This window comes from Spermophilus citellus, assembly GCF_964194105.1.
Source record: "Spermophilus citellus genome assembly, chromosome: 7".
Lineage (NCBI taxonomy): Eukaryota > Metazoa > Chordata > Mammalia > Rodentia > Sciuridae > Spermophilus > Spermophilus citellus.
In genome coordinates this window covers 78,736,518-78,858,413 of record NC_138188.1, presented here as the reverse complement: position 1 = coordinate 78,858,413, position 121,896 = coordinate 78,736,518, and the positions used below count along the sequence as shown (strand labels likewise).

The 121,896-nt window shown below is 41.3% G+C and overlaps 16 protein-coding genes across 16 annotated transcripts; all 16 read left to right on the top strand.

The window, feature by feature from the left end:
- Positions 1 to 1,944: 1,944 nt before the first annotated feature.
- On the top strand, positions 1,945 to 2,664 carry LOC308653343 (proline-rich protein 23C-like; the record flags this gene model as incomplete). The annotated part of the gene is made up of 1 exon (XM_081301943.1): positions 1,945 to 2,664. The coding sequence occupies one exon, from the start codon at positions 1,945 to 1,947 to the stop codon at positions 2,662 to 2,664; it is 720 nt and encodes a 239-aa protein (XP_081158069.1).
- A 6,778-nt stretch (positions 2,665 to 9,442) lies between these two features.
- Positions 9,443 to 10,162, top strand: LOC308653342 (proline-rich protein 23C-like; the record flags this gene model as incomplete). Its single annotated transcript, XM_081301942.1, has 1 exon — positions 9,443 to 10,162. One exon carries the CDS (start codon positions 9,443 to 9,445, stop codon positions 10,160 to 10,162), a length of 720 nt encoding a protein of 239 aa, XP_081158068.1.
- Positions 10,163 to 16,929: 6,767 nt separating this feature from the next.
- LOC308653341 (proline-rich protein 23C-like) lies at positions 16,930 to 17,649 on the top strand (the record flags this gene model as incomplete). The annotated part of the gene is made up of 1 exon (XM_081301941.1): positions 16,930 to 17,649. One exon carries the CDS (start codon positions 16,930 to 16,932, stop codon positions 17,647 to 17,649), a length of 720 nt encoding a protein of 239 aa, XP_081158067.1.
- Positions 17,650 to 24,413: 6,764 nt separating this feature from the next.
- LOC308653340 (proline-rich protein 23C-like) lies at positions 24,414 to 25,133 on the top strand (the record flags this gene model as incomplete). Its single annotated transcript, XM_081301940.1, has 1 exon — positions 24,414 to 25,133. The coding sequence occupies one exon, from the start codon at positions 24,414 to 24,416 to the stop codon at positions 25,131 to 25,133; it is 720 nt and encodes a 239-aa protein (XP_081158066.1).
- Positions 25,134 to 31,906: 6,773 nt separating this feature from the next.
- On the top strand, positions 31,907 to 32,626 carry LOC308653339 (proline-rich protein 23C-like; the record flags this gene model as incomplete). The annotated part of the gene is made up of 1 exon (XM_081301939.1): positions 31,907 to 32,626. The coding sequence occupies one exon, from the start codon at positions 31,907 to 31,909 to the stop codon at positions 32,624 to 32,626; it is 720 nt and encodes a 239-aa protein (XP_081158065.1).
- A 6,801-nt stretch (positions 32,627 to 39,427) lies between these two features.
- On the top strand, positions 39,428 to 40,147 carry LOC308653338 (proline-rich protein 23C-like; the record flags this gene model as incomplete). The annotated part of the gene is made up of 1 exon (XM_081301938.1): positions 39,428 to 40,147. One exon carries the CDS (start codon positions 39,428 to 39,430, stop codon positions 40,145 to 40,147), a length of 720 nt encoding a protein of 239 aa, XP_081158064.1.
- A 6,798-nt stretch (positions 40,148 to 46,945) lies between these two features.
- On the top strand, positions 46,946 to 47,665 carry LOC308653337 (proline-rich protein 23C-like; the record flags this gene model as incomplete). The annotated part of the gene is made up of 1 exon (XM_081301937.1): positions 46,946 to 47,665. The coding sequence occupies one exon, from the start codon at positions 46,946 to 46,948 to the stop codon at positions 47,663 to 47,665; it is 720 nt and encodes a 239-aa protein (XP_081158063.1).
- Positions 47,666 to 54,458: 6,793 nt separating this feature from the next.
- LOC308653336 (proline-rich protein 23C-like) lies at positions 54,459 to 55,178 on the top strand (the record flags this gene model as incomplete). The annotated part of the gene is made up of 1 exon (XM_081301936.1): positions 54,459 to 55,178. The coding sequence occupies one exon, from the start codon at positions 54,459 to 54,461 to the stop codon at positions 55,176 to 55,178; it is 720 nt and encodes a 239-aa protein (XP_081158062.1).
- Positions 55,179 to 61,951: 6,773 nt separating this feature from the next.
- LOC308653334 (proline-rich protein 23C-like) lies at positions 61,952 to 62,671 on the top strand (the record flags this gene model as incomplete). The annotated part of the gene is made up of 1 exon (XM_081301934.1): positions 61,952 to 62,671. One exon carries the CDS (start codon positions 61,952 to 61,954, stop codon positions 62,669 to 62,671), a length of 720 nt encoding a protein of 239 aa, XP_081158060.1.
- Positions 62,672 to 69,456: 6,785 nt separating this feature from the next.
- LOC308653333 (proline-rich protein 23C-like) lies at positions 69,457 to 70,176 on the top strand (the record flags this gene model as incomplete). The annotated part of the gene is made up of 1 exon (XM_081301933.1): positions 69,457 to 70,176. One exon carries the CDS (start codon positions 69,457 to 69,459, stop codon positions 70,174 to 70,176), a length of 720 nt encoding a protein of 239 aa, XP_081158059.1.
- A 6,785-nt stretch (positions 70,177 to 76,961) lies between these two features.
- Positions 76,962 to 77,681, top strand: LOC308653332 (proline-rich protein 23C-like; the record flags this gene model as incomplete). Its single annotated transcript, XM_081301932.1, has 1 exon — positions 76,962 to 77,681. The coding sequence occupies one exon, from the start codon at positions 76,962 to 76,964 to the stop codon at positions 77,679 to 77,681; it is 720 nt and encodes a 239-aa protein (XP_081158058.1).
- A 6,787-nt stretch (positions 77,682 to 84,468) lies between these two features.
- On the top strand, positions 84,469 to 85,188 carry LOC308653331 (proline-rich protein 23C-like; the record flags this gene model as incomplete). The annotated part of the gene is made up of 1 exon (XM_081301931.1): positions 84,469 to 85,188. One exon carries the CDS (start codon positions 84,469 to 84,471, stop codon positions 85,186 to 85,188), a length of 720 nt encoding a protein of 239 aa, XP_081158057.1.
- Positions 85,189 to 91,970: 6,782 nt separating this feature from the next.
- LOC308653330 (proline-rich protein 23C-like) lies at positions 91,971 to 92,690 on the top strand (the record flags this gene model as incomplete). Its single annotated transcript, XM_081301930.1, has 1 exon — positions 91,971 to 92,690. One exon carries the CDS (start codon positions 91,971 to 91,973, stop codon positions 92,688 to 92,690), a length of 720 nt encoding a protein of 239 aa, XP_081158056.1.
- A 6,810-nt stretch (positions 92,691 to 99,500) lies between these two features.
- On the top strand, positions 99,501 to 100,220 carry LOC308653329 (proline-rich protein 23C-like; the record flags this gene model as incomplete). The annotated part of the gene is made up of 1 exon (XM_081301929.1): positions 99,501 to 100,220. One exon carries the CDS (start codon positions 99,501 to 99,503, stop codon positions 100,218 to 100,220), a length of 720 nt encoding a protein of 239 aa, XP_081158055.1.
- A 6,805-nt stretch (positions 100,221 to 107,025) lies between these two features.
- On the top strand, positions 107,026 to 107,745 carry LOC308653328 (proline-rich protein 23C-like; the record flags this gene model as incomplete). Its single annotated transcript, XM_081301928.1, has 1 exon — positions 107,026 to 107,745. One exon carries the CDS (start codon positions 107,026 to 107,028, stop codon positions 107,743 to 107,745), a length of 720 nt encoding a protein of 239 aa, XP_081158054.1.
- A 6,790-nt stretch (positions 107,746 to 114,535) lies between these two features.
- LOC308653326 (proline-rich protein 23C-like) lies at positions 114,536 to 115,255 on the top strand (the record flags this gene model as incomplete). Its single annotated transcript, XM_081301927.1, has 1 exon — positions 114,536 to 115,255. The coding sequence occupies one exon, from the start codon at positions 114,536 to 114,538 to the stop codon at positions 115,253 to 115,255; it is 720 nt and encodes a 239-aa protein (XP_081158053.1).
- Positions 115,256 to 121,896: the final 6,641 nt, after the last annotated feature.

Below are 121,896 nucleotides of genomic sequence, written 5' to 3'. Positions count from 1 at the left end.
GAATAGATGAAACTGGAGACCATAATTTTTTTGAGTGAATAAGTCAAAATCAGAGAGAAAAGTACCATGTGTTTTCTCCCATGTGTGGAAACTAGGAGGGAAAAAAAGGACCCCATGAAATTAGAAGGGAGATGGGAGAGTAGAGGGAAGGGATCAGGGGAGAAAAGAAGGAATAGTGAGGGAAGCACTGGGGAATGAAATTGATCCATTTATGGTTTTGTGTAGTAACCAATGAGCCACAGTGAAAGTTGCCATTCTGTACATTTTATAGGCACTGATGAATGGAAGAAAAGCAGGCAGGCCAGCAGACAGGCAGGCATATGAGAGATAAATGTTTGCAAGAATGTAGTGAAATTGAAACACATTGGGCTCCCGCGAATGTAAACCAAGAAATAGAAACATTGGAAATAAAACAGGGTAGACACACATGTTAATATGAAAGGCACACACAGTACCAAATCAGTGTTCGTTAGGTGTACACAATAAATACCTAAATTAAGTATAATTGATTTAAAGTCACGATTGCATTTGATTCTACAACAAACATAAATGAAGTGTTTAATTATGGGAAATTTTGCTTTACCACTTAGAGCCTCAGCTGTTGTAAGGGGAAAAAAAAGATCATATCTGGCAAGACCAGGGTGAGGAAGTACCAAGGATTGAACCCAGGGATAACAATTTAACCACTGAGCCAAATCCCCAGCCCGTTTTTTTTTTTTTTTTTTTTCTTGAGACAGGGTCTCTCTAAATTGCTTAAGATCTCTTTAAATTGTTGAGGCGGGCTTTAAACTTGGGATCCTCTGGTTTCAACTGGCCAAATCGCCCGGATTACAGACATGCACCACTACGCCTAGAAAAATCATTTTTTAAAACAGTAAAATGGTGGACATATAAGTAAGTGCTCAATAAAAAAGAAAAAAAAGTTAATTGTATTGCTTTAATTTTAATAATGCAATTAACAATTTTATTACAGGCCTTAACCTTCAGGAACAAACTGCCATAAAGCTTTTCATTTTAGTATTTAAAATGCACTTTTCCTAAAAGAAAAATCTACATTTTTCATTTATTCTTAAGATAAAACGATTGTCAAACATTAAAAAGAATTTCAGGCCGGGCATGGTGGTGCAAGCCTGCAATCCCAGCAACTCAGCAGGCTGAGGAAAGAGGATCAGGAGTTCAAAGTCAATCTCAGCAACAGTTAGGCTCTAAACAACCTACCAAGATCCTAACTCTAAATAAAATACATAAAGAGCTGGGGATGTGGCTCAGTGATGCAGTGCCCCCGAGTTCTAAGTACCTCCCCATCCCCTCAAAATAATAATAATAATAAAATACTCAGAACTGGAATCTTGCTTAGCATTTGTAAGTCCCTGAGTTCAATCCCCAGCAGCAGAAAGGACAAAGTGGGGGGGGCACTTTAAGTAGCCTTTGGGTGGGTTGGCGGTTGGGGATTACTAGGTGCAGGGGACTTTTTGAGTGTTTTCCCCAGAATCCTGGAAGACATGAATTCTAACGTTAGCCATCTTGAAATTCTACGCCTGTTTTTATCCCTCCACGCAAGAAACACCAGTGATTCTGCCCACTAGGTATTTCCCCACAGAGACACACCACAGCCAAAGCTGTTAGCCAGCCGACTCCTCCCATCTAGGGGCGGAGCTCCGTAGGGGCGGAGCTTAGCGTGACACTGGAACTTGGGTTGCGCGGGCAATATAATTGGCCCTCCAGGGCGCATCCGGGTCAGTGCATAGTTGCAAGGTTCCAAAGTGGGACGCCAAGCACAGCAGTGGGCGCAGATCCAAAGAAGCTAGGACTGCCGCCCACTCGAAAGCTTAGCGCACCTCCCCTGTCCTCTGGACCTGACTGTCAGCACGCGCAGGACCGCGCCGCCTGCGCCCCGCACTCACTTTGCCCCGAAACGGGAGCATCCACCACAGCGCTGTCGACATGGTGGGCATTCGTCCACGCAGCCCCAGCGCCTGCCCTGCGCCCTGCGGGGGACCACAGCCTGGAGGACCTGGCCCTGCCAAACGCCGCCGACTAGACGACCCTGCAGACCCTGCAGAGGCCCCGGCGGAACCCACCTTGCAAAACTCTGCAGCAGCAGCCAACGCCACCGCGCTCACCTCCGTGGTGGTTGTGGCCGCGGGCTGCTCCTTACAGGTACCCATGGACGACGGCGACCTGGTGCTACAGCCTGCGCCAAGCTCTGTCCTGCAAGTGAGTCTCCAAGGACACAACCTCATTCTGATCCCTGAGGGCCTCGTGGGAGCCACCGACCAACGCCCAGGAGGCCAGGGAGACTGTCCTGAAGACCCGGAACTGGGCGCCTTCCTGAGACCCCTCGGTGAGAACATGGTCGTCGAGCAGGGATTCTTCTGCGAATTTATGCCAGAGATCGTCAGAAAAATAGAGGCCTTCGAGGAGCAATGGATGGACCCTCCAGCCGGCCCGCAGGGGCCCATCCCATATCTCCGTGCTTGGGCCCCCACCCCTAGTCCAGTGAGGCGCTCTTCTAATCCCGCCTACGACGTGGATTTCCACCTTCTGAGGCCCTTCCCCACCTCACCACTGCAACCTCTACCTCCCTCTCCAAGTTCAAGTCCCCAGGTGCGTCCTCAGCGCTCTCCAGGCCCTAGGAGCAAAGCCTGCAGACGTCTGTTCTAGGAAGAAAGGAACTTCTCCCCACCCCACCACCGGACCCAACTCCTGGACACTCTCCTGGGGGGCCTGCTGGATCCCCAGAGCCCCTCAATAGTCAGCAATTCTGTGCTGACAATTGTTTTTTCTGTACCCGATTGTAAGGAAATAAAGACATCACGAAGAGAAGGCAGATTCCACATTTCATCTTGGAAATGGAAAATCTTCAGGAAAACCAAAAACTGTGTTTTCAGATTTGGGGGATTCTTCACAGGATCATTCTCTAAACACACACACACACACACACACACACACACACACACACCCCATTTCCCTGCATTTTGTAGACGTTGTTTTCTCTCAAATGCACTTTTTAACTCATGTCGCCATTCCCCTCTTTTTTCCCCAAACCAAGAAAGCACTGGCTTTCTTATGCTGTGAGTTTCCTTCTGTGTTTTCCCATGGATTTATGAAGACATTCAGCCATAGCATGTCTAGTTCTTGATTTTTCCAGCTGCTGCCCCAGTGAACTGCCAAATACTATGATGGTTGCCACATCTGATTGTATGGTGTTTGTTCTCAGCAGTCTCTTAACCTGTTGAAGAAATTCTCTTCCAATCTTACTTCTTAATGTAAATGAGATTTATGTGGAATTTTATCAGATGTTGTCAGCATGCATTGGAATATATTTTTTAAATAAGTTCATCTGGTGATTTAAACCAATAGACTGATGGAAATGTTTGCTTTACTGCTATTCCACAGTGTTTTCTACCATTTAAATTGTACCCTGATTTTTTTCTAATGTAAATAAAACTTGTAACATTTGAAATGTTAATTTATTACCATGTTTGCTTCATTTCTATAAAGTAAAATATTACAAAACTGAAGCCAAAGGGTCATTTCATTTCAAAACATCAGTAACTATTCAGATTGACCACCGCACCTTACTAATTATTATTTTTAATTTTTAGTTGTACCTGAAAATACCTTTAGTTTATTCATTTATCTATTTTTTAATGTGATGCTGAGGATTGAACCCAGTGCCTCCATGGACTAGGCAAGGGTTCTACTGCTGAGCTACAACTCCAAATCCACATTACCAATTCTTTCCTACCTTTTTATTCTTAACATTCTACTCATTCAGTCTAGCCTCAATTTTCATCTGGCTGAAGAATATCCTTTCATAGTTATTTCCACCATGTCCTATGTGTGGTAAACTATCTTGGTTCTATAAATTTGAACATGGTTTTGCATGATAAACTCTCTTAGTATTGTATGCCTGAAAAGGCCATTATTACTCATGTATGAACATTTCAATTTGGTGTCAACACAGCTTATATATAATCAGAGATATGATAAATTATTGTATAGTTGTGTATTAAGAATTGTAAGGCAAAATAAATTTTAAAAAGAAAAAACGCCGTTATTACATATTCATTCTTAAATATAAAATGATATATAACTGTTTGAACAATATTCGCCTATTGCCATTTTTGTGATTGCAAGATAAAAAGTCTGCGAATCAAGTTGTTATTCCTTTTAGATGTGACTTTTCTACTCATTGTAGTATATTTTTAAATTGTCTTATTTTACACTTTGTGTTCCTTGATTTTTAAATGTTTTTATTATTGCATTATAGTTATACATAATAGTGGGGTACATTTTTGACACTCATATATGCATAGAATATAATTGGTTCCATTTTAATAACCATTACTTCCACTTTCCCTTCTCTCCACTCTCCCCTGTTCCTCTTCCTCTCTACTAGTCTTCCTTCTATTTATTTTTAGCTTTTTAATCAGTTGCTTTATAGATAATACATAATGACAGAATGCACTATGACATATTCACATATGTACATAGCATAATATGATCAATTTCACTCCACAGCTCCACACTTTGCCCACTCCTCCTCCTTCTCCCTCAATTCCCTTCTTCCATTCCACTGATGTCCCAAAGGAAAAAATTAAGAGCATGAATAAAGGGCTTACAGAATGAGGAAATCTTTACCACTACTCTTCTGACAGGGAATTAATACTTAGAATATATTAAGAACTCAAAAATCTTAATCCCCCCCCCAAGTCACAAAAGAACCAATCAATAAGTGGGCAAAAGAACTAAACACACTTCTGAAAAGAAGAAATACAAACGACTAACAAACATGAAAAAAAAATGTTCAAAATGTTCAACATCCCTAGAAATCAGGGAAATGGGAGATACAGGAGTTTGGATTGCTTCAGAATCATGAAAGATCCAGTCATACCAGTGTTTTGGAAGAATCATCCAAACATATTTTTAAATCATTAGGAATTGTGACAGAATCAATATGGAACAGAGTAAAAAGCATTCAAGAAATGAGGGGCAAGAGCCCCAGGGTTGGAATGACAGTGGAGAGCTGCACTAAGAAAGAGTAGTGGGCGGGATTGGTGTGGTGGCTCCCGTATTCCCAGAAGACCATCCCAACATCTGAAGGTTGAGGCAGGAGGGTCACAAGTTCAAAGCCATCCTCAGCAACTTAGTGAGGCCCTAAGCAACTCAGTGAGACCCTGTCTCTAAACTACAAAAAAGAACAGGGAGTGTGGATCAGTGGTTGAGGTTCCCTGGGTTCAATCCCTGGTACCAATACAAAACACAAAAATAACAAACAAACAAAAAAACAAAAAAACAGTAGTGTGGAATTGAATGACCATTTCTAAAATAATCAATGCATTTGGGAATGAGAAGGATGGTTAATTACCAATGAAATCTAAATATGAGATCCAGGCAGTCTCTTCAACTCATACAATTAGTCTTACATCTCTTGGAGCTAGGGGTAGGAACCTAAGCACCTGACCCAGAGTTTACTGAACAGATAGGTTGAATTCTCAAATTAGGCAAGTCTGTGCTGGTGAGGTCACACCTCTGATTGGGCTCTGACACATGGGGTAAAGACAACCAGGTGGACAGATTTGAATATCTTGAATTCCCAGACCCCAAGCCTGGAGAACTGGCCTGGTCTTCTCTGTTAATGGTTGACAGTGCCTTGCATTAAGTTGACAGAAGCAGCTCCCTGGCAAGGCAACATGAATTGACCTCAAAACCTTCCCTTAACTCCTCTCCACCACAAGGCCAGTAATTAAAGTTAAGCCCAGAAATATGGGCCTGTAAACAATGAAGGGGAGGGAAGAAAGGCACATAATTGTGTGTGTGTGTGTGTGTGTGTGTGTGTGTGCCTGCGCGAGTGTGTGCATGCATGTGTGTGTGTGTGTGTGCAGGTGTATGTGTCTGTTCTGCAGGATTCACCCAACATAAACCAGTAGGAATCAAGTATAAAACTGAAGCTGCTGGATATCAGCCTGTTAAAGAGAGAGTTTGGAAATTTAGAAGAATTCTCCTGTAATACAAGAGAGTTTTAACACCCTGGCAAGGACTTTGTTAAGACAGTACTCACATTCTTAAAAGCAACTCTCAGAAGCTTGGAGAAAAGAATGATCCACAGTACAAGCATATAAGCATATAAGTCTTACAGGAGGCAGGACAAAAGTGTTGAAAAGAAAGAGGACTTAGAGGTCACCTGTCAGAAATAGTCTATGAGAATATTCAAATAACCACAAAGTATACCAGAAGTAGAACTGTAAGAATAATAGGGAATCAGATAATCAGGTCATAAAAGACTATAGGAGAGCCATAGACACTTCATTAGACATCTGAGAAGTAAATGGTGTGTAGTATTCTGAGACCCAATTTATTAAAGTAAAAAAAAATAGAAGAGAGGAATATTTTATAGAAAATATAAGAAAATAATTGCCAATAATTATATGAAAAAAAATGATGTGGCCACACAGGTAATCAGAAATGCAAAATAAAAACACAGGGTAGCACTTTACTATATCGGGTAGGAAAAGATTTAAGAATCCAGCAATAAGAAATGCTTGCAAGGCAAGTAACCCAGTCGATAAATGGGTACATGAAGTGTACAGACACTTCTCAAAAGAAGTATGAAGGGTCAACAATTATATAAAAAAATGTTCAACATTTTTAGCCACCAGGGAAATGCACAACAGGGTAGGGGATGTGGCTCAGCAGCACAGCACTTGCTTAGCACCAGCAAGGCCCTGGGTTGGATAATCTGCACCAATAAAAATAAATAAATAAAGGGAAATGCATATCAAAACTATACTGAGCAGTGGTGTACGCCTGCAATCCCAACTGCTAGGGAGGCTGAGGCAGAAAGATTGTGAGTTCAAATCCAGCCCCAGCAACTTAGTGAGGCCTTTAGCAACTCAGTGAGACCCTGTCTCTAAATAGAATACAAATAAGGACCTCGGGATGTGGCTCAGTGGTTAAAGGCCCCTGGGTTCATTCCCCAGTACAAAAACAAACAAACAAACAAATAACCTATACTGAGATTCCATCTGACTTCAGTTAGAAGTGCAGCCATCAAGAATACAAACAATAAATGCTGGTGAGGATGGGATGATGGGGTAAGAAACTCTTACACACTGTTGGTGGGAATATAAATTAGTACAGCCACTATGGAAATCAGTATGGGGGTTCTTCAAAAGGCTAAAAATAAATCTTCCATATGATCCAGCTATACCACATTTGGGTATTTGTCAAAAAATAAAAAATAAAGACAGCACATTTTACAGATAGCATGCATACCATCTTTATTGCAGCACAATTCACATTAGCCAAGTAATGGGATCAACCAAGGTGTCTGTCAAGAGATAAATGGATAAAGAATATCATATATATATATATATATATATATATATATATATATATATATATATATACACACACACACACACACACACATATGCACACACACAAAATGCAGTTTTATTCAGACATAAAGAAGAACAAAAATGTCACTTGCAGAAGAATAGATGAAACTGGAGACCATAATTTTTTTGAGTGAATAAGTCAAAATCAGAGAGAAAAGTACCATGTGTTTTCTCCCATGTGTGGAAACTAGGAGGGAAAAAAAGGACCCCATGAAATTAGAAGGGAGATGGGAGAGTAGAGGGAAGGGATCAGGGGAGAAAAGAAGGAATAGTGAGGGAAGCACTGGGGAATGAAATTGATCCATTTATGGTTTTGTGTAGTAACCAATGAGCCACAGTGAAAGTTGCCATTCTGTACATTTTATAGGCACTGATGAATGGAAGAAAAGCAGGCAGGCCAGCAGACAGGCAGGCATATGAGAGATAAATGTTTGCAAGAATGTAGTGAAATTGAAACACATTGGGCTCCCGCGAATGTAAACCAAGAAATAGAAACATTGGAAATAAAACAGGGTAGACACACATGTTAATATGAAAGGCACACACAGTACCAAATCAGTGTTCGTTAGGTGTACACAATAAATACCTAAATTAAGTATAATTGATTTAAAGTCACGATTGCATTTGATTCTACAACAAACATAAATGAAGTGTTTAATTATGGGAAATTTTGCTTTACCACTTAGAGCCTCAGCTGTTGTAAGGGGAAAAAAAAGATCATATCTGGCAAGACCAGGGTGAGGAAGTACCAAGGATTGAACCCAGGGATAACAATTTAACCACTGAGCCAAATCCCCAGCCCGTTTTTTTTTTTTTTTTTCTTGAGACAGGGTCTCTCTAAATTGCTTAAGATCTCTTTAAATTGTTGAGGCGGGCTTTCAACTTGGGATCCTCTGGTTTCAACTGGCCAAATCGCCCGGATTACAGACATGCACCACTACGCCTAGAAAAATCATTTTTTAAAACAGTAAAATGGTGGACATATAAGTAAGTGCTCAATAAAAAAGAAAAAAAAGTTAATTGTATTGCTTTAATTTTAATAATGCAATTAACAATTTTATTACAGGCCTTAACCTTCAGGAACAAACTGCCATAAAGCTTTTCATTTTAGTATTTAAAATGCACTTTTCCTAAAAGAAAAATCTACATTTTTCATTTATTCTTAAGATAAAACGATTGTCAAACATTAAAAAGAATTTCAGGCCGGGCATGGTGGTGCAAGCCTGCAATCCCAGCAACTCAGCAGGCTGAGGAAAGAGGATCAGGAGTTCAAAGTCAATCTCAGCAACAGTTAGGCTCTAAACAACCTACCAAGATCCTAACTCTAAATAAAATACATAAAGAGCTGGGGATGTGGCTCAGTGATGCAGTGCCCCCGAGTTCTAAGTACCTCCCCATCCCCTCAAAATAATAATAATAATAAAATACTCAGAACTGGAATCTTGCTTAGCATTTGTAAGTCCCTGAGTTCAATCCCCAGCAGCAGAAAGGACAAAGTGGGGGGGCACTTTAAGTAGCCTTTGGGTGGGTTGGCGGTTGGGGATTACTAGGTGCAGGGGACTTTTTGAGTGTTTTCCCCAGAATCCTGGAAGACATGAATTCTAACGTTAGCCATCTTGAAATTCTACGCCTGTTTTTATCCCTCCACGCAAGAAACACCAGTGATTCTGCCCACTAGGTATTTCCCCACAGAGACACACCACAGCCAAAGCTGTTAGCCAGCCGACTCCTCCCATCTAGGGGCGGAGCTCCGTAGGGGCGGAGCTTAGCGTGACACTGGAACTTGGGTTGCGCGGGCAATATAATTGGCCCTCCAGGGCGCATCCGGGTCAGTGCATAGTTGCAAGGTTCCAAAGTGGGACGCCAAGCACAGCAGTGGGCGCAGATCCAAAGAAGCTAGGACTGCCGCCCACTCGAAAGCTTAGCGCACCTCCCCTGTCCTCTGGACCTGACTGTCAGCACGCGCAGGACCGCGCCGCCTGCGCCCCGCACTCACTTTGCCCCGAAACGGGAGCATCCACCACAGCGCTGTCGACATGGTGGGCATTCGTCCACGCAGCCCCAGCGCCTGCCCTGCGCCCTGCGGGGGACCACAGCCTGGAGGACCTGGCCCTGCCAAACGCCGCCGACTAGACGACCCTGCAGACCCTGCAGAGGCCCCGGCGGAACCCACCTTGCAAAACTCTGCAGCAGCAGCCAACGCCACCGCGCTCACCTCCGTGGTGGTTGTGGCCGCGGGCTGCTCCTTACAGGTACCCATGGACGACGGCGACCTGGTGCTACAGCCTGCGCCAAGCTCTGTCCTGCAAGTGAGTCTCCAAGGACACAACCTCATTCTGATCCCTGAGGGCCTCGTGGGAGCCACCGACCAACGCCCAGGAGGCCAGGGAGACTGTCCTGAAGACCCGGAACTGGGCGCCTTCCTGAGACCCCTCGGTGAGAACATGGTCGTCGAGCAGGGATTCTTCTGCGAATTTATGCCAGAGATCGTCAGAAAAATAGAGGCCTTCGAGGAGCAATGGATGGACCCTCCAGCCGGCCCGCAGGGGCCCATCCCATATCTCCGTGCTTGGGCCCCCACCCCTAGTCCAGTGAGGCGCTCTTCTAATCCCGCCTACGACGTGGATTTCCACCTTCTGAGGCCCTTCCCCACCTCACCACTGCAACCTCTACCTCCCTCTCCAAGTTCAAGTCCCCAGGTGCGTCCTCAGCGCTCTCCAGGCCCTAGGAGCAAAGCCTGCAGACGTCTGTTCTAGGAAGAAAGGAACTTCTCCCCACCCCACCACCGGACCCAACTCCTGGACACTCTCCTGGGGGGCCTGCTGGATCCCCAGAGCCCCTCAATAGTCAGCAATTCTGTGCTGACAATTGTTTTTTCTGTACCCGATTGTAAGGAAATAAAGACATCACGAAGAGAAGGCAGATTCCACATTTCATCTTGGAAATGGAAAATCTTCAGGAAAACCAAAAACTGTGTTTTCAGATTTGGGGGATTCTTCACAGGATCATTCTCTAAACACACACACACACACACACACACACACACACACACACACACCATTTCCCTGCATTTTGTAGACGTTGTTTTCTCTCAAATGCACTTTTAAACTCATGTCGCCATTCCCCTCTTTTTTCCCCAAACCAAGAAAGCACTGGCTTTCTTATGCTGTGAGTTTCCTTCTGTGTTTTCCCATGGATTTATGAAGACATTCAGCCATAGCATGTCTAGTTCTTGATTTTTCCAGCTGCTGCCCCAGTGAACTGCCAAATACTATGATGGTTGCCACATCTGATTGTATGGTGTTTGTTCTCAGCAGTCTCTTAACCTGTTGAAGAAATTCTCTTCCAATCTTACTTCTTAATGTAAATGAGATTTATGTGGAATTTTATCAGATGTTGTCAGCATGCATTGGAATATATTTTTTAAATAAGTTCATCTGGTGATTTAAACCAATAGACTGATGGAAATGTTTGCTTTACTGCTATTCCACAGTGTTTTCTACCATTTAAATTGTACCCTGATTTTTTTCTAATGTAAATAAAACTTGTAACATTTGAAATGTTAATTTATTACCATGTTTGCTTCATTTCTATAAAGTAAAATATTACAAAACTGAAGCCAAAGGGTCATTTCATTTCAAAACATCAGTAACTATTCAGATTGACCACCGCACCTTACTAATTATTATTTTTAATTTTTAGTTGTACCTGAAAATACCTTTAGTTTATTCATTTATCTATTTTTTAATGTGATGCTGAGGATTGAACCCAGTGCCTCCATGGACTAGGCAAGGGTTCTACTGCTGAGCTACAACTCCAAATCCACATTACCAATTCTTTCCTACCTTTTTATTCTTAACATTCTACTCATTCAGTCTAGCCTCAATTTTCATCTGGCTGAAGAATATCCTTTCATAGTTATTTCCACCATGTCCTATGTGTGGTAAACTATCTTGGTTCTATAAATTTGAACATGGTTTTGCATGATAAACTCTCTTAGTATTGTATGCCTGAAAAGGCCATTATTACTCATGTATGAACATTTCAATTTGGTGTCAACACAGCTTATATATAATCAGAGATATGATAAATTATTGTATAGTTGTGTATTAAGAATTGTAAGGCAAAATAAATTTTAAAAAGAAAAAACGCCGTTATTACATATTCATTCTTAAATATAAAATGATATATAACTGTTTGAACAATATTCGCCTATTGCCATTTTTGTGATTGCAAGATAAAAAGTCTGCGAATCAAGTTGTTATTCCTTTTAGATGTGACTTTTCTACTCATTGTAGTATATTTTTAAATTGTCTTATTTTACACTTTGTGTTCCTTGATTTTTAAATGTTTTTATTATTGCATTATAGTTATACATAATAGTGGGGTACATTTTTGACACTCATATATGCATAGAATATAATTGGTTCCATTTTAATAACCATTACTTCCACTTTCCCTTCTCTCCACTCTCCCCTGTTCCTCTTCCTCTCTACTAGTCTTCCTTCTATTTATTTTTAGCTTTTTAATCAGTTGCTTTATAGATAATACATAATGACAGAATGCACTATGACATATTCACATATGTACATAGCATAATATGATCAATTTCACTCCACAGCTCCACACTTTGCCCACTCCTCCTCCTTCTCCCTCAATTCCCTTCTTCCATTCCACTGATGTCCCAAAGGAAAAAATTAAGAGCATGAATAAAGGGCTTACAGAATGAGGAAATCTTTACCACTACTCTTCTGACAGGGAATTAATACTTAGAATATATTAAGAACTCAAAAATCTTAATCCCCCCCCCAAGTCACAAAAGAACCAATCAATAAGTGGGCAAAAGAACTAAACACACTTCTGAAAAGAAGAAATACAAACGACTAACAAACATGAAAAAAAAATGTTCAAAATGTTCAACATCCCTAGAAATCAGGGAAATGGGAGATACAGGAGTTTGGATTGCTTCAGAATCATGAAAGATCCAGTCATACCAGTGTTTTGGAAGAATCATCCAAACATATTTTTAAATCATTAGGAATTGTGACAGAATCAATATGGAACAGAGTAAAAAGCATTCAAGAAATGAGGGGCAAGAGCCCCAGGGTTGGAATGACAGTGGAGAGCTGCACTAAGAAAGAGTAGTGGGCGGGATTGGTGTGGTGGCTCCCGTATTCCCAGAAGACCATCCCAACATCTGAAGGTTGAGGCAGGAGGGTCACAAGTTCAAAGCCATCCTCAGCAACTTAGTGAGGCCCTAAGCAACTCAGTGAGACCCTGTCTCTAAACTACAAAAAAGAACAGGGAGTGTGGATCAGTGGTTGAGGTTCCCTGGGTTCAATCCCTGGTACCAATACAAAACACAAAAATAACAAACAAACAAAAAAACAAAAAAACAGTAGTGTGGAATTGAATGACCATTTCTAAAATAATCAATGCATTTGGGAATGAGAAGGATGGTTAATTACCAATGAAATCTAAATATGAGATCCAGGCAGTCTCTTCAACTCATACAATTAGTCTTACATCTCTTGGAGCTAGGGGTAGGAACCTAAGCACCTGACCCAGAGTTTACTGAACAGATAGGTTGAATTCTCAAATTAGGCAAGTCTGTGCTGGTGAGGTCACACCTCTGATTGGGCTCTGACACATGGGGTAAAGACAACCAGGTGGACAGATTTGAATATCTTGAATTCCCAGACCCCAAGCCTGGAGAACTGGCCTGGTCTTCTCTGTTAATGGTTGACAGTGCCTTGCATTAAGTTGACAGAAGCAGCTCCCTGGCAAGGCAACATGAATTGACCTCAAAACCTTCCCTTAACTCCTCTCCACCACAAGGCCAGTAATTAAAGTTAAGCCCAGAAATATGGGCCTGTAAACAATGAAGGGGAGGGAAGAAAGGCACATAATTGTGTGTGTGTGTGTGTGTGTGTGTGTGTGCCTGCGCGAGTGTGTGCATGCATGTGTGTGTGTGTGTGTGCAGGTGTATGTGTCTGTTCTGCAGGATTCACCCAACATAAACCAGTAGGAATCAAGTATAAAACTGAAGCTGCTGGATATCAGCCTGTTAAAGAGAGAGTTTGGAAATTTAGAAGAATTCTCCTGTAATACAAGAGAGTTTTAACACCCTGGCAAGGACTTTGTTAAGACAGTACTCACATTCTTAAAAGCAACTCTCAGAAGCTTGGAGAAAAGAATGATCCACAGTACAAGCATATAAGCATATAAGTCTTACAGGAGGCAGGACAAAAGTGTTGAAAAGAAAGAGGACTTAGAGGTCACCTGTCAGAAATAGTCTATGAGAATATTCAAATAACCACAAAGTATACCAGAAGTAGAACTGTAAGAATAATAGGGAATCAGATAATCAGGTCATAAAAGACTATAGGAGAGCCATAGACACTTCATTAGACATCTGAGAAGTAAATGGTGTGTAGTATTCTGAGACCCAATTTATTAAAGTAAAAAAAAATAGAAGAGAGGAATATTTTATAGAAAATATAAGAAAATAATTGCCAATAATTATATGAAAAAAAATGATGTGGCCACACAGGTAATCAGAAATGCAAAATAAAAACACAGGGTAGCACTTTACTATATCGGGTAGGAAAAGATTTAAGAATCCAGCAATAAGAAATGCTTGCAAGGCAAGTAACCCAGTCGATAAATGGGTACATGAAGTGTACAGACACTTCTCAAAAGAAGTATGAAGGGTCAACAATTATATAAAAAAATGTTCAACATTTTTAGCCACCAGGGAAATGCACAACAGGGTAGGGGATGTGGCTCAGCAGCACAGCACTTGCTTAGCACCAGCAAGGCCCTGGGTTGGATAATCTGCACCAATAAAAATAAATAAATAAAGGGAAATGCATATCAAAACTATACTGAGCAGTGGTGTACGCCTGCAATCCCAACTGCTAGGGAGGCTGAGGCAGAAAGATTGTGAGTTCAAATCCAGCCCCAGCAACTTAGTGAGGCCTTTAGCAACTCAGTGAGACCCTGTCTCTAAATAGAATACAAATAAGGACCTCGGGATGTGGCTCAGTGGTTAAAGGCCCCTGGGTTCATTCCCCAGTACAAAAACAAACAAACAAACAAATAACCTATACTGAGATTCCATCTGACTTCAGTTAGAAGTGCAGCCATCAAGAATACAAACAATAAATGCTGGTGAGGATGGGATGATGGGGTAAGAAACTCTTACACACTGTTGGTGGGAATATAAATTAGTACAGCCACTATGGAAATCAGTATGGGGGTTCTTCAAAAGGCTAAAAATAAATCTTCCATATGATCCAGCTATACCACATTTGGGTATTTGTCAAAAAATAAAAAATAAAGACAGCACATTTTACAGATAGCATGCATACCATCTTTATTGCAGCACAATTCACATTAGCCAAGTAATGGGATCAACCAAGGTGTCTGTCAACAGATAAATGGATAAAGAATATTTTATATATATATATATATATATATATATATATATATATATATATATATATATATACACACACACACACACCCACAAAATGCAGTTTTATTCAGACATAAAGAAGAACAAAAATGTCACTTGCAGAAGAATAGATGAAACTGGAGACCATAATTTTTTTGAGTGAATAAGTCAAAATCAGAGAGAAAAGTACCATGTGTTTTCTCCCATGTGTGGAAACTAGGAGGGAAAAAAAGGACCCCATGAAATTAGAAGGGAGATGGGAGAGTAGAGGGAAGGGATCAGGGGAGAAAAGAAGGAATAGTGAGGGAAGCACTGGGGAATGAAATTGATCCATTTATGGTTTTGTGTAGTAACCAATGAGCCACAGTGAAAGTTGCCATTCTGTACATTTTATATGCACTGATGAATGGAAGAAAAGCAGGCAGGCCAGCAGACAGGCAGGCATATGAGAGATAAATGTTTGCAAGAATGTAGTGAAATTGAAACACATTGGGCTCCCGCGAATGTAAACCAAGAAATAGAAACATTGGAAATAAAACAGGGTAGACACACATGTTAATATGAAAGGCACACACAGTACCAAATCAGTGTTCGTTAGGTGTACACAATAAATACCTAAATTAAGTATAATTGATTTAAAGTCACGATTGCATTTGATTCTACAACAAACATAAATGAAGTGTTTAATTATGGGAAATTTTGCTTTACCACTTAGAGCCTCAGCTGTTGTAAGGGGAAAAAAAAGATCATATCTGGCAAGACCAGGGTGAGGAAGTACCAAGGATTGAACCCAGGGATAACAATTTAACCACTGAGCCAAATCCCCAGCCCGTATTTTTTTTTTTTTTCTTGAGACAGGGTCTCTCTAAATTGCTTAAGATCTCTTTAAATTGTTGAGGCGGGCTTTCAACTTGGGATCCTCTGGTTTCAACTGGCCAAATCGCCCGGATTACAGACATGCACCACTACGCCTAGAAAAATCATTTTTTAAAACAGTAAAATGGTGGACATATAAGTAAGTGCTCAATAAAAAAGAAAAAAAAGTTAATTGTATTGCTTTAATTTTAATAATGCAATTAACAATTTTATTACAGGCCTTAACCTTCAGGAACAAACTGCCATAAAGCTTTTCATTTTAGTATTTAAAATGCACTTTTCCTAAAAGAAAAATCTACATTTTTCATTTATTCTTAAGATAAAACGATTGTCAAACATTAAAAAGAATTTCAGGCCGGGCATGGTGGTGCAAGCCTGCAATCCCAGCAACTCAGCAGGCTGAGGAAAGAGGATCAGGAGTTCAAAGTCAATCTCAGCAACAGTTAGGCTCTAAACAACCTACCAAGATCCTAACTCTAAATAAAATACATAAAGAGCTGGGGATGTGGCTCAGTGATGCAGTGCCCCCGAGTTCTAAGTACCTCCCCATCCCCTCAAAATAATAATAATAATAAAATACTCAGAACTGGAATCTTGCTTAGCATTTGTAAGTCCCTGAGTTCAATCCCCAGCAGCAGAAAGGACAAAGTGGGGGGGCACTTTAAGTAGCCTTTGGGTGGGTTGGCGGTTGGGGATTACTAGGTGCAGGGGACTTTTTGAGTGTTTTCCCCAGAATCCTGGAAGACATGAATTCTAACGTTAGCCATCTTGAAATTCTACGCCTGTTTTTATCCCTCCACGCAAGAAACACCAGTGATTCTGCCCACTAGGTATTTCCCCACAGAGACACACCACAGCCAAAGCTGTTAGCCAGCCGACTCCTCCCATCTAGGGGCGGAGCTCCGTAGGGGCGGAGCTTAGCGTGACACTGGAACTTGGGTTGCGCGGGCAATATAATTGGCCCTCCAGGGCGCATCCGGGTCAGTGCATAGTTGCAAGGTTCCAAAGTGGGACGCCAAGCACAGCAGTGGGCGCAGATCCAAAGAAGCTAGGACTGCCGCCCACTCGAAAGCTTAGCGCACCTCCCCTGTCCTCTGGACCTGACTGTCAGCACGCGCAGGACCGCGCCGCCTGCGCCCCGCACTCACTTTGCCCCGAAACGGGAGCATCCACCACAGCGCTGTCGACATGGTGGGCATTCGTCCACGCAGCCCCAGCGCCTGCCCTGCGCCCTGCGGGGGACCACAGCCTGGAGGACCTGGCCCTGCCAAACGCCGCCGACTAGACGACCCTGCAGACCCTGCAGAGGCCCCGGCGGAACCCACCTTGCAAAACTCTGCAGCAGCAGCCAACGCCACCGCGCTCACCTCCGTGGTGGTTGTGGCCGCGGGCTGCTCCTTACAGGTACCCATGGACGACGGCGACCTGGTGCTACAGCCTGCGCCAAGCTCTGTCCTGCAAGTGAGTCTCCAAGGACACAACCTCATTCTGATCCCTGAGGGCCTCGTGGGAGCCACCGACCAACGCCCAGGAGGCCAGGGAGACTGTCCTGAAGACCCGGAACTGGGCGCCTTCCTGAGACCCCTCGGTGAGAACATGGTCGTCGAGCAGGGATTCTTCTGCGAATTTATGCCAGAGATCGTCAGAAAAATAGAGGCCTTCGAGGAGCAATGGATGGACCCTCCAGCCGGCCCGCAGGGGCCCATCCCATATCTCCGTGCTTGGGCCCCCACCCCTAGTCCAGTGAGGCGCTCTTCTAATCCCGCCTACGACGTGGATTTCCACCTTCTGAGGCCCTTCCCCACCTCACCACTGCAACCTCTACCTCCCTCTCCAAGTTCAAGTCCCCAGGTGCGTCCTCAGCGCTCTCCAGGCCCTAGGAGCAAAGCCTGCAGACGTCTGTTCTAGGAAGAAAGGAACTTCTCCCCACCCCACCACCGGACCCAACTCCTGGACACTCTCCTGGGGGGCCTGCTGGATCCCCAGAGCCCCTCAATAGTCAGCAATTCTGTGCTGACAATTGTTTTTTCTGTACCCGATTGTAAGGAAATAAAGACATCACGAAGAGAAGGCAGATTCCACATTTCATCTTGGAAATGGAAAATCTTCAGGAAAACCAAAAACTGTGTTTTCAGATTTGGGGGATTCTTCACAGGATCATTCTCTAAACACACACACACACACACACACACACACACACACACACCATTTCCCTGCATTTTGTAGACGTTGTTTTCTCTCAAATGCACTTTTAAACTCATGTCGCCATTCCCCTCTTTTTTCCCCAAACCAAGAAAGCACTGGCTTTCTTATGCTGTGAGTTTCCTTCTGTGTTTTCCCATGGATTTATGAAGACATTCAGCCATAGCATGTCTAGTTCTTGATTTTTCCAGCTGCTGCCCCAGTGAACTGCCAAATACTATGATGGTTGCCACATCTGATTGTATGGTGTTTGTTCTCAGCAGTCTCTTAACCTGTTGAAGAAATTCTCTTCCAATCTTACTTCTTAATGTAAATGAGATTTATGTGGAATTTTATCAGATGTTGTCAGCATGCATTGGAATATATTTTTTAAATAAGTTCATCTGGTGATTTAAACCAATAGACTGATGGAAATGTTTGCTTTACTGCTATTCCACAGTGTTTTCTACCATTTAAATTGTACCCTGATTTTTTTCTAATGTAAATAAAACTTGTAACATTTGAAATGTTAATTTATTACCATGTTTGCTTCATTTCTATAAAGTAAAATATTACAAAACTGAAGCCAAAGGGTCATTTCATTTCAAAACATCAGTAACTATTCAGATTGACCACCGCACCTTACTAATTATTATTTTTAATTTTTAGTTGTACCTGAAAATACCTTTAGTTTATTCATATCTATTTTTTAATGTGATGCTGAGGATTGAACCCAGTGCCTCCATGGACTAGGCAAGGGTTCTACTGCTGAGCTACAACTCCAAATCCACATTACCAATTCTTTCCTACCTTTTTATTCTTAACATTCTACTCATTCAGTCTAGCCTCAATTTTCATCTGGCTGCAGAATATCCTTTCATAGTTATTTCCACCATGTCCTATGTGTGGTAAACTATCTTGGTTCTATAAATTTGAACATGGTTTTGCATGATAAACTCTCTTAGTATTGTATGCCTGAAAAGGCCATTATTACTCATGTATGAACATTTCAATTTGGTGTCAACACAGCTTATATATAATCAGAGATATGATAAATTATTGTATAGTTGTGTATTAAGAATTGTAAGGCAAAATAAATTTTAAAAAGAAAAAACGCCGTTATTACATATTCATTCTTAAATATAAAATGATATATAACTGTTTGAACAATATTCGCCTATTGCCATTTTTGTGATTGCAAGATAAAAAGTCTGCGAATCAAGTTGTTATTCCTTTTAGATGTGACTTTTCTACTCATTGTAGTATATTTTTAAATTGTCTTATTTTACACTTTGTGTTCCTTGATTTTTAAATGTTTTTATTATTGCATTATAGTTATACATAATAGTGGGGTACATTTTTGACACTCATATATGCATAGAATATAATTGGTTCCATTTTAATAACCATTACTTCCACTTTCCCTTCTCTCCACTCTCCCCTGTTCCTCTTCCTCTCTACTAGTCTTCCTTCTATTTATTTTTAGCTTTTTAATCAGTTGCTTTATAGATAATACATAATGACAGAATGCACTATGACATATTCACATATGTACATAGCATAATATGATCAATTTCACTCCACAGCTCCACACTTTGCCCACTCCTCCTCCTTCTCCCTCAATTCCCTTCTTCCATTCCACTGATGTCCCAAAGGAAAAAATTAAGAGCATGAATAAAGGGCTTACAGAATGAGGAAATCTTTACCACTACTCTACTGACAGGGAATTCATACTTAGAATATATTAAGGACTCAAAAATCTTAATCCCCCCCCAAGTCACAAAAGAACCAATCAATAAGTGGGCAAAAGAACTAAACACACTTCTGAAAAGAAGAAATACAAACGACCAACAAACATGAAAAAAAAAATGTTCAAAATGTTCAACATCCCTAGAAATCAGGGAAATGGGAGATACAGGAGTTTGGATTGCTTCAGAATCATGAAAGATCCAGTCATACCAGTGTTTTGGAAGAATCATCCAAACATATTTTTAAATCATTAGGAATTGTGACAGAATCAATATGGAATAGAGTAAAAAGCATTCAAGAAATGAGGGGCAAGAGCCCCAGGGTTGGAATGACAGTGGAGAGCTGCACTAAGAAAGAGTAGTGGGCGGGATTGGTGTGGTGGCTCCCGTATTCCCAGAAGACCATCCCAACATCTGAAGGTTGAGGCAGGAGGGTCACAAGTTCAAAGCCATCCTCAGCAACTTAGTGAGGCCCTAAGCAACTCAGTGAGACCCTGTCTCTAAACTACAAAAAAGAACAGGGAGTGTGGATCAGTGGTTGAGGTTCCCTGGGTTCAATCCCTGGTACCAATACAAAACACAAAAATAACAAACAAACAAAAAAACAAAAAAACAGTAGTGTGGAATTGAATGACCATTTCTAAAATAATCAATGCATTTGGGAATGAGAAGGATGGTTAATTACCAATGAAATCTAAATATGAGATCCAGGCAGTCTCTTCAACTCATACAATTAGTCTTACATCTCTTGGAGCTAGGGGTAGGAACCTAAGCACCTGACCCAGAGTTTACTGAACAGATAGGTTGAATTCTCAAATTAGGCAAGTCTGTGCTGGTGAGGTCACACCTCTGATTGGGCTCTGACACATGGGGTAAAGACAACCAGGTGGACAGATTTGAATATCTTGAATTCCCAGACCCCAAGCCTGGAGAACTGGCCTGGTCTTCTCTGTTAATGGTTGACAGTGCCTTGCATTAAGTTGACAGAAGCAGCTCCCTGGCAAGGCAACATGAATTGACCTCAAAACCTTCCCTTAACTCCTCTCCACCACAAGGCCAGTAATTAAAGTTAAGCCCAGAAATATGGGCCTGTAAACAATGAAGGGGAGGGAAGAAAGGCACATAATTGTGTGTGTGTGTGTGTGTGTGTGTGTGTGCCTGCGCGAGTGTGTGCATGCATGTGTGTGTGTGTGTGTGCAGGTGTATGTGTCTGTTCTGCAGGATTCACCCAACATAAACCAGTAGGAATCAAGTATAAAACTGAAGCTGCTGGATATCAGCCTGTTAAAGAGAGAGTTTGGAAATTTAGAAGAATTCTCCTGTAATACAAGAGAGTTTTAACACCCTGGCAAGGACTTTGTTAAGACAGTACTCACATTCTTAAAAGCAACTCTCAGAAGCTTGGAGAAAAGAATGATCCACAGTACAAGCATATAAGCATATAAGTCTTACAGGAGGCAGGACAAAAGTGTTGAAAAGAAAGAGGACTTAGAGGTCACCTGTCAGAAATAGTCTATGAGAATATTCAAATAACCACAAAGTATACCAGAAGTAGAACTGTAAGAATAATAGGGAATCAGATAATCAGGTCATAAAAGACTATAGGAGAGCCATAGACACTTCATTAGACATCTGAGAAGTAAATGGTGTGTAGTATTCTGAGACCCAATTTATTAAAGTAAAAAAAAATAGAAGAGAGGAATATTTTATAGAAAATATAAGAAAATAATTGCCAATAATTATATGAAAAAAAATGATGTGGCCACACAGGTAATCAGAAATGCAAAATAAAAACACAGGGTAGCACTTTACTATATCGGGTAGGAAAAGATTTAAGAATCCAGCAATAAGAAATGCTTGCAAGGCAAGTAACCCAGTCGATAAATGGGTACATGAAGTGTACAGACACTTCTCAAAAGAAGTATGAAGGGTCAACAATTATATAAAAAAATGTTCAACATTTTTAGCCACCAGGGAAATGCACAACAGGGTAGGGGATGTGGCTCAGCAGCACAGCACTTGCTTAGCACCAGCAAGGCCCTGGGTTGGATAATCTGCACCAATAAAAATAAATAAATAAAGGGAAATGCATATCAAAACTATACTGAGCAGTGGTGTACGCCTGCAATCCCAACTGCTAGGGAGGCTGAGGCAGAAAGATTGTGAGTTCAAATCCAGCCCCAGCAACTTAGTGAGGCCTTTAGCAACTCAGTGAGACCCTGTCTCTAAATAGAATACAAATAAGGACCTCGGGATGTGGCTCAGTGGTTAAAGGCCCCTGGGTTCATTCCCCAGTACAAAAACAAACAAACAAACAAATAACCTATACTGAGATTCCATCTGACTTCAGTTAGAAGTGCAGCCATCAAGAATACAAACAATAAATGCTGGTGAGGATGGGATGATGGGGTAAGAAACTCTTACACACTGTTGGTGGGAATATAAATTAGTACAGCCACTATGGAAATCAGTATGGGGGTTCTTCAAAAGGCTAAAAATAAATCTTCCATATGATCCAGCTATACCACATTTGGGTATTTGTCAAAAAATAAAAAATAAAGACAGCACATTTTACAGATAGCATGCATACCATCTTTATTGCAGCACAATTCACATTAGCCAAGTAATGGGATCAACCAAGGTGTCTGTCAACAGATAAATGGATAAAGAATATCATATATATATATATATATATATATATATATATATATATATACACACACACACACACACACACATATGCACACACACAAAATGCAGTTTTATTCAGACATAAAGAAGAACAAAAATGTCACTTGCAGAAGAATAGATGAAACTGGAGACCATAATTTTTTTGAGTGAATAAGTCAAAATCAGAGAGAAAAGTACCATGTGTTTTCTCCCATGTGTGGAAACTAGGAGGGAAAAAAAGGACCCCATGAAATTAGAAGGGAGATGGGAGAGTAGAGGGAAGGGATCAGGGGAGAAAAGAAGGAATAGTGAGGGAAGCACTGGGGAATGAAATTGATCCATTTATGGTTTTGTGTAGTAACCAATGAGCCACAGTGAAAGTTGCCATTCTGTACATTTTATAGGCACTGATGAATGGAAGAAAAGCAGGCAGGCCAGCAGACAGGCAGGCATATGAGAGATAAATGTTTGCAAGAATGTAGTGAAATTGAAACACATTGGGCTCCCGCGAATGTAAACCAAGAAATAGAAACATTGGAAATAAAACAGGGTAGACACACATGTTAATATGAAAGGCACACACAGTACCAAATCAGTGTTCGTTAGGTGTACACAATAAATACCTAAATTAAGTATAATTGATTTAAAGTCACGATTGCATTTGATTCTACAACAAACATAAATGAAGTGTTTAATTATGGGAAATTTTGCTTTACCACTTAGAGCCTCAGCTGTTGTAAGGGGAAAAAAAAGATCATATCTGGCAAGACCAGGGTGAGGAAGTACCAAGGATTGAACCCAGGGATAACAATTTAACCACTGAGCCAAATCCCCAGCCCGTTTTTTTTTTTTTTTTTCTTGAGACAGGGTCTCTCTAAATTGCTTAAGATCTCTTTAAATTGTTGAGGCGGGCTTTCAACTTGGGATCCTCTGGTTTCAACTGGCCAAATCGCCCGGATTACAGACATGCACCACTACGCCTAGAAAAATCATTTTTTAAAACAGTAAAATGGTGGACATATAAGTAAGTGCTCAATAAAAAAGAAAAAAAAGTTAATTGTATTGCTTTAATTTTAATAATGCAATTAACAATTTTATTACAGGCCTTAACCTTCAGGAACAAACTGCCATAAAGCTTTTCATTTTAGTATTTAAAATGCACTTTTCCTAAAAGAAAAATCTACATTTTTCATTTATTCTTAAGATAAAACGATTGTCAAACATTAAAAAGAATTTCAGGCCGGGCATGGTGGTGCAAGCCTGCAATCCCAGCAACTCAGCAGGCTGAGGAAAGAGGATCAGGAGTTCAAAGTCAATCTCAGCAACAGTTAGGCTCTAAACAACCTACCAAGATCCTAACTCTAAATAAAATACATAAAGAGCTGGGGATGTGGCTCAGTGATGCAGTGCCCCCGAGTTCTAAGTACCTCCCCATCCCCTCAAAATAATAATAATAATAAAATACTCAGAACTGGAATCTTGCTTAGCATTTGTAAGTCCCTGAGTTCAATCCCCAGCAGCAGAAAGGACAAAGTGGGGGGGCACTTTAAGTAGCCTTTGGGTGGGTTGGCGGTTGGGGATTACTAGGTGCAGGGGACTTTTTGAGTGTTTTCCCCAGAATCCTGGAAGACATGAATTCTAACGTTAGCCATCTTGAAATTCTACGCCTGTTTTTATCCCTCCACGCAAGAAACACCAGTGATTCTGCCCACTAGGTATTTCCCCACAGAGACACACCACAGCCAAAGCTGTTAGCCAGCCGACTCCTCCCATCTAGGGGCGGAGCTCCGTAGGGGCGGAGCTTAGCGTGACACTGGAACTTGGGTTGCGCGGGCAATATAATTGGCCCTCCAGGGCGCATCCGGGTCAGTGCATAGTTGCAAGGTTCCAAAGTGGGACGCCAAGCACAGCAGTGGGCGCAGATCCAAAGAAGCTAGGACTGCCGCCCACTCGAAAGCTTAGCGCACCTCCCCTGTCCTCTGGACCTGACTGTCAGCACGCGCAGGACCGCGCCGCCTGCGCCCCGCACTCACTTTGCCCCGAAACGGGAGCATCCACCACAGCGCTGTCGACATGGTGGGCATTCGTCCACGCAGCCCCAGCGCCTGCCCTGCGCCCTGCGGGGGACCACAGCCTGGAGGACCTGGCCCTGCCAAACGCCGCCGACTAGACGACCCTGCAGACCCTGCAGAGGCCCCGGCGGAACCCACCTTGCAAAACTCTGCAGCAGCAGCCAACGCCACCGCGCTCACCTCCGTGGTGGTTGTGGCCGCGGGCTGCTCCTTACAGGTACCCATGGACGACGGCGACCTGGTGCTACAGCCTGCGCCAAGCTCTGTCCTGCAAGTGAGTCTCCAAGGACACAACCTCATTCTGATCCCTGAGGGCCTCGTGGGAGCCACCGACCAACGCCCAGGAGGCCAGGGAGACTGTCCTGAAGACCCGGAACTGGGCGCCTTCCTGAGACCCCTCGGTGAGAACATGGTCGTCGAGCAGGGATTCTTCTGCGAATTTATGCCAGAGATCGTCAGAAAAATAGAGGCCTTCGAGGAGCAATGGATGGACCCTCCAGCCGGCCCGCAGGGGCCCATCCCATATCTCCGTGCTTGGGCCCCCACCCCTAGTCCAGTGAGGCGCTCTTCTAATCCCGCCTACGACGTGGATTTCCACCTTCTGAGGCCCTTCCCCACCTCACCACTGCAACCTCTACCTCCCTCTCCAAGTTCAAGTCCCCAGGTGCGTCCTCAGCGCTCTCCAGGCCCTAGGAGCAAAGCCTGCAGACGTCTGTTCTAGGAAGAAAGGAACTTCTCCCCACCCCACCACCGGACCCAACTCCTGGACACTCTCCTGGGGGGCCTGCTGGATCCCCAGAGCCCCTCAATAGTCAGCAATTCTGTGCTGACAATTGTTTTTTCTGTACCCGATTGTAAGGAAATAAAGACATCACGAAGAGAAGGCAGATTCCACATTTCATCTTGGAAATGGAAAATCTTCAGGAAAACCAAAAACTGTGTTTTCAGATTTGGGGGATTCTTCACAGGATCATTCTCTAAACACACACACACACACACACACACACACACACACACACACACACCCCATTTCCCTGCATTTTGTAGACGTTGTTTTCTCTCAAATGCACTTTTTAACTCATGTCGCCATTCCCCTCTTTTTTCCCCAAACCAAGAAAGCACTGGCTTTCTTATGCTGTGAGTTTCCTTCTGTGTTTTCCCATGGATTTATGAAGACATTCAGCCATAGCATGTCTAGTTCTTGATTTTTCCAGCTGCTGCCCCAGTGAACTGCCAAATACTATGATGGTTGCCACATCTGATTGTATGGTGTTTGTTCTCAGCAGTCTCTTAACCTGTTGAAGAAATTCTCTTCCAATCTTACTTCTTAATGTAAATGAGATTTATGTGGAATTTTATCAGATGTTGTCAGCATGCATTGGAATATATTTTTTAAATAAGTTCATCTGGTGATTTAAACCAATAGACTGATGGAAATGTTTGCTTTACTGCTATTCCACAGTGTTTTCTACCATTTAAATTGTACCCTGATTTTTTTCTAATGTAAATAAAACTTGTAACATTTGAAATGTTAATTTATTACCATGTTTGCTTCATTTCTATAAAGTAAAATATTACAAAACTGAAGCCAAAGGGTCATTTCATTTCAAAACATCAGTAACTATTCAGATTGACCACCGCACCTTACTAATTATTATTTTTAATTTTTAGTTGTACCTGAAAATACCTTTAGTTTATTCATTTATCTATTTTTTAATGTGATGCTGAGGATTGAACCCAGTGCCTCCATGGACTAGGCAAGGGTTCTACTGCTGAGCTACAACTCCAAATCCACATTACCAATTCTTTCCTACCTTTTTATTCTTAACATTCTACTCATTCAGTCTAGCCTCAATTTTCATCTGGCTGAAGAATATCCTTTCATAGTTATTTCCACCATGTCCTATGTGTGGTAAACTATCTTGGTTCTATAAATTTGAACATGGTTTTGCATGATAAACTCTCTTAGTATTGTATGCCTGAAAAGGCCATTATTACTCATGTATGAACATTTCAATTTGGTGTCAACACAGCTTATATATAATCAGAGATATGATAAATTATTGTATAGTTGTGTATTAAGAATTGTAAGGCAAAATAAATTTTAAAAAGAAAAAACGCCGTTATTACATATTCATTCTTAAATATAAAATGATATATAACTGTTTGAACAATATTCGCCTATTGCCATTTTTGTGATTGCAAGATAAAAAGTCTGCGAATCAAGTTGTTATTCCTTTTAGATGTGACTTTTCTACTCATTGTAGTATATTTTTAAATTGTCTTATTTTACACTTTGTGTTCCTTGATTTTTAAATGTTTTTATTATTGCATTATAGTTATACATAATAGTGGGGTACATTTTTGACACTCATATATGCATAGAATATAATTGGTTCCATTTTAATAACCATTACTTCCACTTTCCCTTCTCTCCACTCTCCCCTGTTCCTCTTCCTCTCTACTAGTCTTCCTTCTATTTATTTTTAGCTTTTTAATCAGTTGCTTTATAGATAATACATAATGACAGAATGCACTATGACATATTCACATATGTACATAGCATAATATGATCAATTTCACTCCACAGCTCCACACTTTGCCCACTCCTCCTCCTTCTCCCTCAATTCCCTTCTTCCATTCCACTGATGTCCCAAAGGAAAAAATTAAGAGCATGAATAAAGGGCTTACAGAATGAGGAAATCTTTACCACTACTCTTCTGACAGGGAATTAATACTTAGAATATATTAAGAACTCAAAAATCTTAATCCCCCCCCCAAGTCACAAAAGAACCAATCAATAAGTGGGCAAAAGAACTAAACACACTTCTGAAAAGAAGAAATACAAACGACTAACAAACATGAAAAAAAAATGTTCAAAATGTTCAACATCCCTAGAAATCAGGGAAATGGGAGATACAGGAGTTTGGATTGCTTCAGAATCATGAAAGATCCAGTCATACCAGTGTTTTGGAAGAATCATCCAAACATATTTTTAAATCATTAGGAATTGTGACAGAATCAATATGGAACAGAGTAAAAAGCATTCAAGAAATGAGGGGCAAGAGCCCCAGGGTTGGAATGACAGTGGAGAGCTGCACTAAGAAAGAGTAGTGGGCGGGATTGGTGTGGTGGCTCCCGTATTCCCAGAAGACCATCCCAACATCTGAAGGTTGAGGCAGGAGGGTCACAAGTTCAAAGCCATCCTCAGCAACTTAGTGAGGCCCTAAGCAACTCAGTGAGACCCTGTCTCTAAACTACAAAAAAGAACAGGGAGTGTGGATCAGTGGTTGAGGTTCCCTGGGTTCAATCCCTGGTACCAATACAAAACACAAAAATAACAAACAAACAAAAAAACAAAAAAACAGTAGTGTGGAATTGAATGACCATTTCTAAAATAATCAATGCATTTGGGAATGAGAAGGATGGTTAATTACCAATGAAATCTAAATATGAGATCCAGGCAGTCTCTTCAACTCATACAATTAGTCTTACATCTCTTGGAGCTAGGGGTAGGAACCTAAGCACCTGACCCAGAGTTTACTGAACAGATAGGTTGAATTCTCAAATTAGGCAAGTCTGTGCTGGTGAGGTCACACCTCTGATTGGGCTCTGACACATGGGGTAAAGACAACCAGGTGGACAGATTTGAATATCTTGAATTCCCAGACCCCAAGCCTGGAGAACTGGCCTGGTCTTCTCTGTTAATGGTTGACAGTGCCTTGCATTAAGTTGACAGAAGCAGCTCCCTGGCAAGGCAACATGAATTGACCTCAAAACCTTCCCTTAACTCCTCTCCACCACAAGGCCAGTAATTAAAGTTAAGCCCAGAAATATGGGCCTGTAAACAATGAAGGGGAGGGAAGAAAGGCACATAATTGTGTGTGTGTGTGTGTGTGTGTGTGTGTGTGCCTGCGCGAGTGTGTGCATGCATGTGTGTGTGTGTGTGTGCAGGTGTATGTGTCTGTTCTGCAGGATTCACCCAACATAAACCAGTAGGAATCAAGTATAAAACTGAAGCTGCTGGATATCAGCCTGTTAAAGAGAGAGTTTGGAAATTTAGAAGAATTCTCCTGTAATACAAGAGAGTTTTAACACCCTGGCAAGGACTTTGTTAAGACAGTACTCACATTCTTAAAAGCAACTCTCAGAAGCTTGGAGAAAAGAATGATCCACAGTACAAGCATATAAGCATATAAGTCTTACAGGAGGCAGGACAAAAGTGTTGAAAAGAAAGAGGACTTAGAGGTCACCTGTCAGAAATAGTCTATGAGAATATTCAAATAACCACAAAGTATACCAGAAGTAGAACTGTAAGAATAATAGGGAATCAGATAATCAGGTCATAAAAGACTATAGGAGAGCCATAGACACTTCATTAGACATCTGAGAAGTAAATGGTGTGTAGTATTCTGAGACCCAATTTATTAAAGTAAAAAAAAATAGAAGAGAGGAATATTTTATAGAAAATATAAGAAAATAATTGCCAATAATTATATGAAAAAAAATGATGTGGCCACACAGGTAATCAGAAATGCAAAATAAAAACACAGGGTAGCACTTTACTATATCGGGTAGGAAAAGATTTAAGAATCCAGCAATAAGAAATGCTTGCAAGGCAAGTAACCCAGTCGATAAATGGGTACATGAAGTGTACAGACACTTCTCAAAAGAAGTATGAAGGGTCAACAATTATATAAAAAAATGTTCAACATTTTTAGCCACCAGGGAAATGCACAACAGGGTAGGGGATGTGGCTCAGCAGCACAGCACTTGCTTAGCACCAGCAAGGCCCTGGGTTGGATAATCTGCACCAATAAAAATAAATAAATAAAGGGAAATGCATATCAAAACTATACTGAGCAGTGGTGTACGCCTGCAATCCCAACTGCTAGGGAGGCTGAGGCAGAAAGATTGTGAGTTCAAATCCAGCCCCAGCAACTTAGTGAGGCCTTTAGCAACTCAGTGAGACCCTGTCTCTAAATAGAATACAAATAAGGACCTCGGGATGTGGCTCAGTGGTTAAAGGCCCCTGGGTTCATTCCCCAGTACAAAAACAAACAAACAAACAAATAACCTATACTGAGATTCCATCTGACTTCAGTTAGAAGTGCAGCCATCAAGAATACAAACAATAAATGCTGGTGAGGATGGGATGATGGGGTAAGAAACTCTTACACACTGTTGGTGGGAATATAAATTAGTACAGCCACTATGGAAATCAGTATGGGGGTTCTTCAAAAGGCTAAAAATAAATCTTCCATATGATCCAGCTATACCACATTTGGGTATTTGTCAAAAAATAAAAAATAAAGACAGCACATTTTACAGATAGCATGCATACCATCTTTATTGCAGCACAATTCACATTAGCCAAGTAATGGGATCAACCAAGGTGTCTGTCAACAGATAAATGGATAAAGAATATCATATATATATATATATATATATATATATATATATATACACACACACACACACACACACATATGCACACACACAAAATGCAGTTTTATTCAGACATAAAGAAGAACAAAAATGTCACTTGCAGAAGAATAGATGAAACTGGAGACCATAATTTTTTTGAGTGAATAAGTCAAAATCAGAGAGAAAAGTACCATGTGTTTTCTCCCATGTGTGGAAACTAGGAGGGAAAAAAAGGACCCCATGAAATTAGAAGGGAGATGGGAGAGTAGAGGGAAGGGATCAGGGGAGAAAAGAAGGAATAGTGAGGGAAGCACTGGGGAATGAAATTGATCCATTTATGGTTTTGTGTAGTAACCAATGAGCCACAGTGAAAGTTGCCATTCTGTACATTTTATAGGCACTGATGAATGGAAGAAAAGCAGGCAGGCCAGCAGACAGGCAGGCATATGAGAGATAAATGTTTGCAAGAATGTAGTGAAATTGAAACACATTGGGCTCCCGCGAATGTAAACCAAGAAATAGAAACATTGGAAATAAAACAGGGTAGACACACATGTTAATATGAAAGGCACACACAGTACCAAATCAGTGTTCGTTAGGTGTACACAATAAATACCTAAATTAAGTATAATTGATTTAAAGTCACGATTGCATTTGATTCTACAACAAACATAAATGAAGTGTTTAATTATGGGAAATTTTGCTTTACCACTTAGAGCCTCAGCTGTTGTAAGGGGAAAAAAAAGATCATATCTGGCAAGACCAGGGTGAGGAAGTACCAAGGATTGAACCCAGGGATAACAATTTAACCACTGAGCCAAATCCCCAGCCCGTTTTTTTTTTTTTTTTTTCTTGAGACAGGGTCTCTCTAAATTGCTTAAGATCTCTTTAAATTGTTGAGGCGGGCTTTCAACTTGGGATCCTCTGGTTTCAACTGGCCAAATCGCCCGGATTACAGACATGCACCACTACGCCTAGAAAAATCATTTTTTAAAACAGTAAAATGGTGGACATATAAGTAAGTGCTCAATAAAAAAGAAAAAAAAGTTAATTGTATTGCTTTAATTTTAATAATGCAATTAACAATTTTATTACAGGCCTTAACCTTCAGGAACAAACTGCCATAAAGCTTTTCATTTTAGTATTTAAAATGCACTTTTCCTAAAAGAAAAATCTACATTTTTCATTTATTCTTAAGATAAAACGATTGTCAAACATTAAAAAGAATTTCAGGCCGGGCATGGTGGTGCAAGCCTGCAATCCCAGCAACTCAGCAGGCTGAGGAAAGAGGATCAGGAGTTCAAAGTCAATCTCAGCAACAGTTAGGCTCTAAACAACCTACCAAGATCCTAACTCTAAATAAAATACATAAAGAGCTGGGGATGTGGCTCAGTGATGCAGTGCCCCCGAGTTCTAAGTACCTCCCCATCCCCTCAAAATAATAATAATAATAAAATACTCAGAACTGGAATCTTGCTTAGCATTTGTAAGTCCCTGAGTTCAATCCCCAGCAGCAGAAAGGACAAAGTGGGGGGGCACTTTAAGTAGCCTTTGGGTGGGTTGGCGGTTGGGGATTACTAGGTGCAGGGGACTTTTTGAGTGTTTTCCCCAGAATCCTGGAAGACATGAATTCTAACGTTAGCCATCTTGAAATTCTACGCCTGTTTTTATCCCTCCACGCAAGAAACACCAGTGATTCTGCCCACTAGGTATTTCCCCACAGAGACACACCACAGCCAAAGCTGTTAGCCAGCCGACTCCTCCCATCTAGGGGCGGAGCTCCGTAGGGGCGGAGCTTAGCGTGACACTGGAACTTGGGTTGCGCGGGCAATATAATTGGCCCTCCAGGGCGCATCCGGGTCAGTGCATAGTTGCAAGGTTCCAAAGTGGGACGCCAAGCACAGCAGTGGGCGCAGATCCAAAGAAGCTAGGACTGCCGCCCACTCGAAAGCTTAGCGCACCTCCCCTGTCCTCTGGACCTGACTGTCAGCACGCGCAGGACCGCGCCGCCTGCGCCCCGCACTCACTTTGCCCCGAAACGGGAGCATCCACCACAGCGCTGTCGACATGGTGGGCATTCGTCCACGCAGCCCCAGCGCCTGCCCTGCGCCCTGCGGGGGACCACAGCCTGGAGGACCTGGCCCTGCCAAACGCCGCCGACTAGACGACCCTGCAGACCCTGCAGAGGCCCCGGCGGAACCCACCTTGCAAAACTCTGCAGCAGCAGCCAACGCCACCGCGCTCACCTCCGTGGTGGTTGTGGCCGCGGGCTGCTCCTTACAGGTACCCATGGACGACGGCGACCTGGTGCTACAGCCTGCGCCAAGCTCTGTCCTGCAAGTGAGTCTCCAAGGACACAACCTCATTCTGATCCCTGAGGGCCTCGTGGGAGCCACCGACCAACGCCCAGGAGGCCAGGGAGACTGTCCTGAAGACCCGGAACTGGGCGCCTTCCTGAGACCCCTCGGTGAGAACATGGTCGTCGAGCAGGGATTCTTCTGCGAATTTATGCCAGAGATCGTCAGAAAAATAGAGGCCTTCGAGGAGCAATGGATGGACCCTCCAGCCGGCCCGCAGGGGCCCATCCCATATCTCCGTGCTTGGGCCCCCACCCCTAGTCCAGTGAGGCGCTCTTCTAATCCCGCCTACGACGTGGATTTCCACCTTCTGAGGCCCTTCCCCACCTCACCACTGCAACCTCTACCTCCCTCTCCAAGTTCAAGTCCCCAGGTGCGTCCTCAGCGCTCTCCAGGCCCTAGGAGCAAAGCCTGCAGACGTCTGTTCTAGGAAGAAAGGAACTTCTCCCCACCCCACCACCGGACCCAACTCCTGGACACTCTCCTGGGGGGCCTGCTGGATCCCCAGAGCCCCTCAATAGTCAGCAATTCTGTGCTGACAATTGTTTTTTCTGTACCCGATTGTAAGGAAATAAAGACATCACGAAGAGAAGGCAGATTCCACATTTCATCTTGGAAATGGAAAATCTTCAGGAAAACCAAAAACTGTGTTTTCAGATTTGGGGGATTCTTCACAGGATCATTCTCTAAACACACACACACACACACACACACACACACACACACACACACACCATTTCCCTGCATTTTGTAGACGTTGTTTTCTCTCAAATGCACTTTTTAACTCATGTCGCCATTCCCCTCTTTTTTCCCCAAACCAAGAAAGCACTGGCTTTCTTATGCTGTGAGTTTCCTTCTGTGTTTTCCCATGGATTTATGAAGACATTCAGCCATAGCATGTCTAGTTCTTGATTTTTCCAGCTGCTGCCCCAGTGAACTGCCAAATACTATGATGGTTGCCACATCTGATTGTATGGTGTTTGTTCTCAGCAGTCTCTTAACCTGTTGAAGAAATTCTCTTCCAATCTTACTTCTTAATGTAAATGAGATTTATGTGGAATTTTATCAGATGTTGTCAGCATGCATTGGAATATATTTTTTAAATAAGTTCATCTGGTGATTTAAACCAATAGACTGATGGAAATGTTTGCTTTACTGCTATTCCACAGTGTTTTCTACCATTTAAATTGTACCCTGATTTTTTTCTAATGTAAATAAAACTTGTAACATTTGAAATGTTAATTTATTACCATGTTTGCTTCATTTCTATAAAGTAAAATATTACAAAACTGAAGCCAAAGGGTCATTTCATTTCAAAACATCAGTAACTATTCAGATTGACCACCGCACCTTACTAATTATTATTTTTAATTTTTAGTTGTACCTGAAAATACCTTTAGTTTATTCATTTATCTATTTTTTAATGTGATGCTGAGGATTGAACCCAGTGCCTCCATGGACTAGGCAAGGGTTCTACTGCTGAGCTACAACTCCAAATCCACATTACCAATTCTTTCCTACCTTTTTATTCTTAACATTCTACTCATTCAGTCTAGCCTCAATTTTCATCTGGCTGAAGAATATCCTTTCATAGTTATTTCCACCATGTCCTATGTGTGGTAAACTATCTTGGTTCTATAAATTTGAACATGGTTTTGCATGATAAACTCTCTTAGTATTGTATGCCTGAAAAGGCCATTATTACTCATGTATGAACATTTCAATTTGGTGTCAACACAGCTTATATATAATCAGAGATATGATAAATTATTGTATAGTTGTGTATTAAGAATTGTAAGGCAAAATAAATTTTAAAAAGAAAAAACGCCGTTATTACATATTCATTCTTAAATATAAAATGATATATAACTGTTTGAACAATATTCGCCTATTGCCATTTTTGTGATTGCAAGATAAAAAGTCTGCGAATCAAGTTGTTATTCCTTTTAGATGTGACTTTTCTACTCATTGTAGTATATTTTTAAATTGTCTTATTTTACACTTTGTGTTCCTTGATTTTTAAATGTTTTTATTATTGCATTATAGTTATACATAATAGTGGGGTACATTTTTGACACTCATATATGCATAGAATATAATTGGTTCCATTTTAATAACCATTACTTCCACTTTCCCTTCTCTCCACTCTCCCCTGTTCCTCTTCCTCTCTACTAGTCTTCCTTCTATTTATTTTTAGCTTTTTAATCAGTTGCTTTATAGATAATACATAATGACAGAATGCACTATGACATATTCACATATGTACATAGCATAATATGATCAATTTCACTCCACAGCTCCACACTTTGCCCACTCCTCCTCCTTCTCCCTCAATTCCCTTCTTCCATTCCACTGATGTCCCAAAGGAAAAAATTAAGAGCATGAATAAAGGGCTTACAGAATGAGGAAATCTTTACCACTACTCTTCTGACAGGGAATTAATACTTAGAATATATTAAGAACTCAAAAATCTTAATCCCCCCCCCAAGTCACAAAAGAACCAATCAATAAGTGGGCAAAAGAACTAAACACACTTCTGAAAAGAAGAAATACAAACGACTAACAAACATGAAAAAAAAATGTTCAAAATGTTCAACATCCCTAGAAATCAGGGAAATGGGAGATACAGGAGTTTGGATTGCTTCAGAATCATGAAAGATCCAGTCATACCAGTGTTTTGGAAGAATCATCCAAACATATTTTTAAATCATTAGGAATTGTGACAGAATCAATATGGAATAGAGTAAAAAGCATTCAAGAAATGAGGGGCAAGAGCCCCAGGGTTGGAATGAGAGTGGAGAGCTGCACTAAGAAAGAGTAGTGGGCGGGATTGGTGTGGTGGCTCCCGTATTCCCAGAAGACCATCCCAACATCTGAAGGTTGAGGCAGGAGGGTCACAAGTTCAAAGCCATCCTCAGCAACTTAGTGAGGCCCTAAGCAACTCAGTGAGACCCTGTCTCTAAACTACAAAAAAGAACAGGGAGTGTGGATCAGTGGTTGAGGTTCCCTGGGTTCAATCCCTGGTACCAATACAAAACACAAAAATAACAAACAAACAAAAAAACAAAAAAAACAGTAGTGTGGAATTGAATGACCATTTCTAAAATAATCAATGCATTTGGGAATGAGAAGGATGGTTAATTACCAATGAAATCTAAATATGAGATCCAGGCAGTCTCTTCAACTCATACAATTAGTCTTACATCTCTTGGAGCTAGGGGTAGGAACCTAAGCACCTGACCCAGAGTTTACTGAACAGATAGGTTGAATTCTCAAATTAGGCAAGTCTGTGCTGGTGAGGTCACACCTCTGATTGGGCTCTGACACATGGGGTAAAGACAACCAGGTGGACAGATTTGAATATCTTGAATTCCCAGACCCCAAGCCTGGAGAACTGGCCTGGTCTTCTCTGTTAATGGTTGACAGTGCCTTGCATTAAGTTGACAGAAGCAGCTCCCTGGCAAGGCAACATGAATTGACCTCAAAACCTTCCCTTAACTCCTCTCCACCACAAGGCCAGTAATTAAAGTTAAGCCCAGAAATATGGGCCTGTAAACAATGAAGGGGAGGGAAGAAAGGCACATAATTGTGTGTGTGTGTGTGTGTGTGTGTGTGTGTGTGTGCCTGCGCGAGTGTGTGCATGCATGTGTGTGTGTGTGTGTGTGCAGGTGTATGTGTCTGTTCTGCAGGATTCACCCAACATAAACCAGTAGGAATCAAGTATAAAACTGAAGCTGCTGGATATCAGCCTGTTAAAGAGAGAGTTTGGAAATTTAGAAGAATTCTCCTGTAATACAAGAGAGTTTTAACACCCTGGCAAGGACTTTGTTAAGACAGTACTCACATTCTTAAAAGCAACTCTCAGAAGCTTGGAGAAAAGAATGATCCACAGTACAAGCATATAAGCATATAAGTCTTACAGGAGGCAGGACAAAAGTGTTGAAAAGAAAGAGGACTTAGAGGTCACCTGTCAGAAATAGTCTATGAGAATATTCAAATAACCACAAAGTATACCAGAAGTAGAACTGTAAGAATAATAGGGAATCAGATAATCAGGTCATAAAAGACTATAGGAGAGCCATAGACACTTCATTAGACATCTGAGAAGTAAATGGTGTGTAGTATTCTGAGACCCAATTTATTAAAGTAAAAAAAAAATAGAAGAGAGGAATATTTTATAGAAAATATAAGAAAATAATTGCCAATAATTATATGAAAAAAAATGATGTGGCCACACAGGTAATCAGAAATGCAAAATAAAAACACAGGGTAGCACTTTACTATATCGGGTAGGAAAAGATTTAAGAATCCAGCAATAAGAAATGCTTGCAAGGCAAGTAACCCAGTCGATAAATGGGTACATGAAGTGTACAGACACTTCTCAAAAGAAGTATGAAGGGTCAACAATTATATAAAAAAATGTTCAACATTTTTAGCCACCAGGGAAATGCACAACAGGGTAGGGGATGTGGCTCAGCAGCACAGCACTTGCTTAGCACCAGCAAGGCCCTGGGTTGGATAATCTGCACCAATAAAAATAAATAAATAAAGGGAAATGCATATCAAAACTATACTGAGCAGTGGTGTACGCCTGCAATCCCAACTGCTAGGGAGGCTGAGGCAGAAAGATTGTGAGTTCAAATCCAGCCCCAGCAACTTAGTGAGGCCTTTAGCAACTCAGTGAGACCCTGTCTCTAAATAGAATACAAATAAGGACCTCGGGATGTGGCTCAGTGGTTAAAGGCCCCTGGGTTCATTCCCCAGTACAAAAACAAACAAACAAACAAATAACCTATACTGAGATTCCATCTGACTTCAGTTAGAAGTGCAGCCATCAAGAATACAAACAATAAATGCTGGTGAGGATGGGATGATGGGGTAAGAAACTCTTACACACTGTTGGTGGGAATATAAATTAGTACAGCCACTATGGAAATCAGTATGGGGGTTCTTCAAAAGGCTAAAAATAAATCTTCCATATGATCCAGCTATACCACATTTGGGTATTTGTCAAAAAATAAAAAATAAAGACAGCACATTTTACAGATAGCATGCATACCATCTTTATTGCAGCACAATTCACATTAGCCAAGTAATGGGATCAACCAAGGTGTCTGTCAACAGATAAATGGATAAAGAATATTTTATATATATATATATATATATATATATATATATATATATATACACACACACACACACACACACACACACACACACACACATATGCACACACACAAAATGCAGTTTTATTCAGACATAAAGAAGAACAAAAATGTCACTTGCAGAAGAATAGATGAAACTGGAGACCATAAATTTTGAGTGAATAAGTCAAAATCAGAGAGAAAAGTACCATGTGTTTTCTCCCATGTGTGGAAACTAGGAGGGAAAAAAAGGACCCCATGAAATTAGAAGGGAGATGGGAGAGTAGAGGGAAGGGATCAGGGGAGAAAAGAAGGAATAGTGAGGGAAGCACTGGGGAATGAAATTGATCCATTTATGGTTTTGTGTAGTAACCAATGAGCCACAGTGAAAGTTGCCATTCTGTACATTTTATAGGCACTGATGAATGGAAGAAAAGCAGGCAGGCCAGCAGACAGGCAGGCATATGAGAGATAAATGTTTGCAAGAATGTAGTGAAATTGAAACACATTGGGCTCCCGCGAATGTAAACCAAGAAATAGAAACATTGGAAATAAAACAGGGTAGACACACATGTTAATATGAAAGGCACACACAGTACCAAATCAGTGTTCGTTAGGTGTACACAATAAATACCTAAATTAAGTATAATTGATTTAAAGTCACGATTGCATTTGATTCTACAACAAACATAAATGAAGTGTTTAATTATGGGAAATTTTGCTTTACCACTTAGAGCCTCAGCTGTTGTAAGGGGAAAAAAAAGATCATATCTGGCAAGACCAGGGTGAGGAAGTACCAAGGATTGAACCCAGGGATAACAATTTAACCACTGAGCCAAATCCCCAGCCTGTTTTTTTTTTTTTTTTTTCTTGAGACAGGGTCTCTCTAAATTGCTTAAGATCTCTTTAAATTGTTGAGGCGGGCTTTCAACTTGGGATCCTCTGGTTTCAACTGGCCAAATCGCCCGGATTACAGACATGCACCACTACGCCTAGAAAAATCATTTTTTAAAACAGTAAAATGGTGGACATATAAGTAAGTGCTCAATAAAAAAGAAAAAAAAAGTTAATTGTATTGCTTTAATTTTAATAATGCAATTAACAATTTTATTACAGGCCTTAACCTTCAGGAACAAACTGCCATAAAGCTTTTCATTTTAGTATTTAAAATGCACTTTTCCTAAAAGAAAAATCTACATTTTTCATTTATTCTTAAGATAAAACGATTGTCAAACATTAAAAAGAATTTCAGGCCGGGCATGGTGGTGCAAGCCTGCAATCCCAGCAACTCAGCAGGCTGAGGAAAGAGGATCAGGAGTTCAAAGTCAATCTCAGCAACAGTTAGGCTCTAAACAACCTACCAAGATCCTAACTCTAAATAAAATACATAAAGAGCTGGGGATGTGGCTCAGTGATGCAGTGCTCCCGAGTTCTAAGTACCTCCCCATCCCCTCAAAATAATAATAATAATAAAATACTCAGAACTGGAATCTTGCTTAGCATTTGTAAGTCCCTGAGTTCAATCCCCAGCAGCAGAAAGGACAAAGTGGGGGGGGCACTTTAAGTAGCCTTTGGGTGGGTTGGCGGTTGGGGATTACTAGGTGCAGGGGACTTTTTGAGTGTTTTCCCCAGAATCCTGGAAGACATGAATTCTAACGTTAGCCATCTTGAAATTCTACGCCTGTTTTTATCCCTCCACGCAAGAAACACCAGTGATTCTGCCCACTAGGTATTTCCCCACAGAGACACACCACAGCCAAAGCTGTTAGCCAGCCGACTCCTCCCATCTAGGGGCGGAGCTCCGTAGGGGCGGAGCTTAGCGTGACACTGGAACTTGGGTTGCGCGGGCAATATAATTGGCCCTCCAGGGCGCATCCGGGTCAGTGCATAGTTGCAAGGTTCCAAAGTGGGACGCCAAGCACAGCAGTGGGCGCAGATCCAAAGAAGCTAGGACTGCCGCCCACTCGAAAGCTTAGCGCACCTCCCCTGTCCTCTGGACCTGACTGTCAGCACGCGCAGGACCGCGCCGCCTGCGCCCCGCACTCACTTTGCCCCGAAACGGGAGCATCCACCACAGCGCTGTCGACATGGTGGGCATTCGTCCACGCAGCCCCAGCGCCTGCCCTGCGCCCTGCGGGGGACCACAGCCTGGAGGACCTGGCCCTGCCAAACGCCGCCGACTAGACGACCCTGCAGACCCTGCAGAGGCCCCGGCGGAACCCACCTTGCAAAACTCTGCAGCAGCAGCCAACGCCACCGCGCTCACCTCCGTGGTGGTTGTGGCCGCGGGCTGCTCCTTACAGGTACCCATGGACGACGGCGACCTGGTGCTACAGCCTGCGCCAAGCTCTGTCCTGCAAGTGAGTCTCCAAGGACACAACCTCATTCTGATCCCTGAGGGCCTCGTGGGAGCCACCGACCAACGCCCAGGAGGCCAGGGAGACTGTCCTGAAGACCCGGAACTGGGCGCCTTCCTGAGACCCCTCGGTGAGAACATGGTCGTCGAGCAGGGATTCTTCTGCGAATTTATGCCAGAGATCGTCAGAAAAATAGAGGCCTTCGAGGAGCAATGGATGGACCCTCCAGCCGGCCCGCAGGGGCCCATCCCATATCTCCGTGCTTGGGCCCCCACCCCTAGTCCAGTGAGGCGCTCTTCTAATCCCGCCTACGACGTGGATTTCCACCTTCTGAGGCCCTTCCCCACCTCACCACTGCAACCTCTACCTCCCTCTCCAAGTTCAAGTCCCCAGGTGCGTCCTCAGCGCTCTCCAGGCCCTAGGAGCAAAGCCTGCAGACGTCTGTTCTAGGAAGAAAGGAACTTCTCCCCACCCCACCACCGGACCCAACTCCTGGACACTCTCCTGGGGGGCCTGCTGGATCCCCAGAGCCCCTCAATAGTCAGCAATTCTGTGCTGACAATTGTTTTTTCTGTACCCGATTGTAAGGAAATAAAGACATCAGGAAGAGAAGGCAGATTCCACATTTCATCTTGGAAATGGAAAATCTTCAGGAAAACCAAAAACTGTGTTTTCAGATTTGGGGGATTCTTCACAGGATCATTCTCTAAACACACACACACACACACACACACACACACACACACACACACACACCATTTCCCTGCATTTTGTAGACGTTGTTTTCTCTCAAATGCACTTTTTAACTCATGTCGCCATTCCCCTCTTTTTTCCCCAAACCAAGAAAGCACTGGCTTTCTTATGCTGTGAGTTTCCTTCTGTGTTTTCCCATGGATTTATGAAGACATTCAGCCATAGCATGTCTAGTTCTTGATTTTTCCAGCTGCTGCCCCAGTGAACTGCCAAATACTATGATGGTTGCCACATCTGATTGTATGGTGTTTGTTCTCAGCAGTCTCTTAACCTGTTGAAGAAATTCTCTTCCAATCTTACTTCTTAATGTAAATGAGATTTATGTGGAATTTTATCAGATGTTGTCAGCATGCATTGGAATATATTTTTTAAATAAGTTCATCTGGTGATTTAAACCAATAGACTGATGGAAATGTTTGCTTTACTGCTATTCCACAGTGTTTTCTACCATTTAAATTGTACCCTGATTTTTTTCTAATGTAAATAAAACTTGTAACATTTGAAATGTTAATTTATTACCATGTTTGCTTCATTTCTATAAAGTAAAATATTACAAAACTGAAGCCAAAGGGTCATTTCATTTCAAAACATCAGTAACTATTCAGATTGACCACCGCACCTTACTAATTATTATTTTTAATTTTTAGTTGTACCTGAAAATACCTTTAGTTTATTCATTTATCTATTTTTTAATGTGATGCTGAGGATTGAACCCAGTGCCTCCATGGACTAGGCAAGGGTTCTACTGCTGAGCTACAACTCCAAATCCACATTACCAATTCTTTCCTACCTTTTTATTCTTAACATTCTACTCATTCAGTCTAGCCTCAATTTTCATCTGGCTGAAGAATATCCTTTCATAGTTATTTCCACCATGTCCTATGTGTGGTAAACTATCTTGGTTCTATAAATTTGAACATGGTTTTGCATGATAAACTCTCTTAGTATTGTATGCCTGAAAAGGCCATTATTACTCATGTATGAACATTTCAATTTGGTGTCAACACAGCTTATATATAATCAGAGATATGATAAATTATTGTATAGTTGTGTATTAAGAATTGTAAGGCAAAATAAATTTTAAAAAGAAAAAACGCCGTTATTACATATTCATTCTTAAATATAAAATGATATATAACTGTTTGAACAATATTCGCCTATTGCCATTTTTGTGATTGCAAGATAAAAAGTCTGCGAATCAAGTTGTTATTCCTTTTAGATGTGACTTTTCTACTCATTGTAGTATATTTTTAAATTGTCTTATTTTACACTTTGTGTTCCTTGATTTTTAAATGTTTTTATTATTGCATTATAGTTATACATAATAGTGGGGTACATTTTTGACACTCATATATGCATAGAATATAATTGGTTCCATTTTAATAACCATTACTTCCACTTTCCCTTCTCTCCACTCTCCCCTGTTCCTCTTCCTCTCTACTAGTCTTCCTTCTATTTATTTTTAGCTTTTTAATCAGTTGCTTTATAGATAATACATAATGACAGAATGCACTATGACATATTCACATATGTACATAGCATAATATGATCAATTTCACTCCACAGCTCCACACTTTGCCCACTCCTCCTCCTTCTCCCTCAATTCCCTTCTTCCATTCCACTGATGTCCCAAAGGAAAAAATTAAGAGCATGAATAAAGGGCTTACAGAATGAGGAAATCTTTACCACTACTCTTCTGACAGGGAATTAATACTTAGAATATATTAAGAACTCAAAAATCTTAATCCCCCCCCCCAAGTCACAAAAGAACCAATCAATAAGTGGGCAAAAGAACTAAACACACTTCTGAAAAGAAGAAATACAAACGACTAACAAACATGAAAAAAAAATGTTCAAAATGTTCAACATCCCTAGAAATCAGGGAAATGGGAGATACAGGAGTTTGGATTGCTTCAGAATCATGAAAGATCCAGTCATACCAGTGTTTTGGAAGAATCATCCAAACATATTTTTAAATCATTAGGAATTGTGACAGAATCAATATGGAATAGAGTAAAAAGCATTCAAGAAATGAGGGGCAAGAGCCCCAGGGTTGGAATGAGAGTGGAGAGCTGCACTAAGAAAGAGTAGTGGGCGGGATTGGTGTGGTGGCTCCCGTATTCCCAGAAGACCATCCCAACATCTGAAGGTTGAGGCAGGAGGGTCACAAGTTCAAAGCCATCCTCAGCAACTTAGTGAGGCCCTAAGCAACTCAGTGAGACCCTGTCTCTAAACTACAAAAAAGAACAGGGAGTGTGGATCAGTGGTTGAGGTTCCCTGGGTTCAATCCCTGGTACCAATACAAAACACAAAAATAACAAACAAACAAAAAAACAAAAAAAACAGTAGTGTGGAATTGAATGACCATTTCTAAAATAATCAATGCATTTGGGAATGAGAAGGATGGTTAATTACCAATGAAATCTAAATATGAGATCCAGGCAGTCTCTTCAACTCATACAATTAGTCTTACATCTCTTGGAGCTAGGGGTAGGAACCTAAGCACCTGACCCAGAGTTTACTGAACAGATAGGTTGAATTCTCAAATTAGGCAAGTCTGTGCTGGTGAGGTCACACCTCTGATTGGGCTCTGACACATGGGGTAAAGACAACCAGGTGGACAGATTTGAATATCTTGAATTCCCAGACCCCAAGCCTGGAGAACTGGCCTGGTCTTCTCTGTTAATGGTTGACAGTGCCTTGCATTAAGTTGACAGAAGCAGCTCCCTGGCAAGGCAACATGAATTGACCTCAAAACCTTCCCTTAACTCCTCTCCACCACAAGGCCAGTAATTAAAGTTAAGCCCAGAAATATGGGCCTGTAAACAATGAAGGGGAGGGAAGAAAGGCACATAATTGTGTGTGTGTGTGTGTGTGTGTGTGTGTGTGCCTGCGCGAGTGTGTGCATGCATGTGTGTGTGTGTGTGTGTGCAGGTGTATGTGTCTGTTCTGCAGGATTCACCCAACATAAACCAGTAGGAATCAAGTATAAAACTGAAGCTGCTGGATATCAGCCTGTTAAAGAGAGAGTTTGGAAATTTAGAAGAATTCTCCTGTAATACAAGAGAGTTTTAACACCCTGGCAAGGACTTTGTTAAGACAGTACTCACATTCTTAAAAGCAACTCTCAGAAGCTTGGAGAAAAGAATGATCCACAGTACAAGCATATAAGCATATAAGTCTTACAGGAGGCAGGACAAAAGTGTTGAAAAGAAAGAGGACTTAGAGGTCACCTGTCAGAAATAGTCTATGAGAATATTCAAATAACCACAAAGTATACCAGAAGTAGAACTGTAAGAATAATAGGGAATCAGATAATCAGGTCATAAAAGACTATAGGAGAGCCATAGACACTTCATTAGACATCTGAGAAGTAAATGGTGTGTAGTATTCTGAGACCCAATTTATTAAAGTAAAAAAAAAATAGAAGAGAGGAATATTTTATAGAAAATATAAGAAAATAATTGCCAATAATTATATGAAAAAAAATGATGTGGCCACACAGGTAATCAGAAATGCAAAATAAAAACACAGGGTAGCACTTTACTATATCGGGTAGGAAAAGATTTAAGAATCCAGCAATAAGAAATGCTTGCAAGGCAAGTAACCCAGTCGATAAATGGGTACATGAAGTGTACAGACACTTCTCAAAAGAAGTATGAAGGGTCAACAATTATATAAAAAAATGTTCAACATTTTTAGCCACCAGGGAAATGCACAACAGGGTAGGGGATGTGGCTCAGCAGCACAGCACTTGCTTAGCACCAGCAAGGCCCTGGGTTGGATAATCTGCACCAATAAAAATAAATAAATAAAGGGAAATGCATATCAAAACTATACTGAGCAGTGGTGTACGCCTGCAATCCCAACTGCTAGGGAGGCTGAGGCAGAAAGATTGTGAGTTCAAATCCAGCCCCAGCAACTTAGTGAGGCCTTTAGCAACTCAGTGAGACCCTGTCTCTAAATAGAATACAAATAAGGACCTCGGGATGTGGCTCAGTGGTTAAAGGCCCCTGGGTTCATTCCCCAGTACAAAAACAAACAAACAAACAAATAACCTATACTGAGATTCCATCTGACTTCAGTTAGAAGTGCAGCCATCAAGAATACAAACAATAAATGCTGGTGAGGATGGGATGATGGGGTAAGAAACTCTTACACACTGTTGGTGGGAATATAAATTAGTACAGCCACTATGGAAATCAGTATGGGGGTTCTTCAAAAGGCTAAAAATAAATCTTCCATATGATCCAGCTATACCACATTTGGGTATTTGTCAAAAAATAAAAAATAAAGACAGCACATTTTACAGATAGCATGCATACCATCTTTATTGCAGCACAATTCACATTAGCCAAGTAATGGGATCAACCAAGGTGTCTGTCAACAGATAAATGGATAAAGAATATTTTATATATATATATATATATATATATATATATATATATATATACACACACACACACACACACACACACACACACACATATGCACACACACAAAATGCAGTTTTATTCAGACATAAAGAAGAACAAAAATGTCACTTGCAGAAGAATAGATGAAACTGGAGACCATAATTTTTTTGAGTGAATAAGTCAAAATCAGAGAGAAAAGTACCATGTGTTTTCTCCCATGTGTGGAAACTAGGAGGGAAAAAAAGGACCCCATGAAATTAGAAGGGAGATGGGAGAGTAGAGGGAAGGGATCAGGGGAGAAAAGAAGGAATAGTGAGGGAAGCACTGGGGAATGAAATTGATCCATTTATGGTTTTGTGTAGTAACCAATGAGCCACAGTGAAAGTTGCCATTCTGTACATTTTATAGGCACTGATGAATGGAAGAAAAGCAGGCAGGCCAGCAGACAGGCAGGCATATGAGAGATAAATGTTTGCAAGAATGTAGTGAAATTGAAACACATTGGGCTCCCGCGAATGTAAACCAAGAAATAGAAACATTGGAAATAAAACAGGGTAGACACACATGTTAATATGAAAGGCACACACAGTACCAAATCAGTGTTCGTTAGGTGTACACAATAAATACCTAAATTAAGTATAATTGATTTAAAGTCACGATTGCATTTGATTCTACAACAAACATAAATGAAGTGTTTAATTATGGGAAATTTTGCTTTACCACTTAGAGCCTCAGCTGTTGTAAGGGGAAAAAAAAGATCATATCTGGCAAGACCAGGGTGAGGAAGTACCAAGGATTGAACCCAGGGATAACAATTTAACCACTGAGCCAAATCCCCAGCCTGTTTTTTTTTTTTTTTTTTTCTTGAGACAGGGTCTCTCTAAATTGCTTAAGATCTCTTTAAATTGTTGAGGCGGGCTTTCAACTTGGGATCCTCTGGTTTCAACTGGCCAAATCGCCCGGATTACAGACATGCACCACTACGCCTAGAAAAATCATTTTTTAAAACAGTAAAATGGTGGACATATAAGTAAGTGCTCAATAAAAAAGAAAAAAAAAGTTAATTGTATTGCTTTAATTTTAATAATGCAATTAACAATTTTATTACAGGCCTTAACCTTCAGGAACAAACTGCCATAAAGCTTTTCATTTTAGTATTTAAAATGCACTTTTCCTAAAAGAAAAATCTACATTTTTCATTTATTCTTAAGATAAAACGATTGTCAAACATTAAAAAGAATTTCAGGCCGGGCATGGTGGTGCAAGCCTGCAATCCCAGCAACTCAGCAGGCTGAGGAAAGAGGATCAGGAGTTCAAAGTCAATCTCAGCAACAGTTAGGCTCTAAACAACCTACCAAGATCCTAACTCTAAATAAAATACATAAAGAGCTGGGGATGTGGCTCAGTGATGCAGTGCTCCCGAGTTCTAAGTACCTCCCCATCCCCTCAAAATAATAATAATAATAAAATACTCAGAACTGGAATCTTGCTTAGCATTTGTAAGTCCCTGAGTTCAATCCCCAGCAGCAGAAAGGACAAAGTGGGGGGGCACTTTAAGTAGCCTTTGGGTGGGTTGGCGGTTGGGGATTACTAGGTGCAGGGGACTTTTTGAGTGTTTTCCCCAGAATCCTGGAAGACATGAATTCTAACGTTAGCCATCTTGAAATTCTACGCCTGTTTTTATCCCTCCACGCAAGAAACACCAGTGATTCTGCCCACTAGGTATTTCCCCACAGAGACACACCACAGCCAAAGCTGTTAGCCAGCCGACTCCTCCCATCTAGGGGCGGAGCTCCGTAGGGGCGGAGCTTAGCGTGACACTGGAACTTGGGTTGCGCGGGCAATATAATTGGCCCTCCAGGGCGCATCCGGGTCAGTGCATAGTTGCAAGGTTCCAAAGTGGGACGCCAAGCACAGCAGTGGGCGCAGATCCAAAGAAGCTAGGACTGCCGCCCACTCGAAAGCTTAGCGCACCTCCCCTGTCCTCTGGACCTGACTGTCAGCACGCGCAGGACCGCGCCGCCTGCGCCCCGCACTCACTTTGCCCCGAAACGGGAGCATCCACCACAGCGCTGTCGACATGGTGGGCATTCGTCCACGCAGCCCCAGCGCCTGCCCTGCGCCCTGCGGGGGACCACAGCCTGGAGGACCTGGCCCTGCCAAACGCCGCCGACTAGACGACCCTGCAGACCCTGCAGAGGCCCCGGCGGAACCCACCTTGCAAAACTCTGCAGCAGCAGCCAACGCCACCGCGCTCACCTCCGTGGTGGTTGTGGCCGCGGGCTGCTCCTTACAGGTACCCATGGACGACGGCGACCTGGTGCTACAGCCTGCGCCAAGCTCTGTCCTGCAAGTGAGTCTCCAAGGACACAACCTCATTCTGATCCCTGAGGGCCTCGTGGGAGCCACCGACCAACGCCCAGGAGGCCAGGGAGACTGTCCTGAAGACCCGGAACTGGGCGCCTTCCTGAGACCCCTCGGTGAGAACATGGTCGTCGAGCAGGGATTCTTCTGCGAATTTATGCCAGAGATCGTCAGAAAAATAGAGGCCTTCGAGGAGCAATGGATGGACCCTCCAGCCGGCCCGCAGGGGCCCATCCCATATCTCCGTGCTTGGGCCCCCACCCCTAGTCCAGTGAGGCGCTCTTCTAATCCCGCCTACGACGTGGATTTCCACCTTCTGAGGCCCTTCCCCACCTCACCACTGCAACCTCTACCTCCCTCTCCAAGTTCAAGTCCCCAGGTGCGTCCTCAGCGCTCTCCAGGCCCTAGGAGCAAAGCCTGCAGACGTCTGTTCTAGGAAGAAAGGAACTTCTCCCCACCCCACCACCGGACCCAACTCCTGGACACTCTCCTGGGGGGCCTGCTGGATCCCCAGAGCCCCTCAATAGTCAGCAATTCTGTGCTGACAATTGTTTTTTCTGTACCCGATTGTAAGGAAATAAAGACATCACGAAGAGAAGGCAGATTCCACATTTCATCTTGGAAATGGAAAATCTTCAGGAAAACCAAAAACTGTGTTTTCAGATTTGGGGGATTCTTCACAGGATCATTCTCTAAACACACACACACACACACACACACACACACACACACACACACCCCATTTCCCTGCATTTTGTAGACGTTGTTTTCTCTCAAATGCACTTTTTAACTCATGTCGCCATTCCCCTCTTTTTTCCCCAAACCAAGAAAGCACTGGCTTTCTTATGCTGTGAGTTTCCTTCTGTGTTTTCCCATGGATTTATGAAGACATTCAGCCATAGCATGTCTAGTTCTTGATTTTTCCAGCTGCTGCCCCAGTGAACTGCCAAATACTATGATGGTTGCCACATCTGATTGTATGGTGTTTGTTCTCAGCAGTCTCTTAACCTGTTGAAGAAATTCTCTTCCAATCTTACTTCTTAATGTAAATGAGATTTATGTGGAATTTTATCAGATGTTGTCAGCATGCATTGGAATATATTTTTTAAATAAGTTCATCTGGTGATTTAAACCAATAGACTGATGGAAATGTTTGCTTTACTGCTATTCCACAGTGTTTTCTACCATTTAAATTGTACCCTGATTTTTTTCTAATGTAAATAAAACTTGTAACATTTGAAATGTTAATTTATTACCATGTTTGCTTCATTTCTATAAAGTAAAATATTACAAAACTGAAGCCAAAGGGTCATTTCATTTCAAAACATCAGTAACTATTCAGATTGACCACCGCACCTTACTAATTATTATTTTTAATTTTTAGTTGTACCTGAAAATACCTTTAGTTTATTCATTTATCTATTTTTTAATGTGATGCTGAGGATTGAACCCAGTGCCTCCATGGACTAGGCAAGGGTTCTACTGCTGAGCTACAACTCCAAATCCACATTACCAATTCTTTCCTACCTTTTTATTCTTAACATTCTACTCATTCAGTCTAGCCTCAATTTTCATCTGGCTGAAGAATATCCTTTCATAGTTATTTCCACCATGTCCTATGTGTGGTAAACTATCTTGGTTCTATAAATTTGAACATGGTTTTGCATGATAAACTCTCTTAGTATTGTATGCCTGAAAAGGCCATTATTACTCATGTATGAACATTTCAATTTGGTGTCAACACAGCTTATATATAATCAGAGATATGATAAATTATTGTATAGTTGTGTATTAAGAATTGTAAGGCAAAATAAATTTTAAAAAGAAAAAACGCCGTTATTACATATTCATTCTTAAATATAAAATGATATATAACTGTTTGAACAATATTCGCCTATTGCCATTTTTGTGATTGCAAGATAAAAAGTCTGCGAATCAAGTTGTTATTCCTTTTAGATGTGACTTTTCTACTCATTGTAGTATATTTTTAAATTGTCTTATTTTACACTTTGTGTTCCTTGATTTTTAAATGTTTTTATTATTGCATTATAGTTATACATAATAGTGGGGTACATTTTTGACACTCATATATGCATAGAATATAATTGGTTCCATTTTAATAACCATTACTTCCACTTTCCCTTCTCTCCACTCTCCCCTGTTCCTCTTCCTCTCTACTAGTCTTCCTTCTATTTATTTTTAGCTTTTTAATCAGTTGCTTTATAGATAATACATAATGACAGAATGCACTATGACATATTCACATATGTACATAGCATAATATGATCAATTTCACTCCACAGCTCCACACTTTGCCCACTCCTCCTCCTTCTCCCTCAATTCCCTTCTTCCATTCCACTGATGTCCCAAAGGAAAAAATTAAGAGCATGAATAAAGGGCTTACAGAATGAGGAAATCTTTACCACTACTCTTCTGACAGGGAATTCATACTTAGAATATATTAAGAACTCAAAAATCTTAATCCCCCCCCCCAAGTCACAAAAGAACCAATCAATAAGTGGGCAAAAGAACTAAACACACTTCTGAAAAGAAGAAATACAAACGACTAACAAACATGAAAAAAAAATGTTCAAAATGTTCAACATCCCTAGAAATCAGGGAAATGGGAGATACAGGAGTTTGGATTGCTTCAGAATCATGAAAGATCCAGTCATACCAGTGTTTTGGAAGAATCATCCAAACATATTTTTAAATCATTAGGAATTGTGACAGAATCAATATGGAATAGAGTAAAAAGCATTCAAGAAATGAGGGGCAAGAGCCCCAGGGTTGGAATGACAGTGGAGAGCTGCACTAAGAAAGAGTAGTGGGCGGGATTGGTGTGGTGGCTCCCGTATTCCCAGAAGACCATCCCAACATCTGAAGGTTGAGGCAGGAGGGTCACAAGTTCAAAGCCATCCTCAGCAACTTAGTGAGGCCCTAAGCAACTCAGTGAGACCCTGTCTCTAAACTACAAAAAAGAACAGGGAGTGTGGATCAGTGGTTGAGGTTCCCTGGGTTCAATCCCTGGTACCAATACAAAACACAAAAATAACAAACAAACAAAAAAACAAAAAAACAGTAGTGTGGAATTGAATGACCATTTCTAAAATAATCAATGCATTTGGGAATGAGAAGGATGGTTAATTACCAATGAAATCTAAATATGAGATCCAGGCAGTCTCTTCAACTCATACAATTAGTCTTACATCTCTTGGAGCTAGGGGTAGGAACCTAAGCACCTGACCCAGAGTTTACTGAACAGATAGGTTGAATTCTCAAATTAGGCAAGTCTGTGCTGGTGAGGTCACACCTCTGATTGGGCTCTGACACATGGGGTAAAGACAACCAGGTGGACAGATTTGAATATCTTGAATTCCCAGACCCCAAGCCTGGAGAACTGGCCTGGTCTTCTCTGTTAATGGTTGACAGTGCCTTGCATTAAGTTGACAGAAGCAGCTCCCTGGCAAGGCAACATGAATTGACCTCAAAACCTTCCCTTAACTCCTCTCCACCACAAGGCCAGTAATTAAAGTTAAGCCCAGAAATATGGGCCTGTAAACAATGAAGGGGAGGGAAGAAAGGCACATAATTGTGTGTGTGTGTGTGTGTGTGTGTGTGTGCCTGCGCGAGTGTGTGCATGCATGTGTGTGTGTGTGTGTGCAGGTGTATGTGTCTGTTCTGCAGGATTCACCCAACATAAACCAGTAGGAATCAAGTATAAAACTGAAGCTGCTGGATATCAGCCTGTTAAAGAGAGAGTTTGGAAATTTAGAAGAATTCTCCTGTAATACAAGAGAGTTTTAACACCCTGGCAAGGACTTTGTTAAGACAGTACTCACATTCTTAAAAGCAACTCTCAGAAGCTTGGAGAAAAGAATGATCCACAGTACAAGCATATAAGCATATAAGTCTTACAGGAGGCAGGACAAAAGTGTTGAAAAGAAAGAGGACTTAGAGGTCACCTGTCAGAAATAGTCTATGAGAATATTCAAATAACCACAAAGTATACCAGAAGTAGAACTGTAAGAATAATAGGGAATCAGATAATCAGGTCATAAAAGACTATAGGAGAGCCATAGACACTTCATTAGACATCTGAGAAGTAAATGGTGTGTAGTATTCTGAGACCCAATTTATTAAAGTAAAAAAAAAATAGAAGAGAGGAATATTTTATAGAAAATATAAGAAAATAATTGCCAATAATTATATGAAAAAAAATGATGTGGCCACACAGGTAATCAGAAATGCAAAATAAAAACACAGGGTAGCACTTTACTATATCGGGTAGGAAAAGATTTAAGAATCCAGCAATAAGAAATGCTTGCAAGGCAAGTAACCCAGTCGATAAATGGGTACATGAAGTGTACAGACACTTCTCAAAAGAAGTATGAAGGGTCAACAATTATATAAAAAAATGTTCAACATTTTTAGCCACCAGGGAAATGCACAACAGGGTAGGGGATGTGGCTCAGCAGCACAGCACTTGCTTAGCACCAGCAAGGCCCTGGGTTGGATAATCTGCACCAATAAAAATAAATAAATAAAGGGAAATGCATATCAAAACTATACTGAGCAGTGGTGTACGCCTGCAATCCCAACTGCTAGGGAGGCTGAGGCAGAAAGATTGTGAGTTCAAATCCAGCCCCAGCAACTTAGTGAGGCCTTTAGCAACTCAGTGAGACCCTGTCTCTAAATAGAATACAAATAAGGACCTCGGGATGTGGCTCAGTGGTTAAAGGCCCCTGGGTTCATTCCCCAGTACAAAAACAAACAAACAAACAAATAACCTATACTGAGATTCCATCTGACTTCAGTTAGAAGTGCAGCCATCAAGAATACAAACAATAAATGCTGGTGAGGATGGGATGATGGGGTAAGAAACTCTTACACACTGTTGGTGGGAATATAAATTAGTACAGCCACTATGGAAATCAGTATGGGGGTTCTTCAAAAGGCTAAAAATAAATCTTCCATATGATCCAGCTATACCACATTTGGGTATTTGTCAAAAAATAAAAAATAAAGACAGCACATTTTACAGATAGCATGCATACCATCTTTATTGCAGCACAATTCACATTAGCCAAGTAATGGGATCAACCAAGGTGTCTGTCAACAGATAAATGGATAAAGAATATTTTATATATATATATATATATATATATATATATATATATATATACACACACACACACACACACACACACACACACACACACATATGCACACACACAAAATGCAGTTTTATTCAGACATAAAGAAGAACAAAAATGTCACTTGCAGAAGAATAGATGAAACTGGAGACCATAATTTTTTTGAGTGAATAAGTCAAAATCAGAGAGAAAAGTACCATGTGTTTTCTCCCATGTGTGGAAACTAGGAGGGAAAAAAAGGACCCCATGAAATTAGAAGGGAGATGGGAGAGTAGAGGGAAGGGATCAGGGGAGAAAAGAAGGAATAGTGAGGGAAGCACTGGGGAATGAAATTGATCCATTTATGGTTTTGTGTAGTAACCAATGAGCCACAGTGAAAGTTGCCATTCTGTACATTTTATAGGCACTGATGAATGGAAGAAAAGCAGGCAGGCCAGCAGACAGGCAGGCATATGAGAGATAAATGTTTGCAAGAATGTAGTGAAATTGAAACACATTGGGCTCCCGCGAATGTAAACCAAGAAATAGAAACATTGGAAATAAAACAGGGTAGACACACATGTTAATATGAAAGGCACACACAGTACCAAATCAGTGTTCGTTAGGTGTACACAATAAATACCTAAATTAAGTATAATTGATTTAAAGTCACGATTGCATTTGATTCTACAACAAACATAAATGAAGTGTTTAATTATGGGAAATTTTGCTTTACCACTTAGAGCCTCAGCTGTTGTAAGGGGAAAAAAAAGATCATATCTGGCAAGACCAGGGTGAGGAAGTACCAAGGATTGAACCCAGGGATAACAATTTAACCACTGAGCCAAATCCCCAGCCCGTTTTTTTTTTTTTTTTTTCTTGAGACAGGGTCTCTCTAAATTGCTTAAGATCTCTTTAAATTGTTGAGGCGGGCTTTAAACTTGGGATCCTCTGGTTTCAACTGGCCAAATCGCCCGGATTACAGACATGCACCACTACGCCTAGAAAAATCATTTCTTAAAACAGTAAAATGGTGGACATATAAGTAAGTGCTCAATAAAAAAGAAAAAAAAGTTAATTGTATTGCTTTAATTTTAATAATGCAATTAACAATTTTATTACAGGCCTTAACCTTCAGGAACAAACTGCCATAAAGCTTTTCATTTTAGTATTTAAAATGCACTTTTCCTAAAAGAAAAATCTACATTTTTCATTTATTCTTAAGATAAAACGATTGTCAAACATTAAAAAGAATTTCAGGCCGGGCATGGTGGTGCAAGCCTGCAATCCCAGCAACTCAGCAGGCTGAGGAAAGAGGATCAGGAGTTCAAAGTCAATCTCAGCAACAGTTAGGCTCTAAACAACCTACCAAGATCCTAACTCTAAATAAAATACATAAAGAGCTGGGGATGTGGCTCAGTGATGCAGTGCCCCCGAGTTCTAAGTACCTCCCCATCCCCTCAAAATAATAATAATAATAAAATACTCAGAACTGGAATCTTGCTTAGCATTTGTAAGTCCCTGAGTTCAATCCCCAGCAGCAGAAAGGACAAAGTGGGGGGGCACTTTAAGTAGCCTTTGGGTGGGTTGGCGGTTGGGGATTACTAGGTGCAGGGGACTTTTTGAGTGTTTTCCCCAGAATCCTGGAAGACATGAATTCTAACGTTAGCCATCTTGAAATTCTACGCCTGTTTTTATCCCTCCACGCAAGAAACACCAGTGATTCTGCCCACTAGGTATTTCCCCACAGAGACACACCACAGCCAAAGCTGTTAGCCAGCCGACTCCTCCCATCTAGGGGCGGAGCTCCGTAGGGGCGGAGCTTAGCGTGACACTGGAACTTGGGTTGCGCGGGCAATATAATTGGCCCTCCAGGGCGCATCCGGGTCAGTGCATAGTTGCAAGGTTCCAAAGTGGGACGCCAAGCACAGCAGTGGGCGCAGATCCAAAGAAGCTAGGACTGCCGCCCACTCGAAAGCTTAGCGCACCTCCCCTGTCCTCTGGACCTGACTGTCAGCACGCGCAGGACCGCGCCGCCTGCGCCCCGCACTCACTTTGCCCTGAAACGGGAGCATCCACCACAGCGCTGTCGACATGGTGGGCATTCGTCCACGCAGCCCCAGCGCCTGCCCTGCGCCCTGCGGGGGACCACAGCCTGGAGGACCTGGCCCTGCCAAACGCCGCCGACTAGACGACCCTGCAGACCCTGCAGAGGCCCCGGCGGAACCCACCTTGCAAAACTCTGCAGCAGCAGCCAACGCCACCGCGCTCACCTCCGTGGTGGTTGTGGCCGCGGGCTGCTCCTTACAGGTACCCATGGACGACGGCGACCTGGTGCTACAGCCTGCGCCAAGCTCTGTCCTGCAAGTGAGTCTCCAAGGACACAACCTCATTCTGATCCCTGAGGGCCTCGTGGGAGCCACCGACCAACGCCCAGGAGGCCAGGGAGACTGTCCTGAAGACCCGGAACTGGGCGCCTTCCTGAGACCCCTCGGTGAGAACATGGTCGTCGAGCAGGGATTCTTCTGCGAATTTATGCCAGAGATCGTCAGAAAAATAGAGGCCTTCGAGGAGCAATGGATGGACCCTCCAGCCGGCCCGCAGGGGCCCATCCCATATCTCCGTGCTTGGGCCCCCACCCCTAGTCCAGTGAGGCGCTCTTCTAATCCCGCCTACGACGTGGATTTCCACCTTCTGAGGCCCTTCCCCACCTCACCACTGCAACCTCTACCTCCCTCTCCAAGTTCAAGTCCCCAGGTGCGTCCTCAGCGCTCTCCAGGCCCTAGGAGCAAAGCCTGCAGACGTCTGTTCTAGGAAGAAAGGAACTTCTCCCCACCCCACCACCGGACCCAACTCCTGGACACTCTCCTGGGGGGCCTGCTGGATCCCCAGAGCCCCTCAATAGTCAGCAATTCTGTGCTGACAATTGTTTTTTCTGTACCCGATTGTAAGGAAATAAAGACATCACGAAGAGAAGGCAGATTCCACATTTCATCTTGGAAATGGAAAATCTTCAGGAAAACCAAAAACTGTGTTTTCAGATTTGGGGGATTCTTCACAGGATCATTCTCTAAACACACACACACACACACACACACACACACACACACACCCCATTTCCCTGCATTTTGTAGACGTTGTTTTCTCTCAAATGCACTTTTTAACTCATGTCGCCATTCCCCTCTTTTTTCCCCAAACCAAGAAAGCACTGGCTTTCTTATGCTGTGAGTTTCCTTCTGTGTTTTCCCATGGATTTATGAAGACATTCAGCCATAGCATGTCTAGTTCTTGATTTTTCCAGCTGCTGCCCCAGTGAACTGCCAAATACTATGATGGTTGCCACATCTGATTGTATGGTGTTTGTTCTCAGCAGTCTCTTAACCTGTTGAAGAAATTCTCTTCCAATCTTACTTCTTAATGTAAATGAGATTTATGTGGAATTTTATCAGATGTTGTCAGCATGCATTGGAATATATTTTTTAAATAAGTTCATCTGGTGATTTAAACCAATAGACTGATGGAAATGTTTGCTTTACTGCTATTCCACAGTGTTTTCTACCATTTAAATTGTACCCTGATTTTTTTCTAATGTAAATAAAACTTGTAACATTTGAAATGTTAATTTATTACCATGTTTGCTTCATTTCTATAAAGTAAAATATTACAAAACTGAAGCCAAAGGGTCATTTCATTTCAAAACATCAGTAACTATTCAGATTGACCACCGCACCTTACTAATTATTATTTTTAATTTTTAGTTGTACCTGAAAATACCTTTAGTTTATTCATTTATCTATTTTTTAATGTGATGCTGAGGATTGAACCCAGTGCCTCCATGGACTAGGCAAGGGTTCTACTGCTGAGCTACAACTCCAAATCCACATTACCAATTCTTTCCTACCTTTTTATTCTTAACATTCTACTCATTCAGTCTAGCCTCAATTTTCATCTGGCTGAAGAATATCCTTTCATAGTTATTTCCACCATGTCCTATGTGTGGTAAACTATCTTGGTTCTATAAATTTGAACATGGTTTTGCATGATAAACTCTCTTAGTATTGTATGCCTGAAAAGGCCATTATTACTCATGTATGAACATTTCAATTTGGTGTCAACACAGCTTATATATAATCAGAGATATGATAAATTATTGTATAGTTGTGTATTAAGAATTGTAAGGCAAAATAAATTTTAAAAAGAAAAAACGCCGTTATTACATATTCATTCTTAAATATAAAATGATATATAACTGTTTGAACAATATTCGCCTATTGCCATTTTTGTGATTGCAAGATAAAAAGTCTGCGAATCAAGTTGTTATTCCTTTTAGATGTGACTTTTCTACTCATTGTAGTATATTTTTAAATTGTCTTATTTTACACTTTGTGTTCCTTGATTTTTAAATGTTTTTATTATTGCATTATAGTTATACATAATAGTGGGGTACATTTTTGACACTCATATATGCATAGAATATAATTGGTTCCATTTTAATAACCATTACTTCCACTTTCCCTTCTCTCCACTCTCCCCTGTTCCTCTTCCTCTCTACTAGTCTTCCTTCTATTTATTTTTAGCTTTTTAATCAGTTGCTTTATAGATAATACATAATGACAGAATGCACTATGACATATTCACATATGTACATAGCATAATATGATCAATTTCACTCCACAGCTCCACACTTTGCCCACTCCTCCTCCTTCTCCCTCAATTCCCTTCTTCCATTCCACTGATGTCCCAAAGGAAAAAATTAAGAGCATGAATAAAGGGCTTACAGAATGAGGAAATCTTTACCACTACTCTTCTGACAGGGAATTAATACTTAGAATATATTAAGAACTCAAAAATCTTAATCCCCCCCCAAGTCACAAAAGAACCAATCAATAAGTGGGCAAAAGAACTAAACACACTTCTGAAAAGAAGAAATACAAACGACTAACAAACATGAAAAAAAAATGTTCAAAATGTTCAACATCCCTAGAAATCAGGGAAATGGGAGATACAGGAGTTTGGATTGCTTCAGAATCATGAAAGATCCAGTCATACCAGTGTTTTGGAAGAATCATCCAAACATATTTTTAAATCATTAGGAATTGTGACAGAATCAATATGGAATAGAGTAAAAAGCATTCAAGAAATGAGGGGCAAGAGCCCCAGGGTTGGAATGACAGTGGAGAGCTGCACTAAGAAAGAGTAGTGGGCGGGATTGGTGTGGTGGCTCCCGTATTCCCAGAAGACCATCCCAACATCTGAAGGTTGAGGCAGGAGGGTCACAAGTTCAAAGCCATCCTCAGCAACTTAGTGAGGCCCTAAGCAACTCAGTGAGACCCTGTCTCTAAACTACAAAAAAGAACAGGGAGTGTGGATCAGTGGTTGAGGTTCCCTGGGTTCAATCCCTGGTACCAATACAAAACACAAAAATAACAAACAAACAAAAAAACAAAAAAACAGTAGTGTGGAATTGAATGACCATTTCTAAAATAATCAATGCATTTGGGAATGAGAAGGATGGTTAATTACCAATGAAATCTAAATATGAGATCCAGGCAGTCTCTTCAACTCATACAATTAGTCTTACATCTCTTGGAGCTAGGGGTAGGAACCTAAGCACCTGACCCAGAGTTTACTGAACAGATAGGTTGAATTCTCAAATTAGGCAAGTCTGTGCTGGTGAGGTCACACCTCTGATTGGGCTCTGACACATGGGGTAAAGACAACCAGGTGGACAGATTTGAATATCTTGAATTCCCAGACCCCAAGCCTGGAGAACTGGCCTGGTCTTCTCTGTTAATGGTTGACAGTGCCTTGCATTAAGTTGACAGAAGCAGCTCCCTGGCAAGGCAACATGAATTGACCTCAAAACCTTCCCTTAACTCCTCTCCACCACAAGGCCAGTAATTAAAGTTAAGCCCAGAAATATGGGCCTGTAAACAATGAAGGGGAGGGAAGAAAGGCACATAATTGTGTGTGTGTGTGTGTGTGTGTGTGTGTGTGTGCCTGCGCGAGTGTGTGCATGCATGTGTGTGTGTGTGTGTGCAGGTGTATGTGTCTGTTCTGCAGGATTCACCCAACATAAACCAGTAGGAATCAAGTATAAAACTGAAGCTGCTGGATATCAGCCTGTTAAAGAGAGAGTTTGGAAATTTAGAAGAATTCTCCTGTAATACAAGAGAGTTTTAACACCCTGGCAAGGACTTTGTTAAGACAGTACTCACATTCTTAAAAGCAACTCTCAGAAGCTTGGAGAAAAGAATGATCCACAGTACAAGCATATAAGCATATAAGTCTTACAGGAGGCAGGACAAAAGTGTTGAAAAGAAAGAGGACTTAGAGGTCACCTGTCAGAAATAGTCTATGAGAATATTCAAATAACCACAAAGTATACCAGAAGTAGAACTGTAAGAATAATAGGGAATCAGATAATCAGGTCATAAAAGACTATAGGAGAGCCATAGACACTTCATTAGACATCTGAGAAGTAAATGGTGTGTAGTATTCTGAGACCCAATTTATTAAAGTAAAAAAAAAAATAGAAGAGAGGAATATTTTATAGAAAATATAAGAAAATAATTGCCAATAATTATATGAAAAAAAATGATGTGGCCACACAGGTAATCAGAAATGCAAAATAAAAACACAGGGTAGCACTTTACTATATCGGGTAGGAAAAGATTTAAGAATCCAGCAATAAGAAATGCTTGCAAGGCAAGTAACCCAGTCGATAAATGGGTACATGAAGTGTACAGACACTTCTCAAAAGAAGTATGAAGGGTCAACAATTATATAAAAAAATGTTCAACATTTTTAGCCACCAGGGAAATGCACAACAGGGTAGGGGATGTGGCTCAGCAGCACAGCACTTGCTTAGCACCAGCAAGGCCCTGGGTTGGATAATCTGCACCAATAAAAATAAATAAATAAAGGGAAATGCATATCAAAACTATACTGAGCAGTGGTGTACGCCTGCAATCCCAACTGCTAGGGAGGCTGAGGCAGAAAGATTGTGAGTTCAAATCCAGCCCCAGCAACTTAGTGAGGCCTTTAGCAACTCAGTGAGACCCTGTCTCTAAATAGAATACAAATAAGGACCTCGGGATGTGGCTCAGTGGTTAAAGGCCCCTGGGTTCATTCCCCAGTACAAAAACAAACAAACAAACAAATAACCTATACTGAGATTCCATCTGACTTCAGTTAGAAGTGCAGCCATCAAGAATACAAACAATAAATGCTGGTGAGGATGGGATGATGGGGTAAGAAACTCTTACACACTGTTGGTGGGAATATAAATTAGTACAGCCACTATGGAAATCAGTATGGGGGTTCTTCAAAAGGCTAAAAATAAATCTTCCATATGATCCAGCTATACCACATTTGGGTATTTGTCAAAAAATAAAAAATAAAGACAGCACATTTTACAGATAGCATGCATACCATCTTTATTGCAGCACAATTCACATTAGCCAAGTAATGGGATCAACCAAGGTGTCTGTCAACAGATAAATGGATAAAGAATATCATATATATATATATATATATATATATATATATATATACACACACACACACACACACACACACATATGCACACACACAAAATGCAGTTTTATTCAGACATAAAGAAGAACAAAAATGTCACTTGCAGAAGAATAGATGAAACTGGAGACCATAATTTTTTTGAGTGAATAAGTCAAAATCAGAGAGAAAAGTACCATGTGTTTTCTCCCATGTGTGGAAACTAGGAGGGAAAAAAAGGACCCCATGAAATTAGAAGGGAGATGGGAGAGTAGAGGGAAGGGATCAGGGGAGAAAAGAAGGAATAGTGAGGGAAGCACTGGGGAATGAAATTGATCCATTTATGGTTTTGTGTAGTAACCAATGAGCCACAGTGAAAGTTGCCATTCTGTACATTTTATAGGCACTGATGAATGGAAGAAAAGCAGGCAGGCCAGCAGACAGGCAGGCATATGAGAGATAAATGTTTGCAAGAATGTAGTGAAATTGAAACACATTGGGCTCCCGCGAATGTAAACCAAGAAATAGAAACATTGGAAATAAAACAGGGTAGACACACATGTTAATATGAAAGGCACACACAGTACCAAATCAGTGTTCGTTAGGTGTACACAATAAATACCTAAATTAAGTATAATTGATTTAAAGTCACGATTGCATTTGATTCTACAACAAACATAAATGAAGTGTTTAATTATGGGAAATTTTGCTTTACCACTTAGAGCCTCAGCTGTTGTAAGGGGAAAAAAAAGATCATATCTGGCAAGACCAGGGTGAGGAAGTACCAAGGATTGAACCCAGGGATAACAATTTAACCACTGAGCCAAATCCCCAGCCCGTTTTTTTTTTTTTTTTTCTTGAGACAGGGTCTCTCTAAATTGCTTAAGATCTCTTTAAATTGTTGAGGCGGGCTTTCAACTTGGGATCCTCTGGTTTCAACCGGCCAAATCGCCCGGATTACAGACATGCACCACTACGCCTAGAAAAATCATTTTTTAAAACAGTAAAATGGTGGACATATAAGTAAGTGCTCAATAAAAAAGAAAAAAAAGTTAATTGTATTGCTTTAATTTTAATAATGCAATTAACAATTTTATTACAGGCCTTAACCTTCAGGAACAAACTGCCATAAAGCTTTTCATTTTAGTATTTAAAATGCACTTTTCCTAAAAGAAAAATCTACATTTTTCATTTATTCTTAAGATAAAACGATTGTCAAACATTAAAAAGAATTTCAGGCCGGGCATGGTGGTGCAAGCCTGCAATCCCAGCAACTCAGCAGGCTGAGGAAAGAGGATCAGGAGTTCAAAGTCAATCTCAGCAACAGTTAGGCTCTAAACAACCTACCAAGATCCTAACTCTAAATAAAATACATAAAGAGCTGGGGATGTGGCTCAGTGATGCAGTGCCCCCGAGTTCTAAGTACCTCCCCATCCCCTCAAAATAATAATAATAATAAAATACTCAGAACTGGAATCTTGCTTAGCATTTGTAAGTCCCTGAGTTCAATCCCCAGCAGCAGAAAGGACAAAGTGGGGGGGCACTTTAAGTAGCCTTTGGGTGGGTTGGCGGTTGGGGATTACTAGGTGCAGGGGACTTTTTGAGTGTTTTCCCCAGAATCCTGGAAGACATGAATTCTAACGTTAGCCATCTTGAAATTCTACGCCTGTTTTTATCCCTCCACGCAAGAAACACCAGTGATTCTGCCCACTAGGTATTTCCCCACAGAGACACACCACAGCCAAAGCTGTTAGCCAGCCGACTCCTCCCATCTAGGGGCGGAGCTCCGTAGGGGCGGAGCTTAGCGTGACACTGGAACTTGGGTTGCGCGGGCAATATAATTGGCCCTCCAGGGCGCATCCGGGTCAGTGCATAGTTGCAAGGTTCCAAAGTGGGACGCCAAGCACAGCAGTGGGCGCAGATCCAAAGAAGCTAGGACTGCCGCCCACTCGAAAGCTTAGCGCACCTCACCTGTCCTCTGGACCTGACTGTCAGCACGCGCAGGACCGCGCCGCCTGCGCCCCGCACTCACTTTGCCCCGAAACGGGAGCATCCACCACAGCGCTGTCGACATGGTGGGCATTCGTCCACGCAGCCCCAGCGCCTGCCCTGCGCCCTGCGGGGGACCACAGCCTGGAGGACCTGGCCCTGCCAAACGCCGCCGACTAGACGACCCTGCAGACCCTGCAGAGGCCCCGGCGGAACCCACCTTGCAAAACTCTGCAGCAGCAGCCAACGCCACCGCGCTCACCTCCGTGGTGGTTGTGGCCGCGGGCTGCTCCTTACAGGTACCCATGGACGACGGCGACCTGGTGCTACAGCCTGCGCCAAGCTCTGTCCTGCAAGTGAGTCTCCAAGGACACAACCTCATTCTGATCCCTGAGGGCCTCGTGGGAGCCACCGACCAACGCCCAGGAGGCCAGGGAGACTGTCCTGAAGACCCGGAACTGGGCGCCTTCCTGAGACCCCTCGGTGAGAACATGGTCGTCGAGCAGGGATTCTTCTGCGAATTTATGCCAGAGATCGTCAGAAAAATAGAGGCCTTCGAGGAGCAATGGATGGACCCTCCAGCCGGCCCGCAGGGGCCCATCCCATATCTCCGTGCTTGGGCCCCCACCCCTAGTCCAGTGAGGCGCTCTTCTAATCCCGCCTACGACGTGGATTTCCACCTTCTGAGGCCCTTCCCCACCTCACCACTGCAACCTCTACCTCCCTCTCCAAGTTCAAGTCCCCAGGTGCGTCCTCAGCGCTCTCCAGGCCCTAGGAGCAAAGCCTGCAGACGTCTGTTCTAGGAAGAAAGGAACTTCTCCCCACCCCACCACCGGACCCAACTCCTGGACACTCTCCTGGGGGGCCTGCTGGATCCCCAGAGCCCCTCAATAGTCAGCAATTCTGTGCTGACAATTGTTTTTTCTGTACCCGATTGTAAGGAAATAAAGACATCACGAAGAGAAGGCAGATTCCACATTTCATCTTGGAAATGGAAAATCTTCAGGAAAACCAAAAACTGTGTTTTCAGATTTGGGGGATTCTTCACAGGATCATTCTCTAAACACACACACACACACACACACACACACACACACACACACACACCCCATTTCCCTGCATTTTGTAGACGTTGTTTTCTCTCAAATGCACTTTTTAACTCATGTCGCCATTCCCCTCTTTTTTCCCCAAACCAAGAAAGCACTGGCTTTCTTATGCTGTGAGTTTCCTTCTGTGTTTTCCCATGGATTTATGAAGACATTCAGCCATAGCATGTCTAGTTCTTGATTTTTCCAGCTGCTGCCCCAGTGAACTGCCAAATACTATGATGGTTGCCACATCTGATTGTATGGTGTTTGTTCTCAGCAGTCTCTTAACCTGTTGAAGAAATTCTCTTCCAATCTTACTTCTTAATGTAAATGAGATTTATGTGGAATTTTATCAGATGTTGTCAGCATGCATTGGAATATATTTTTTAAATAAGTTCATCTGGTGATTTAAACCAATAGACTGATGGAAATGTTTGCTTTACTGCTATTCCACAGTGTTTTCTACCATTTAAATTGTACCCTGATTTTTTTCTAATGTAAATAAAACTTGTAACATTTGAAATGTTAATTTATTACCATGTTTGCTTCATTTCTATAAAGTAAAATATTACAAAACTGAAGCCAAAGGGTCATTTCATTTCAAAACATCAGTAACTATTCAGATTGACCACCGCACCTTACTAATTATTATTTTTAATTTTTAGTTGTACCTGAAAATACCTTTAGTTTATTCATTTATCTATTTTTTAATGTGATGCTGAGGATTGAACCCAGTGCCTCCATGGACTAGGCAAGGGTTCTACTGCTGAGCTACAACTCCAAATCCACATTACCAATTCTTTCCTACCTTTTTATTCTTAACATTCTACTCATTCAGTCTAGCCTCAATTTTCATCTGGCTGAAGAATATCCTTTCATAGTTATTTCCACCATGTCCTATGTGTGGTAAACTATCTTGGTTCTATAAATTTGAACATGGTTTTGCATGATAAACTCTCTTAGTATTGTATGCCTGAAAAGGCCATTATTACTCATGTATGAACATTTCAATTTGGTGTCAACACAGCTTATATATAATCAGAGATATGATAAATTATTGTATAGTTGTGTATTAAGAATTGTAAGGCAAAATAAATTTTAAAAAGAAAAAACGCCGTTATTACATATTCATTCTTAAATATAAAATGATATATAACTGTTTGAACAATATTCGCCTATTGCCATTTTTGTGATTGCAAGATAAAAAGTCTGCGAATCAAGTTGTTATTCCTTTTAGATGTGACTTTTCTACTCATTGTAGTATATTTTTAAATTGTCTTATTTTACACTTTGTGTTCCTTGATTTTTAAATGTTTTTATTATTGCATTATAGTTATACATAATAGTGGGGTACATTTTTGACACTCATATATGCATAGAATATAATTGGTTCCATTTTAATAACCATTACTTCCACTTTCCCTTCTCTCCACTCTCCCCTGTTCCTCTTCCTCTCTACTAGTCTTCCTTCTATTTATTTTTAGCTTTTTAATCAGTTGCTTTATAGATAATACATAATGACAGAATGCACTATGACATATTCACATATGTACATAGCATAATATGATCAATTTCACTCCACAGCTCCACACTTTGCCCACTCCTCCTCCTTCTCCCTCAATTCCCTTCTTCCATTCCACTGATGTCCCAAAGGAAAAAATTAAGAGCATGAATAAAGGGCTTACAGAATGAGGAAATCTTTACCACTACTCTTCTGACAGGGAATTCATACTTAGAATATATTAAGAACTCAAAAATCTTAATCCCCCCCCCAAGTCACAAAAGAACCAATCAATAAGTGGGCAAAAGAACTAAACACACTTCTGAAAAGAAGAAATACAAACGACTAACAAACATGAAAAAAAATGTTCAAAATGTTCAACATCCCTAGAAATCAGGGAAATGGGAGATACAGGAGTTTGGATTGCTTCAGAATCATGAAAGATCCAGTCATACCAGTGTTTTGGAAGAATCATCCAAACATATTTTTAAATCATTAGGAATTGTGACAGAATCAATATGGAATAGAGTAAAAAGCATTCAAGAAATGAGGGGCAAGAGCCCCAGGGTTGGAATGACAGTGGAGAGCTGCACTAAGAAAGAGTAGTGGGCGGGATTGGTGTGGTGGCTCCCGTATTCCCAGAAGACCATCCCAACATCTGAAGGTTGAGGCAGGAGGGTCACAAGTTCAAAGCCATCCTCAGCAACTTAGTGAGGCCCTAAGCAACTCAGTGAGACCCTGTCTCTAAACTACAAAAAAGAACAGGGAGTGTGGATCAGTGGTTGAGGTTCCCTGGGTTCAATCCCTGGTACCAATACAAAACACAAAAATAACAAACAAACAAAAAAACAAAAAAACAGTAGTGTGGAATTGAATGACCATTTCTAAAATAATCAATGCATTTGGGAATGAGAAGGATGGTTAATTACCAATGAAATCTAAATATGAGATCCAGGCAGTCTCTTCAACTCATACAATTAGTCTTACATCTCTTGGAGCTAGGGGTAGGAACCTAAGCACCTGACCCAGAGTTTACTGAACAGATAGGTTGAATTCTCAAATTAGGCAAGTCTGTGCTGGTGAGGTCACACCTCTGATTGGGCTCTGACACATGGGGTAAAGACAACCAGGTGGACAGATTTGAATATCTTGAATTCCCAGACCCCAAGCCTGGAGAACTGGCCTGGTCTTCTCTGTTAATGGTTGACAGTGCCTTGCATTAAGTTGACAGAAGCAGCTCCCTGGCAAGGCAACATGAATTGACCTCAAAACCTTCCCTTAACTCCTCTCCACCACAAGGCCAGTAATTAAAGTTAAGCCCAGAAATATGGGCCTGTAAACAATGAAGGGGAGGGAAGAAAGGCACATAATTGTGTGTGTGTGTGTGTGTGTGTGTGTGTGTGTGCCTGCGCGAGTGTGTGCATGCATGTGTGTGTGTGTGTGTGCAGGTGTATGTGTCTGTTCTGCAGGATTCACCCAACATAAACCAGTAGGAATCAAGTATAAAACTGAAGCTGCTGGATATCAGCCTGTTAAAGAGAGAGTTTGGAAATTTAGAAGAATTCTCCTGTAATACAAGAGAGTTTTAACACCCTGGCAAGGACTTTGTTAAGACAGTACTCACATTCTTAAAAGCAACTCTCAGAAGCTTGGAGAAAAGAATGATCCACAGTACAAGCATATAAGCATATAAGTCTTACAGGAGGCAGGACAAAAGTGTTGAAAAGAAAGAGGACTTAGAGGTCACCTGTCAGAAATAGTCTATGAGAATATTCAAATAACCACAAAGTATACCAGAAGTAGAACTGTAAGAATAATAGGGAATCAGATAATCAGGTCATAAAAGACTATAGGAGAGCCATAGACACTTCATTAGACATCTGAGAAGTAAATGGTGTGTAGTATTCTGAGACCCAATTTATTAAAGTAAAAAAAAATAGAAGAGAGGAATATTTTATAGAAAATATAAGAAAATAATTGCCAATAATTATATGAAAAAAAATGATGTGGCCACACAGGTAATCAGAAATGCAAAATAAAAACACAGGGTAGCACTTTACTATATCGGGTAGGAAAAGATTTAAGAATCCAGCAATAAGAAATGCTTGCAAGGCAAGTAACCCAGTCGATAAATGGGTACATGAAGTGTACAGACACTTCTCAAAAGAAGTATGAAGGGTCAACAATTATATAAAAAAATGTTCAACATTTTTAGCCACCAGGGAAATGCACAACAGGGTAGGGGATGTGGCTCAGCAGCACAGCACTTGCTTAGCACCAGCAAGGCCCTGGGTTGGATAATCTGCACCAATAAAAATAAATAAATAAAGGGAAATGCATATCAAAACTATACTGAGCAGTGGTGTACGCCTGCAATCCCAACTGCTAGGGAGGCTGAGGCAGAAAGATTGTGAGTTCAAATCCAGCCCCAGCAACTTAGTGAGGCCTTTAGCAACTCAGTGAGACCCTGTCTCTAAATAGAATACAAATAAGGACCTCGGGATGTGGCTCAGTGGTTAAAGGCCCCTGGGTTCATTCCCCAGTACAAAAACAAACAAACAAACAAATAACCTATACTGAGATTCCATCTGACTTCAGTTAGAAGTGCAGCCATCAAGAATACAAACAATAAATGCTGGTGAGGATGGGATGATGGGGTAAGAAACTCTTACACACTGTTGGTGGGAATATAAATTAGTACAGCCACTATGGAAATCAGTATGGGGGTTCTTCAAAAGGCTAAAAATAAATCTTCCATATGATCCAGCTATACCACATTTGGGTATTTGTCAAAAAATAAAAAATAAAGACAGCACATTTTACAGATAGCATGCATACCATCTTTATTGCAGCACAATTCACATTAGCCAAGTAATGGGATCAACCAAGGTGTCTGTCAACAGATAAATGGATAAAGAATATCATATATATATATATATATATATATATATATATATATATACACACACACACACACACACACACATATGCACACACACAAAATGCAGTTTTATTCAGACATAAAGAAGAACAAAAATGTCACTTGCAGAAGAATAGATGAAACTGGAGACCATAATTTTTTTGAGTGAATAAGTCAAAATCAGAGAGAAAAGTACCATGTGTTTTCTCCCATGTGTGGAAACTAGGAGGGAAAAAAAGGACCCCATGAAATTAGAAGGGAGATGGGAGAGTAGAGGGAAGGGATCAGGGGAGAAAAGAAGGAATAGTGAGGGAAGCACTGGGGAATGAAATTGATCCATTTATGGTTTTGTGTAGTAACCAATGAGCCACAGTGAAAGTTGCCATTCTGTACATTTTATAGGCACTGATGAATGGAAGAAAAGCAGGCAGGCCAGCAGACAGGCAGGCATATGAGAGATAAATGTTTGCAAGAATGTAGTGAAATTGAAACACATTGGGCTCCCGCGAATGTAAACCAAGAAATAGAAACATTGGAAATAAAACAGGGTAGACACACATGTTAATATGAAAGGCACACACAGTACCAAATCAGTGTTCGTTAGGTGTACACAATAAATACCTAAATTAAGTATAATTGATTTAAAGTCACGATTGCATTTGATTCTACAACAAACATAAATGAAGTGTTTAATTATGGGAAATTTTGCTTTACCACTTAGAGCCTCAGCTGTTGTAAGGGGAAAAAAAAGATCATATCTGGCAAGACCAGGGTGAGGAAGTACCAAGGATTGAACCCAGGGATAACAATTTAACCACTGAGCCAAATCCCCAGCCCGTTTTTTTTTTTTTTTTTTTTTTTTTCTTGAGACAGGGTCTCTCTAAATTGCTTAAGATCTCTTTAAATTGTTGAGGCGGGCTTTCAACTTGGGATCCTCTGGTTTCAACTGGCCAAATCGCCCGGATTACAGACATGCACCACTACGCCTAGAAAAATCATTTTTTAAAACAGTAAAATGGTGGACATATAAGTAAGTGCTCAATAAAAAAGAAAAAAAAGTTAATTGTATTGCTTTAATTTTAATAATGCAATTAACAATTTTATTACAGGCCTTAACCTTCAGGAACAAACTGCCATAAAGCTTTTCATTTTAGTATTTAAAATGCACTTTTCCTAAAAGAAAAATCTACATTTTTCATTTATTCTTAAGATAAAACGATTGTCAAACATTAAAAAGAATTTCAGGCCGGGCATGGTGGTGCAAGCCTGCAATCCCAGCAACTCAGCAGGCTGAGGAAAGAGGATCAGGAGTTCAAAGTCAATCTCAGCAACAGTTAGGCTCTAAACAACCTACCAAGATCCTAACTCTAAATAAAATACATAAAGAGCTGGGGATGTGGCTCAGTGATGCAGTGCCCCCGAGTTCTAAGTACCTCCCCATCCCCTCAAAATAATAATAATAATAAAATACTCAGAACTGGAATCTTGCTTAGCATTTGTAAGTCCCTGAGTTCAATCCCCAGCAGCAGAAAGGACAAAGTGGGGGGGCACTTTAAGTAGCCTTTGGGTGGGTTGGCGGTTGGGGATTACTAGGTGCAGGGGACTTTTTGAGTGTTTTCCCCAGAATCCTGGAAGACATGAATTCTAACGTTAGCCATCTTGAAATTCTACGCCTGTTTTTATCCCTCCACGCAAGAAACACCAGTGATTCTGCCCACTAGGTATTTCCCCACAGAGACACACCACAGCCAAAGCTGTTAGCCAGCCGACTCCTCCCATCTAGGGGCGGAGCTCCGTAGGGGCGGAGCTTAGCGTGACACTGGAACTTGGGTTGCGCGGGCAATATAATTGGCCCTCCAGGGCGCATCCGGGTCAGTGCATAGTTGCAAGGTTCCAAAGTGGGACGCCAAGCACAGCAGTGGGCGCAGATCCAAAGAAGCTAGGACTGCCGCCCACTCGAAAGCTTAGCGCACCTCACCTGTCCTCTGGACCTGACTGTCAGCACGCGCAGGACCGCGCCGCCTGCGCCCCGCACTCACTTTGCCCCGAAACGGGAGCATCCACCACAGCGCTGTCGACATGGTGGGCATTCGTCCACGCAGCCCCAGCGCCTGCCCTGCGCCCTGCGGGGGACCACAGCCTGGAGGACCTGGCCCTGCCAAACGCCGCCGACTAGACGACCCTGCAGACCCTGCAGAGGCCCCGGCGGAACCCACCTTGCAAAACTCTGCAGCAGCAGCCAACGCCACCGCGCTCACCTCCGTGGTGGTTGTGGCCGCGGGCTGCTCCTTACAGGTACCCATGGACGACGGCGACCTGGTGCTACAGCCTGCGCCAAGCTCTGTCCTGCAAGTGAGTCTCCAAGGACACAACCTCATTCTGATCCCTGAGGGCCTCGTGGGAGCCACCGACCAACGCCCAGGAGGCCAGGGAGACTGTCCTGAAGACCCGGAACTGGGCGCCTTCCTGAGACCCCTCGGTGAGAACATGGTCGTCGAGCAGGGATTCTTCTGCGAATTTATGCCAGAGATCGTCAGAAAAATAGAGGCCTTCGAGGAGCAATGGATGGACCCTCCAGCCGGCCCGCAGGGGCCCATCCCATATCTCCGTGCTTGGGCCCCCACCCCTAGTCCAGTGAGGCGCTCTTCTAATCCCGCCTACGACGTGGATTTCCACCTTCTGAGGCCCTTCCCCACCTCACCACTGCAACCTCTACCTCCCTCTCCAAGTTCAAGTCCCCAGGTGCGTCCTCAGCGCTCTCCAGGCCCTAGGAGCAAAGCCTGCAGACGTCTGTTCTAGGAAGAAAGGAACTTCTCCCCACCCCACCACCGGACCCAACTCCTGGACACTCTCCTGGGGGGCCTGCTGGATCCCCAGAGCCCCTCAATAGTCAGCAATTCTGTGCTGACAATTGTTTTTTCTGTACCCGATTGTAAGGAAATAAAGACATCACGAAGAGAAGGCAGATTCCACATTTCATCTTGGAAATGGAAAATCTTCAGGAAAACCAAAAACTGTGTTTTCAGATTTGGGGGATTCTTCACAGGATCATTCTCTAAACAAACACACACACACACACACACACACACACACACACACACACACCATTTCCCTGCATTTTGTAGACGTTGTTTTCTCTCAAATGCACTTTTTAACTCATGTCGCCATTCCCCTCTTTTTTCCCCAAACCAAGAAAGCACTGGCTTTCTTATGCTGTGAGTTTCCTTCTGTGTTTTCCCATGGATTTATGAAGACATTCAGCCATAGCATGTCTAGTTCTTGATTTTTCCAGCTGCTGCCCCAGTGAACTGCCAAATACTATGATGGTTGCCACATCTGATTGTATGGTGTTTGTTCTCAGCAGTCTCTTAACCTGTTGAAGAAATTCTCTTCCAATCTTACTTCTTAATGTAAATGAGATTTATGTGGAATTTTATCAGATGTTGTCAGCATGCATTGGAATATATTTTTTAAATAAGTTCATCTGGTGATTTAAACCAATAGACTGATGGAAATGTTTGCTTTACTGCTATTCCACAGTGTTTTCTACCATTTAAATTGTACCCTGATTTTTTTCTAATGTAAATAAAACTTGTAACATTTGAAATGTTAATTTATTACCATGTTTGCTTCATTTCTATAAAGTAAAATATTACAAAACTGAAGCCAAAGGGTCATTTCATTTCAAAACATCAGTAACTATTCAGATTGACCACCGCACCTTACTAATTATTATTTTTAATTTTTAGTTGTACCTGAAAATACCTTTAGTTTATTCATTTATCTATTTTTTAATGTGATGCTGAGGATTGAACCCAGTGCCTCCATGGACTAGGCAAGGGTTCTACTGCTGAGCTACAACTCCAAATCCACATTACCAATTCTTTCCTACCTTTTTATTCTTAACATTCTACTCATTCAGTCTAGCCTCAATTTTCATCTGGCTGAAGAATATCCTTTCATAGTTATTTCCACCATGTCCTATGTGTGGTAAACTATCTTGGTTCTATAAATTTGAACATGGTTTTGCATGATAAACTCTCTTAGTATTGTATGCCTGAAAAGGCCATTATTACTCATGTATGAACATTTCAATTTGGTGTCAACACAGCTTATATATAATCAGAGATATGATAAATTATTGTATAGTTGTGTATTAAGAATTGTAAGGCAAAATAAATTTTAAAAAGAAAAAACGCCGTTATTACATATTCATTCTTAAATATAAAATGATATATAACTGTTTGAACAATATTCGCCTATTGCCATTTTTGTGATTGCAAGATAAAAAGTCTGCGAATCAAGTTGTTATTCCTTTTAGATGTGACTTTTCTACTCATTGTAGTATATTTTTAAATTGTCTTATTTTACACTTTGTGTTCCTTGATTTTTAAATGTTTTTATTATTGCATTATAGTTATACATAATAGTGGGGTACATTTTTGACACTCATATATGCATAGAATATAATTGGTTCCATTTTAATAACCATTACTTCCACTTTCCCTTCTCTCCACTCTCCCCTGTTCCTCTTCCTCTCTACTAGTCTTCCTTCTATTTATTTTTAGCTTTTTAATCAGTTGCTTTATAGATAATACATAATGACAGAATGCACTATGACATATTCACATATGTACATAGCATAATATGATCAATTTCACTCCACAGCTCCACACTTTGCCCACTCCTCCTCCTTCTCCCTCAATTCCCTTCTTCCATTGCACTGATGTCCCAAAGGAAAAAATTAAGAGCATGAATAAAGGGCTTACAGAATGAGGAAATCTTTACCACTACTCTACTGACAGGGAATTCATACTTAGAATATATTAAGGACTCAAAAATCTTAATCCCCCCCCCAAATCACAAAAGAATCAATCAATAAGTGGGCAAAAGAACTAAACACACTTCTGAAAAGAAGAAATACAAACGACCAACAAACATGAAAAAAAAATGTTCAAAATGTTCAACATCCCTAGAAATCAGGGAAATGGGAGATACAGGAGTTTGGATTGCTTCAGAATCATGAAAGATCCAGTCATACCAGTGTTTTGGAAGAATCATCCAAACATATTTTTAAATCATTAGGAATTGTGACAGAATCAATATGGAATAGAGTAAAAAGCATTCAAGAAATTAGGGGCAAGAGCCCCAGGGTTGGAATGACAGTGGAGAGCTGCACTAAGAAAGAGTAGTGGGCGGGATTGGTGTGGTGGCTCCCGTATTCCCAGAAGACCATCCCAACATCTGAAGGTTGAGGCAGGAGGGTCACAAGTTCAAAGCCATCCTCAGCAACTTAGTGAGGCCCTAAGCAACTCAGTGAGACCCTGTCTCTAAACTACAAAAAAGAACAGGGAGTGTGGATCAGTGGTTGAGGTTCCCTGGGTTCAATCCCTGGTACCAATACAAAACACAAAAATAACAAACAAACAAAAAAACAAAAAAACAGTAGTGTGGAATTGAATGACCATTTCTAAAATAATCAATGCATTTGGGAATGAGAAGGATGGTTAATTACCAATGAAATCTAAATATGAGATCCAGGCAGTCTCTTCAACTCATACAATTAGTCTTACATCTCTTGGAGCTAGGGGTAGGAACCTAAGCACCTGACCCAGAGTTTACTGAACAGATAGGTTGAATTCTCAAATTAGGCAAGTCTGTGCTGGTGAGGTCACACCTCTGATTGGGCTCTGACACATGGGGTAAAGACAACCAGGTGGACAGATTTGAATATCTTGAATTCCCAGACCCCAAGCCTGGAGAACTGGCCTGGTCTTCTCTGTTAATGGTTGACAGTGCCTTGCATTAAGTTGACAGAAGCAGCTCCCTGGCAAGGCAACATGAATTGACCTCAAAACCTTCCCTTAACTCCTCTCCACCACAAGGCCAGTAATTAAAGTTAAGCCCAGAAATATGGGCCTGTAAACAATGAAGGGGAGGGAAGAAAGGCACATAATTGTGTGTGTGTGTGTGTGTGTGTGTGTGTGTGTGCCTGCGCGAGTGTGTGCATGCATGTGTGTGTGTGTGTGTGCAGGTGTATGTGTCTGTTCTGCAGGATTCACCCAACATAAACCAGTAGGAATCAAGTATAAAACTGAAGCTGCTGGATATCAGCCTGTTAAAGAGAGAGTTTGGAAATTTAGAAGAATTCTCCTGTAATACAAGAGAGTTTTAACACCCTGGCAAGGACTTTGTTAAGACAGTACTCACATTCTTAAAAGCAACTCTCAGAAGCTTGGAGAAAAGAATGATCCACAGTACAAGCATATAAGCATATAAGTCTTACAGGAGGCAGGACAAAAGTGTTGAAAAGAAAGAGGACTTAGAGGTCACCTGTCAGAAATAGTCTATGAGAATATTCAAATAACCACAAAGTATACCAGAAGTAGAACTGTAAGAATAATAGGGAATCAGATAATCAGGTCATAAAAGACTATAGGAGAGCCATAGACACTTCATTAGACATCTGAGAAGTAAATGGTGTGTAGTATTCTGAGACCCAATTTATTAAAGTAAAAAAAAAATAGAAGAGAGGAATATTTTATAGAAAATATAAGAAAATAATTGCCAATAATTATATGAAAAAAAATGATGTGGCCACACAGGTAATCAGAAATGCAAAATAAAAACACAGGGTAGCACTTTACTATATCGGGTAGGAAAAGATTTAAGAATCCAGCAATAAGAAATGCTTGCAAGGCAAGTAACCCAGTCGATAAATGGGTACATGAAGTGTACAGACACTTCTCAAAAGAAGTATGAAGGGTCAACAATTATATAAAAAAATGTTCAACATTTTTAGCCACCAGGGAAATGCACAACAGGGTAGGGGATGTGGCTCAGCAGCACAGCACTTGCTTAGCACCAGCAAGGCCCTGGGTTGGATAATCTGCACCAATAAAAATAAATAAATAAAGGGAAATGCATATCAAAACTATACTGAGCAGTGGTGTACGCCTGCAATCCCAACTGCTAGGGAGGCTGAGGCAGAAAGATTGTGAGTTCAAATCCAGCCCCAGCAACTTAGTGAGGCCTTTAGCAACTCAGTGAGACCCTGTCTCTAAATAGAATACAAATAAGGACCTCGGGATGTGGCTCAGTGGTTAAAGGCCCCTGGGTTCATTCCCCAGTACAAAAACAAACAAACAAACAAATAACCTATACTGAGATTCCATCTGACTTCAGTTAGAAGTGCAGCCATCAAGAATACAAACAATAAATGCTGGTGAGGATGGGATGATGGGGTAAGAAACTCTTACACACTGTTGGTGGGAATATAAATTAGTACAGCCACTATGGAAATCAGTATGGGGGTTCTTCAAAAGGCTAAAAATAAATCTTCCATATGATCCAGCTATACCACATTTGGGTATTTGTCAAAAAATAAAAAATAAAGACAGCACATTTTACAGATAGCATGCATACCATCTTTATTGCAGCACAATTCACATTAGCCAAGTAATGGGATCAACCAAGGTGTCTGTCAACAGATAAATGGATAAAGAATATCATATATATATATATATATATATATATATATATATATACACACACACACACACACACACACATATGCACACACACAAAATGCAGTTTTATTCAGACATAAAGAAGAACAAAAATGTCACTTGCAGAAGAATAGATGAAACTGGAGACCATAATTTTTTTGAGTGAATAAGTCAAAATCAGAGAGAAAAGTACCATGTGTTTTCTCCCATGTGTGGAAACTAGGAGGGAAAAAAAGGACCCCATGAAATTAGAAGGGAGATGGGAGAGTAGAGGGAAGGGATCAGGGGAGAAAAGAAGGAATAGTGAGGGAAGCACTGGGGAATGAAATTGATCCATTTATGGTTTTGTGTAGTAACCAATGAGCCACAGTGAAAGTTGCCATTCTGTACATTTTATAGGCACTGATGAATGGAAGAAAAGCAGGCAGGCCAGCAGACAGGCAGGCATATGAGAGATAAATGTTTGCAAGAATGTAGTGAAATTGAAACACATTGGGCTCCCGCGAATGTAAACCAAGAAATAGAAACATTGGAAATAAAACAGGGTAGACACACATGTTAATATGAAAGGCACACACAGTACCAAATCAGTGTTCGTTAGGTGTACACAATAAATACCTAAATTAAGTATAATTGATTTAAAGTCACGATTGCATTTGATTCTACAACAAACATAAATGAAGTGTTTAATTATGGGAAATTTTGCTTTACCACTTAGAGCCTCAGCTGTTGTAAGGGGAAAAAAAAGATCATATCTGGCAAGACCAGGGTGAGGAAGTACCAAGGATTGAACCCAGGGATAACAATTTAACCACTGAGCCAAATCCCCAGCCCGTTTTTTTTTTTTTTTTTTTTTTTTTCTTGAGACAGGGTCTCTCTAAATTGCTTAAGATCTCTTTAAATTGTTGAGGCGGGCTTTCAACTTGGGATCCTCTGGTTTCAACTGGCCAAATCGCCCGGATTACAGACATGCACCACTACGCCTAGAAAAATCATTTTTTAAAACAGTAAAATGGTGGACATATAAGTAAGTGCTCAATAAAAAAGAAAAAAAAGTTAATTGTATTGCTTTAATTTTAATAATGCAATTAACAATTTTATTACAGGCCTTAACCTTCAGGAACAAACTGCCATAAAGCTTTTCATTTTAGTATTTAAAATGCACTTTTCCTAAAAGAAAAATCTACATTTTTCATTTATTCTTAAGATAAAACGATTGTCAAACATTAAAAAGAATTTCAGGCCGGGCATGGTGGTGCAAGCCTGCAATCCCAGCAACTCAGCAGGCTGAGGAAAGAGGATCAGGAGTTCAAAGTCAATCTCAGCAACAGTTAGGCTCTAAACAACCTACCAAGATCCTAACTCTAAATAAAATACATAAAGAGCTGGGGATGTGGCTCAGTGATGCAGTGCCCCCAAGTTCTAAGTACCTCCCCATCCCCTCAAAATAATAATAATAATAAAATACTCAGAACTGGAATCTTGCTTAGCATTTGTAAGTCCCTGAGTTCAATCCCCAGCAGCAGAAAGGACAAAGTGGGGGGGCACTTTAAGTAGCCTTTGGGTGGGTTGGCGGTTGGGGATTACTAGGTGCAGGGGACTTTTTGAGTGTTTTCCCCAGAATCCTGGAAGACATGAATTCTAACGTTAGCCATCTTGAAATTCTACGCCTGTTTTTATCCCTCCACGCAAGAAACACCAGTGATTCTGCCCACTAGGTATTTCCCCACAGAGACACACCACAGCCAAAGCTGTTAGCCAGCCGACTCCTCCCATCTAGGGGCGGAGCTCCGTAGGGGCGGAGCTTAGCGTGACACTGGAACTTGGGTTGCGCGGGCAATATAATTGGCCCTCCAGGGCGCATCCGGGTCAGTGCATAGTTGCAAGGTTCCAAAGTGGGACGCCAAGCACAGCAGTGGGCGCAGATCCAAAGAAGCTAGGACTGCCGCCCACTCGAAAGCTTAGCGCACCTCCCCTGTCCTCTGGACCTGACTGTCAGCACGCGCAGGACCGCGCCGCCTGCGCCCCGCACTCACTTTGCCCCGAAACGGGAGCATCCACCACAGCGCTGTCGACATGGTGGGCATTCGTCCACGCAGCCCCAGCGCCTGCCCTGCGCCCTGCGGGGGACCACAGCCTGGAGGACCTGGCCCTGCCAAACGCCGCCGACTAGACGACCCTGCAGACCCTGCAGAGGCCCCGGCGGAACCCACCTTGCAAAACTCTGCAGCAGCAGCCAACGCCACCGCGCTCACCTCCGTGGTGGTTGTGGCCGCGGGCTGCTCCTTACAGGTACCCATGGACGACGGCGACCTGGTGCTACAGCCTGCGCCAAGCTCTGTCCTGCAAGTGAGTCTCCAAGGACACAACCTCATTCTGATCCCTGAGGGCCTCGTGGGAGCCACCGACCAACGCCCAGGAGGCCAGGGAGACTGTCCTGAAGACCCGGAACTGGGCGCCTTCCTGAGACCCCTCGGTGAGAACATGGTCGTCGAGCAGGGATTCTTCTGCGAATTTATGCCAGAGATCGTCAGAAAAATAGAGGCCTTCGAGGAGCAATGGATGGACCCTCCAGCCGGCCCGCAGGGGCCCATCCCATATCTCCGTGCTTGGGCCCCCACCCCTAGTCCAGTGAGGCGCTCTTCTAATCCCGCCTACGACGTGGATTTCCACCTTCTGAGGCCCTTCCCCACCTCACCACTGCAACCTCTACCTCCCTCTCCAAGTTCAAGTCCCCAGGTGCGTCCTCAGCGCTCTCCAGGCCCTAGGAGCAAAGCCTGCAGACGTCTGTTCTAGGAAGAAAGGAACTTCTCCCCACCCCACCACCGGACCCAACTCCTGGACACTCTCCTGGGGGGCCTGCTGGATCCCCAGAGCCCCTCAATAGTCAGCAATTCTGTGCTGACAATTGTTTTTTCTGTACCCGATTGTAAGGAAATAAAGACATCACGAAGAGAAGGCAGATTCCACATTTCATCTTGGAAATGGAAAATCTTCAGGAAAACCAAAAACTGTGTTTTCAGATTTGGGGGATTCTTCACAGGATCATTCTCTAAACACACACACACACACACACACACACACACACACACACACACACACCATTTCCCTGCATTTTGTAGACGTTGTTTTCTCTCAAATGCACTTTTTAACTCATGTCGCCATTCCCCTCTTTTTTCCCCAAACCAAGAAAGCACTGGCTTTCTTATGCTGTGAGTTTCCTTCTGTGTTTTCCCATGGATTTATGAAGACATTCAGCCATAGCATGTCTAGTTCTTGATTTTTCCAGCTGCTGCCCCAGTGAACTGCCAAATACTATGATGGTTGCCACATCTGATTGTATGGTGTTTGTTCTCAGCAGTCTCTTAACCTGTTGAAGAAATTCTCTTCCAATCTTACTTCTTAATGTAAATGAGATTTATGTGGAATTTTATCAGATGTTGTCAGCATGCATTGGAATATATTTTTTAAATAAGTTCATCTGGTGATTTAAACCAATAGACTGATGGAAATGTTTGCTTTACTGCTATTCCACAGTGTTTTCTACCATTTAAATTGTACCCTGATTTTTTTCTAATGTAAATAAAACTTGTAACATTTGAAATGTTAATTTATTACCATGTTTGCTTCATTTCTATAAAGTAAAATATTACAAAACTGAAGCCAAAGGGTCATTTCATTTCAAAACATCAGTAACTATTCAGATTGACCACCGCACCTTACTAATTATTATTTTTAATTTTTAGTTGTACCTGAAAATACCTTTAGTTTATTCATTTATCTATTTTTTAATGTGATGCTGAGGATTGAACCCAGTGCCTCCATGGACTAGGCAAGGGTTCTACTGCTGAGCTACAACTCCAAATCCACATTACCAATTCTTTCCTACCTTTTTATTCTTAACATTCTACTCATTCAGTCTAGCCTCAATTTTCATCTGGCTGAAGAATATCCTTTCATAGTTATTTCCACCATGTCCTATGTGTGGTAAACTATCTTGGTTCTATAAATTTGAACATGGTTTTGCATGATAAACTCTCTTAGTATTGTATGCCTGAAAAGGCCATTATTACTCATGTATGAACATTTCAATTTGGTGTCAACACAGCTTATATATAATCAGAGATATGATAAATTATTGTATAGTTGTGTATTAAGAATTGTAAGGCAAAATAAATTTTAAAAAGAAAAAACGCCGTTATTACATATTCATTCTTAAATATAAAATGATATATAACTGTTTGAACAATATTCGCCTATTGCCATTTTTGTGATTGCAAGATAAAAAGTCTGCGAATCAAGTTGTTATTCCTTTTAGATGTGACTTTTCTACTCATTGTAGTATATTTTTAAATTGTCTTATTTTACACTTTGTGTTCCTTGATTTTTAAATGTTTTTATTATTGCATTATAGTTATACATAATAGTGGGGTACATTTTTGACACTCATATATGCATAGAATATAATTGGTTCCATTTTAATAACCATTACTTCCACTTTCCCTTCTCTCCACTCTCCCCTGTTCCTCTTCCTCTCTACTAGTCTTCCTTCTATTTATTTTTAGCTTTTTAATCAGTTGCTTTATAGATAATACATAATGACAGAATGCACTATGACATATTCACATATGTACATAGCATAATATGATCAATTTCACTCCACAGCTCCACACTTTGCCCACTCCTCCTCCTTCTCCCTCAATTCCCTTCTTCCATTGCACTGATGTCCCAAAGGAAAAAATTAAGAGCATGAATAAAGGGCTTACAGAATGAGGAAATCTTTACCACTACTCTACTGACAGGGAATTCATACTTAGAATATATTAAGAACTCAAAAATCTTAATCCCCCCCCCAAATCACAAAAGAACCAATCAATAAGTGGGCAAAAGAACTAAACACACTTCTGAAAAGAAGAAATACAAACGACTAACAAACATGAAAAAAAAATGTTCAAAATGTTCAACATCCCTAGAAATCAGGGAAATGGGAGATACAGGAGTTTGGATTGCTTCAGAATCATGAAAGATCCAGTCATACCAGTGTTTTGGAAGAATCATCCAAACATATTTTTAAATCATTAGGAATTGTGACAGAATCAATATGGAATAGAGTAAAAAGCATTCAAGAAATGAGGGGCAAGAGCCCCAGGGTTGGAATGACAGTGGAGAGCTGCACTAAGAAAGAGTAGTGGGCGGGATTGGTGTGGTGGCTCCCGTATTCCCAGAAGACCATCCCAACATCTGAAGGTTGAGGCAGGAGGGTCACAAGTTCAAAGCCATCCTCAGCAACTTAGTGAGGCCCTAAGCAACTCAGTGAGACCCTGTCTCTAAACTACAAAAAAGAACAGGGAGTGTGGATCAGTGGTTGAGGTTCCCTGGGTTCAATCCCTGGTACCAATACAAAACACAAAAATAACAAACAAACAAAAAAACAAAAAAACAGTAGTGTGGAATTGAATGACCATTTCTAAAATAATCAATGCATTTGGGAATGAGAAGGATGGTTAATTACCAATGAAATCTAAATATGAGATCCAGGCAGTCTCTTCAACTCATACAATTAGTCTTACATCTCTTGGAGCTAGGGGTAGGAACCTAAGCACCTGACCCAGAGTTTACTGAACAGATAGGTTGAATTCTCAAATTAGGCAAGTCTGTGCTGGTGAGGTCACACCTCTGATTGGGCTCTGACACATGGGGTAAAGACAACCAGGTGGACAGATTTGAATATCTTGAATTCCCAGACCCCAAGCCTGGAGAACTGGCCTGGTCTTCTCTGTTAATGGTTGACAGTGCCTTGCATTAAGTTGACAGAAGCAGCTCCCTGGCAAGGCAACATGAATTGACCTCAAAACCTTCCCTTAACTCCTCTCCACCACAAGGCCAGTAATTAAAGTTAAGCCCAGAAATATGGGCCTGTAAACAATGAAGGGGAGGGAAGAAAGGCACATAATTGTGTGTGTGTGTGTGTGTGCGTGTGTGTGTGTGTGCCTGCGCGAGTGTGTGCATGCATGTGTGTGTGTGTGTGTGCAGGTGTATGTGTCTGTTCTGCAGGATTCACCCAACATAAACCAGTAGGAATCAAGTATAAAACTGAAGCTGCTGGATATCAGCCTGTTAAAGAGAGAGTTTGGAAATTTAGAAGAATTCTCCTGTAATACAAGAGAGTTTTAACACCCTGGCAAGGACTTTGTTAAGACAGTACTCACATTCTTAAAAGCAACTCTCAGAAGCTTGGAGAAAAGAATGATCCACAGTACAAGCATATAAGCATATAAGTGTTACAGGAGGCAGGACAAAAGTGTTGAAAAGAAAGAGGACTTAGAGGTCACCTGTCAGAAATAGTCTATGAGAATATTCAAATAACCACAAAGTATACCAGAAGTAGAACTGTAAGAATAATAGGGAATCAGATAATCAGGTCATAAAAGACTATAGGAGAGCCATAGACACTTCATTAGACATCTGAGAAGTAAATGGTGTGTAGTATTCTGAGACCCAATTTATTAAAGTAAAAAAAAAATAGAAGAGAGGAATATTTTATAGAAAATATAAGAAAATAATTGCCAATAATTATATGAAAAAAAATGATGTGGCCACACAGGTAATCAGAAATGCAAAATAAAAACACAGGGTAGCACTTTACTATATCGGGTAGGAAAAGATTTAAGAATCCAGCAATAAGAAATGCTTGCAAGGCAAGTAACCCAGTCGATAAATGGGTACATGAAGTGTACAGACACTTCTCAAAAGAAGTATGAAGGGTCAACAATTATATAAAAAAATGTTCAACATTTTTAGCCACCAGGGAAATGCACAACAGGGTAGGGGATGTGGCTCAGCAGCACAGCACTTGCTTAGCACCAGCAAGGCCCTGGGTTGGATAATCTGCACCAATAAAAATAAATAAATAAAGGGAAATGCATATCAAAACTATACTGAGCAGTGGTGTACGCCTGCAATCCCAACTGCTAGGGAGGCTGAGGCAGAAAGATTGTGAGTTCAAATCCAGCCCCAGCAACTTAGTGAGGCCTTTAGCAACTCAGTGAGACCCTGTCTCTAAATAGAATACAAATAAGGACCTGGGGATGTTTCTCAGTGGTTAAAGGCCCCTGGGTTCATTCCCCAGTACAAAAACAAACAAACAAACAAATAACCTATACTGAGATTCCATCTGACTTTAGTTAGAAGTGCAGCCATCAAGAATACAAACAATAAATGCTGGTGAGGATGGGATGATGGGGTAAGAAACTCTTACACACTGTTGGTGGGAATATAAATTAGTACAGCCACTATGGAAATCAGTATGGGGGTTCTTCAAAAGGCTAAAAATAAATCTTCCATATGATCCAGCTATACCACATTTGGGTATTTGTCAAAAAATAAAAAATAAAGACAGCACATTTTACAGATAGCATGCATACCATCTTTATTGCAGCACAATTCACATTAGCCAAGTAATGGGATCAACCAAGGTGTCTGTCAAAAGATAAATGGATAAAGAATATTATATATATATATATATATATATATATATATATATATATATATATATACACACACACACACACACACACACACATATGCACACACACAAAATGCAGTTTTATTCAGACATAAAGAAGAACAAAAATGTCACTTGCAGAAGAATAGATGAAACTGGAGACCATAATTTTTTTGAGTGAATAAGTCAAAATCAGAGAGAAAAGTACCATGTGTTTTCTCCCATGTGTGGAAACTAGGAGGGAAAAAAAGGACCCCATGAAATTAGAAGGGAGATGGGAGAGTAGAGGGAAGGGATCAGGGGAGAAAAGAAGGAATAGTGAGGGAAGCACTGGGGAATGAAATTGATCCATTTATGGTTTTGTGTAGTAACCAATGAGCCACAGTGAAAGTTGCCATTCTGTACATTTTATAGGCACTGATGAATGGAAGAAAAGCAGGCAGGCCAGCAGACAGGCAGGCATATGAGAGATAAATGTTTGCAAGAATGTAGTGAAATTGAAACACATTGGGCTCCCGCGAATGTAAACCAAGAAATAGAAACATTGGAAATAAAACAGGGTAGACACACATGTTAATATGAAAGGCACACACAGTACCAAATCAGTGTTCGTTAGGTGTACACAATAAATACCTAAATTAAGTATAATTGATTTAAAGTCACGATTGCATTTGATTCTACAACAAACATAAATGAAGTGTTTAATTATGGGAAATTTTGCTTTACCACTTAGAGCCTCAGCTGTTGTAAGGGGAAAAAAAAGATCATATCTGGCAAGACCAGGGTGAGGAAGTACCAAGGATTGAACCCAGGGATAACAATTTAACCACTGAGCCAAATCCCCAGCCCGTTTTTTTTTTTTTCTTGAGACAGGGTCTCTCTAAATTGCTTAAGATCTCTTTAAATTGTTGAGGCGGGCTTTCAACTTGGGATCCTCTGGTTTCAACTGGCCAAATCGCCCGGATTACAGACATGCACCACTACGCCTCGAAAAATCATTTTTTAAAACAGTAAAATGGTGGACATATAAGTAAGTGCTCAATAAAAAAGAAAAAAAAGTTAATTGTATTGCTTTAATTTTAATAATGCAATTAACAATTTTATTACAGGCCTTAACCTTCAGGAACAAACTGCCATAAAGCTTTTCATTTTAGTATTTAAAATGCACTTTTCCTAAAAGAAAAATCTACATTTTTCATTTATTCTTAAGATAAAACGATTGTCAAACATTAAAAAGAATTTCAGGCCGGGCATGGTGGTGCAAGCCTGCAATCCCAGCAACTCAGCAGGCTGAGGAAAGAGGATCAGGAGTTCAAAGTCAATCTCAGCAACAGTTAGGCTCTAAACAACCTACCAAGATCCTAACTCTAAATAAAATACATAAAGAGCTGGGGATGTGGCTCAGTGATGCAGTGCCCCCGAGTTCTAAGTACCTCCCCATCCCCTCAAAATAATAATAATAATAAAATACTCAGAACTGGAATCTTGCTTAGCATTTGTAAGTCCCTGAGTTCAATCCCCAGCAGCAGAAAGGACAAAGTGGGGGGGCACTTTAAGTAGCCTTTGGGTGGGTTGGCGGTTGGGGATTACTAGGTGCAGGGGACTTTTTGAGTGTTTTCCCCAGAATCCTGGAAGACATGAATTCTAACGTTAGCCATCTTGAAATTCTACGCCTGTTTTTATCCCTCCACGCAAGAAACACCAGTGATTCTGCCCACTAGGTATTTCCCCACAGAGACACACCACAGCCAAAGCTGTTAGCCAGCCGACTCCTCCCATCTAGGGGCGGAGCTCCGTAGGGGCGGAGCTTAGCGTGACACTGGAACTTGGGTTGCGCGGGCAATATAATTGGCCCTCCAGGGCGCATCCGGGTCAGTGCATAGTTGCAAGGTTCCAAAGTGGGACGCCAAGCACAGCAGTGGGCGCAGATCCAAAGAAGCTAGGACTGCCGCCCACTCGAAAGCTTAGCGCACCTCCCCTGTCCTCTGGACCTGACTGTCAGCACGCGCAGGACCGCGCCGCCTGCGCCCCGCACTCACTTTGCCCCGAAACGGGAGCATCCACCACAGCGCTGTCGACATGGTGGGCATTCGTCCACGCAGCCCCAGCGCCTGCCCTGCGCCCTGCGGGGGACCACAGCCTGGAGGACCTGGCCCTGCCAAACGCCGCCGACTAGACGACCCTGCAGACCCTGCAGAGGCCCCGGCGGAACCCACCTTGCAAAACTCTGCAGCAGCAGCCAACGCCACCGCGCTCACCTCCGTGGTGGTTGTGGCCGCGGGCTGCTCCTTACAGGTACCCATGGACGACGGCGACCTGGTGCTACAGCCTGCGCCAAGCTCTGTCCTGCAAGTGAGTCTCCAAGGACACAACCTCATTCTGATCCCTGAGGGCCTCGTGGGAGCCACCGACCAACGCCCAGGAGGCCAGGGAGACTGTCCTGAAGACCCGGAACTGGGCGCCTTCCTGAGACCCCTCGGTGAGAACATGGTCGTCGAGCAGGGATTCTTCTGCGAATTTATGCCAGAGATCGTCAGAAAAATAGAGGCCTTCGAGGAGCAATGGATGGACCCTCCAGCCGGCCCGCAGGGGCCCATCCCATATCTCCGTGCTTGGGCCCCCACCCCTAGTCCAGTGAGGCGCTCTTCTAATCCCGCCTACGACGTGGATTTCCACCTTCTGAGGCCCTTCCCCACCTCACCACTGCAACCTCTACCTCCCTCTCCAAGTTCAAGTCCCCAGGTGCGTCCTCAGCGCTCTCCAGGCCCTAGGAGCAAAGCCTGCAGACGTCTGTTCTAGGAAGAAAGGAACTTCTCCCCACCCCACCACCGGACCCAACTCCTGGACACTCTCCTGGGGGGCCTGCTGGATCCCCAGAGCCCCTCAATAGTCAGCAATTCTGTGCTGACAATTGTTTTTTCTGTACCCGATTGTAAGGAAATAAAGACATCAGGAAGAGAAGGCAGATTCCACATTTCATCTTGGAAATGGAAAATCTTCAGGAAAACCAAAAACTGTGTTTTCAGATTTGGGGGATTCTTCACAGGATCATTCTCTAAACACACACACACACACACACACACACACACACACACACACACACCATTTCCCTGCATTTTGTAGACGTTGTTTTCTCTCAAATGCACTTTTTAACTCATGTCGCCATTCCCCTCTTTTTTCCCCAAACCAAGAAAGCACTGGCTTTCTTATGCTGTGAGTTTCCTTCTGTGTTTTCCCATGGATTTATGAAGACATTCAGCCATAGCATGTCTAGTTCTTGATTTTTCCAGCTGCTGCCCCAGTGAACTGCCAAATACTATGATGGTTGCCACATCTGATTGTATGGTGTTTGTTCTCAGCAGTCTCTTAACCTGTTGAAGAAATTCTCTTCCAATCTTACTTCTTAATGTAAATGAGATTTATGTGGAATTTTATCAGATGTTGTCAGCATGCATTGGAATATATTTTTTAAATAAGTTCATCTGGTGATTTAAACCAATAGACTGATGGAAATGTTTGCTTTACTGCTATTCCACAGTGTTTTCTACCATTTAAATTGTACCCTGATTTTTTTCTAATGTAAATAAAACTTGTAACATTTGAAATGTTAATTTATTACCATGTTTGCTTCATTTCTATAAAGTAAAATATTACAAAACTGAAGCCAAAGGGTCATTTCATTTCAAAACATCAGTAACTATTCAGATTGACCACCGCACCTTACTAATTATTATTTTTAATTTTTAGTTGTACCTGAAAATACCTTTAGTTTATTCATTTATCTATTTTTTAATGTGATGCTGAGGATTGAACCCAGTGCCTCCATGGACTAGGCAAGGGTTCTACTGCTGAGCTACAACTCCAAATCCACATTACCAATTCTTTCCTACCTTTTTATTCTTAACATTCTACTCATTCAGTCTAGCCTCAATTTTCATCTGGCTGAAGAATATCCTTTCATAGTTATTTCCACCATGTCCTATGTGTGGTAAACTATCTTGGTTCTATAAATTTGAACATGGTTTTGCATGATAAACTCTCTTAGTATTGTATGCCTGAAAAGGCCATTATTACTCATGTATGAACATTTCAATTTGGTGTCAACACAGCTTATATATAATCAGAGATATGATAAATTATTGTATAGTTGTGTATTAAGAATTGTAAGGCAAAATAAATTTTAAAAAGAAAAAACGCCGTTATTACATATTCATTCTTAAATATAAAATGATATATAACTGTTTGAACAATATTCGCCTATTGCCATTTTTGTGATTGCAAGATAAAAAGTCTGCGAATCAAGTTGTTATTCCTTTTAGATGTGACTTTTCTACTCATTGTAGTATATTTTTAAATTGTCTTATTTTACACTTTGTGTTCCTTGATTTTTAAATGTTTTTATTATTGCATTATAGTTATACATAATAGTGGGGTACATTTTTGACACTCATATATGCATAGAATATAATTGGTTCCATTTTAATAACCATTACTTCCACTTTCCCTTCTCTCCACTCTCCCCTGTTCCTCTTCCTCTCTACTAGTCTTCCTTCTATTTATTTTTAGCTTTTTAATCAGTTGCTTTATAGATAATACATAATGACAGAATGCACTATGACATATTCACATATGTACATAGCATAATATGATCAATTTCACTCCACAGCTCCACACTTTGCCCACTCCTCCTCCTTCTCCCTCAATTCCCTTCTTCCATTCCACTGATGTCCCAAAGGAAAAAATTAAGAGCATGAATAAAGGGCTTACAGAATGAGGAAATCTTTACCACTACTCTTCTGACAGGGAATTAATACTTAGAATATATTAAGAACTCAAAAATCTTAATCCCCCCCCAAGTCACAAAAGAACCAATCAATAAGTGGGCAAAAGAACTAAACACACTTCTGAAAAGAAGAAATACAAACGACTAACAAACATGAAAAAAAAATGTTCAAAATGTTCAACATCCCTAGAAATCAGGGAAATGGGAGATACAGGAGTTTGGATTGCTTCAGAATCATGAAAGATCCAGTCATACCAGTGTTTTGGAAGAATCATCCAAACATATTTTTAAATCATTAGGAATTGTGACAGAATCAATATGGAATAGAGTAAAAAGCATTCAAGAAATGAGGGGCAAGAGCCCCAGGGTTGGAATGACAGTGGAGAGCTGCACTAAGAAAGAGTAGTGGGCGGGATTGGTGTGGTGGCTCCCGTATTCCCAGAAGACCATCCCAACATCTGAAGGTTGAGGCAGGAGGGTCACAAGTTCAAAGCCATCCTCAGCAACTTAGTGAGGCCCTAAGCAACTCAGTGAGACCCTGTCTCTAAACTACAAAAAAGAACAGGGAGTGTGGATCAGTGGTTGAGGTTCCCTGGGTTCAATCCCTGGTACCAATACAAAACACAAAAATAACAAACAAACAAAAAAACAAAAAAACAGTAGTGTGGAATTGAATGACCATTTCTAAAATAATCAATGCATTTGGGAATGAGAAGGATGGTTAATTACCAATGAAATCTAAATATGAGATCCAGGCAGTCTCTTCAACTCATACAATTAGTCTTACATCTCTTGGAGCTAGGGGTAGGAACCTAAGCACCTGACCCAGAGTTTACTGAACAGATAGGTTGAATTCTCAAATTAGGCAAGTCTGTGCTGGTGAGGTCACACCTCTGATTGGGCTCTGACACATGGGGTAAAGACAACCAGGTGGACAGATTTGAATATCTTGAATTCCCAGACCCCAAGCCTGGAGAACTGGCCTGGTCTTCTCTGTTAATGGTTGACAGTGCCTTGCATTAAGTTGACAGAAGCAGCTCCCTGGCAAGGCAACATGAATTGACCTCAAAACCTTCCCTTAACTCCTCTCCACCACAAGGCCAGTAATTAAAGTTAAGCCCAGAAATATGGGCCTGTAAACAATGAAGGGGAGGGAAGAAAGGCACATAATTGTGTGTGTGTGTGTGTGTGCGTGTGTGTGTGTGTGCCTGCGCGAGTGTGTGCATGCATGTGTGTGTGTGTGTGTGCAGGTGTATGTGTCTGTTCTGCAGGATTCACCCAACATAAACCAGTAGGAATCAAGTATAAAACTGAAGCTGCTGGATATCAGCCTGTTAAAGAGAGAGTTTGGAAATTTAGAAGAATTCTCCTGTAATACAAGAGAGTTTTAACACCCTGGCAAGGACTTTGTTAAGACAGTACTCACATTCTTAAAAGCAACTCTCAGAAGCTTGGAGAAAAGAATGATCCACAGTACAAGCATATAAGCATATAAGTGTTACAGGAGGCAGGACAAAAGTGTTGAAAAGAAAGAGGACTTAGAGGTCACCTGTCAGAAATAGTCTATGAGAATATTCAAATAACCACAAAGTATACCAGAAGTAGAACTGTAAGAATAATAGGGAATCAGATAATCAGGTCATAAAAGACTATAGGAGAGCCATAGACACTTCATTAGACATCTGAGAAGTAAATGGTGTGTAGTATTCTGAGACCCAATTTATTAAAGTAAAAAAAAAATAGAAGAGAGGAATATTTTATAGAAAATATAAGAAAATAATTGCCAATAATTATATGAAAAAAAATGATGTGGCCACACAGGTAATCAGAAATGCAAAATAAAAACACAGGGTAGCACTTTACTATATCGGGTAGGAAAAGATTTAAGAATCCAGCAATAAGAAATGCTTGCAAGGCAAGTAACCCAGTCGATAAATGGGTACATGAAGTGTACAGACACTTCTCAAAAGAAGTATGAAGGGTCAACAATTATATAAAAAAATGTTCAACATTTTTAGCCACCAGGGAAATGCACAACAGGGTAGGGGATGTGGCTCAGCAGCACAGCACTTGCTTAGCACCAGCAAGGCCCTGGGTTGGATAATCTGCACCAATAAAAATAAATAAATAAAGGGAAATGCATATCAAAACTATACTGAGCAGTGGTGTACGCCTGCAATCCCAACTGCTAGGGAGGCTGAGGCAGAAAGATTGTGAGTTCAAATCCAGCCCCAGCAACTTAGTGAGGCCTTTAGCAACTCAGTGAGACCCTGTCTCTAAATAGAATACAAATAAGGACCTGGGGATGTTTCTCAGTGGTTAAAGGCCCCTGGGTTCATTCCCCAGTACAAAAACAAACAAACAAACAAATAACCTATACTGAGATTCCATCTGACTTTAGTTAGAAGTGCAGCCATCAAGAATACAAACAATAAATGCTGGTGAGGATGGGATGATGGGGTAAGAAACTCTTACACACTGTTGGTGGGAATATAAATTAGTACAGCCACTATGGAAATCAGTATGGGGGTTCTTCAAAAGGCTAAAAATAAATCTTCCATATGATCCAGCTATACCACATTTGGGTATTTGTCAAAAAATAAAAAATAAAGACAGCACATTTTACAGATAGCATGCATACCATCTTTATTGCAGCACAATTCACATTAGCCAAGTAATGGGATCAACCAAGGTGTCTGTCAAAAGATAAATGGATAAAGAATATTATATATATATATATATATATATATATATATATATATATATATACACACACACACACACACACACACACACATATGCACACACACAAAATGCAGTTTTATTCAGACATAAAGAAGAACAAAAATGTCACTTGCAGAAGAATAGATGAAACTGGAGACCATAATTTTTTTGAGTGAATAAGTCAAAATCAGAGAGAAAAGTACCATGTGTTTTCTCCCATGTGTGGAAACTAGGAGGGAAAAAAAGGACCCCATGAAATTAGAAGGGAGATGGGAGAGTAGAGGGAAGGGATCAGGGGAGAAAAGAAGGAATAGTGAGGGAAGCACTGGGGAATGAAATTGATCCATTTATGGTTTTGTGTAGTAACCAATGAGCCACAGTGAAAGTTGCCATTCTGTACATTTTATAGGCACTGATGAATGGAAGAAAAGCAGGCAGGCCAGCAGACAGGCAGGCATATGAGAGATAAATGTTTGCAAGAATGTAGTGAAATTGAAACACATTGGGCTCCCGCGAATGTAAACCAAGAAATAGAAACATTGGAAATAAAACAGGGTAGACACACATGTTAATATGAAAGGCACACACAGTACCAAATCAGTGTTCGTTAGGTGTACACAATAAATACCTAAATTAAGTATAATTGATTTAAAGTCACGATTGCATTTGATTCTACAACAAACATAAATGAAGTGTTTAATTATGGGAAATTTTGCTTTACCACTTAGAGCCTCAGCTGTTGTAAGGGGAAAAAAAAGATCATATCTGGCAAGACCAGGGTGAGGAAGTACCAAGGATTGAACCCAGGGATAACAATTTAACCACTGAGCCAAATCCCCAGCCCGTTTTTTTTTTTTTCTTGAGACAGGGTCTCTCTAAATTGCTTAAGATCTCTTTAAATTGTTGAGGCGGGCTTTCAACTTGGGATCCTCTGGTTTCAACTGGCCAAATCGCCCGGATTACAGACATGCACCACTACGCCTAGAAAAATCATTTTTTAAAACAGTAAAATGGTGGACATATAAGTAAGTGCTCAATAAAAAAGAAAAAAAAGTTAATTGTATTGCTTTAATTTTAATAATGCAATTAACAATTTTATTACAGGCCTTAACCTTCAGGAACAAACTGCCATAAAGCTTTTCATTTTAGTATTTAAAATGCACTTTTCCTAAAAGAAAAATCTACATTTTTCATTTATTCTTAAGATAAAACGATTGTCAAACATTAAAAAGAATTTCAGGCCGGGCATGGTGGTGCAAGCCTGCAATCCCAGCAACTCAGCAGGCTGAGGAAAGAGGATCAGGAGTTCAAAGTCAATCTCAGCAACAGTTAGGCTCTAAACAACCTACCAAGATCCTAACTCTAAATAAAATACATAAAGAGCTGGGGATGTGGCTCAGTGATGCAGTGCCCCCGAGTTCTAAGTACCTCCCCATCCCCTCAAAATAATAATAATAATAAAATACTCAGAACTGGAATCTTGCTTAGCATTTGTAAGTCCCTGAGTTCAATCCCCAGCAGCAGAAAGGACAAAGTGGGGGGGCACTTTAAGTAGCCTTTGGGTGGGTTGGCGGTTGGGGATTACTAGGTGCAGGGGACTTTTTGAGTGTTTTCCCCAGAATCCTGGAAGACATGAATTCTAACGTTAGCCATCTTGAAATTCTACGCCTGTTTTTATCCCTCCACGCAAGAAACACCAGTGATTCTGCCCACTAGGTATTTCCCCACAGAGACACACCACAGCCAAAGCTGTTAGCCAGCCGACTCCTCCCATCTAGGGGCGGAGCTCCGTAGGGGCGGAGCTTAGCGTGACACTGGAACTTGGGTTGCGCGGGCAATATAATTGGCCCTCCAGGGCGCATCCGGGTCAGTGCATAGTTGCAAGGTTCCAAAGTGGGACGCCAAGCACAGCAGTGGGCGCAGATCCAAAGAAGCTAGGACTGCCGCCCACTCGAAAGCTTAGCGCACCTCCCCTGTCCTCTGGACCTGACTGTCAGCACGCGCAGGACCGCGCCGCCTGCGCCCCGCACTCACTTTGCCCCGAAACGGGAGCATCCACCACAGCGCTGTCGACATGGTGGGCATTCGTCCACGCAGCCCCAGCGCCTGCCCTGCGCCCTGCGGGGGACCACAGCCTGGAGGACCTGGCCCTGCCAAACGCCGCCGACTAGACGACCCTGCAGACCCTGCAGAGGCCCCGGCGGAACCCACCTTGCAAAACTCTGCAGCAGCAGCCAACGCCACCGCGCTCACCTCCGTGGTGGTTGTGGCCGCGGGCTGCTCCTTACAGGTACCCATGGACGACGGCGACCTGGTGCTACAGCCTGCGCCAAGCTCTGTCCTGCAAGTGAGTCTCCAAGGACACAACCTCATTCTGATCCCTGAGGGCCTCGTGGGAGCCACCGACCAACGCCCAGGAGGCCAGGGAGACTGTCCTGAAGACCCGGAACTGGGCGCCTTCCTGAGACCCCTCGGTGAGAACATGGTCGTCGAGCAGGGATTCTTCTGCGAATTTATGCCAGAGATCGTCAGAAAAATAGAGGCCTTCGAGGAGCAATGGATGGACCCTCCAGCCGGCCCGCAGGGGCCCATCCCATATCTCCGTGCTTGGGCCCCCACCCCTAGTCCAGTGAGGCGCTCTTCTAATCCCGCCTACGACGTGGATTTCCACCTTCTGAGGCCCTTCCCCACCTCACCACTGCAACCTCTACCTCCCTCTCCAAGTTCAAGTCCCCAGGTGCGTCCTCAGCGCTCTCCAGGCCCTAGGAGCAAAGCCTGCAGACGTCTGTTCTAGGAAGAAAGGAACTTCTCCCCACCCCACCACCGGACCCAACTCCTGGACACTCTCCTGGGGGGCCTGCTGGATCCCCAGAGCCCCTCAATAGTCAGCAATTCTGTGCTGACAATTGTTTTTTCTGTACCCGATTGTAAGGAAATAAAGACATCAGGAAGAGAAGGCAGATTCCACATTTCATCTTGGAAATGGAAAATCTTCAGGAAAACCAAAAACTGTGTTTTCAGATTTGGGGGATTCTTCACAGGATCATTCTCTAAACACACACACACACACACACACACACACACACACACACCATTTCCCTGCATTTTGTAGACGTTGTTTTCTCTCAAATGCACTTTTTAACTCATGTCGCCATTCCCCTCTTTTTTCCCCAAACCAAGAAAGCACTGGCTTTCTTATGCTGTGAGTTTCCTTCTGTGTTTTCCCATGGATTTATGAAGACATTCAGCCATAGCATGTCTAGTTCTTGATTTTTCCAGCTGCTGCCCCAGTGAACTGCCAAATACTATGATGGTTGCCACATCTGATTGTATGGTGTTTGTTCTCAGCAGTCTCTTAACCTGTTGAAGAAATTCTCTTCCAATCTTACTTCTTAATGTAAATGAGATTTATGTGGAATTTTATCAGATGTTGTCAGCATGCATTGGAATATATTTTTTAAATAAGTTCATCTGGTGATTTAAACCAATAGACTGATGGAAATGTTTGCTTTACTGCTATTCCACAGTGTTTTCTACCATTTAAATTGTACCCTGATTTTTTTCTAATGTAAATAAAACTTGTAACATTTGAAATGTTAATTTATTACCATGTTTGCTTCATTTCTATAAAGTAAAATATTACAAAACTGAAGCCAAAGGGTCATTTCATTTCAAAACATCAGTAACTATTCAGATTGACCACCGCACCTTACTAATTATTATTTTTAATTTTTAGTTGTACCTGAAAATACCTTTAGTTTATTCATTTATCTATTTTTTAATGTGATGCTGAGGATTGAACCCAGTGCCTCCATGGACTAGGCAAGGGTTCTACTGCTGAGCTACAACTCCAAATCCACATTACCAATTCTTTCCTACCTTTTTATTCTTAACATTCTACTCATTCAGTCTAGCCTCAATTTTCATCTGGCTGAAGAATATCCTTTCATAGTTATTTCCACCATGTCCTATGTGTGGTAAACTATCTTGGTTCTATAAATTTGAACATGGTTTTGCATGATAAACTCTCTTAGTATTGTATGCCTGAAAAGGCCATTATTACTCATGTATGAACATTTCAATTTGGTGTCAACACAGCTTATATATAATCAGAGATATGATAAATTATTGTATAGTTGTGTATTAAGAATTGTAAGGCAAAATAAATTTTAAAAAGAAAAAACGCCGTTATTACATATTCATTCTTAAATATAAAATGATATATAACTGTTTGAACAATATTCGCCTATTGCCATTTTTGTGATTGCAAGATAAAAAGTCTGCGAATCAAGTTGTTATTCCTTTTAGATGTGACTTTTCTACTCATTGTAGTATATTTTTAAATTGTCTTATTTTACACTTTGTGTTCCTTGATTTTTAAATGTTTTTATTATTGCATTATAGTTATACATAATAGTGGGGTACATTTTTGACACTCATATATGCATAGAATATAATTGGTTCCATTTTAATAACCATTACTTCCACTTTCCCTTCTCTCCACTCTCCCCTGTTCCTCTTCCTCTCTACTAGTCTTCCTTCTATTTATTTTTAGCTTTTTAATCAGTTGCTTTATAGATAATACATAATGACAGAATGCACTATGACATATTCACATATGTACATAGCATAATATGATCAATTTCACTCCACAGCTCCACACTTTGCCCACTCCTCCTCCTTCTCCCTCAATTCCCTTCTTCCATTGCACTGATGTCCCAAAGGAAAAAATTAAGAGCATGAATAAAGGGCTTACAGAATGAGGAAATCTTTACCACTACTCTACTGACAGGGAATTCATACTTAGAATATATTAAGAACTCAAAAATCTTAATCCCCCCCCCAAATCACAAAAGAACCAATCAATAAGTGGGCAAAAGAACTAAACACACTTCTGAAAAGAAGAAATACAAACGACTAACAAACATGAAAAAAAAATGTTCAAAATGTTCAACATCCCTAGAAATCAGGGAAATGGGAGATACAGGAGTTTGGATTGCTTCAGAATCATGAAAGATCCAGTCATACCAGTGTTTTGGAAGAATCATCCAAACATATTTTTAAATCATTAGGAATTGTGACAGAATCAATATGGAATAGAGTAAAAAGCATTCAAGAAATGAGGGGCAAGAGCCCCAGGGTTGGAATGACAGTGGAGAGCTGCACTAAGAAAGAGTAGTGGGCGGGATTGGTGTGGTGGCTCCCGTATTCCCAGAAGACCATCACAACATCTGAAGGTTGAGGCAGGAGGGTCACAAGTTCAAAGCCATCCTCAGCAACTTAGTGAGGCCCTAAGCAACTCAGTGAGACCCTGTCTCTAAACTACAAAAAAGAACAGGGAGTGTGGATCAGTGGTTGAGGTTCCCTGGGTTCAATCCCTGGTACCAATACAAAACACAAAAATAACAAACAAACAAAAAAACAAAAAAACAGTAGTGTGGAATTGAATGACCATTTCTAAAATAATCAATGCATTTGGGAATGAGAAGGATGGTTAATTACCAATGAAATCTAAATATGAGATCCAGGCAGTCTCTTCAACTCATACAATTAGTCTTACATCTCTTGGAGCTAGGGGTAGGAACCTAAGCACCTGACCCAGAGTTTACTGAACAGATAGGTTGAATTCTCAAATTAGGCAAGTCTGTGCTGGTGAGGTCACACCTCTGATTGGGCTCTGACACATGGGGTAAAGACAACCAGGTGGACAGATTTGAATATCTTGAATTCCCAGACCCCAAGCCTGGAGAACTGGCCTGGTCTTCTCTGTTAATGGTTGACAGTGCCTTGCATTAAGTTGACAGAAGCAGCTCCCTGGCAAGGCAACATGAATTGACCTCAAAACCTTCCCTTAACTCCTCTCCACCACAAGGCCAGTAATTAAAGTTAAGCCCAGAAATATGGGCCTGTAAACAATGAAGGGGAGGGAAGAAAGGCACATAATTGTGTGTGTGTGTGTGTGTGTGTGTGTGTGTGTGTGTGTGTGCCTGCGCGAGTGTGTGCATGCATGTGTGTGTGTGTGTGCAGGTGTATGTGTCTGTTCTGCAGGATTCACCCAACATAAACCAGTAGGAATCAAGTATAAAACTGAAGCTGCTGGATATCAGCCTGTTAAAGAGAGAGTTTGGAAATTTAGAAGAATTCTCCTGTAATACAAGAGAGTTTTAACACCCTGGCAAGGACTTTGTTAAGACAGTACTCACATTCTTAAAAGCAACTCTCAGAAGCTTGGAGAAAAGAATGATCCACAGTACAAGCATATAAGCATATAAGTCTTACAGGAGGCAGGAAAAAAGTGTTGAAAAGAAAGAGGACTTAGAGGTCACCTGTCAGAAATAGTCTATGAGAATATTCAAATAACCACAAAGTATACCAGAAGTAGAACTGTAAGAATAATAGGGAATCAGATAATCAGGTCATAAAAGACTATAGGAGAGCCATAGACACTTCATTAGACATCTGAGAAGTAAATGGTGTGTAGTATTCTGAGACCCAATTTATTAAAGTAAAAAAAAAAATAGAAGAGAGGAATATTTTATAGAAAATATAAGAAAATAATTGCCAATAATTATATGAAAAAAAATGATGTGGCCACACAGGTAATCAGAAATGCAAAATAAAAACACAGGGTAGCACTTTACTATATCGGGTAGGAAAAGATTTAAGAATCCAGCAATAAGAAATGCTTGCAAGGCAAGTAACCCAGTCGATAAATGGGTACATGAAGTGTACAGACACTTCTCAAAAGAAGTATGAAGGGTCAACAATTATATAAAAAAATGTTCAACATTTTTAGCCACCAGGGAAATGCACAACAGGGTAGGGGATGTGGCTCAGCAGCACAGCACTTGCTTAGCACCAGCAAGGCCCTGGGTTGGATAATCTGCACCAATAAAAATAAATAAATAAAGGGAAATGCATATCAAAACTATACTGAGCAGTGGTGTACGCCTGCAATCCCAACTGCTAGGGAGGCTGAGGCAGAAAGATTGTGAGTTCAAATCCAGCCCCAGCAACTTAGTGAGGCCTTTAGCAACTCAGTGAGACCCTGTCTCTAAATAGAATACAAATAAGGACCTCGGGATGTGGCTCAGTGGTTAAAGGCCCCTGGGTTCATTCCCCAGTACAAAAACAAACAAACAAACAAATAACCTATACTGAGATTCCATCTGACTTCAGTTAGAAGTGCAGCCATCAAGAATACAAACAATAAATGCTGGTGAGGATGGGATGATGGGGTAAGAAACTCTTACACACTGTTGGTGGGAATATAAATTAGTACAGCCACTATGGAAATCAGTATGGGGGTTCTTCAAAAGGCTAAAAATAAATCTTCCATATGATCCAGCTATACCACATTTGGGTATTTGTCAAAAAATAAAAAATAAAGACAGCACATTTTACAGATAGCATGCATACCATCTTTATTGCAGCACAATTCACATTAGCCAAGTAATGGGATCAACCAAGGTGTCTGTCAACAGATAAATGGATAAAGAATATTTTATATATATATATATATATATATATATATATATATATATATATATATATATATACACACACACACACACACACACACACACACACATATGCACACACACAAAATGCAGTTTTATTCAGACATAAAGAAGAACAAAAATGTCACTTGCAGAAGAATAGATGAAACTGGAGACCATAAATTTTGAGTGAATAAGTCAAAATCAGAGAGAAAAGTACCATGTGTTTTCTCCCATGTGCGGAAACTAGGAGGGAAAAAAAGGACCCCATGAAATTAGAAGGGAGATGGGAGAGTAGAGGGAAGGGATCAGGGGAGAAAAGAAGGAATAGTGAGGGAAGCACTGGGGAATGAAATTGATCCATTTATGGTTTTGTGTAGTAATCAATGAGCCACAGTGAAAGTTGCCATTCTGTACATTTTATATGCACTGATGAATGGAAGAAAAGCAGGCAGGCCAGCAGACAGGCAGGCATATGAGAGATAAATGTTTGCAAGAATGTAGTGAAATTGAAACACATTGGGCTCCCGCGAATGTAAACCAAGAAATAGAAACATTGGAAATAAAACAGGGTAGACACACATGTTAATATGAAAGGCACACACAGTACCAAATCAGTGTTCGTTAGGTGTACACAATAAATACCTAAATTAAGTATAATTGATTTAAAGTCACGATTGCATTTGATTCTACAACAAACATAAATGAAGTGTTTAATTATGGGAAATTTTGCTTTACCACTTAGAGCCTCAGCTGTTGTAAGGGGAAAAAAAAAGATCATATCTGGCAAGACCAGGGTGAGGAAGTACCAAGGATTGAACCCAGGGATAACAATTTAACCACTGAGCCAAATCCCCAGCCCGTTTTTTTTTTTTTTTTTTTTTTTTTTCTTGAGACAGGGTCTCTCTAAATTGCTTAAGATCTCTTTAAATTGTTGAGGCGGGCTTTCAACTTGGGATCCTCTGGTTTCAACCGGCCAAATCGCCCGGATTACAGACATGCACCACTACGCCTAGAAAAATCATTTTTTAAAACAGTAAAATGGTGGACATATAAGTAAGTGCTCAATAAAAAAGAAAAAAAAGTTAATTGTATTGCTTTAATTTTAATAATGCAATTAACAATTTTATTACAGGCCTTAACCTTCAGGAACAAACTGCCATAAAGCTTTTCATTTTAGTATTTAAAATGCACTTTTCCTAAAAGAAAAATCTACATTTTTCATTTATTCTTAAGATAAAACGATTGTCAAACATTAAAAAGAATTTCAGGCCGGGCATGGTGGTGCAAGCCTGCAATCCCAGCAACTCAGCAGGCTGAGGAAAGAGGATCAGGAGTTCAAAGTCAATCTCAGCAACAGTTAGGCTCTAAACAACCTACCAAGATCCTAACTCTAAATAAAATACATAAAGAGCTGGGGATGTGGCTCAGTGATGCAGTGCCCCCGAGTTCTAAGTACCTCCCCATCCCCTCAAAATAATAATAATAATAAAATACTCAGAACTGGAATCTTGCTTAGCATTTGTAAGTCCCTGAGTTCAATCCCCAGCAGCAGAAAGGACAAAGTGGGGGGGCACTTTAAGTAGCCTTTGGGTGGGTTGGCGGTTGGGGATTACTAGGTGCAGGGGACTTTTTGAGTGTTTTCCCCAGAATCCTGGAAGACATGAATTCTAACGTTAGCCATCTTGAAATTCTACGCCTGTTTTTATCCCTCCACGCAAGAAACACCAGTGATTCTGCCCACTAGGTATTTCCCCACAGAGACACACCACAGCCAAAGCTGTTAGCCAGCCGACTCCTCCCATCTAGGGGCGGAGCTCCGTAGGGGCGGAGCTTAGCGTGACACTGGAACTTGGGTTGCGCGGGCAATATAATTGGCCCTCCAGGGCGCATCCGGGTCAGTGCATAGTTGCAAGGTTCCAAAGTGGGACGCCAAGCACAGCAGTGGGCGCAGATCCAAAGAAGCTAGGACTGCCGCCCACTCGAAAGCTTAGCGCACCTCACCTGTCCTCTGGACCTGACTGTCAGCACGCGCAGGACCGCGCCGCCTGCGCCCCGCACTCACTTTGCCCCGAAACGGGAGCATCCACCACAGCGCTGTCGACATGGTGGGCATTCGTCCACGCAGCCCCAGCGCCTGCCCTGCGCCCTGCGGGGGACCACAGCCTGGAGGACCTGGCCCTGCCAAACGCCGCCGACTAGACGACCCTGCAGACCCTGCAGAGGCCCCGGCGGAACCCACCTTGCAAAACTCTGCAGCAGCAGCCAACGCCACCGCGCTCACCTCCGTGGTGGTTGTGGCCGCGGGCTGCTCCTTACAGGTACCCATGGACGACGGCGACCTGGTGCTACAGCCTGCGCCAAGCTCTGTCCTGCAAGTGAGTCTCCAAGGACACAACCTCATTCTGATCCCTGAGGGCCTCGTGGGAGCCACCGACCAACGCCCAGGAGGCCAGGGAGACTGTCCTGAAGACCCGGAACTGGGCGCCTTCCTGAGACCCCTCGGTGAGAACATGGTCGTCGAGCAGGGATTCTTCTGCGAATTTATGCCAGAGATCGTCAGAAAAATAGAGGCCTTCGAGGAGCAATGGATGGACCCTCCAGCCGGCCCGCAGGGGCCCATCCCATATCTCCGTGCTTGGGCCCCCACCCCTAGTCCAGTGAGGCGCTCTTCTAATCCCGCCTACGACGTGGATTTCCACCTTCTGAGGCCCTTCCCCACCTCACCACTGCAACCTCTACCTCCCTCTCCAAGTTCAAGTCCCCAGGTGCGTCCTCAGCGCTCTCCAGGCCCTAGGAGCAAAGCCTGCAGACGTCTGTTCTAGGAAGAAAGGAACTTCTCCCCACCCCACCACCGGACCCAACTCCTGGACACTCTCCTGGGGGGCCTGCTGGATCCCCAGAGCCCCTCAATAGTCAGCAATTCTGTGCTGACAATTGTTTTTTCTGTACCCGATTGTAAGGAAATAAAGACATCACGAAGAGAAGGCAGATTCCACATTTCATCTTGGAAATGGAAAATCTTCAGGAAAACCAAAAACTGTGTTTTCAGATTTGGGGGATTCTTCACAGGATCATTCTCTAAACACACACACACACACACACACACACACACACACACACCATTTCCCTGCATTTTGTAGACGTTGTTTTCTCTCAAATGCACTTTTTAACTCATGTCGCCATTCCCCTCTTTTTTCCCCAAACCAAGAAAGCACTGGCTTTCTTATGCTGTGAGTTTCCTTCTGTGTTTTCCCATGGATTTATGAAGACATTCAGCCATAGCATGTCTAGTTCTTGATTTTTCCAGCTGCTGCCCCAGTGAACTGCCAAATACTATGATGGTTGCCACATCTGATTGTATGGTGTTTGTTCTCAGCAGTCTCTTAACCTGTTGAAGAAATTCTCTTCCAATCTTACTTCTTAATGTAAATGAGATTTATGTGGAATTTTATCAGATGTTGTCAGCATGCATTGGAATATATTTTTTAAATAAGTTCATCTGGTGATTTAAACCAATAGACTGATGGAAATGTTTGCTTTACTGCTATTCCACAGTGTTTTCTACCATTTAAATTGTACCCTGATTTTTTTCTAATGTAAATAAAACTTGTAACATTTGAAATGTTAATTTATTACCATGTTTGCTTCATTTCTATAAAGTAAAATATTACAAAACTGAAGCCAAAGGGTCATTTCATTTCAAAACATCAGTAACTATTCAGATTGACCACCGCACCTTACTAATTATTATTTTTAATTTTTAGTTGTACCTGAAAATACCTTTAGTTTATTCATTTATCTATTTTTTAATGTGATGCTGAGGATTGAACCCAGTGCCTCCATGGACTAGGCAAGGGTTCTACTGCTGAGCTACAACTCCAAATCCACATTACCAATTCTTTCCTACCTTTTTATTCTTAACATTCTACTCATTCAGTCTAGCCTCAATTTTCATCTGGCTGAAGAATATCCTTTCATAGTTATTTCCACCATGTCCTATGTGTGGTAAACTATCTTGGTTCTATAAATTTGAACATGGTTTTGCATGATAAACTCTCTTAGTATTGTATGCCTGAAAAGGCCATTATTACTCATGTATGAACATTTCAATTTGGTGTCAACACAGCTTATATATAATCAGAGATATGATAAATTATTGTATAGTTGTGTATTAAGAATTGTAAGGCAAAATAAATTTTAAAAAGAAAAAACGCCGTTATTACATATTCATTCTTAAATATAAAATGATATATAACTGTTTGAACAATATTCGCCTATTGCCATTTTTGTGATTGCAAGATAAAAAGTCTGCGAATCAAGTTGTTATTCCTTTTAGATGTGACTTTTCTACTCATTGTAGTATATTTTTAAATTGTCTTATTTTACACTTTGTGTTCCTTGATTTTTAAATGTTTTTATTATTGCATTATAGTTATACATAATAGTGGGGTACATTTTTGACACTCATATATGCATAGAATATAATTGGTTCCATTTTAATAACCATTACTTCCACTTTCCCTTCTCTCCACTCTCCCCTGTTCCTCTTCCTCTCTACTAGTCTTCCTTCTATTTATTTTTAGCTTTTTAATCAGTTGCTTTATAGATAATACATAATGACAGAATGCACTATGACATATTCACATATGTACATAGCATAATATGATCAATTTCACTCCACAGCTCCACACTTTGCCCACTCCTCCTCCTTCTCCCTCAATTCCCTTCTTCCATTGCACTGATGTCCCAAAGGAAAAAATTAAGAGCATGAATAAAGGGCTTACAGAATGAGGAAATCTTTACCACTACTCTACTGACAGGGAATTCATACTTAGAATATATTAAGAACTCAAAAATCTTAATCCCCCCCCCCAAATCACAAAAGAACCAATCAATAAGTGGGCAAAAGAACTAAACACACTTCTGAAAAGAAGAAATACAAACGACTAACAAACATGAAAAAAAAAATGTTCAAAATGTTCAACATCCCTAGAAATCAGGGAAATGGGAGATACAGGAGTTTGGATTGCTTCAGAATCATGAAAGATCCAGTCATACCAGTGTTTTGGAAGAATCATCCAAACATATTTTTAAATCATTAGGAATTGTGACAGAATCAATATGGAATAGAGTAAAAAGCATTCAAGAAATGAGGGGCAAGAGCCCCAGGGTTGGAATGACAGTGGAGAGCTGCACTAAGAAAGAGTAGTGGGCGGGATTGGTGTGGTGGCTCCCGTATTCCCAGAAGACCATCCCAACATCTGAAGGTTGAGGCAGGAGGGTCACAAGTTCAAAGCCATCCTCAGCAACTTAGTGAGGCCCTAAGCAACTCAGTGAGACCCTGTCTCTAAACTACAAAAAAGAACAGGGAGTGTGGATCAGTGGTTGAGGTTCCCTGGGTTCAATCCCTGGTACCAATACAAAACACAAAAATAACAAACAAACAAAAAAACAAAAAAACAGTAGTGTGGAATTGAATGACCATTTCTAAAATAATCAATGCATTTGGGAATGAGAAGGATGGTTAATTACCAATGAAATCTAAATATGAGATCCAGGCAGTCTCTTCAACTCATACAATTAGTCTTACATCTCTTGGAGCTAGGGGTAGGAACCTAAGCACCTGACCCAGAGTTTACTGAACAGATAGGTTGAATTCTCAAATTAGGCAAGTCTGTGCTGGTGAGGTCACACCTCTGATTGGGCTCTGACACATGGGGTAAAGACAACCAGGTGGACAGATTTGAATATCTTGAATTCCCAGACCCCAAGCCTGGAGAACTGGCCTGGTCTTCTCTGTTAATGGTTGACAGTGCCTTGCATTAAGTTGACAGAAGCAGCTCCCTGGCAAGGCAACATGAATTGACCTCAAAACCTTCCCTTAACTCCTCTCCACCACAAGGCCAGTAATTAAAGTTAAGCCCAGAAATATGGGCCTGTAAACAATGAAGGGGAGGGAAGAAAGGCACATAATTGTGTGTGTGTGTGTGTGTGTGTGTGTGTGTGTGTGCCTGCGCGAGTGTGTGCATGCATGTGTGTGTGTGTGTGCAGGTGTATGTGTCTGTTCTGCAGGATTCACCCAACATAAACCAGTAGGAATCAAGTATAAAACTGAAGCTGCTGGATATCAGCCTGTTAAAGAGAGAGTTTGGAAATTTAGAAGAATTCTCCTGTAATACAAGAGAGTTTTAACACCCTGGCAAGGACTTTGTTAAGACAGTACTCACATTCTTAAAAGCAACTCTCAGAAGCTTGGAGAAAAGAATGATCCACAGTACAAGCATATAAGCATATAAGTCTTACAGGAGGCAGGAAAAAAGTGTTGAAAAGAAAGAGGACTTAGAGGTCACCTGTCAGAAATAGTCTATGAGAATATTCAAATAACCACAAAGTATACCAGAAGTAGAACTGTAAGAATAATAGGGAATCAGATAATCAGGTCATAAAAGACTATAGGAGAGCCATAGACACTTCATTAGACATCTGAGAAGTAAATGGTGTGTAGTATTCTGAGACCCAATTTATTAAAGTAAAAAAAAAAATAGAAGAGAGGAATATTTTATAGAAAATATAAGAAAATAATTGCCAATAATTATATGAAAAAAAATGATGTGGCCACACAGGTAATCAGAAATGCAAAATAAAAACACAGGGTAGCACTTTACTATATCGGGTAGGAAAAGATTTAAGAATCCAGCAATAAGAAATGCTTGCAAGGCAAGTAACCCAGTCGATAAATGGGTACATGAAGTGTACAGACACTTCTCAAAAGAAGTATGAAGGGTCAACAATTATATAAAAAAATGTTCAACATTTTTAGCCACCAGGGAAATGCACAACAGGGTAGGGGATGTGGCTCAGCAGCACAGCACTTGCTTAGCACCAGCAAGGCCCTGGGTTGGATAATCTGCACCAATAAAAATAAATAAATAAAGGGAAATGCATATCAAAACTATACTGAGCAGTGGTGTACGCCTGCAATCCCAACTGCTAGGGAGGCTGAGGCAGAAAGATTGTGAGTTCAAATCCAGCCCCAGCAACTTAGTGAGGCCTTTAGCAACTCAGTGAGACCCTGTCTCTAAATAGAATACAAATAAGGACCTCGGGATGTGGCTCAGTGGTTAAAGGCCCCTGGGTTCATTCCCCAGTACAAAAACAAACAAACAAAGAAATAACCTATACTGAGATTCCATCTGACTTCAGTTAGAAGTGCAGCCATCAAGAATACAAACAATAAATGCTGGTGAGGATGGGATGATGGGGTAAGAAACTCTTACACACTGTTGGTGGGAATATAAATTAGTACAGCCACTATGGAAATCAGTATGGGGGTTCTTCAAAAGGCTAAAAATAAATCTTCCATATGATCCAGCTATACCACATTTGGGTATTTGTCAAAAAATAAAAAATAAAGACAGCACATTTTACAGATAGCATGCATACCATCTTTATTGCAGCACAATTCACATTAGCCAAGTAATGGGATCAACCAAGGTGTCTGTCAACAGATAAATGGATAAAGAATATTTTATATATATATATATATATATATATATATATATATATATATATATATATATACACACACACACACACACACACACACACACACATATGCACACACACAAAATGCAGTTTTATTCAGACATAAAGAAGAACAAAAATGTCACTTGCAGAAGAATAGATGAAACTGGAGACCATAAATTTTGAGTGAATAAGTCAAAATCAGAGAGAAAAGTACCATGTGTTTTCTCCCATGTGCGGAAACTAGGAGGGAAAAAAAGGACCCCATGAAATTAGAAGGGAGATGGGAGAGTAGAGGGAAGGGATCAGGGGAGAAAAGAAGGAATAGTGAGGGAAGCACTGGGGAATGAAATTGATCCATTTATGGTTTTGTGTAGTAACCAATGAGCCACAGTGAAAGTTGCCATTCTGTACATTTTATATGCACTGATGAATGGAAGAAAAGCAGGCAGGCCAGCAGACAGGCAGGCATATGAGAGATAAATGTTTGCAAGAATGTAGTGAAATTGAAACACATTGGGCTCCCGCGAATGTAAACCAAGAAATAGAAACATTGGAAATAAAACAGGGTAGACACACATGTTAATATGAAAGGCACACACAGTACCAAATCAGTGTTCGTTAGGTGTACACAATAAATACCTAAATTAAGTATAATTGATTTAAAGTCACGATTGCATTTGATTCTACAACAAACATAAATGAAGTGTTTAATTATGGGAAATTTTGCTTTACCACTTAGAGCCTCAGCTGTTGTAAGGGGAAAAAAAAAGATCATATCTGGCAAGACCAGGGTGAGGAAGTACCAAGGATTGAACCCAGGGATAACAATTTAACCACTGAGCCAAATCCCCAGCCCGTTTTTTTTGTTTTTTTTTTTTTTTTTTCTTGAGACAGGGTCTCTCTAAATTGCTTAAGATCTCTTTAAATTGTTGAGGCGGGCTTTCAACTTGGGATCCTCTGGTTTCAACCGGCCAAATCGCCGGGATTACAGACATGCACCACTACGCCTAGAAAAATCATTTTTTAAAACAGTAAAATGGTGGACATATAAGTAAGTGCTCAATAAAAAAGAAAAAAAAGTTAATTGTATTGCTTTAATTTTAATAATGCAATTAACAATTTTATTACAGGCCTTAACCTTCAGGAACAAACTGCCATAAAGCTTTTCATTTTAGTATTTAAAATGCACTTTTCCTAAAAGAAAAATCTACATTTTTCATTTATTCTTAAGATAAAACGATTGTCAAACATTAAAAAGAATTTCAGGCCGGGCATGGTGGTGCAAGCCTGCAATCCCAGCAACTCAGCAGGCTGAGGAAAGAGGATCAGGAGTTCAAAGTCAATCTCAGCAACAGTTAGGCTCTAAACAACCTACCAAGATCCTAACTCTAAATAAAATACATAAAGAGCTGGGGATGTGGCTCAGTGATGCAGTGCCCCCGAGTTCTAAGTACCTCCCCATCCCCTCAAAATAATAATAATAATAAAATACTCAGAACTGGAATCTTGCTTAGCATTTGTAAGTCCCTGAGTTCAATCCCCAGCAGCAGAAAGGACAAAGTGGGGGGGCACTTTAAGTAGCCTTTGGGTGGGTTGGCGGTTGGGGATTACTAGGTGCAGGGGACTTTTTGAGTGTTTTCCCCAGAATCCTGGAAGACATGAATTCTAACGTTAGCCATCTTGAAATTCTACGCCTGTTTTTATCCCTCCACGCAAGAAACACCAGTGATTCTGCCCACTAGGTATTTCCCCACAGAGACACACCACAGCCAAAGCTGTTAGCCAGCCGACTCCTCCCATCTAGGGGCGGAGCTCCGTAGGGGCGGAGCTTAGCGTGACACTGGAACTTGGGTTGCGCGGGCAATATAATTGGCCCTCCAGGGCGCATCCGGGTCAGTGCATAGTTGCAAGGTTCCAAAGTGGGACGCCAAGCACAGCAGTGGGCGCAGATCCAAAGAAGCTAGGACTGCCGCCCACTCGAAAGCTTAGCGCACCTCACCTGTCCTCTGGACCTGACTGTCAGCACGCGCAGGACCGCGCCGCCTGCGCCCCGCACTCACTTTGCCCCGAAACGGGAGCATCCACCACAGCGCTGTCGACATGGTGGGCATTCGTCCACGCAGCCCCAGCGCCTGCCCTGCGCCCTGCGGGGGACCACAGCCTGGAGGACCTGGCCCTGCCAAACGCCGCCGACTAGACGACCCTGCAGACCCTGCAGAGGCCCTGGCGGAACCCACCTTGCAAAACTCTGCAGCAGCAGCCAACGCCACCGCGCTCACCTCCGTGGTGGTTGTGGCCGCGGGCTGCTCCTTACAGGTACCCATGGACGACGGCGACCTGGTGCTACAGCCTGCGCCAAGCTCTGTCCTGCAAGTGAGTCTCCAAGGACACAACCTCATTCTGATCCCTGAGGGCCTCGTGGGAGCCACCGACCAACGCCCAGGAGGCCAGGGAGACTGTCCTGAAGACCCGGAACTGGGCGCCTTCCTGAGACCCCTCGGTGAGAACATGGTCGTCGAGCAGGGATTCTTCTGCGAATTTATGCCAGAGATCGTCAGAAAAATAGAGGCCTTCGAGGAGCAATGGATGGACCCTCCAGCCGGCCCGCAGGGGCCCATCCCATATCTCCGTGCTTGGGCCCCCACCCCTAGTCCAGTGAGGCGCTCTTCTAATCCCGCCTACGACGTGGATTTCCACCTTCTGAGGCCCTTCCCCACCTCACCACTGCAACCTCTACCTCCCTCTCCAAGTTCAAGTCCCCAGGTGCGTCCTCAGCGCTCTCCAGGCCCTAGGAGCAAAGCCTGCAGACGTCTGTTCTAGGAAGAAAGGAACTTCTCCCCACCCCACCACCGGACCCAACTCCTGGACACTCTCCTGGGGGGCCTGCTGGATCCCCAGAGCCCCTCAATAGTCAGCAATTCTGTGCTGACAATTGTTTTTTCTGTACCCGATTGTAAGGAAATAAAGACATCAGGAAGAGAAGGCAGATTCCACATTTCATCTTGGAAATGGAAAATCTTCAGGAAAACCAAAAACTGTGTTTTCAGATTTGGGGGATTCTTCACAGGATCATTCTCTAAACACACACACACACACACACACACACACACACACACACACACCATTTCCCTGCATTTTGTAGACGTTGTTTTCTCTCAAATGCACTTTTTAACTCATGTCGCCATTCCCCTCTTTTTTCCCCAAACCAAGAAAGCACTGGCTTTCTTATGCTGTGAGTTTCCTTCTGTGTTTTCCCATGGATTTATGAAGACATTCAGCCATAGCATGTCTAGTTCTTGATTTTTCCAGCTGCTGCCCCAGTGAACTGCCAAATACTATGATGGTTGCCACATCTGATTGTATGGTGTTTGTTCTCAGCAGTCTCTTAACCTGTTGAAGAAATTCTCTTCCAATCTTACTTCTTAATGTAAATGAGATTTATGTGGAATTTTATCAGATGTTGTCAGCATGCATTGGAATATATTTTTTAAATAAGTTCATCTGGTGATTTAAACCAATAGACTGATGGAAATGTTTGCTTTACTGCTATTCCACAGTGTTTTCTACCATTTAAATTGTACCCTGATTTTTTTCTAATGTAAATAAAACTTGTAACATTTGAAATGTTAATTTATTACCATGTTTGCTTCATTTCTATAAAGTAAAATATTACAAAACTGAAGCCAAAGGGTCATTTCATTTCAAAACATCAGTAACTATTCAGATTGACCACCGCACCTTACTAATTATTATTTTTAATTTTTAGTTGTACCTGAAAATACCTTTAGTTTATTCATTTATCTATTTTTTAATGTGATGCTGAGGATTGAACCCAGTGCCTCCATGGACTAGGCAAGGGTTCTACTGCTGAGCTACAACTCCAAATCCACATTACCAATTCTTTCCTACCTTTTTATTCTTAACATTCTACTCATTCAGTCTAGCCTCAATTTTCATCTGGCTGAAGAATATCCTTTCATAGTTATTTCCACCATGTCCTATGTGTGGTAAACTATCTTGGTTCTATAAATTTGAACATGGTTTTGCATGATAAACTCTCTTAGTATTGTATGCCTGAAAAGGCCATTATTACTCATGTATGAACATTTCAATTTGGTGTCAACACAGCTTATATATAATCAGAGATATGATAAATTATTGTATAGTTGTGTATTAAGAATTGTAAGGCAAAATAAATTTTAAAAAGAAAAAAACGCCGTTATTACATATTCATTCTTAAATATAAAATGATATATAACTGTTTGAACAATATTCGCCTATTGCCATTTTTGTGATTGCAAGATAAAAAGTCTGCGAATCAAGTTGTTATTCCTTTTAGATGTGACTTTTCTACTCATTGTAGTATATTTTTAAATTGTCTTATTTTACACTTTGTGTTCCTTGATTTTTAAATGTTTTTATTATTGCATTATAGTTATACATAATAGTGGGGTACATTTTTGACACTCATATATGCATAGAATATAATTGGTTCCATTTTAATAACCATTACTTCCACTTTCCCTTCTCTCCACTCTCCCCTGTTCCTCTTCCTCTCTACTAGTCTTCCTTCTATTTATTTTTAGCTTTTTAATCAGTTGCTTTATAGATAATACATAATGACAGAATGCACTATGACATATTCACATATGTACATAGCATAATATGATCAATTTCACTCCACAGCTCCACACTTTGCCCACTCCTCCTCCTTCTCCCTCAATTCCCTTCTTCCATTCCACTGATGTCCCAAAGGAAAAAATTAAGAGCATGAATAAAGGGCTTACAGAATGAGGAAATCTTTACCACTACTCTACTGACAGGGAATTCATACTTAGAATATATTAAGAACTCAAAAATCTTAATCCCCCCCCCCCAAATCACAAAAGAACCAATCAATAAGTGGGCAAAAGAACTAAACACACTTCTGAAAAGAAGAAATACAAACGACTAACAAACATGAAAAAAAAATGTTCAAAATATTCAACATCCCTAGAAATCAGGGAAATGGGAGATAAAGGAGTTTGGATTGCTTCAGAATCATGAAAGATCCAGTCATACCAGTGTTTTGGAAGAATCATCCTAACATATTTTTAAATCATTAGGAATTGTGACAGAATCAATATGGAATAGAGTAAAAAGCATTCAAGAAATGAGGGGCAAGAGCCCCAGGGTTGGAATGACAGTGGAGAGCTGCACTAAGAAAGAGTAGTGGGCGGGATTGGTGTGGTGGCTCCCGTATTCCCAGAAGACCATCCCAACATCTGAAGGTTGAGGCAGGAGGGTCACAAGTTCAAAGCCATCCTCAGCAACTTAGTGAGGCCCTAAGCAACTCAGTGAGACCCTGTCTCTAAACTACAAAAAAGAACAGGGAGTGTGGATCAGTGGTTGAGGTTCCCTGGGTTCAATCCCTGGTACCAATACAAAACACAAAAATAACAAACAAACAAAAAAACAAAAAAACAGTAGTGTGGAATTGAATGACCATTTCTAAAATAATCAATGCATTTGGGAATGAGAAGGATGGTTAATTACCAATGAAATCTAAATATGAGATCCAGGCAGTCTCTTCAACTCATACAATTAGTCTTACATCTCTTGGAGCTAGGGGTAGGAACCTAAGCACCTGACCCAGAGTTTACTGAACAGATAGGTTGAATTCTCAAATTAGGCAAGTCTGTGCTGGTGAGGTCACACCTCTGATTGGGCTCTGACACATGGGGTAAAGACAACCAGGTGGACAGATTTGAATATCTTGAATTCCCAGACCCCAAGCCTGGAGAACTGGCCTGGTCTTCTCTGTTAATGGTTGACAGTGCCTTGCATTAAGTTGACAGAAGCAGCTCCCTGGCAAGGCAACATGAATTGACCTCAAAACCTTCCCTTAACTCCTCTCCACCACAAGGCCAGTAATTAAAGTTAAGCCCAGAAATATGGGCCTGTAAACAATGAAGGGGAGGGAAGAAAGGCACATAATTGTGTGTGTGTGTGTGTGTGTGTGTGTGTGTGTGTGTGCCTGCGCGAGTGTGTGCATGCATGTGTGTGTGTGTGTGCAGGTGTATGTGTCTGTTCTGCAGGATTCACCCAACATAAACCAGTAGGAATCAAGTATAAAACTGAAGCTGCTGGATATCAGCCTGTTAAAGAGAGAGTTTGGAAATTTAGAAGAATTCTCCTGTAATACAAGACAGTTTTAACACCCTGGCAAGGACTTTGTTAAGACAGTACTCACATTCTTAAAAGCAACTCTCAGAAGCTTGGAGAAAAGAATGATCCACAGTACAAGCATATAAGCATATAAGTCTTACAGGAGGCAGGAAAAAAGTGTTGAAAAGAAAGAGGACTTAGAGGTCACCTGTCAGAAATAGTCTATGAGAATATTCAAATAACCACAAAGTATACCAGAAGTAGAACTGTAAGAATAATAGGGAATCAGATAATCAGGTCATAAAAGACTATAGGAGAGCCATAGACACTTCATTAGACATCTGAGAAGTAAATGGTGTGTAGTATTCTGAGACCCAATTTATTAAAGTAAAAAAAAAAAAATAGAAGAGAGGAATATTTTATAGAAAATATAAGAAAATAATTGCCAATAATTATATGAAAAAAAATGATGTGGCCACACAGGTAATCAGAAATGCAAAATAAAAACACAGGGTAGCACTTTACTATATCGGGTAGGAAAAGATTTAAGAATCCAGCAATAAGAAATGCTTGCAAGGCAAGTAACCCAGTCGATAAATGGGTACATGAAGTGTACAGACACTTCTCAAAAGAAGTATGAAGGGTCAACAATTATATGAAAAAATGTTCAACATTTTTAGCCACCAGGGAAATGCACAACAGGGTAGGGGATGTGGCTCAGCAGCACAGCACTTGCTTAGCACCAGCAAGGCCCTGGGTTGGATAATCTGCACCAATAAAAATAAATAAATAAAGGGAAATGCATATCAAAACTATACTGAGCAGTGGTGTACGCCTGCAATCCCAACTGCTAGGGAGGCTGAGGCAGAAAGATTGTGAGTTCAAATCCAGCCCCAGCAACTTAGTGAGGCCTTTAGCAACTCAGTGAGACCCTGTCTCTAAATAGAATACAAATAAGGACCTCGGGATGTGGCTCAGTGGTTAAAGGCCCCTGGGTTCATTCCCCAGTACAAAAACAAACAAACAAAGAAATAACCTATACTGAGATTCCATCTGACTTCAGTTAGAAGTGCAGCCATCAAGAATACAAACAATAAATGCTGGTGAGGATGGGATGATGGGGTAAGAAACTCTTACACACTGTTGGTGGGAATATAAATTAGTACAGCCACTATGGAAATCAGTATGGGGGTTCTTCAAAAGGCTAAAAATAAATCTTCCATATGATCCAGCTATACCACATTTGGGTATTTGTCAAAAAATAAAAAATAAAGACAGCACATTTTACAGATAGCATGCATACCATCTTTATTGCAGCACAATTCACATTAGCCAAGTAATGGGATCAACCAAGGTGTCTGTCAACAGATAAATGGATAAAGAATATCATATATATATATATATATATATATATATATATATATACACACACACACACACACACACACACACATATGCACACACACAAAATGCAGTTTTATTCAGACATAAAGAAGAACAAAAATGTCACTTGCAGAAGAATAGATGAAACTGGAGACCATAATTTTTTTGAGTGAATAAGTCAAAATCAGAGAGAAAAGTACCATGTGTTTTCTCCCATGTGTGGAAACTAGGAGGGAAAAAAAGGACCCCATGAAATTAGAAGGGAGATGGGAGAGTAGAGGGAAGGGATCAGGGGAGAAAAGAAGGAATAGTGAGGGAAGCACTGGGGAATGAAATTGATCCATTTATGGTTTTGTGTAGTAACCAATGAGCCACAGTGAAAGTTGCCATTCTGTACATTTTATAGGCACTGATGAATGGAAGAAAAGCAGGCAGGCCAGCAGACAGGCAGGCATATGAGAGATAAATGTTTGCAAGAATGTAGTGAAATTGAAACACATTGGGCTCCCGCGAATGTAAACCAAGAAATAGAAACATTGGAAATAAAACAGGGTAGACACACATGTTAATATGAAAGGCACACACAGTACCAAATCAGTGTTCGTTAGGTGTACACAATAAATACCTAAATTAAGTATAATTGATTTAAAGTCACGATTGCATTTGATTCTACAACAAACATAAATGAAGTGTTTAATTATGGGAAATTTTGCTTTACCACTTAGAGCCTCAGCTGTTGTAAGGGGAAAAAAAAGATCATATCTGGCAAGACCAGGGTGAGGAAGTACCAAGGATTGAACCCAGGGATAACAATTTAACCACTGAGCCAAATCCCCAGCCTGTTTTTTTTTTTTTTTTTTTTTTCTTGAGACAGGGTCTCTCTAAATTGCTTAAGATCTCTTTAAATTGTTGAGGCGGGCTTTCAACTTGGGATCCTCTGGTTTCAACTGGCCAAATCGCCCGGATTACAGACATGCACCACTACGCCTAGAAAAATCATTTTTTAAAACAGTAAAATGGTGGACATATAAGTAAGTGCTCAATAAAAAAGAAAAAAAAGTTAATTGTATTGCTTTAATTTTAATAATGCAATTAACAATTTTATTACAGGCCTTAACCTTCAGGAACAAACTGCCATAAAGCTTTTCATTTTAGTATTTAAAATGCACTTTTCCTAAAAGAAAAATCTACATTTTTCATTTATTCTTAAGATAAAACGATTGTCAAACATTAAAAAGAATTTCAGGCCGGGCATGGTGGTGCAAGCCTGCAATCCCAGCAACTCAGCAGGCTGAGGAAAGAGGATCAGGAGTTCAAAGTCAATCTCAGCAACAGTTAGGCTCTAAACAACCTACCAAGATCCTAACTCTAAATAAAATACATAAAGAGCTGGGGATGTGGCTCAGTGATGCAGTGCCCCCGAGTTCTAAGTACCTCCCCATCCCCTCAAAATAATAATAATAATAAAATACTCAGAACTGGAATCTTGCTTAGCATTTGTAAGTCCCTGAGTTCAATCCCCAGCAGCAGAAAGGACAAAGTGGGGGGGCACTTTAAGTAGCCTTTGGGTGGGTTGGCGGTTGGGGATTACTAGGTGCAGGGGACTTTTTGAGTGTTTTCCCCAGAATCCTGGAAGACATGAATTCTAACGTTAGCCATCTTGAAATTCTACGCCTGTTTTTATCCCTCCACGCAAGAAACACCAGTGATTCTGCCCACTAGGTATTTCCCCACAGAGACACACCACAGCCAAAGCTGTTAGCCAGCCGACTCCTCCCATCTAGGGGCGGAGCTCCGTAGGGGCGGAGCTTAGCGTGACACTGGAACTTGGGTTGCGCGGGCAATATAATTGGCCCTCCAGGGCGCATCCGGGTCAGTGCATAGTTGCAAGGTTCCAAAGTGGGACGCCAAGCACAGCAGTGGGCGCAGATCCAAAGAAGCTAGGACTGCCGCCCACTCGAAAGCTTAGCGCACCTCACCTGTCCTCTGGACCTGACTGTCAGCACGCGCAGGACCGCGCCGCCTGCGCCCCGCACTCACTTTGCCCCGAAACGGGAGCATCCACCACAGCGCTGTCGACATGGTGGGCATTCGTCCACGCAGCCCCAGCGCCTGCCCTGCGCCCTGCGGGGGACCACAGCCTGGAGGACCTGGCCCTGCCAAACGCCGCCGACTAGACGACCCTGCAGACCCTGCAGAGGCCCCGGCGGAACCCACCTTGCAAAACTCTGCAGCAGCAGCCAACGCCACCGCGCTCACCTCCGTGGTGGTTGTGGCCGCGGGCTGCTCCTTACAGGTACCCATGGACGACGGCGACCTGGTGCTACAGCCTGCGCCAAGCTCTGTCCTGCAAGTGAGTCTCCAAGGACACAACCTCATTCTGATCCCTGAGGGCCTCGTGGGAGCCACCGACCAACGCCCAGGAGGCCAGGGAGACTGTCCTGAAGACCCGGAACTGGGCGCCTTCCTGAGACCCCTCGGTGAGAACATGGTCGTCGAGCAGGGATTCTTCTGCGAATTTATGCCAGAGATCGTCAGAAAAATAGAGGCCTTCGAGGAGCAATGGATGGACCCTCCAGCCGGCCCGCAGGGGCCCATCCCATATCTCCGTGCTTGGGCCCCCACCCCTAGTCCAGTGAGGCGCTCTTCTAATCCCGCCTACGACGTGGATTTCCACCTTCTGAGGCCCTTCCCCACCTCACCACTGCAACCTCTACCTCCCTCTCCAAGTTCAAGTCCCCAGGTGCGTCCTCAGCGCTCTCCAGGCCCTAGGAGCAAAGCCTGCAGACGTCTGTTCTAGGAAGAAAGGAACTTCTCCCCACCCCACCACCGGACCCAACTCCTGGACACTCTCCTGGGGGGCCTGCTGGATCCCCAGAGCCCCTCAATAGTCAGCAATTCTGTGCTGACAATTGTTTTTTCTGTACCCGATTGTAAGGAAATAAAGACATCAGGAAGAGAAGGCAGATTCCACATTTCATCTTGGAAATGGAAAATCTTCAGGAAAACCAAAAACTGTGTTTTCAGATTTGGGGGATTCTTCACAGGATCATTCTCTAAACACACACACACACACACACACACACACACACACACACCATTTCCCTGCATTTTGTAGACGTTGTTTTCTCTCAAATGCACTTTTTAACTCATGTCGCCATTCCCCTCTTTTTTCCCCAAACCAAGAAAGCACTGGCTTTCTTATGCTGTGAGTTTCCTTCTGTGTTTTCCCATGGATTTATGAAGACATTCAGCCATAGCATGTCTAGTTCTTGATTTTTCCAGCTGCTGCCCCAGTGAACTGCCAAATACTATGATGGTTGCCACATCTGATTGTATGGTGTTTGTTCTCAGCAGTCTCTTAACCTGTTGAAGAAATTCTCTTCCAATCTTACTTCTTAATGTAAATGAGATTTATGTGGAATTTTATCAGATGTTGTCAGCATGCATTGGAATATATTTTTTAAATAAGTTCATCTGGTGATTTAAACCAATAGACTGATGGAAATGTTTGCTTTACTGCTATTCCACAGTGTTTTCTACCATTTAAATTGTACCCTGATTTTTTTCTAATGTAAATAAAACTTGTAACATTTGAAATGTTAATTTATTACCATGTTTGCTTCATTTCTATAAAGTAAAATATTACAAAACTGAAGCCAAAGGGTCATTTCATTTCAAAACATCAGTAACTATTCAGATTGACCACCGCACCTTACTAATTATTATTTTTAATTTTTAGTTGTACCTGAAAATACCTTTAGTTTATTCATTTATCTATTTTTTAATGTGATGCTGAGGATTGAACCCAGTGCCTCCATGGACTAGGCAAGGGTTCTACTGCTGAGCTACAACTCCAAATCCACATTACCAATTCTTTCCTACCTTTTTATTCTTAACATTCTACTCATTCAGTCTAGCCTCAATTTTCATCTGGCTGAAGAATATCCTTTCATAGTTATTTCCACCATGTCCTATGTGTGGTAAACTATCTTGGTTCTATAAATTTGAACATGGTTTTGCATGATAAACTCTCTTAGTATTGTATGCCTGAAAAGGCCATTATTACTCATGTATGAACATTTCAATTTGGTGTCAACACAGCTTATATATAATCAGAGATATGATAAATTATTGTATAGTTGTGTATTAAGAATTGTAAGGCAAAATAAATTTTAAAAAGAAAAAACGCCGTTATTACATATTCATTCTTAAATATAAAATGATATATAACTGTTTGAACAATATTCGCCTATTGCCATTTTTGTGATTGCAAGATAAAAAGTCTGCGAATCAAGTTGTTATTCCTTTTAGATGTGACTTTTCTACTCATTGTAGTATATTTTTAAATTGTCTTATTTTACACTTTGTGTTCCTTGATTTTTAAATGTTTTTATTATTGCATTATAGTTATACATAATAGTGGGGTACATTTTTGACACTCATATATGCATAGAATATAATTGGTTCCATTTTAATAACCATTACTTCCACTTTCCCTTCTCTCCACTCTCCCCTGTTCCTCTTCCTCTCTACTAGTCTTCCTTCTATTTATTTTTAGCTTTTTAATCAGTTGCTTTATAGATAATACATAATGATAGAATGCACTATGACATATTCACATATGTACATAGCATAATATGATCAATTTCACTCCACAGCTCCACACTTTGCCCACTCCTCCTCCTTCTCCCTCAATTCCCTTCTTCCATTCCACTGATGTCCCAAAGGAAAAAATTAAGAGCATGAATAAAGGGCTTATAGAATGAGGAAATCTTTACCACTACTCTACTGACAGGGAATTCATACTTAGAATATATTAAGAACTCAAAAATCTTAATCCCCCCCCCCCAAATCACAAAAGAACCAATCAATAAGTGGGCAAAAGAACTAAACACACTTCTGAAAAGAAGAAATACAAACGACTAACAAACATGAAAAAAAAAATGTTCAAAATGTTCAACATCCCTAGAAATCAGGGAAATGGGAGATACAGGAGTTTGGATTGCTTCAGAATCATGAAAGATCCAGTCATACCAGTGTTTTGGAAGAATCATCCAAACATATTTTTAAATCATTAGGAATTGTGACAGAATCAATATGGAATAGAGTAAAAAGCATTCAAGAAATGAGGGGCAAGAGCCCCAGGGTTGGAATGAGAGTGGAGAGCTGCACTAAGAAAGAGTAGTGGGCGGGATTGGTGTGGTGGCTCCCGTATTCCCAGAAGACCATCCCAACATCTGAAGGTTGAGGCAGGAGGGTCACAAGTTCAAAGCCATCCTCAGCAACTTAGTGAGGCCCTAAGCAACTCAGTGAGACCCTGTCTCTAAACTACAAAAAAGAACAGGGAGTGTGGATCAGTGGTTGAGGTTCCCTGGGTTCAATCCCTGGTACCAATACAAAACACAAAAATAACAAACAAACAAAAAAACAAAAAAACAGTAGTGTGGAATTGAATGACCATTTCTAAAATAATCAATGCATTTGGGAATGAGAAGGATGGTTAATTACCAATGAAATCTAAATATGAGATCCAGGCAGTCTCTTCAACTCATACAATTAGTCTTACATCTCTTGGAGCTAGGGGTAGGAACCTAAGCACCTGACCCAGAGTTTACTGAACAGATAGGTTGAATTCTCAAATTAGGCAAGTTTGTGCTGGTGAGGTCACACCTCTGATTGGGCTCTGACACATGGGGTAAAGACAACCAGGTGGACAGATTTGAATATCTTGAATTCCCAGACCCCAAGCCTGGAGAACTGGCCTGGTCTTCTCTGTTAATGGTTGACAGTGCCTTGCATTAAGTTGACAGAAGCAGCTCCCTGGCAAGGCAACATGAATTGACCTCAAAACCTTCCCTTAACTCCTCTCCACCACAAGGCCAGTAATTAAAGTTAAGCCCAGAAATATGGGCCTGTAAACAATGAAGGGGAGGGAAGAAAGGCACATAATTGTGTGTGTGTGTGTGTGTGTGTGTGTGTGTGCCTGCGCGAGTGTGTGCATGCATGTGTGTGTGTGTGTGTGCAGGTGTATGTGTCTGTTCTGCAGGATTCACCCAACATAAACCAGTAGGAATCAAGTATAAAACTGAAGCTGCTGGATATCAGCCTGTTAAAGAGAGAGTTTGGAAATTTAGAAGAATTCTCCTGTAATACAAGAGAGTTTTAACACCCTGGCAAGGACTTTGTTAAGACAGTACTCACATTCTTAAAAGCAACTCTCAGAAGCTTGGAGAAAAGAATGATCCACAGTACAAGCATATAAGCATATAAGTCTTACAGGAGGCAGGACAAAAGTGTTGAAAAGAAAGAGGACTTAGAGGTCACCTGTCAGAAATAGTCTATGAGAATATTCAAATAACCACAAAGTATACCAGAAGTAGAACTGTAAGAATAATAGGGAATCAGATAATCAGGTCATAAAAGACTATAGGAGAGCCATAGACACTTCATTAGACATCTGAGAAGTAAATGGTGTGTAGTATTCTGAGACCCAATTTATTAAAGTAAAAAAAAAATAGAAGAGAGGAATATTTTATAGAAAATATAAGAAAATAATTGCCAATAATTATATGAAAAAAAATGATGTGGCCACACAGGTAATCAGAAATGCAAAATAAAAACACAGGGTAGCACTTTACTATATCGGGTAGGAAAAGATTTAAGAATCCAGCAATAAGAAATGCTTGCAAGGCAAGTAACCCAGTCGATAAATGGGTACATGAAGTGTACAGACACTTCTCAAAAGAAGTATGAAGGGTCAACAATTATATAAAAAAATGTTCAACATTTTTAGCCACCAGGGAAATGCACAACAGGGTAGGGGATGTGGCTCAGCAGCACAGCACTTGCTTAGCACCAGCAAGGCCCTGGGTTGGATAATCTGCACCAATAAAAATAAATAAATAAAGGGAAATGCATATCAAAACTATACTGAGCAGTGGTGTACGCCTGCAATCCCAACTGCTAGGGAGGCTGAGGCAGAAAGATTGTGAGTTCAAATCCAGCCCCAGCAACTTAGTGAGGCCTTTAGCAACTCAGTGAGACCCTGTCTCTAAATAGAATACAAATAAGGACCTCGGGATGTGGCTCAGTGGTTAAAGGCCCCTGGGTTCATTCCCCAGTACAAAAACAAACAAACAAAGAAATAACCTATACTGAGATTCCATCTGACTTCAGTTAGAAGTGCAGCCATCAAGAATACAAACAATAAATGCTGGTGAGGATGGGATGATGGGGTAAGAAACTCTTACACACTGTTGGTGGGAATATAAATTAGTAGAGCCACTATGGAAATCAGTATGGGGGTTCTTCAAAAGGCTAAAAATAAATCTTCCATATGATCCAGCTATACCACATTTGGGTATTTGTCAAAAAATAAAAAATAAAGACAGCACATTTTACAGATAGCATGCATACCATCTTTATTGCAGCACAATTCACATTAGCCAAGTAATGGGATCAACCAAGGTGTCTGTCAACAGATAAATGGATAAAGAACATTTTATATATATATATATATATATATATATATATATATATATATATATATACACACACACACACACACACACACACACACATATGCACACACACAAAATGCAGTTTTATTCAGACATAAAGAAGAACAAAAATGTCACTTGCAGAAGAATAGATGAAACTGGAGACCATAAATTTTGAGTGAATAAGTCAAAATCAGAGAGAAAAGTACCATGTGTTTTCTCCCATGTGTGGAAACTAGGAGGGAAAAAAAGGACCCCATGAAATTAGAAGGGAGATGGGAGAGTAGAGGGAAGGGATCAGGGGAGAAAAGAAGGAATAGTGAGGGAAGCACTGGGGAATGAAATTGATCCATTTATGGTTTTGTGTAGTAACCAATGAGCCACAGTGAAAGTTGCCATTCTGTACATTTTATAGGCACTGATGAATGGAAGAAAAGCAGGCAGGCCAGCAGACAGGCAGGCATATGAGAGATAAATGTTTGCAAGAATGTAGTGAAATTGAAACACATTGGGCTCCCGCGAATGTAAACCAAGAAATAGAAACATTGGAAATAAAACAGGGTAGACACACATGTTAATATGAAAGGCACACACAGTACCAAATCAGTGTTCGTTAGGTGTACACAATAAATACCTAAATTAAGTATAATTGATTTAAAGTCACGATTGCATTTGATTCTACAACAAACATAAATGAAGTGTTTAATTATGGGAAATTTTGCTTTACCACTTAGAGCCTCAGCTGTTGTAAGGGGAAAAAAAAGATCATATCTGGCAAGACCAGGGTGAGGAAGTACCAAGGATTGAACCCAGGGATAACAATTTAACCACTGAGCCAAATCCCCAGCCTGTTTTTTTTTTTTTTTTTTTTTTTTCTTGAGACAGGGTCTCTCTAAATTGCTTAAGATCTCTTTAAATTGTTGAGGCGGGCTTTCAACTTGGGATCCTCTGGTTTCAACTGGCCAAATCGCCCGGATTACAGACATGCACCACTACGCCTAGAAAAATCATTTTTTAAAACAGTAAAATGGTGGACATATAAGTAAGTGCTCAATAAAAAAGAAAAAAAAGTTAATTGTATTGCTTTAATTTTAATAATGCAATTAACAATTTTATTACAGGCCTTAACCTTCAGGAACAAACTGCCATAAAGCTTTTCATTTTAGTATTTAAAATGCACTTTTCCTAAAAGAAAAATCTACATTTTTCATTTATTCTTAAGATAAAACGATTGTCAAACATTAAAAAGAATTTCAGGCCGGGCATGGTGGTGCAAGCCTGCAATCCCAGCAACTCAGCAGGCTGAGGAAAGAGGATCAGGAGTTCAAAGTCAATCTCAGCAACAGTTAGGCTCTAAACAACCTACCAAGATCCTAACTCTAAATAAAATACATAAAGAGCTGGGGATGTGGCTCAGTGATGCAGTGCCCCCGAGTTCTAAGTACCTCCCCATCCCCTCAAAATAATAATAATAATAAAATACTCAGAACTGGAATCTTGCTTAGCATTTGTAAGTCCCTGAGTTCAATCCCCAGCAGCAGAAAGGACAAAGTGGGGGGGCACTTTAAGTAGCCTTTGGGTGGGTTGGCGGTTGGGGATTACTAGGTGCAGGGGACTTTTTGAGTGTTTTCCCCAGAATCCTGGAAGACATGAATTCTAACGTTAGCCATCTTGAAATTCTACGCCTGTTTTTATCCCTCCACGCAAGAAACACCAGTGATTCTGCCCACTAGGTATTTCCCCACAGAGACACACCACAGCCAAAGCTGTTAGCCAGCCGACTCCTCCCATCTAGGGGCGGAGCTCCGTAGGGGCGGAGCTTAGCGTGACACTGGAACTTGGGTTGCGCGGGCAATATAATTGGCCCTCCAGGGCGCATCCGGGTCAGTGCATAGTTGCAAGGTTCCAAAGTGGGACGCCAAGCACAGCAGTGGGCGCA